The following is a 113,771-nucleotide window of genomic DNA, read 5'->3' as shown; positions in this document are numbered from 1 at the left end:
AGTTCCCTAGTATATTGCCAAATACATTATAGTCAAAGGAAATAATTAGCTTGATAAAAATGATAATTATAGTTAATTGAACCCGAATATAACCTGACTTGGAAATGACTCGACCTGATTGTAATTTACAAATTATTGACTTGAACATAACCCGACCCGAAATGGAAATGACCCAACTTGATTTTAACCCGCAAATTATTGACTTGAACCGAACCCGACTTGAACCCGAGAATGACCCGACTTGATTATAACCCGCAAATTATTGACTTGAATCGAACCCAACTCAAACCCGAGAATGACCCAACCTGATTCTAACCCGCAAATTATTGAGTTGAACCTAACCCGACTCGAACCCGAGAACTACCCTAACCTGTTTTAACCCGTGAAAGCCCGAATTAAACCCAACCTATTGTTCACCTGACCCAAATGTAACCTGACCTGTTATTAACCCGACCTAAACCCGATAAGAAGTATGACCCACCGTGAACCGACTCAAGCATGACCCAACCAAACCCGTTCCGTATAGGTTATGGAATTAATTCAAATTGACACGACATGAGTTGAACCAACCCACTCTTACCGACCCAAAACCGAACCTTTTGCTTAAATTGACAACTCTACCCGAAACCTCCAAAATTTCTCAAAAAATGTGGATATAAGCCTTCAATTTTGGAATTTTTTTTCACTTTTATTCACCCAAAAATAAAAATTGCCGAAATGTTTACCATGGTCCTTAATACCCTCCGGGAGTCCAATTGGCTGGGCGGAACCATCCGATTTGCCTTTAAATGGCGAATTTACCGGTTTCCAACTTGCACCAATTTCATTAACTTAAGCCTACCACGAACGTTTATGACAACATATAATGATCATTTATGTTTTAAAACAGTATTATATGACCCCGAGATGTATCCCCTAAAATCTCAAACCTTTTCGACACCGGGCCCTAGAAACTCAAAATTTCTCAAAAAGCGTGGATATTAGCCTTCAATTTTGAAATATTTTGACTTTTTTTCGCCTGAAAATGAAAATTGCCGAAATTTTGAGCATGAACCTAATACCCTCCGGTAGTTCAATTTGGTGGGTGGAACCATCCAATTTGCCTTTAAACGGCCAATTTACCGGTTTACAATTTGCACCGATTTCATTAACTCAAACCTACCACGAACATTTATGACAACAAATAATTATCATATATGGTTCCAAACGATATTATATCACCTCGAGATGTATTCCCTAAAATCTCAAGTCTTTTCGACACCGGGTCCCGAAACCTCCAAAATTTCTCAGAAAACGTGGATATTAGCCTTCAATTTTGAAATTTTTTGACTTTTTTTTTCCCGCAAATAAAAATTGCCGAAATATTTATCATGATCCTTAATACCCTTCGGAAGTCCAATTGGGTGGGTGGAACAATCCAATTTGCCTTTAAACAACCAATTTACCGGTTTGCAAATTGTACCGATTTCATTAACTCAAGCCTACCACGAACACTTATGGCAACAAATACTGATCATATATGGTTCTAAATGACATTATATGACCCCAAGATGTATTCCCTAAAATTTCAAGCTAAGACTTTTCAACACCAGGCCTGAAACCTCTAAAATTTTTCAAAAAGCGTGTATATTAGACTTCAATTTTGGAATTTTTTTGACTTTTTTCGCTCAAAAAATAAAAATAATTGCTGAAATGTTTACCAAGGTTCCTGATACCCTCTAGGAGTCCAATTGGGTTGGTGGAACCATCTAATTTGCCTTTAAATGACCAATTTACCGGTTCACAACTTGCACCGATTTCATTAACTCAAGTCTACCACGAACATTTATGACAACATATAATGATTATATATGATTCCATACGGCATTATATGACCCCGAGATGTATCCCTTAAATTTTTGAGGCTTTTCGACACCGGGCCACGAAATCTCCAAAATTTATCAAAAAGCATAAATAATAGCCTTCAATTTTAGAAATTTTTTGACTTTTTTTTTTTACCTATAAATAAAAGTTTCCAAATTGTTTACCATGGTCTCTAATGCCCCTTGGGAGTCCAATTGGGTGGGTGGGACCATCCAATTCGGCTTTAAACGGTCAATTTACCGGTTTACAACTTGCACCGATTTCATTAAATCAAGTCTACCACTAACATTTATGACAACATAAAATGATCATATATGGTTCCAAACGGCATTATATGATCCCGAGATGTATTCCCTAAAATCTCAAGTCTTTTCGACACTGGGTCCCGAAACCTCTAAAATTTCACAAAAAACGTGGATATTAGCCTTCAATTTTAGAATTTTTTAACTTTTTTTCGCCCGAAAATAAAAATTGTCCAAATGTTTACCATAGTCCTTAATACCCGCCGGGAGTCCAATTGGGTGGATGGAACCATCCAATTTGCCTTTAAATGGCTAATTTACTGATTTACAACTTTCATTGATTTCATTAACTCAAGCCTACCACGAACATTTATGAGAACATATAATGATCATATATAGATCCAAACTGTATTATATGACTCTGAGATGTATTCTCTAAAATCTCAAGACTTTTCGAAACCAGGCCCCGAAACCCCCAAAATTTCTCAAAATTCGTGGATATAAACCTTCAATTTTGGAATATTTTGACTTTTTTTCGCCCGAAAATAAAAATTGCCGAAATTTTTACCATGGTTCCTAATATCCTCCGGGAGTCCAATTGGTCGGGTGGAACCATCCAATTTGCCTTTAAACAACCAATTTACCAGTTTACTACTTGCACCGATTTCATTAATTCAAACCAACCACGAACATTTATGACAACATTTAATGATCATATATGGTTCCAAACGACATTATATAACCCCGAGATGTATCCCCTAAAATCTTATTGGTTTTCGACACCAAGCCCCAAAACCTTCGAAATTTCTCAAAAAGCGTGGATATTAGCCTTCAATTTTGGAAATAATTGACTTTTTTCGCCCGGAAATAAAAATTGACAAAATGTTTACCAAGGTCTCTAATACTCTCTCGGACTCCAATTGGGTGGATGGGACCATCCAATTCGTCTTTAAATGGACAATTCACCGGTTTACAACTTGCACCGACTTCATTAAATCAAGCCTACCTCGAACATTTATGACAACATATATGATCATATATGGTTCCAAACGACATTATATGACCCCGAGATGTATCTCTTAAAATTTCAAGACTTTTAGACACCGGGCCCTGAAACCTTCGAAATTTCTCAAAAAGCGTGGATATTAGCCTTTAATTTTGGAATTTTTTTAACTTTTTTCGCCCGGAAATAAAAATTTCCGAAATGTTTACTATGGTCCCTAATACCCTCGGGAGTCCAATTGAGTGGGTGTAACCATCAAATTTGTCTTTAAACGGCCAATTTACCGGTTTACAAATTGCACCGATTTCATTAACTCGGGTCTACCATGAACATTTATGACAACATATAATGATCATATAAAGATCCAAACGGTATTATATGACCCCGAGATGTATTCTCTAAAATCTCAAAGCTTTTCGACACCGGCCCGAAAACCCCCAAAATTTCTCAAAATGCGTGGATATAAACCTTCAATTTTGGAATTTTTTGACTTTTTTTTTTCGCCCGAATTTAAAATTGACGAAATGTTTACCAAGGTCCCTAATATCCTTCGGGAGTCCAATTGGGTGGGTAGAACCACATCCAATTTGCCTTTAAACGACCAATTTACCGGTTTACAACTTGCACCGATTTCATTAACTCAAGCCTACCACGAACATGATCCAAACCCGATAAGAAGTATGACCCGACGTGACCCAACTCAAGCATGACCCAACCCAAACCCGACCCGCATAGGTTCTGGAATTAATCTAAATTGATCCCACCCGAATTAACCCGACCCACTCTTACCCTACCCAAACCCGACCTATTTACCCGAATTGACAGCTCTACGTAATACATGTAATTCTATAGTTCACCATATGTTGTTTACTTAATAGGTATTTGGTGTATTTCATTCTGATGGATTTTTTGGTCATTAGGTGAACTGTGTATGACATTGTAACAAGAAGAGAAGATAAGCATCCTACGGTTCTATGACCGTGCACGAGGATTGAATCAATGCTACATACAATGATACAAAACAAGCAGATGCAGAGTTAGGTGATGGTGATAATGGAGTTGGTGGTTTATAACACTCTGTAAGTTCCCTTAGGACCGCTGCTGTTACCTTCCTGTCATCCAAAACTTGCATTAATTGCCATAATTAATATTGGTTCGTTTAATTAGTTTTCATAAGTTAATGTTATGGTGAACTGGTGATGAGTATTACATGTTCTAGGTGATACAGCTCCTTCTAAACACTTTCATTCAATTTTGTTTTTACTCGTATTCTTCAATAAATTCGCGTTCACACTCCTACTATCATGGAGTGAAATTGCACACAAATTTCGCCATAATTCCTTTAAACTACTACACTTTTACTCTATGTAAGGTACTTGATATTTTTCCTTTGCACTAAATGCCTGATTTAATTTGGAGCTTAGTAATGGATTATGACCCCGGTTGTACGATACCCTGGTGTCAAGTCGCTTAAATATTGACCTGGATGGCCTATGATATTTAAGACCTGTATACGTGAAAAAATTGTGTACTATGCTCTTTTAAAGTCGATTACTTAACTTGATGATAATTTCTAAGTAATATTAATAAGGGCAGCTGAAAAGTATGTAAGAAAATTCAACAAGGTAGATGAATAGATGCCTAATTGCTCACCTATGATCTTTCATCAAATTGTCCTTCTTTCCTACATATTCTGTTCCTAATATTTGGGCAATGTTTTATTTCTTCTTTTAAGAGTCACATTAAATAAAATACTATAGTAGGCATGAAATGTTGATGCCATCAGTAAAGAATCAAAGAAGCACTAACATGACTTATATTCACACCTACATATTGGTCAAAAAAATTTACAATGAAATGTTTAGTCATTAAGTGAACTATGTATAACACTAAAACAAGTGAAGCGTACGAGCATCGTATGATTCAACGACCATGAAAGAGGATTGAATCAGAACTAGAAACAGAACACACTGATGCAGAGTCAGGTGTTTGTGGAAATGGAGTTGATGGTTCACATGACTCTGTGTAAGACTTTTTAGAGAATTTGCTGTTTCTGTCATCCAAAAGTTGCATTACTTGCCTCATGCTAGGCCTCTCTTGAGGATTATTATGGCAACACATCAATCCTAACCTCAAAATGAGCTCCATTTCTTCGGAAATGTAGTTAACCTCCAGCCTAGGATCGATTGTCTTAAGAAGTTCTCCGTTTTCCCAGCACATTAGCACCCAATCCACCAGATTTTCTTCTTCAAGGGAGTGTCGGGATATTGCCCTCCTTCCGCAAACCACCTCAAGTATAAACATTCCAAAACCAAAAACATCGGTACTAGTAGTTGGTTTTCCTGTGATGGTTAGCTCTGGTGCAATGTATCCGATTGTTCCAACCACACGGGTAGTTCTTGGGCCTGTATCATGATCATATAATCTCGAAAGACCAAAGTCACCTAGACGAGCACTCATGCTAGCATCCAAAAGAACATTACTTGCTTTTACATCTCTATGAAGAACAACTTGTTCCCACTCTTCATGCAGGTATAGCAAGGCAGATGCCACACCTTTGATGATTTTGATTCTCTGATGCCAGAATATGTTTGGTTTCTCGTCACTGAAGAGAAACTTGTCAAGGCTTCCATTAGGCATGTAATCATACACTAAAAGAAGCTCACCCTTTCTCCGACAATAACCGAGAAGTTGTACCAAGTTTCTATGCCTTAGCCTTCTCATGCTGGCAATTTCAGCCACAAATTCTCTCAAACCTTGTTTGGAATCATGTGAGACTCTTTTGACTGCTACTTGGGTATTGGAATGAGGCAATGTACCTTTGTAAACCTTTCCGAAACCTCCCGAACCCAGAAGCTCACTCTCTTTAAACCCTTTTGTGGCTATGTATAGATCCCTGTACAAAAATCTGTTTACAGAAAACTCTGACTCCCAGACCTCGTGTAATTCTTCATACTTATTCCTTCTTATGATCACATACACAACTAGGAAAATACTGATGAAACATACTATTAGCACAACTAGAAGAACTACAACATGACTTAATTTCTTTCTTGGATGTTTTAGTTGGGGAAGTGAAGGAAGCTTAGAAGGGTCTAAGCTTTGAGCTAGGCCACTTTGATTCCAACTCCATCCTAGTATGTAGTGTGTATTAGTCGATAATCCAGTAGATGAAGAAAACCCGATATATACTGGATTCACTATAACCTTAGATAGATCAATATGAGTTGACAAGAGAGAATGATTTGGTTTTGGTTCTTCAATAGGAGCCAATTTCACATTCACTAACATCTTCAGAGCATCATAATCTATCCATACTTGTATCGGCTTTCCACTTGTAAGCTGCAAGATCTTATTCTTCCTTTCTTTATCAGAAAAGTACATTGCAGAAGCTGCACTTATTGATTTCAGACCATTAACATCGATTCCAACATGGTTGGCATCAATATCTTCAAAAAGTGCATTCTGAACTGTATCTAATTCCACTGCAAATACATGATTTGCAGGAGAACCATTGTTGGAAGAATTAAAAAGCCCCAAGTATTCAGCTGGAACTGTGTGGCTGAAATCCATAGACGATGAGATGACAAACGCGATCCCATGTCCACTATGTGGTATATCCAATTCTCGGTATATAGCAAACACAAATGAAGTAGAAAAAGAAACATTTGTGTCCAATTTCAGAAGGGTTTTATAGAAAGCATGACCCTTCTGCAGCTTTGTGGTGTTAGTCAGTTGCAATAAGCCATTAGGATGAATATGTGCAAGGCTGTCGAGATGAAGGCCTGCTTCTGTAAAACCATGATAAATAAACTGGTTTTGTTGTTCAGAAAAGGCAGATATTGTGCTAAGTAAGAAAAGAACTATTAGATTCTGTTTTCTGAAAGATATAGACATTAGACATAGAACAGAAGTGAATCATAGGATTGTAGTTTTGTAATTGAAGAACAAATGGGCTATTCTATATGATTAAATAAAAATCACTGATTTACTTTATGATCACAAAAAACTGAGGTAAACATGCTTGCAAAAGTTGCTGCTTGACTGCTTGTGGTTTACTTCAGAAGTCAAAGAATTGTGCCTCCTTAATTTTTGTTTAAAATATTGAGCAGTTGGATCAATTCAACAAGAAATTTTCAACTTCTAGGAAATAACAAGTTTGAAAAGAGTAATAAAACTTGATGTTTATCACGTACAAATCTTAAATGGGTGGATAGAAATCAAGTCAAATTATCACTACTCAAGGAAATGTGATGCATAAGTGATGTAACAATGGTCCTCTAGAGATGGCCAGTGGGACGGGTTAGATTGATCCAACTCGCTCAGCTTAGCTACCGGGCCATGGTGGGACCGGCTCAGACTAGTCTACTGAGTGAGAGGGTTGGCTCCCTCCCTCCCCCCCTCTCTGGCTTCATATGCCGTTAGTTGTCACGTGTCCCTATCCTCCATCCCGGACCACTGACCGTCCCTAATCCTCCCTCTTATTGGATTTAAATGTTCAATTTAGGTAGACTAGAGTGAGTATGATTGACAAACTAATATAACAGCAAATTACGTGTCCAAATTATTAACATCTCAAGATATATCAAAATACTGTCTTAAAATTTTATACAATTTGTACATGATGTTCAAGATTATATGAATAACACAGAAGCTAACATTAAGTTTAATTATGTTTGGTGTATGTCTAGCAGTTTAAAGAAAATCCATCCAAAATTCAAAGTTTTTGACTTTTAAACTACCTAATAAAGTAATGGAAAAATGACTGATAATTATAATATTCTAAAGTGAGCACCAAATCATCAACAATTGACTCTTTCAACAGTTCAGACATGTCTTTGATTAATATTTGATTGTGAAAAGACAGAAGTACAACATGGAAATTTCCTTTGAACATTGTAATCAGGTCTTTGGAAAATATAACAGATTAAAAAAAAGAATAGCATGGAATAATAAGAATTACCTACCCTACTAATTTAATAAATCTTGTGGCAAAAGTATTAATCAAAGGATTATAGGACCCAACAAATTATGCTGATTAGTTCTGCCAAAGAAAGTTAATCAGTAATCTATATTTTCTAAACAGCATTAATTCAGAAAAGGTAAGAAGAAATTCTGATGTTCTTGACTCTAACGCTTTCAGACATCGGTTTCACTGAGACAGATATGATCATTTCACATTCAAACACAAATCGCTTTCAACATATTATTGAAGATTAGACAAACTAAAAACATTATAAGCAAGTTATCAAAGAAAATATTCGAAAATAACTACTGTTCCTGAAGGGCTTTCAGACAGCGATTTTACCAACTTTTTCTCAATGACCAAAGTAAATCAGGCTAACTTGAGACGCTCAAGTAAAATTAGCCTCAGAAAGTCAGAATATTCTATGAAAAATTTGTACTTGGGAGCTTTCATTCAGCAATTTCACATGATAGATATGATAATTAAACGGTGACCTTCATACAACAGTTGTTCATCAGGCCAACTTGAAACATTATAACAAAAAGGCGGCCTGAGAAAATTCCCTGGAAAATTACTTAGAATATCAGAAACTACATTACAAAACCTTGCAGAAGCAGGGTTGGTTATGAGCTTACATACATGAGACCATACAATATGAACTAAATTATCGACCAACATGTAGTATGGATTCACTGCTATATGAAACATTAGCAAAGTTGCCTTCAGAAGATGTAGGATACGAACCCAAAGTTTGATTATTGAATGTAGTGTGAGCAGCTTTAGTATCAAAAGGAACCATCTCAGGCAGAGCATTATCTCCATTCAGAAACTGCATAACTTGCCTCATGTTAGGTCTTCCTTCAGGCTTTGGATAACAGCAAACCATGCCTAGCTTCAAAACTAGTTCCAATTCTTCCACAACGTAATTCCTTCCTAATTTAGGATCACTTGCCTCAACAATCGCCCCTTTCTTCCAGCATTCATACACCCAATCAATCAAATACGTTTCTTCGTTTGGACCTTGAAGGCTAATAGGACTCCTTCCACAGGCAACTTCAAGGATGAACACCCCAAATGAAAACACATCAGTGCTAGTAGTTGCCTTTCCCTTTCTAGTGAGCTCGGGTGCAAGATATCCAACAGTTCCAACGACATGGGTAGTCTGAGGATTGGTACCATGATCATATAACCTTGCTAGTCCAAAGTCACCTAGCCTTGCATTCATGTCAGCATCTAGTAGAATGTTACTAGCCTTAACATCTCGATGCACAATGACTTGCTCCCACTCTTCATGAAGGTATACAAGCGCAGAAGCCACACCACGAATGATCTTGAACCTTGCACTCCATGAAAGACTTGGGTTTTCATCTTCATAAAGATACTTGTCAAGACTGCCATTAGGCATGTAATCATAGACTAAGAGCAACTCTCCTTTCCTTCGACAATACCCTAGGAGTTGTACCAGATTACGGTGCCTTAACCTCCCCATACAAGCAACTTCTGCAACAAATTCTCTCATTCCTTGCCCTGAACCATGTGAAACTCTCTTAACAGCAACTTCAAGTTTCGGTGAACTTAAAATCCCCTTATAAACCTTCCCAAAACCTCCAGCTCCCAACAGCTCCTTATCTTTAAACCCCTTTGTAGCTTTGTAAAGATCCTTAAACGAAAATCTCTGCAGGAGGTATTCTTGCTCCCAATCTTCCATTACTTCCTCGAATTTCTTCCTTCTTATGACATAAAAAACTATCCCAATTGTTACCACTATCACTGATATCACAATCAGCAGGATCATGGAGCCTATACTCAATTTCCTCCCTCGACTTCCATAACGAGGAAGCGTAGGAAGCTTTGATAAATCGAGTCTTTGAGCCTCCTCCCTGCCATGGGCAAAGCTCCACCCAAGTAGATAGTGACGACTAGCCACTGACCCAGTAGATGAAGAGAAACCAACATACATGGTGTCTGTTAGAACTTCAGAAAGATTGACATGTAATGATAACAAAGGCCTACTTGGTTTAGGGACTTCAATAGGAGCCATTGTTACCTGGACTAACATGTTTTTATGATTATAATCAATCCAAACCTGCATTCTTTTCGCGCTTATAAGATTCAGACTCTTAATCACTTTTTCAGCATCAGAATAATAAGCTGCTGAAGCTGATGCATTTGATATCAGACTATTGATATTAATCCCAGCATGGTTACTATCAATATCAGAGAATTCATAATCCTGAATGGTATCTAATTCCACAGCAAATATATGATCTGAAGGCATAAAATCTGATGAAGAATTAAAAAGACCGAAAAACTTGCCTGGAACACCATGGGGAAAGCTCATCGAAGGAGACAGAACAAACACAATTCCATGACCACTTATGGCTTGAATTTCAGGGTACATGGCAAAAACATAATGGGTGGAAAACGAAAGAGACGACGAAGAAGAGAAATTTAGAGGTTGTGGATGAAAAGCATGAGCAGTTAGCTGTTTTGTATAGTTTGTTAGCTGCAACAATCCATTAGATTGGACTGTTGCAGCTCCATCAATATGAAGATTGGCTTGTTGGAAGCCTTGATATATGAACTGCTTTGAATCTTGAGCAAAGATTGTGGGTGTTAATAAGATCCCAAAACAAATCACTATAATATGAAATAAGATTTTGAAAGCCATGAAATAAAGAAGTTAAAACAGAGGATTTTCTGACATTAAACACAGCAAAATGAAGAGTTATAACATTTTTTCACTTCATTAACATAAAAAAAAATATTATATGGTTGGTAGGCTAAAGAGGGGAACCAAGAAAGATGGAGTCAATGAAATTGCCTTTGTAAAAGGGCAGCAAGTCAATCAAGTTAAAAGAAAAATCAAAGGCACTCTCCTATGAAAGTGACTGGTCACCAAAATAATGGAAATAAAGACCAAAGGTAGGATTAAAAAAATTCATAAACCTTGTGTCATTTAGAATAATAAATACTTTTATTCACAAGGCTCGTGTTAAAAAGGACCACTCATTTCGCCTTATTGCCTAGGTCAGGTACTCGACACTATGATATTTGTTTACGGTCCTTTTTTAAGACTTTAACTTCATTTTTGGGGCTAAAATTTGTTTACAATGGATATGTGAATTCTATCTTTGTTTTTCTTTGTTTGGCTCTAACTAGAAATCTAAAGCGGAAGGGGAAAAAGAGAGGGAGGAAGGTAAGAACTAGAGGTGATAAAAAAATCGAGCCGGGCCGGGCCTTAATACAATTTTTCGTACCCAAACCCGTAAAAAAAGTAGCGTCTTTTCGGGTTTTTCGGGTCGGGTTCGGGCTTTTTACTCAAAATGCGTTTTTATGCTTGCCCAAACCCGCCCTATTTTCGGGCCCCTTTGCCATAAGAAATTATTTTCACAGTCCACCCCTTTACAAACCAAATAGGACCAAATAGACGGGGAAAACAAGTTTTCCGACTAGAGACTTTCCTTCCAACCAAACACGGCCTTAGATTTCATAATCACATTTATTATTTAGTAATGACAGTACAACAACATTTAAAGCCTTACCTAAGTCTTGTACGATGTAATAATAATAATAATAAATCTCTGCAATCTAAAAATAACACACAACAAAATTAAAGCTGTATGAACAACATCAAGTTGTTATTATGAAAATGATGGGAATAAGGGATGAAGTTTCTTTCTTGTTTTTTTCATTTTGGGACATAGAAATTAATTTTGCTACTTTTCTACATTCATTATGTTAAATGACTGTATTTGGCATTTCATTTTGGCAAACTTAGCCAGTTTTGGGGAGTGCTTTATTTTGACTAGTAAAATGGCAAACGTTTAGGAAGAGTTCAACGTTTGGATATTGAATATAGATGCACCATTTTGCTGACTAATAATTCAGTATTTACTCTTTTTTCCCTCTCTAGAACCTGTCGTTTCACTTCTTCAGAGGCCATAAACTATTATCACATTCATCATTTCGTGATTATCCCATAGTCTTGCTATGCCAAGATTTTTCTAAATCGTCTAGATCATCATCACTTTAGGCTCACATTTTTTTTCTCGACATCATCGCAACCAAAAGCCCACGTGTGGTCCATCACATAGTATTCACTGTTGCAACTAACACGATCAATAGTTATTAAATATCATTTATATGTATAGTAGCAGATACAAATAATGAGTAAAATTAACAGAGCAAAATTTTAACACAGGACTCAGAATTCAGACTCAGAAACATACAGAGTATATGTAATGGCAAAGTTAATTCATGAATAAAGAAAATAAGACTTATTTAAATATGATTTTCGTAACATACAGGGAGTAAATCCTGCTTCTCACAGGATTTCAGAAGAACATGGTCATTTTTACATATGGTAGCTAATAAATCAACTAATTCAATCATCTAGTTACATTCAGAATACTGCACATTTAGCGGCCATGATGAATGACTGAATTAACAGAAAAAAGGGAGTTAGTTGACACCTGAAATGAGGATGGATATGAACCAGATGTTCCCCAATATTTATCAAGCAGGCCATTACTTTCAAGATCATAATCGGATGGCACATCTGGTAGAACTGCATCCCCGTGAAGAAATTGTACTGCCTGTCTCATGCTTGGCCTTACTTCTGGTTTACAATGTGAGCAATGTAAGCCTAGCTTTAGAACAAGCTCCATTTCTTCACTGACAAAAGATCCTCCCAGCTTAGGATCGCTTGTTTCTAGAATCGCTCCCTTCTTCCAGCAGTCAAAAACCCAATCAACCAAAACAAGGTCTTCCTCAGCAAAATTGAGCAAGCGAAAAGGCTGTACTCCACAAGCCACCTCGAGTAAGAATATCCCAAAGGCAAACACATCCGTGGCAGGAGTTGGCTTGCCTGTTAAACTGATTTCAGGTGCAAGATACCCAACTGTTCCAACGATGTTGGTGCTTCGAGGATTACTACCATGATCATATAGTCTAGCTAGGCCAAAATCACCCAATTTGGCATTCATGTCAGCATCCAACAGAACATTACTGGCTTTCACATCACGATGAAGCACAACTTGTTCCCACTCTTCATGAAGGTATAGCAGGGCAGACGCCACCCCCTTGATAATATTCATTCTTTGAGGCCAAGAAAGGTCAGATTTGGATACATTTTTCTGAAACAGGATCTTGTCAAGGCTTCCATTTGGCATATAATCATAGACCAGAAGAAGCTCCCCTTTTCTTCGGCAGTAGCCTAAAAGCTGGATCAAGTTTCGATGTCTAAGCCTTCTCATGCTAACAATTTCAGACACAAATTCCCTCATTCCTTGCCTTGAATCATGGGATACTCTCTTGATTGCAACTTGGGTTTCTGTTGAAGGCAGTACACCTTTATAAACCTTCCCAAAACCTCCAGAACCAAGAAGTTCAGAGTCTTTGAACCCTTTAGTTGCTACATAGAGATCTTTGAAAGAGAATCTATGGGAGGCATATTCCTGTTCCCATGGTTCCTTAACCTCTTCAAACATTTTCCTCCGTATAGCACATACAACTGCTAAAATAATGACCAACAATAACACAAACACAACGAGAAGTACTATAAAAACAGTTTCCAGCCTTCTCTTTTGAGTTCTGATCTTGGGAAGTGAAGGCAGCTCGGAGAAATTAAAACCTGGGGCTTGCCCGATTTCACTCCAACTCCAACCTAATAAGTAATGCTCATTTGCAGTAAGACCAGTAGCCGCAGAGAACCCAACATACATAGAATCAAGAAATACTGCAGAAAGATTCAGGTGAGTAGATAACAGAGGTCTGACTGGTTTTGGATGACGAAGTGGAGCCATTGTTACATTCATTAGCCTCTCACTTCCATCATAATCTATCCAAACTTGCATAGCTTCACGACTAGTAAGTTGAAGGCTCCTGTTCGTCCGCCCTTCTGCATCATAATATGCAGCTGAAGCAGAATCATTAGACATTAGTCCATTAATATCAATCCCAACATGGTTGCCATCAATATCCCCAAAAACAGCATTTTGAATAGTATCTAACTCTACAGCAAAGACATGATTAGAAGCAAGGCCATTGTTTGAAACATTGAAAAGTCCTAGAAACTCAGCTGGAACAGCGCGTGCAAAGTTCATGGATGAGGAGATGACAAAAGCAAGTCCATGACCACCATGAGCTTCCACATCAGGATACATGGAAAACACAAAACTCGTGGAGAAGGATCGAGTTGCATTGAGTTTGAAAGGCTTTGGGTAGAAAACATGACCACTAAGCTGCTTTGAAGTGTTGGTAAGGACAAGAAGACCATTTGGTTGGATGTTTGCAAGCCCATCAAGAAGGAGGTTGGCTCCTCGGAACCCATTGTAGATAAACTGGGTTTCATCTTGAGCTACGACCACCACAGAAAGAAAGAAAATCAGGACTGACTGCAGTAAATGAGCTTCTGCCATGAAACACAGAAGCATAGTAAAGAGTTTCAGGGATTCTTTGGTCAGACTCAGAAAGTCAGAACTAAATAAAAGAGAATCAAGAAATATTTTTATCCTATAAGAAAATCACTAACATCTTTTTTAACAACTTTAAGGCTCATAGGATACCTTTTATATTCATCCCTTATTTTTTTAAGGCCATCCCCATCAATTTCAGTGTGAAACCCTGTTACAAAAGCTTGAAAAAGTCCAGATGGCAGATTGGGATGGAATGACATATAAAAAAAAAATGTCAAAAGTAAAACAATTTAGACATACAAAGGTCTAGCCGCCACCATAATTAAACTAATCTATCAACAAATAAGATAGCAAATCACAAACTTTTGTGCATTATTGCTATCCAGTTGAATTAATTGCTTTTTTTTTTCCTTTTCTTTTTCTTACTTTTACCATATTTTAAATGTATGGACTATGGAGGACCCTAACTTAACGTCTGCGTACCATCACAGTTTCTTTATTCAGCCTTTGTGAACATAACTACAAGTGGGAAGAGTAAGAGAAATTCATCCTTATACGCAGCTACAATTAGGGGGATTTGACCTTATAACCTTAAGATTATAAAGTAAATTTTCAAAACACCAAACTTTGTTTAGTTTTTTGACCAATAAATAGACCCTACCAAGTTAATTTACAGAAACCTTGGAGTACCAATCATACATAACTGCTCCATTAAATGAAAAGTCCAAAATTGGGTATAAAATGTCAAAATAAGACAAGGGAACATATATCCATATATGACATATATATACGTAGTTTCCAAATTTTTTTCAATATGTCGGGTAAAATTTAAACAAATGGTACTACTAGTTTATCATAAGCTGGTTTGAACATTAGTAGACTTTTTGGAGTAAGATGTTCTTTCAGCTAACATCGCTTTATATATAACTAAAATTGTTTGCCAAAATAATTTTTTAAAAATTCAGAAAATTGCAACCATTATTCAAGAAAGTTAACTAACAACTTTATGCAATATTAATTTCCCATAAATTTGAATTCTCAACAGTCAACATAAACCTCCTTTGAAACATGTAAAGTGTAAACATAACATGGCAGAAAGCAGCACTTTTCAGAGAATAGGGATATGAAAAAGAATGGATGAAACATTGGCTTGACCTATATATAAATATGTAAGGTTATGTGGATAAAAGTATAAAACTTAAGGCGATGCAGCTGATGCTTCAGTAGTATATATGGGAAATGGCATGCTATGGTCGATCATTCTCTATTCTAATTTGGTATCATTGTTACAGAAATCAGTAATTTTGTATCCATGGTCAAGACATGAGTCATAGATCATCACACCTGAACTGCTATGCTGCAAAGCTAGCGATATTGCTCTTCTTTAGATTTCTACCACGCCTTACTAAATTTCAATGTATCATTGTAAATTAATGTTGGAATGTTTAGCTGCAGTCATGCAGATTTGAAGTCTCCAACATTATTGTTCATTGGCACCACGAACATTGAAATGAGCTGTGCCTTACTATTAAGGGTCGAATAAAAGAGGAAGTTAGTTCTAGGTGAGATCATCTTACATTAATTTATAGTGATACATTACCTGGATGAAAACAGCCTATCTGATACTGCAGGGTTACAGGTGATACATATCCGACTCCCCTACCCTGCCCTAAGTGGAGACTCGTTCTAAGCACCAATGTAATACAATGGTAAATGTGTGACTACAAGGTTTTTTTTTTCCTGCATTATATGTATCATGATAAACTTGAAATGTAAAGATAAGATCTAATATGTAGCGAGCCACAAAAAGCATATCTCTATTTAGTATGTTGGTTGCAGATTCAAATCACAAAAGACAGGGTTTGACACGTTGACATAACCAGGAGAACCACTTGAAAATACTTAAAATTATGTGAGATTCATACCTGAATACTAGAGTGTTCAGACATGTTTGCATCTTAATGTTTTACCTAACTATCACAGCACCTGATCATTATTATTCTTAAATTTTCTTCAGAGTCCTTCATATCGTTATTATCATCTAAATCATTCAAATGTAACGATCCAGTCAAACAAAAGAAGAATACTTACTGAATTTTAAGAACAAAGCTCCACTTAACTCACAGCACTTGTCATACAAAACTACCTGAAAGGCAGGGAATCAGAAAAACCAAGCAAAATATAGTCATTATTACCTTCTTAAGACAGCAGAAAGCCAACCATGTAAGTAAATGTCAGCAATAATACAGATTATAACCCATGAATTCTAGTAATAGCTCGATACATATAACATAACCTACTCATTGAAAGAAAATGTTCTCCATAGGAACTCTTTCCATGTACTCTGTTTTAAGGTAACTGAATAACTGGAGTTTCTTTTTGTATGATAACTTTCTCAAAAGTTAATGGAGTTAGCTTCGATATATTTGAGAATTCTGATTAGAGAGATGTGAGAATTTTCCAACTCATATTCATCACGACTGTCCAATTCCTTAGTTTGCTAGAGCTAACAACAAAATATGTCCCTCAGATAACCAAGAATTATCAACTTTTCAGAGCATTAAAGTGGGCAGATGATGAAATAAACTGCATGGCTCATGAAAATGACAAAACTTTAGGAATGATCACGGTGATTTTAAAACCATCAGAGAGCACAATTTATTTCAGCATTGAAGAAAAGACAACTGGTATAATAGTAATTGGAACAGTCAGACTAATTCATGGTATGAGCCAGAAAACCTCAAAAGCAGTCTAGCACATAAATTAATGTATGCAAATAACAGTAACCAGAATTCTTTAGTATATATATGTTCATAACAAATAAAAGCAAGTTAGCAATGAAAAACAAAACAGAAAACTCTTACTTCAGATCCAAATTCTTACATTTTATAGGCCAAAGACATTTTACTGTGTCTATGTGGATTTCTGCAAGACACAAAATGCAAAACCTCTTTCAATAAGATTGTAAAATAGTAAATACAAAAACTCATCGACCATTATGTACGGCTGAATTATCGCTTGATACTGTGGCCTGAGATACACCGAATGACATGGATGATGGAACTGACATAGATATACTCCAACTTCCACCAAAGAAACTGTTGCTTTCATGGTCATAATCAGAAGGAATATCCGGCAGGTTTGCATCTCCGTTAAGGAATTGAACCGCTTGTCTCATGCTAGGCCTTCCTTCTGGCTTAGGATGAGAACACAGCAGGCCTAATTTCAAAACAAGTTCCATTTCTTCAGCCTGGTAATTTCCTTCCAGCATGGGATCACTTGTCTCAAGAATTTCTCCCTTCTTCCAGCAGTCATATACCCAATCAACCAATACATAGTCCTCTGTAGAAAACTCCTGCAGGCTGCTTGGCCGCCTTCCACAGGCCACCTCAAGTAAGAATATTCCATAAGCAAATACATCAGTGGCAGTAGTAGGTTTGCCTGTTATACTCAGCTCAGGAGCAAGATATCCTATTGTTCCAACTACACGAGTACTCCGAGTAGCGCTTTCATGGTCATATAACCTGGCTAACCCAAAATCACCAAGCCGCGCATTCATATCAGCATCCAACAGAACATTACTTGCCTTCACATCACGATGAAGAACGACTTGTTCCCACTCCTCATGAAGATATAGAAGGGCAGATGCCACCCCCTTTGCAATGTTGAATCTCTGAGACCAAGAAAGATCAGAGTTCTTATTCTTGAAGAGAAACTTGTCAAGGCTTCCATTCGGCATGTAATCATACATCAGAAGGAGCTCTCCTTTTCTACGGCAATAACCTAGGAGCTGAACCAAGTTTCGATGTCTTAGCCTTCTCATGGTTACAATTTCGGCTACAAATTCTCTCATACCCTGCCTAGAATCATGCGAAATTTTTTTCACTGCAACTGGAGTGTGTTTAGATGGAATCACACCTTTATAAACTTTGCCAAAACCTCCAAAACCAAGAAGCTCAGAATCTTTGAAACCCTTAGTTGCTATATAGATATCTTTATAAGAGAATCTATGAGAAATATACTCCTGTTCCCATGGCTCCTTCAGCTCTTTAAACTTCTTCCTCCATACAGCAAGAGCAACTCCAGCAATCATTCCCAACAACAGTAATAAAACAACAATCAATACTATGAAAAGGAATTTTGGTTTATTTTTGTGGCTTCTAATATTGGGAAATGGAGGAAGCTTAAAAAGGTCAAGATCCTGGGCTTGACCAATCTGACTCCAGCTCCAACCTGATATGTAATGCTCAGTTCCAGTAAGACCGGTAGCTGATGAGAAACCGACATACATATAATCAAGAAGTACTGATGAAAGATTAACATGTGTAGACAAGAGATTTTTTTGGGGTTTTGGATGTTTAAGTGGAGCTAATGTCACATTCATAAGCATCTTCTCTCCATCATAATCAATCCAAATCTTCATAGGTGTTCCACGAAGGCTCACGTTCTTCATTTCTTCATCAGAATAGTACGCCGCTGAAGCAGAATCAATAGACTTTAGGCCATTAACATCAATGCCAACATGGTTGCCATCAATATCTTCAAACATGGGATTTTGAACAATGTCTAGTTCTACAGCAAATATATGATTAGAAATATTGCCATTATTAGAAGCATTGAAAAGCCCTATATATTCTTGAGGAATAGCATACTCAAAGTTGATTGATGAGGAGATAACAAAGGCAATTCCATGGCCACCATGACCAGGCACATCAACATCGATGGCAAATGCAAAAGTTGTGGAAAATGAACGATTTTTGTTGAACTTCAGGGGTTTTGGGTAGAAAACATGAGCACTACTCAGCAATGTAGTGTTGGTCATCTGTAGAAGACCATTAGGGTGGATGTTTGCTAGCCCATCAAGATGAAGTTTGGCTCCTCGGAAGCCATTGTACAAGAACTGTTTTTCATCTTGAGCAAAGATAAGTTGAACCAAAAAAATAATCCCTAATATTAAGTGAAGGTGTGAGCAAGTTTCAGCCATGAAACATAAGAGGGCAATGAGTTTCACGGGTCATCACATCAAAATTACAACGAAAATCTGATCTTATACTAAAGATCATACCACTCAATAGTCAATAGTGTAGATTAATTTGCACAATATGTGGAATAGTCAATAGTGTAGATTAATTTGCACAATATGTGGAATACACAGAGTTATACTGTCTCTTTCATTGACTCGGAGAAGACCTTGCCTAATCATTCTCTATGGGAAAAAAAAACATGATATGCAACTTGTACAGCGATAGTGAATGATTGTGATTGATACTCCATCCGTCCCATAATTAGATGTCTACTTCTCTTTATTATGTGAGTAATAAATGCTAGAAATAGACATATAATAAAGGGATGGAGAGACTACTATTGTTCTAAGATGTGCATTCATGAATTATGCGGAAATTTAGCATAACTTTGGTCGATAAAAAACAAACCACATTATTATCATACAGGTAAAATTGACATTTCAAACCAGTTCAATTGTCAAACTAGTTTCATTTTCTAGATATTTAAGATGTGCTCAAAATCATACTGTATGAATCAAACATAACACTTTCCACCTATACGACATCAATTTAATAAGCTTTTTCTACAACTATAAAATAAAGGAAATTATTATTAACTTTTTACAACATCAATTTAATAGGCTATGTATAACATTTTCCATTATTATTATACTAAAATAAAGAAAATGGTGCAATCACAATTAAATACCTGACTTTATAATGGTCAAAATTAAACGCTGCAACAAGTCTGAAATTTCCTCGGAGAAGAAAAAAAGGAGTGCTTCCAGAATTCATTTCCAGAAATATCTGAAATACACGAAACAAACAATCATACACCGTATTACAGTTTTTTCTTTTTTGTAATTCAAATAATTGTACAAGTAATTATGATTAGAAGAGCAATAATTTAACCGAGATACACGCGGGAATTAGTAAATTACTGATGAAGATGTATAAAATTGCACACAGATTAAGGTTTTGCGAGTTGATTGGTCTGACATTTCTTGATTTTTTTTTTTTTTTTTTTTTGGTGTTAATTAGGGGTTTGCTTGGCATTCAATCGGCTAAATTACGTGAAACAAATGCTTGTGTTGTTTCAAAAAAAAAAATGCTTATGTTGGGATAAATGATACTCGTGTTTTTTTTTTTTTTTTGGTAAACGATTCTGATCTTATAAAATGTCCAGGCATGAACCTCTCAACTTGTAATTTTGTGCACTTTTTTAGTTTGCTTGCATACCACCTTCTTGGCTTTCTTCCTCAACTACAGAACATAAGAGCAAATGGAGCATTTATGAGCCAAATATCACACGGTGGAAGTACGAGTATTAAAAATCAACAAGTTGCATGTATTAAAAATCAGCATTTATCAGCTGCATTGATTACTCTTGGGAAAAATAGCTCAACAAATCACTTGAAAATACTGTACGAGTACTTAAAACTATGTGAGATTAATACCTGAATACTAGAGTGTTCAAATGTTTGCATCTAACTGTCCTGATCATTATTCTTCTAAAATACAATTCAAATGTAACTATACAGTCAAAATTAAAGAAGAAAACTTACTGAATTTGAAAAACAAAGCTCCACTTAACTCACAGCACTTGTCGTTCAAGATTACCTGAAAGGCAGGGAATCAGTACAACCTAGCAAATTATAGTCAATATTACCTTCTTAAGAGGGCAATAAACCAAACATGCAAGCAAATGTCACCAATAATACAGATTATAACCCTTGTATTCTAGTAATAGGCCGATAGATAAAACATCACCTACTTATATTATAGAAAGAAAGCATTCTCCATCTGAACTCTTTTTATGTACTTGATTCAAGAAGTTAAATGAAATGTAGTCTCTGTTGTGTGATTGGTTTGTAACTGAAAAGATTGGAGTTTGTTTTTGTACGAGTTATCCTTGATATATTTGAGAATTCTGAGTAAAGAGATGTGAGAATTTTCCAGCTCATATACATCAAGACTGTCCAATTCCCAAGTTTGCTAAAGTTAAGAGCAGAATATGTCCCTCAGGTAACCAAGAAATAATCACAGTGATTTTAAAACCATCAGGAAGCTCAAATTTTTTCAGCATTGAAGAACAGACAACTGGTATAATAGTAACAGACTAACAGGAACAGTCAGATTTATTCATAGTATAAGCCAGAAAACCTCAAACGCAGTCTAGCACATAATTTTCTCTATGCAAATAACAGTAACCAGAATTCTTTTAGTAAATGTTCATAGCAAATAAAAGCAAGTTAGCAAACAAAAAGAAAACCAGAAAACTCTTTACTTCAGATCCAAATTCTTACATTATATATATAGGCCAAAGACATTTTACCGTATGATTATGTGGATTTTTCTGCAAGACACAAAATGCAAAACCTCTTTAAATATGATTGTAAAATAGTAACAAAAACTCATCGACCATAATGTACAGCTGAATTATCGCTTGATACTGTGGCCTGAGATACACCGAATGACATGGATGATGGAACTGACATAGATATACTCCAACTTCCACCAAAGAAACTGTTGCTTTCATGGTCATAATCAGAAGGAATATCCGGCAGGTTTGCATCTCCGTTAAGGAATTGAACCACTTGTCTCATGCTAGGCCTTCCTTCTGGCTTAGGATGAGAACACAGCAGGCCTAATTTCAAAACAAGTTCCATTTCTTCAGCCTGGTAATTTCCTTCCAGCATGGGATCACTTGTCTCAAGAATTTCTCCCTTCTTCCAGCAGTCATATACCCAATCAACCAATACATAGTCCTCTGTAGAAAACTCCTGCAGGCTGCTTGGCCGCCTTCCACAGGCCACCTCAAGTAAGAATATTCCATAAGCAAATACATCAGTGGCAGTAGTAGGTTTGCCTGTTATACTCAGCTCAGGAGCAAGATATCCTATTGTTCCAACTACACGAGTACTCCGAGGAGCGCTTTCATGGTCATATAACCTGGCTAACCCAAAATCACCAAGCCGCGCATTCATGTCAGCATCCAACAAAACATTACTTGCCTTCACATCACGATGAAGAACGACTTGTTCCCACTCCTCATGAAGATATAGAAGGGCAGATGCCACCCCCTTTGCAATGTTGAATCTCTGAGACCAAGAAAGATCAGAGTTCTTATTCTTGAAGAGAAACTTGTCAAGGCTTCCATTCGGCATGTAATCATACATCAGAAGGAGCTCTCCTTTTCTACGGCAATAACCTAGGAGCTGAACCAAGTTTCGATGTCTTAGCCTTCTCATGGTTACAATTTCGGCTACAAATTCTCTCATACCCTGCCTAGAATCATGCGAAATTTTTTTCACTGCAACTGGAGTGTGTTTAGATGGAATCACACCTTTATAAACTTTGCCAAAACCTCCAAAACCAAGAAGCTCAGAATCTTTGAAACCCTTAGTTGCTATATAGATATCTTTATAAGAGAATCTATGAGAAATATACTCCTGTTCCCATGGCTCCTTCAGCTCTTTAAACTTCTTCCTCCATACAGCAAGAGCAACTCCAGCAATCATTCCCAACAACAGTAATAAAACAACAATCAATACTATGAAAAGGAATTTTGGTTTATTTTTGTGGCTTCTAATATTGGGAAATGGAGGAAGCTTAAAAAGGTCAAGATCCTGGGCTTGACCAATCTGACTCCAGCTCCAACCTGATATGTAATGCTCAGTTCCAGTAAGACCGGTAGCTGATGAGAAACCGACATACATATAATCAAGAAGTACTGATGAAAGATTAACATGTGTAGACAAGAGATTTTTTTGGGGTTTTGGATGTTTAAGTGGAGCTAATGTCACATTCATAAGCATCTTCTCTCCATCATAATCAATCCAAATCTTCATAGGTGTTCCACCTGATAGCTCAAGGCTGATGTTTTTCTTATCTTCATCAGAATAGTACGCCACTGAAGCAGAACTAACAGACTTTAGGCCATTCACATCTATGCCAACATGGTTGCCATCAATATCTCCAAAAACAGCATTTTGAACCGTGTCTAATTCTACAGCAAATACATGATTAGACTTATTTCCATTATTGGAGGTGTTAAAAATACCTAGATACTCAGCAGGAACAGCATGCGTAAAGTTAATGGATGCAGAGATAACAAAGGCAATTCCATGGCCTCCATGACCAGGCACATCAGTATTGATGGCAAAAGTGAAAGTTGTAGAAAATGAACGGCTTTTGTTGAAATTCAAGGGCTGTGGGTAGAAAACATGACCACTACCCTGCAAAGAAGAGTTGGTCATCTGTAAAAGGCCATTAGGGTGGATTTTTGCTTGCCCATCAAGATGAAGGTTGGCTTCTTGGAAGCCATTGTACATGAATTGTTTTTCATCTTGTGCAAAGGCAAGTACTACAAAAAAGAGGAGCACCAGTTTATGGTGTAGATGTGAGCAAGTTTTAGCCATGAAACATCAGAACTTCAATGAAAATATTATCTTATACTTGTGTAAACTAAAGACCACTCAAAACTTAAAGGAGGAAATGGAATAGAACGTGTTATTTTCACTTTCAGAGATTTTTTGACTCATGAGAGACCTCTTGTATGTATCTAGAAGTCCTTGCATATTGCGTGCCTCCTCGGCTAAACTTGTATTGTTTGTATGCATTGCTGATTATTTAAGGTATGTTTAATGTAAAATCATCTACTAGTATGTGAAATGAAGAGCCTTGTTAATTGTTCTTTGGTCAATTTGTCAAATGTATGTGGTCTCCATTAGAGAATGGGCGGCTGGAAAAAGAGTTCAAGGACAGTGACAACTACAATAATCCTTGTGCATTGCCTTCATGTCCTACATCAATTCCCACATGTGCGTGCAACATAAGTAGAAAAAGGTCATTGCCAAAATAAAGAAGGAATAGGTAATATGTGGTACAAGATTATTCAGTGGTCCCATATTACGATTATTACCCGTAATCTAATTATTGACAAGCATGATACTCAAATTAGTGGTAGGGTTGATATTTGAGGAATTTACGATATAATTTTCAGTTTTTAGAAGAAATCTATGTAAGCAATTAAGTAATTTTTTGAGCACAGGCAGTCTCAAACGAGACAATTTAATATTAGTCAGGACCATAAAAGATGTGATGACTCTACACTGTTGTGGCTTAAACTTGACTATATGGACTTGAGCTTTTTCCATGAATCCTTAGTTCAATTTGCACGAAAGACGGACTACAACGGCTTTGGTATACCATAATTCAAAGCTTAAGTTCAATCAATCATTAGAAACAACCTCTGTATTATCTAAGGGGTTAGCACGTAAACTTGACATTTCAACCCCGTTCATATTAATACCCTACATAACTTAGCTTATAGTATTAGGGTACATAAGAATGATTAATTCCATGTGAAATCAACAAATGATTTTCCACCTACATAACTTATATTACGGCATCAATTTAATAATTCCACTTATTTGTCTTTTTGTATGTAACATAAAGAATTTTCCACAACCATAAACGCACCAAACACAATTAGCAAATTTTATACTCAAAACAAAAGAATTTCATTGGAGAAGACAAAGGAGTACTATTGCAATTTCCTCACCTTAAATCAAACTCTGCCACTCAACTGAGATTTCATTGGAGAAGAAAAAGTACCGCTTCTAGAATCACTTTCCAGAAATTTCTGGGAAAACATAAAATCAAATTGTACTCTGCATTATTCAAAAATTACAAAAAAATATTATAAATGAAAAGAGCACAAAAATTACCATGGTTTTATGAAACGAAGAAATCTGCGAGAATCAGTAAAATACTGAAGGTGCATAAAATTATTGTGGCTAAATCAATGCTGCTAAAGTTGCACATTAACCTGTCTGAAAATTCTTGATTTTTTTGTTGTTAAATGGTACTTCATGGGCGGCTCAATTTAAGATGAAGTAAACAAAATGCTGGTTTTGGGGGTAATTTTTGTGCTACACAGCCTAGAGCATATAGTTGCCGCCTGCCACCCTTGCCACATGTCCCTAAATAAATTTGAGTATAATTTATGAGTAGTATTAAGTCCAATCCTTTCAACTAAAATATGAGATTTAATAGTCATTAAGACAAACAACGTAGATAAGATTTGATCCCAAATATTAAGTCGTATCTCAAATCTCAATACTTTAGCTAAGGAAGTTAGTTGATCATCCACATTTCTTCAAGATGGTTAGGTAGTTGGGCTCCCATCACATATAAAAAGCAAAGCATGCCAGATTAGCCTGAGGCCCTGAGCTCAACCGGCCTAGGAGTAAAATCTAGCAAGTGGGTCATGGTCCATGTATCCAAATATGAGTTCAATTCGTAGCCCAATCCAAAACTAAAGAGACCCAATCCTACCTGATTTGGCCTACTTTATACTCTATGAAACATATATGATTAGAGTTTCAGACATGTTTGCACCTCAATGTTTTACTTAACTGTCACAAACTCTGATCAATTTTTCTTCTAATTTTCTTTCAAGTTATCCAATAAAAATCGTTTGAATGTCAAAAACGCACGATTCAGTCAAAACAAAAGATGAAAACTTACTGTATCTAACGAACGAAGCTCCACTTTAATCGCAGCACGCACTTGTCGTATTAGATTACCTGAAAGACAGGGAATCAAGAAAATCAAGCAAAGTATAGTCAGAATTGCTTTGTTAAGGGCAGAGACATTCATGCAGGGAAATGTCAGCAATGATATAGGCTAAATTATAAACATTGAATTTTATCATACGTCAATACTCAAGTCTCAATTTTAAACATCGCCTTCATACTGATTGAAATCACTTGTCATTTGAACTCTTCATTAGACATCAAAGTTTCTAGAAGTTAAATCAGATAAGTTTCACTTAAGTTAATAGAGTTAGCATTGGTATACTACAGATTTGAATAATATGAGTACAGATATGTGAGCATCTCCAATTCCTTAATTTTAAAGAACCAGCAGCAGAATTTGTCTCACAGGAAACAAAAACTATCAATAATTCTGAATTCCAATCATTAAAGTGGTCAAAAAAATGATAATATTATCTATAAAGCACATAAAATTTACAAAACTCAAAGAATGATCACAAAGATCTCAAAAGCATCTAATATCTAGAGTTGTGTATGCAAATAACTATAAACATTTCACTCAATTTCAGAAGTACAATTTCATATCAAATAGAAGCAAACACCAAAGAGAACAGTAATACTATTTACTTCAGATTCAAAGTCTGAATACATCCTTCTGCATATCTATAAGGCTTTCTGCAAGACACAAAATGCAAACCCTACTATCAAGTATCAATAATTTAAAATACAGAGACTCATCGGCCAACATGCACAACAGAACTATCACTAGATACAGTGGCCTGAGATATACTAGATGATGAAGATGACAAAACGGACATAGATCTTCTCCAAGTACCACCAAAGAAATAATTGCTTTGATGGTCATAATCTGAAGGAATTTCAGGCAGAATTGAATCCCCATTAAGGAAGTGGACCGCTTGTCTCATGCTAGGCCTGCTTCCAGGCTTGGGATGGGAACACAGCAGGCCTAATTTCAAGACAAGCTCCATTTCTTCGCCTTGGTAATCTCCTTTCAAATTGGGATCACTTGTCTCAAGAATTGCTCCCTTCTTCCAGCAGTCGTATACCCAATCAACCAAAACAAATTCCTCAGTAGAAAACTCCTGCACGATGTTTGGCCGCCTTCCACAGGCTACTTCAAGTAAGAATATTCCAAAAGCAAACACATCAGTGGCAGTAGTGGATTTTCCTGTTATACTGAGCTCTGGTGCAATATATCCAAATGTTCCAACTACGCGAGTACTACGAGGATTGCTCTCATGATCATATAACCTAGCTAGCCCGAAATCACCAAGCCGTGCATTCATGTTAGCATCCAAAAGAACATTACTTGACTTCACATCACGATGAAGAACGACTTGTTCCCACTCCTCGTGAAGATATAGAAGGGCAGTTGCCACCCCCTTTACAATGTTGAATCTCCAAGACCAAGAAAGGTTGGAGCTCTTACTCTTGAAGAGAAATTTGTCAAGGCTTCCGTTGGGCATGTATTCATACACCAGAAAAAGCTCTCCATTTCTTCGGCAATAACCTAGGAGCTGGACCAAGTTTCGATGTCTTAGACGTCTCATGGTTACAATTTCTGATACAAATTCTCTCATACCCTGCCTTGAATCATGTGAAACCTTTTTCACTGCAATTTGGGTGTGGGTAGATGGAATCACACCTTTATAAACTTTTCCAAAACCTCCAGAACCAATAAGCTCAGAGTCTCTGAAACCCTTAGTAGCTGCATATAGATCTTTGAATGAAAATCTATGAGAAGTACATTCCTGTTCCCATGGTTCCTTCAGCTCTTCATACTTCTTCCTCCATACTGCAAGAGCAACTCCAGCAATTAACCCCAACAACAGTAATAAAACAACAATCATTACTATTACAAGGAATTTTGGCTTGTTTCTGTGGCTTCTAATTTTGGGAAATGGAGGAAGCTTGAGAAAGTCAAGATCCTGGGCTTGACCAATTTGACTCCAACTCAACCTGATATGTAATGCTCAGTTCCAGTAAGACCGGTAGCTGAGGAGAAACCAACATACATAGAATCAAGGAGTACTGAAGAAAGATTAACATGGGTAGATAAGAGATTTTTTTTGGGTTTTGGATGTTTAAGTGGAGCTAACGTCACATTCAGAAGCATCTTCTCTCCATCATAATCTATCCAAATCTTCATAGGTGTTCCACGAAGGCTCACGCTCTTCAATTCTTCATCAGAATAGTACGCCGCTGAAGCAGAATCAATAGACTTTAGGCCATTAACATCAATGCCAACATGGTTGCCATCGATATCTTCAAACATGGGATTTTGAACAATGTCTAGTTCTACAGCAAATATATGATTAGAAATATTGTCATTATTAGAAGCATTGAAAAGCCCTATATATTCTTGAGGAATAGCATACTCAAAGTTCATGGATGAGGAGATAACAAAGGCAAGTCCATGGCCACCATGACCAGGCAGATCAGCATCGATGGCAAATGCAAAAGTTGTGGAAAATGAACGACTTTTGTTGAACTTGAAGGGTTTTGGATAGAAAACATGAGCACTACTCTGCTTTGTAGTGTTGGTCATCTGTAGAAGACCATTAAGGTGGATGTTTGCTAGCCCATCAAGATGAAGTTTGGCTCCTCGGAAGCCATTGTACATGAACTGTTTTTCATCTTGAGCAGAGGTAAGTCGAACAAAAAAATTAAGTACTAATATTAGGTGAAGGTGTGAGCAAGTTTCAGCCATGAAACATAAGAGGGCAATGAGTTTCATTGGTCATCACATCAAAAGTACAAAGAAAATTTGATTTTATAGTCAAGTAAACTCATGATCAGACCACCCAACTGTGTAGATCAGACTTCCCAATTTGATATTATACTCGAGTATCTAATACTTCGAATTTACTTGCATTGTTTTTAGGTGAAAAAAATAAGATAAAACATTTACAAAGCTATGCAACTTCTAATTTCTACAATAGGTATATATGGACCATAATCACGTATGTGAAATGAAGAGCTCGTTCTTAATTTTGTCAAAAGCATGTGGCCTCGTTAGTGAACGGATGACTAAATAAATAAATAAATAAACATTACTCCCTCCATGTTTCAATAAGTGTTACACTTACCAAATTGCCGTATTTTAATAAGGGTTACACTTTTATTTTGGCAAAAAGCTACATTAAAATATCATGTCTTTCTTCTTACGTTCATTACTTTTCAATAAACTATTAACCTCATTATCTATCTTTTACAATTTTTTTATACTCCAACTATCCCACTTACCTCTTATGATATTTAAGTCAATTAAATTGCTTAAAACTATGTACCGGTCAAACCGTAACACTTAAAAAAAAACACGGAGGGAGTATTGTTCTAAGAATGTGCATTGCATTTGAATCCCTCTTAGTCTCCTAATAGGTGGTACAAGAGCATTTATGGGCCTCATAATAATGGCACATTATATGTGGTCATGAATTTTACAAAAAAAAAAATTAGCATAACTTTGGTCGATTAAAAACAATCCTCGTTATATTATCTTAGAGGTAAAATTGCAAATGTACATTTCAAACCAGCTCGATTGGTCAAAGTAGTATCGTTTTGGAGATATTAGTCGTAATAAGATGTGCAAAAAATCATGTGAATCACACCAAAAACAATTTATACTACTGTATTTCATAAACTTTTTCCACAAAGACCACAACTATATTACATAACACACTAAAAACACATAGTAGCAATTTATACTACTACTGTAGAATAAAGAAAATGGTGCATATCGCAATTACCTGACTTTGTAATGGTCAAAATTAAACGCTGCAACAAGTCTGAAATTTCCTCGGAGAAGAAAAAAAGAGCTTCCACAATCCATTTATAGAAATATCTGAAATATCGAAACAAATCATCCATTCACCGTATTACAGTAATTTTTGTTGTAATTCAATAACTGTACAAATAATTATGAATTATTTGAACAATAATTCAACTGTGATACGATGAATACCGCGATAATCAGTAGATTACTGAAGTAAATTGGACAGAGATTAAGGATTTGCGAGTTGAATTGTCTGACATTTCTTGATTTTTATTTTTTTTGTTGGTCAATTAGGGTTTTGCTTGGTATTCAATCGGCTAATTTTCGTGAAAGTAACAAAAGGATGCGGCTAACGTTGAAGTTAAAATGCTTTTTTTGGGATGAATGATACTCGTGGAAGTCGTGTGCAAGTATGCTAGCTATTGCCTTCTATTTTCAAAAAATTATTTGTTTGCTCTGCTGAAATCTGTTCTGCTCTGCTCTGTTTTGCTGAAATCTGCTATGTTCTGCTCTGCTCTGCTTAAAAATAGTACTTCAAAATAGCTGCTTCAATCTGCTCTGCTCTGCCCTGCTCTGCTTCAATTTGCTCTGCCCAGAAGCTCAAAAGAACAAGGGCTAATTATATGTCCTATGTTTTGATTTATCGAGTCTTGTGTGCGACTAGCTACACCGTGTAACACTGATCCAATAATCACTTAACGCTGATCGAATAACCCTTATAACACTAACGAAGTAATCTCAATGATAGTTGGTCACACGATGTGGCCAGCCACGTATAAGAATTTGTGATTGTCAAATTCATGATGATCGTAATTTCCAAACCTTTCAATTGCAAATTTACAATAGTACCTTTACACAAAGGTAGTACTTTTTTCATTCTTGAATGTTATTGCAATTGGAGTTTCATGTTTAACAATGCTTACAAGTTACAAGTGCATCATTTGACCCGCATATTACCAAATTAAAGTGTTGCATTGTGAAAAAAATACAAGTATCACCATTAATTAGTGCAACAAAAGGAGGTAAATGCAGTAAAAATATACATACATGAAGACAATTTGTGACTAAACTTTAACCGACATTACTTTAATAATTATTATTGCCAATGCAATATAAATTCAAATTAGAGGTGATCAAAGTTAGTCCGGCCTGGCCCGATTTTGGGCAGGTTTTTCGGCCCAGAATCAGGTTGGAATTTTTTTTAGGACAGGTATGGAAATGCATTTTATGCATATTTAGTTAATTTTTTAGGCCCAGACTGAAAATGGCCCAAAAAACCCGCACGATTCGACCATTTTGGGCGGGTTTGAGCACAAAAATCCCAGCCCGAGAAGTGGGCTTATTTTTTGGCTTCGGCACGGCCCGTCTATTAATCACCTCTAATTGAAATTATCAATCTATAAATCTCAAAACTATTGATCAAATATAAAAGGAATAGTCCTTAAACCTTTAAAAAAAATATTATTTTTTTTTTAAAAAAAAAGGTTCCATTAATTTAGTATAATTGTGAAATGGGACCTCTCACTCTCATGTCTGTATAACAGCCACAGGCCACAACTCCACAAGAATACAAGATGATTGGGTTGCTAGCTAAAAAAAAAAAAGGCCCATGGAACATGTATGTTAACTATGATCCAATATTGGCCTGTGATGATGAACACGTCCAGGCAGGCATGAACCTCAACTTGTAATTTTGCACTTTTAGTTTGCTTGCATACCACCTTCTTGGCCTTCTTCCTCAACTGCAGAGTAATAGACTAAAAGCATGTACCAGCCATATATGATATCATCGTAAGTAATAAAACTCAACTTGTTACATGTATTGAAAAATTAAATTGGTGGAAATATAAAAATTGAAGCAAAGGAAAATCTTGTGTAGGATAAAGGATACCTTCATGAGCATTGATGGACACCGGGATCAAAGAGGATGATCGCGAAGTCTTCATTGATGAAGGGGAAGATGGCTCTTCACTCTGAAGTAACATAGACACAGCTGTTTTTACTTTCTCTACAACACCCTTTTCAGTAGGACTCCTCCTAGGACTAATTACCTCTGTAATCACTTGAGATAGCACCTTTTCATCTTCACCAGGCTCTAATTTATTTTTAAAGTACTCTTTTAATGAAACACCTTTGTCCCATTTTTGCTCTTCTCTAATGCTTTGAGGACTTCCCATTGGCAATTGTTGGGTATTCGAAGAACTGGTGTTGTTGATGTCGTGGATTGCTTCTGTAGCATTAGCATAAGACTCGGTCTTCTTTGTGATTGGAGATTCCTGCTCTTGCTCTCTTGTGGCATTGATTTTATCATCATCGCCTTCAGTTTTAGTTCTTTTCCCCTCACAAGTGCTTTCTTCAATCACATTTTGAGTTTCAGAAGATTCGTCAACAACAGCTTCTTCTGTCAATAATTCTTCATGATGAGGTAATTTCTCTTTTTGCTTATTAGATTTCCTTTGAGCAATTAGTGTATCGAGTGTGAATTTACTTGGACTAGGGTGTTTTTCTCGTAAATGATTGCCCAAGCTTTGGGCTCGAGGAGCTTCATTGATTGAATCGTCTGATATAGAAGGATTTCCTACTGCATTATCTGAATAACTTTTACCCAAAGTAGGTCTAACAGTCCTGAATCTTAAAGTAGGAAGCTTTTGTTTCACCTCATTATCAATTTGTCTTTTGGCATTGTTGTTGTAAATTTGCTTCTCGGATGCCAATGGATTTGCTCTTTCATGTTTGGTAACTTCTTTAGAACTCTTGGGTTCGCAATTGGATTCATAAGCTAAAGGAAAAAATAGCTTATTAAAAGAATCATTGAAACATAATCTAATTGTATCTTTAAAATTTACATATCCTTCAACTAAGCAATTTAAATTTATATTCAAGTTTTTTAAAAAATAACAGTTTGATGTCAAGACATTGAGACATCCAATTTGATCCTAGAGACTAAAGATGGACTAAAATACAATAACAGTTTGGCCTTGCTTCCTTTTCGCCGTATAAATATTGAGCAGAATTAATTAGTCCAAATCAAGGTTTGAGTTACAGTACCTAGAGATCCAATATTGTGATCATGTTCATCTTCATCTACATAATCTTCCAAGGCAACACCCCATGAAGGTGTACGATTACCATCATCATCATGTCCTGATTTCTTTCTAATTAGAGTTTGTCGCCATTTCTTAGCCTTCTCTTTTACTTTGCCAAGAACAGATAATTTCTTTCCACGGTGTAAGTGGTCGTCTTCTTGGTCATGAGCCCTTCCTACCGTCGACAATGTATTCCCATCGGATGTTGGATTCTGATCAGCTGCGTGCACACATAATTATTCAAAATATTTATGTTACATAACTAACAATAACAACATAATAAAACAAAATAAAAGTATAAAACTAAAAGAGCAATTAAGGATATAACAGTTGATGTAACATACGATGATGAAGTAGTTGTTCAATAGTCTTGACATCCATTTCAGCCATAATTTGAGAATTGAATAAACTGGTTAATCAATTCAAAGACTACAATTAAAGTTGATAATGTAAGAAAAATGGTGTAATATTTGGTTAAAGATGTCTTAGCTCAGCAAGACAGTTACAAACATATGGTTGAGGAAGCACTCTCTTCTAGTTAGCCACTTGGCAAACTATCAATGTTCAAGTGATAAGTTGATTAGTTTTTATAACTAACTTCCTTAACATCTTCCTAAACATCAGCCTCAATCATTGTGAAAAATGGAGTGTTTTCTTTCTTTATCATTTTTTCCCCTCATATTTTGCAAGAAACTCTTTTATTGGAATAAATATATAATCACATAAAGTAGAAATTGAAGCTTAACAATTAAATCATAAATGGATATTATAGGTCGAATACAAAACAATGCTTTAACATCTATATCTATACTTAGTATTTAAAAAGACAAACCACAATCATCTATATGACACATGTCATCATAATTCACCTATATGCCACATAACACATCCATTAATATTTCCTCTTTATACTCCCTTTCAAAGTAAAAGATAAAGTAAAATGTTATTGAATGCTAAAGTCTTTATGCATTCCGAACTTGCAAATTTGAGTAAGAAAATGGAGTGTTCTATTTTCACTATAAAAAAAATTGTACTCCTCTCTATACCCCTTTTAATGTAAAAGTTAAAATAACAAATTATTTAATGTTAAAATCTTTATGTATTCCTAACTTGCAAATTACAAGTAAGAAAATTAAGCAATTTATTACAAAAAATCACCGACACATACAACACAAATAAGCAACACATTTTAAGAAAAATAAAATGAGCTACAAAAGGCTAGTTGTTAATAAAGTCATAATATTGAACATAATAGAAATCACCAATAATTAAACACACTTCCTTTCAAATTGTAATCATCAAAATTAAACAAAATAATTGTGACCAAATTATATTATTAGAAATCAAACTAAATATCAATGACAAATTAAACTTGCAAACTGTTTCGTATAAAATGCAAATATTTAGAAGCATTAAACACCAAACATTATTTAACTAGAAAACACACATACAATCATACACATCATAAGAAGTAAGTATATGCTTGACAAAAATGTATCATCAAGCTAGAAGGAACAACATCTTGGCTTTTATTTATCAAATTTAAGTCTCTAATTTTATCGTCCCTTCTATTGAGAATTAATCTTCTCTCCAATATTTAATGAGTTGCCAAGCTAAGCTTGGTCTAGTAGTAAGATTGTCACCTTCCAACCTTGAGGTTGGGGGGTTCAATCCCCACTAGAGACACTTTGAGGGTGGGGATCCCTTACTCTTCCCCTTTCACTCTCTAAGTGTCTGACTTGCAAATACCGGACCAAAAAAACCGTGAGGGTTGAGGTTCGCTCAGGGTTTTAGTTCAGTTCAGTTCTTAATTTCCTTCTCTCAATCGAAACAGGCCCTTAATCATTTCCGTAAGCTCGTAATAGACTAATTTTGATTCATTAATGAGTTTAAAAGATTTAGACTCAAAACACACAATAGGCCAAATAGAGTAATCTTATTCCCAATTAAAACCCATGACCTAAACAATCTTTAAAGAACAGAAAAAGTACACATATATCACTAAGGAGCGAAGAAAGTACATAAGTGAATCCAGAGATCCACCTGCAGGCTGCGTCACACCGAACCCAACACAAGTTTCCTCTTCCCCTTAAACCCTTTTTCTTATAAAACAAAATCCTCACTTCTTCTCTCTCATTTCTCCTTCTTCCTTCTCTCGCCTCTCCTTATCCCCATTCCGCAATGGCGTCCATCACTCTCCCCGGCGCCATCCGCATCTCCCCCCACCCTTCCTCCGCCGCAAACTCCGCCTCCTCTCGCCGCCCCAAAACCCACCTCCCTTCTTCCTTCCCCAAATCCAACCCCATCAAATCTTCTCTCTCCTCCCACAACAACCCCACCTCCAACAACACCACCAACAACAACCCTTCTTCTTCTTCCAATTCTACCCCCCTTCAATCCCTCCTCTCTCACCCCATTATCTCCAAAACCCTCATCATCTCCATTCCCACCGGCATCCTCCTCTTCGCTCTCGGCGGCGGCAGTGGCGGAGGTAACAATTTTTTCAATGGCGGAGGTGGGGGAGGTGGAGGCGGAGATGGGTTTTGGTGGTCAAAATTCTTCTCTCCCCCTGCTTTCGCCAAAGACGAGGAGACCGAGGGTTGGGATTCTCATGGTCTTCCTGCTAACATTGTTGTTCAGCTTAATAAGCTAAGTGGGTTTAAGAAGTACAAGGTTTCTGATATTCTCTTCTTCGATCAACGACGTCGGTCTACTGTTGGTACTGAGGATTCTTTCTTTGAGATGGTTTCTCTTAGACCTAATGGTGTTTATACAAAGGCCCAGCTTCAGAAAGAGCTTGAAACCCTAGCTACTTGTGGAATGTTTGAGAGGGTTGATTTGGAGGGGAAAACTAATCCTGATGGTTCTATTAAGGTTACTATATCTTTTCTTGAAAGTACCTGGCAATCTGCTGAGAAATTCAGGTTTTATTTTGGTTTTTTCTTTGCTTAATTCTGTTAAGATTTTATTTTTTTCATGTTTTTGTTCAGTATAATTGGAATGTACTACTATGTGATTGTTTTAATTGGATGTTTTGATTCAATTTTGGTTTGTTTAGGAAGTAGAGTAGAGAAATTGATATGGGTATTGGCTTGATTTTAATGTATGTGATTATTGGTATTTAGGTGCATTAATGTGGGGTTGATGCCCCAAACAAAGCCGGTGGAGATGGATCCTGATATGACGGATAAGGAGAAGCTTGATTTCTTTATAAGCCAGGAGAAGGATTATAGGAGGAGGATTGACCGGGCTCGGCCATGCTTGTTGCCCACCCCAATTTACCGGGATGTGATGAAGATGTTGAGTGATCAGGGGAAGGTGACTGCAAGGTCACTGCAGAAGATTAGAGATACGGTTCAGAAATGGTACCATGATGAGGGGTATGCTTGTGCTCAAGTGGTGAATTTTGGGAATTTGAATACAAAGGAAGTTGTTTGTGAGGTGGTTGAAGGGGATATTACGCAGTTGCTAATTCAGTTCCAGGATAAACTTGGAAATGTAGTTGAAGGGAATACTCAATTTCCCGTTGTTTGGAGGGAATTGCCTAAGCAGGTAATATCATTTTAATATTTTGTTGCAAATCCATAGCTATTAATCCTTTTGAACATTTATTATTTGAGATTTGTTGATATTTACAAGCATCTTATAGCGGTACCTTAAGCTGTCATATCAGTGGTCTAAAATGATACCTAAGAAGTTTGATACGTGTAATACCCCTTAATCACCTGAACAAGAAAGGTGATGAAGATGTAATCAGTAATACATGTACTGCTGTGTTACATGTCAAAATTCGAGTTTGGATGAGCATTGGAAACATTTATAAAGTCAATTTGATGTAATTTGAGACTGGCAACTATTCTATTATTTTGCGTGGTTAACACTTAGAATTCACTTCATAAATTGTCAATATTATTAGAACTATACATGGCTGTTGAAAAACAAAGGAAACGAAAATATTCATATTCTGCAGTATGTGCAGGATTTTTAGACCGTTAACTTTCACATATAGAAGTGTACCGGAAAATTTAGGATCAATATGAGGTTAAGCACACAGTTTGTGGAAGTTATAGATTTTCTATTTGATGCATGGCTATACTTAATGATAATTGTGGTGCCTGCTGCTTAGTTTTTACTTTTAAGTTATCTGCTAATATAATCAGAAATGACAAGATAAAATGGCCTTAGTTGCTGATTATGCTGTAATCTAAAGTATTTCTGTGTTATACTAAGCATTAATTAGTTTGTTGTGGTGTCCAATCTTGCAGCTTAGAGTAGGTCATGTCTTTAACATAGAAGCAGGAAAGCAAGCTTTGAGAAACATAAACTCTCTGGGTTTATTTTCTAACATTGAAGTGAATCCACGTCCTGACGAAAAATCTGAAGGAGGAATAATTGTTGAGATTAAGCTTAAAGAACTTGACCAGAAGTCCGCTGAAGTGAGTACTGAGTGGAGTATTGTTCCTGGACGTCAAGGGCATCCAACACTGGTAGGTTTCATTATCTTTTCCTACCAAAACTTATCAATTTTGTATAAGGTTCTGATTTTTTATATTTTTCCTTTGCTGAAACCTCCCAGGCTTCTATCCAGCCAGGCGGCACTGTCTCCTTTGAACACCGAAACATCAAAGGTCTCAATAGATCATTCCTTGGCTCAGTGACCACCAGTAACTTCTTCAACCCGCAGGTAATAATACTTATAATTACAGGTCATAAAAAAATTCGTTTTCTTTATTATACTTACCAAAAATTAATGCACCAAGTGATACTAGTTGCAACCTGAAAAGTGGTTCATCTCTTGTCCCTCTAAGCACGACTGTTCCATTAATATGTTTCCCATCATGGTCCTTAGCCTTCATATCCCCTTGGTCAGTTAGTTAATGCTCATATTAGTTAGTCTGTGTTCAGTGATTATCTGTATTTATAGCTAATTCTATTTCAAAGATCAGTATTATTCTCAGGAATGAAGATGTTCAGTCCACTCTTTTGTGTTTCACCTCCTGGGGATGTTATTCTTCTGGTTCTAACTAAGCACATTTTCAGGATGATCTTGCTTTCAAGTTCGAATATGTGCATCCATATATCGATGGTGTATATAGTCCTAAAAACCGCACTTTCCGAACAAGCTGCTTCAATAGTAGAAAGCTGAGTCCTGTGTTTACCGGAGGCCCAGGACTGGATGAAGTTCCTCCTATCTGGGTTGATAGGTCTGGTGTGAAAGCTAATATTACTGAGGTTGGTACTTGATTCTGAATTTGACTTTGCTTGCCTAGCTCTGTATTTTTTCTTTCACTCATATAGTCATATTAGTTATGACTTATACTTTTTTATTGTCACTTTTGCAGAATCTTACCCGGCAGAGCAAGCTTACTTATGGGCTTGTGGTTGAAGAGATAACAACACGAGATGAAAGCAGCCATATTGCCATTGCAGGTCAAAGGGTGTTGCCCAATGGTGGAATTAGTGCTGATGGACCCCCAACAACTTTAAGTGATACTGGTATTGACCGAGTGGCATTCTTACAAGCAAATATTACACGAGATAACACAAAGTTTGTAAATGGAGCTATAGTTGGTGATAGAAATGTGTTTCAGGTAACTTTTTTATCCTTCCTTTTTGATCAGTTTCTCCCACTGTACTTTGTCAATGCACTATTATTAATATAGCTGTTACAGGAATGTATTAGACATAGTACCCCAATTTACGATTCCTTTAAGTCTCTATAGTCATAAAGATTGACTGACAGATGAAACACTATACTATTGCTATGAACACCTTAGAAACAGACGGGAATTTTCCTTGTTCAGAAGTGGTATAGCATAATTTCCTCTTTTGCACATTGTGGGTTTCACCTATTATCTATGCGACATTCCAATTTAAGTAGCTTAAATCACATTCCAATTGAAGTTTTTCTAAATTAAAAAAAAAAAAAAATCTAGTTTGTATAGATTGGTTACAATGATTGCCACTCTTGTAATCTCATATTCTCTCCCTAGGAACATTGCCTCTTGTACTGGAAAACGAAATTCCAATGCAATATCAGTTTAGCAACATGATATTCTGGAAACTACTAAAGTGCTCAGTGCCATGAAGGGGTGGGGGATTTGTTTTGTTTGTTTGGGGCGGGGGGGGGGGGTGAATTTGAAAATTATGTATGGTTGTGAATGAACCCTTGAGGTTGAGCATATGCTCTCTGTTTAATGTCCCATGTCAAACTTGCCTAGTGCAGTAATGAATACTCCAGTTTGAAGTTTGAGTTTTCTGAGGTCTGACCCTGTAGTAATATTTTAATGAATATGGTAGTTTGTTAGCTGTATTTACCAGATATATGTTGGAATTTCTCAATCAATAATAAGTTGGTTTAAGTTGAGGATGTCAAATGGTACTCAGTAGTTACTAATTGTGGTAATATATAACTTTTTGGAGACATCCAAAAAGGAGCTTGAACAAACATTAGCCGAAATGGAAAAGGAGGTACAATCCTCTTATGTCATTGATGATATAGCTTTACAAATTAATTAGTACTTTCTGTGTTCTCCCATTAGGGTATTAAGATAAATTTGTTATGTAGTATCAATTTATCGTACTACCTCCATTCTAGGCTAAATACAACAGTTTGATTGGCACACTCTACCATTAATATCTCTAATCATCTTCTATAAAAAATACAAAGCTGATGTGCTGAATATAAATTGAGATAAATCTAACATCTTATATGCTATGTATTAACATTTATATTTATATGTTAATAAAAAGAATTACAGTCAAAGCAATAATGTCTTCTTTTTTTCCTCACTTAATGGGTGAGAAAGCAAAAAGTGATAAACTTACATGGTAATCAAAAACTAATTCCTGACGGAAATAATTCTTTTTAGCAATTGCCAAACTTTTGCATAGGGAGCAACCTACAGGGGGTAAAGTTGCATTTGTTTGAATCTCCTTAAAAGCTTCTTGGACTAAGTGTTGTTTAAATCAGTCAATGTTTGAAGGGAGGAAGAGGGTGGGAGGTCAATGCTCTAGTATGGTGGTGTGCTGTGAGATGTGACAAGATTTCATGGCAATAAGTCAAAATTGGCCGGGCATCTATTAACCAGCGTGATTGCTTATGCTGTTTTAACTTTCATTGGTGCATTTTTCAGACTTGTATGAATCTTCATATGCAAAGAAAAACTTAAACTTGATTTGATTGTCTTTTGATTGCAGGTGGACCAAGGCTTGGGCATAGGCAGTAAAAACCCACTCTTCAACCGCCATCAACTAACATTAACTAGGTTTCTTCAGTTGAAGAACGTAGAAGAAGGTGCTGGGAAACCACCACCGCCTGTACTTGTCCTTCATGGTCATTATGGTGGCTGTGTGGGAGACCTTCCTAGCTATGATGCTTTTACCCTTGGAGGACCCTATTCTGTGAGGGGTTACAACATGGGAGAACTTGGTGCAGCTAGAAGCATTCTTGAGGTAAGTTTCTAATCAGCTATAGTCATCTTCAGTTCTTCACAGTTTTATTTTCGGCAGCACTCAGCACAGTATCAATAGGCAAATATTGATGACATGATTAACATAGATGAATCTTTATTGAAATTTATGAGAAAGACGCATATCAACTTGATATAATGTATGGCCTTCTATCATATGAGAAGTGATAGTTGTGTTTTATTGTGCTAAGATAGAGATGCATAACTTGAAATACTAGTGTTGGCTAACATTTTCTTTTTTTTTTTTTTTTTTTTTTTTTTTTTGTCCACAGCTTGCTGCTGAATTGCGGATACCTATCAAAAACACACATGCGTATATCTTTGCAGAACACGGAAATGATCTTGGAACTTCCAAAGACCTCAAGGGCAATCCTACTGAAGTTTATAGAAGAATGGGTCAAGGCTCATCTTATGGAGCTGGTGTCAAGCTAGGTCTTGTGCGAGCTGAGTATGCTGTTGATCACAATTCTGGTACTGGAGCAATATTCTTCCGGTTCGGGGAAAGATTTTGAGCTCAGTATAGTTTTTGTTTCCAATTGTGCCTTAATAAAACTTGAGGTTAATTTAGCTTTTGATAGATTTGTGTAGAATGGAGAGGCCAAATTAGTTTTTTGAAGGTAAATGGCGGATTTCTAGGAAAGATTGTTTGTTGATTTCTTGTGGGTAGTAAGTAAATCAGAAATAAGAACTGATGTTTTTTACTGTTCAGTATTCAATATTTCAATTGAAAGGGTATTTTTTCTGCGTTGATGTCAAAAGGATAATTTCTATTATTATGGCATATATGAAATGAACAAGACACTTGTCCTGATGAACATTTAGTATGTTGATTTCTTGTTCAAATTCAAGTTATATATATTTGAAAAGAAGCATCTTCATTTGCAGCATAGGTTCTCCTATGTATAACATAATCTTCGTAAACGATTAAAAGCATGACAAAAATGGTATTCATGGATCCACCCACTCGTTAAAAGACGTTACAGATTCACTATGAAGAAACTGTATATCCAGCTGAAACTATCATGATATAGTTTTGTGTTATAATATACACCAAAATTTAAGCAAAAGATCAAGTGATTTTACTGCTATAGGCCTAATTCCTTCTTTAATTGAGCAAGAGCAGCTTCAATGTCGTCAATACTCTCTTCAATGCTGTTTTTGTTTTTTCCTCCTGTTCCATTATCAACATTACTTGCTCTTTGAGCACCAGAACTTTTAAAAGAATCTTCTCTAGGTGCCTCACCACCAATATCTTCATTGGTTATATTAAGTTCCTTCTCTAAAAATTCAACAAACTCTTCACCTATTTCCTGTAGAGATAGTAGTAGATCATTTAGCTCAAATAGCTGGTAACTGCAACTTACAAAATCTGAAGTATGAGAAAAGCGTGTAAATATTGGCTCACCGATAACTCTTCCCATAAGCTCTTTGGCTTCCCTTGTGATGAGGCATTTGCTTCCCAGCTTTGAAATTCTTCCTGTAGATCTTTAAAGAAATCACCTGCAACACCCAAAACTAGACTTGAGCAGCAATGAGGAAGCAAATTTATGCTTTTATTGAACAATTTCATGTTCCAGGAAAAAAGTAAAAGAGAAGCAATTTCTGCTAGCTAGGTTGCTAGTATTGAAGAGATGGTACATAGTTATCATTGTAGCCTTGTATATATCAAAGAAGATAAATAATCTACCTACTGTAATTTGGACATCCGTCAAAAATTCACCTGCAACAGCAATGGTTCAGCATAAGAATACATTCCTATGACAGCACTAGACCACTCAGGACAGATCATTAAAGGTGTGGTGGTAGTCCCTTACAATATCGGGGCAAATAACCATATATATCATAGATGGACAACAGGGCATCGCTACCATGATCTTTCAAGGAATTATAAATGTGCTGAATCACATATGTTTCTCTCTGCAAGCTTGTTGCAGCTAGCCAGCTAGTCATATGTTCAAGAATTTGCTAAGATATTATACATACTTTAGTCAACTAGATTTAGTAAGAGTTCCCAGTATATCACACTAGATAAAAGCCTATTCAACGTAATTACTAAGCTAATAAGGACTGAAGGTACTTGTATAAAGTTAAAACAACTAGAAAATAATTTCAAAATGGAATTTTGTCGGTCCATAAGGTATAATTTTTATAGCTACAATCATAAAAACAAGTGCCTATTATTTATTTCCAATTTAGTCTGGTGAGTAATCAAAAGAAACAATCACCTGAGTATGCATAATCACCTAAAATGATAACTAAAATAAATCAGTAATTATAGAACACTATGATGAATTGAAAATTTACCAAATCCATAGAATTCTTCCTCTTCTTGGGTGCTCTGACTTCTTCCAGAAGATGAATACGAAAAGTCAGATCTGCGATTGCCAGCATCATATCTATCTCGAGAATCAGAGTTGATCAATGTATTATATGCATGCTTTATTCTCAAAAATTTCTCTTGAGCATTTGCCTGTTTATAGAGAAATGAACTTAGAACTGCTGTAGAAGGTTGAGAATATTAAACCTCCATAACTAAGATTCCATGCTTGAAGAGTTGAAGGGAAGCCACACACATTGTTACTAGAACGCAAACCGAACGTTATCTTACAATAGACTATGAAATTACCTATATAAGTATGAGCAACTGCAGCAAACACACATGCCTCTGCAACACCTTATCTAATTTTCCATTGCAACTCATTTATCCTACCTAACAAAGCCTCATCCCATATCAGTGGGGTTGAATCAATCATCTACATAGATTTAGTACATACAAAGCCTCTGCAACACCGCACGTTTTGTGGTGTCCGGTGCGCCCTAGACGGCCCTTGAAATTGAATATACGGACATAAGTCAGTCGCATATAGGCCTGTGGTAGCCTTGAATTAATAAAGGTACGTGTACGAAAAATGACTAAATTGACGGTTTTAAGGCAAAGTGGCCTCCCGAGGTGTCATGGGGTCCATGGGAAATACCCTAACCTCTTTCCAATGCAATCCAAAAAGTTTTTTTTTTTTTTTTTTAAAAAAAATGGTCAAAACTAAAGGCTATAATCCACGCTTTTGGGACTAATTTTTGAAGGTTTTGAGACCCGGTGTCGGAAAATATTGAAATTGTGGGGGGATGCATCCTCGGGTCATCTAATGTTGTTTGGAACCATATATGACAATAAATCAGTTACATAAAGGCATGTGGTGACCTTGGTTTAATCCAGGGAGACTAGCATGAAAATGGCTAAATTGATGGTTTAAGGGCAAAGTAAATGGTTCCGGCCACCCAAATCGATCAATTTTCTTAGAGGGTCCGAAAGAGTCCAAAGTTATCTAAAAGTGAAGTTCCATGCTTTTGGACCAATTTTTGAGGTTTTGAGACTTGGTCTCGAAAAATATCGGGAATTTAAAGGGATGCATATTGGGGTTATATACTGTTGTTTAAAACCATATGTAACCACTAGTTGGTCACATAAAGCCCAACGGTGGCATTGGGTAAATTAAGGGAGGCATGTACGAAAATGGCTAAATCGATTGTTTAAAGGTAATTTCAACCATCCAAATGGTTTCCCGTGTCGTAGGCTCCATGGGAAGAATTCCGAAATTTTTCTTTCCGATCCCGAAAAGTCCAAAATTGTCCAAAATTGAAGGTTATAATCCACTTTTTGGATCAATTTTAGAGGTCTCGGAATTGATTTGGAAATTTTCAGAAATGTGAAGGATGCATATTGAAGTCATGAGTGATGTGATATTGTTTGAAAACATATATTACTATTACTCAGCCATATAATGGTGCCCCTGAATTAAAGAAAGATACATAAATTGTAAATGGATGAATGGCAAAGTGGACGATCCGAACCACCCAAATGGACTCCCGGGGAGTCTTGGAGTCTATGGGAAGCACCCCGACTTGTTTCCTTTCAAGAAATCAAAACTTCAAAATTGTCCAAAGGCTACCCACGCTTTCGGGGCAATTAAAAGACTAATTTTGGGGTTTTCGAGTTGAAAAATCAAAGATTCGTAGGAGATGCATCCTATAGTCATACACGCCCTTAAACAGATTAAGGTAAGTGCGTACGAAAATGGCAAATTTGACTAGAGCAGTTAATTCAGGTAAACGGGTCAGGTTTGAGTCAGGTAAGAGTGGGTCGGGTCAACTCAAGTCGGGTTAATTCAGATTAATTCCATAAGCTATGCGGGTCGGGTTTGGGTTGGGTCATGCTTGAGTCGGGTCACGTCGGGTCATACTTCTTATCGGGTTTGGGTCGGGTTTAGGTCGGGTTACATTCGGGTAGGGTGAACAATAGGTCAGGTTTAATTCGGGTTTTCACAGGTTAAAACGGATTAGGGTAATTCTCAGGTTCGAGTCGGTTTCGGTTCAAGTCAATAATTTGCGGGTTAGAATTAGGTCGGGTCATTCTCGGGTTTGAGTAGAGTTCAGTTCAAGTCAATTATTTGCGAATTATAATAAATCATTTTCAAAACGGGTCATTCTCGGGTTCAAGTCAATAATTTGCGGGTTATAATCGGGTTAGGTCATATTCGGGTTCAGCTAACTATCAATAGATAATTATCATTTTTATCAAGCTAATTATTTCCTTTGACAATAATATATATGGCAATATACTAAGGGAATATAGTCTATAAATTAGGAAGATAATTATCTCCGTTGACCATACAACAAATATATACTAAATTTAACTCTTAAATTTGATAATGATGCACCTTTCTTTTGCTGCTTGAACCGACTTGGTCTCCCAAGACAAAATGCTTTATTCAACAATAATAAAGTGGTCTAAATTACATTTAAGGTGATTTGAAATCGGGTCGGGAACAATTTGGGTTGAATTTAAGTCATGTCAATAACAAGTCGTGTAAATTTCGAGTCGGGTTAGTAACACATCGGGTTGAATTTTTGGGTTGGATAAGTAATAGGTATGGTAAAATTCGGGTCGGGTCAATAACAAGTCGGGTAGAATTTGGGTCAGGTCAATAATAAGTCGGGTTGATTTCGAGTCGAGTTTGGAACAAGTGGGGTTAAAAAATTGGGTTGAGTTAGGAACGAGTCGGGTTGAATTCAGGTTTGGTTCGTAACAAGTTGGGTTAAATTCGGGTTTTCACGGGTTAAAACAAATTTAAGTAATTTTCGGTTCAAGTCGAGTTCGGTGCAAGCTAATTAAATTGGCCGTTATAAACCGGTAAATCGGTGCAAGTTGTAAACCGATAAATTGACCGTTTAAAAGCAAAATTGAATGTTCCACAGACCCAATTGGACTCCCACGGGGTATTAGGGACCATGGTAAACATTTCGGCAATTTTAATTTTCGGGCCAAAAAAGTCGAAAAATTACAAAATTGAAAACTAATATCCACGCTTTTTCAGAAATTTTGAGGGTTTCGAGGCCCGTTGTCGATAAGTCTTGAAATTCTATGGGATACATCTCAGGGTCATATAATGCCGTTTGGAACCATATATGATCATTATTTGCTGTCATAAATGTTCATTAAAGGCTTGAATTAATGAAATCACTGCAGGTGTAAACCAGTAATTTGGTCGTTTAAAGGCAAATTGGATGATTCCACTCACCTAATTAGACTCACTGAGGCTATTAGGGACCATGGTAAACATTTCGGCAATTTCTATTTCTGCGCAAAAAAAAAAAATCAAAAAACTTCAAAATTGAAGGCAAATATTCATGCTTTTTGAGAAATTTTAGAGGTTTCGGGCCCGGTGTAGAAAAGTATTAATATTTTAGGGGATACATCTCAAGGTCATATAATGCCGTTTGGAACCATATACGATCATTATATGTTGTCATAAATGTTCGTAGTAGGCTTGAGTTGATGAAATCCGTGCAAATTGTAAACTGGTAAATTGGCCGTTTAAAGACAAATTGGATGGTTCCACCAACCCAATTGGACTCCCAAAGGATATTAGAGACCATGAAAAACATTTCGACAATTTTTATTTCCGGGTGAAAAAAAAGTCAAAAAATTCCAAAATTGAAGACTAATATCCACGATTTTTGAGAAATTTGGAGGTTTAGAGGCCCGGTGTCGAAAAGTCTTGAAATTTAAGGGGATAAACCCCGGGATCATATAATGTCGTTTGGAACCATATATGACCATTATTTGTTGTCATAAAAGTTCGTGGTAGGCTTAAGTTAATGAAATCGGTGCAAGTTATAAACCGGTAAATTGGTCGTTTAAAGGCAAATTGGATGGTTCCACCCACCCAATGAGATTCCCAGACAGCATTAGGGACCATGGTAAACATTTCGTCAAGTTTATTTTCAGGCAAAAAAAAAAGTCAAAAGTTTCAAAATTAAGGCTAATATCCACGTTTTTTGAGAAATTTTCAAGGATTCAAGGCCCGGTGTTGAAAAGTCTTGAAATTTTAAGGGATACATCTTGGAGTCATTTAATGCCGTTTGGAACCTTATATGATTATTATTTGTTGTCATAAATGTTTGTGGTAGGCTTGAATTAATAAAATCAGTGCAGGTGTAACCCGGTAATTTCGTCGTTTAAAGGCAAATTGGATGGTTTTAATACACACAATGGGACTCCCGGACGGTATTAAGGACAATGGTAAACATTTCGGCAATTTTTCTTTCTGGGCGAAAAAAAAGTCAAAAATTTCAAAGTTAAAGGCTTATTCACGCTTTTTAAGAAATTTTCGAGGATTCAAGGCCCGGTGTCGAAAAGTCTTGAAATTCTAGAGTATACATCTCGGAGTCATTTAATGCCGTTTGGAACCATATATGATCAATATTTATTATCATAAATGTTTGTGGTAGCCTTGAATTAATGAAATAAGTGCAGGTGTAAACCGGTAATTTGGTCGTTTAAAGGCAAATTAAATGGTTCCACCCACCCAATTGGACTCCCATAGGCTATTAGGGACCATGGTAAACATTTCGGCAATTTCTAATTCCGAGCGAAAAAAATCAAAAATTTTAAAATTAAGAGGCAAATTTCTACGTTTTTTGAGAAATTTTGGAGGTTTTGGGCCCGGTGTAGAAAAGTTTTAATATTTTAGGGGATACATCTCGGGGTCATATAATGCCGTTTAGAACCATATATGATCATTATATGTTGTAATAAATGTTCATAGTAGGCTTGAGTTAATGAAATCCGTGCAAGTTGTAAACCGGTAAATTGGCTGTTTAAAGGCAAATTGTATGGGTATTAGGGACCATGAAAAACATTTCGGCAATTTTTATTTCCAGGTGAAAAAAAAGACAAAAAATTCCAAAATTGAAGACTAATATCCACTCTTTTTGAGAAATTTTGGAGGTTTCGGGGCCCGGTGTCGAAAAGTCTAGAAATTTTAGGGGATACATCTTGGGGTCATATTATCGTTTGGAACCACATATGATCACTATTTATTGTCTTAAATGTTCGTGGTAAGCTTGAGTTAATGAAATCGGTGCAAGTTGTAAACCGGTAAATTGGTCGTTTAAAGACAAATTAGATGGTTCCACCCACCCAATTAGACTACCAGAGGGTATTAGGGACCATGGTAAACATTTCAGCAATTTTTATTTTCTGGCTAATGTCCACGCTTTTTGAGAAATTTTGGAGGTTTGAGATCCCGATGTCGCAAAATCTTGAGAATTAAGGGAATACATCTAGGGGTTATATAATGTCGTTTGACTTCTGGAGGGTATTAGGGGCTATGGTAAAAAAAATTTGGCAATTTTTATTTTCTAGCGGAAAAAAAGTCAAAAAAGTTTCAAAATGGAAGGCTAAGATCCATTCTTTTTAAGGAATTTTGGAGGTTTTCTAGTGTCGAAAGGTTTTTAAATTTTAGGGGATACATCTCGGGGTCATATAATGTCGTTTGGAACCATTTATGATCATTATATGTTGTTGTTTCGGGGTTTTCTGATGTCCTGCGGGAGAGTTACAATTCCGAGACTGGAACCGGACGTCTGTACCTGCAAAATAACGGAGACTCCTGAGAGCTCCGCCTCCAACGGTCAAGTTAGTACCTGATTAAGGAGTAATCAATACAGAAAGTAAAGTAATGAGATCTCTCTAGGTGAGAGTGCTTAGTGTTGGTAATCTGCGTTGTTAGCGTGATTAGCCGGTTGTTAATAAGTCTGTTCTTCTCTGCTTGATCTCTTAATTATTCGGTTGTTTTTTTTGTTCCCTGATTAATGAGGATTAATCGAGTATTTATAGCCTTGGGAAGCGTGCAACTCTCTAGGTTTAAGGTAAACCTAGGGCTGATCGGGCCTCTAGACTGAAATGGGCCTTGATGGCCGGTTGTCCCACTTGGCATGGGTGGACACGTGGCGTGTCTTAAGTGGTCCGTGGAGGACGTATCTGTGACTGACACGTGGCAAGCTCCTGTTGGCCTTCGTGAAGGACACGTGGCGGAACCTGGTTGGTCCACTTGTCAGACGGTGATTGGTGGATAAAAATCCCCTAATCATTTGCCCCTCACAGGTGGCACGCGACTGGTCACGTGTCGCCTGTGACAGGTGTCGCACGGTGACAGGCGACGGCCCGTTACAGGTGTCACCTTGCAGACGGCCGAGAGATTTTCCCGCCCAAATTTGAATTTGGAAGCGACCCTTCGCCTTCTCATTTTGCCTATAAAAGGAAGTGCTGACTTCGGTCATTTTCACATTTGAGAACTTTTGCGAGAACATTCGGACCCCTGAACTTGCTCTGACATTTTCGGACTTTTTCTGCCTACCGCCTGTTCTGACAAGCCGACTGACCCGAACTTCCAGGACTTCATCAACCGTCACCCGTTCAGGTAACTCAGTTCTCTTACTCTTAATTTTCTTTTTATTTTTTGAAATGGCACCATGGAAGCACACGACACGCCCTAAGTTAGTGATCAGCCGGTCACCGGGGACGGCTGAATCTAGGACTAGGAGTGCCGCCTGCCCTTTTCTGGACCCATCTTTGCCCTTTATACAAAGTCCGACTGAATCTGTGTCTATGCAGAACGTGATGGCCAGAACAAAAAAGACTGCTATGATATCAAACTCAGACGGCTCCTCCCAAAGGGTGCTCCTTAGCGAAACATCTGACCAGGCGCCAGATGTAGAACGAGGCGACTGTCAAGCTGACAGTGCTGAGAGAGGGACCAAGGTGTTCCCTTCTCATCTAACCGTGGACATGTCTAATTTTCCTTCTGCTCCTTCTAAGGGAGAGGAGGCGGGCCCCTCTAGGAGAGGGGAGGAGTCGTCCTCTTCGGACTCGTCAGGGGACGAGTCCGAATCCAGCTCTTCTGACCATAGTTCTTCTGGCTCAGAAGAAAAACATAGCCGCCTACAAGAGGCGAGAAGTTCTCATGCAGTGGAGAAGGGGGATAATTGGGCAGAGCCGTCCGCCTCTTACAGAGAGGAAAACGCCCCCTACTACTGCAGGGTGCCCCGGGGCCGGATTGCAACCATGCGAGACAACGTGGCGAGCTTTATTGCTAACCACAAAATGGGCCCGGAGTATTTACTGTTTGTGCCGGATCCAGAAGATACTGTCGTCTGGCCGGCTGGTACCAGCTATGGTGACGGCTGCTTTGGCTGCTATGTGGCGGCCATCAAAGCTGGACTGCGCTTCCCATTACATCCGGCTGTTCAGCGGATTTTAGATGGGTATGATCTGGGGTTATGGCAGTTAGCCCCCAACTCTTGGGTAAACGTACTCGGCTATGTGGCCGGGTGCGAACTGAACGGGGTGGAGCCAAGTTTTGAGGCTTTCGCCCACATGAACTATCTCAGCCGGACCCCCAAGTCGGGAGGTACCGGCTGGTATCAATTGACAAGCCATAGGGGTTACCTCATGACGAGAGGTAAGGCAAACAAATGGAAGGATTGGCGGAACACCTTCCTTATTATCGAGAGTTCAGACACGGAGCTGAACAAACGTTTTAATAAGTGGAACAGGGATCCACCTCTTCTCGCAGGCGGCCGCAGCATGCCGCCTGTTCCCCCAAAGGCTAAAAAAGAGATCCTAGACAAAGGACTCTTCAAAGTAGAGACTAGGGTGAACTCTACTTCAGGGGTACGAGAGCAAGTACCCCTAAATTGCGTCCCGAGCTTCAAGTGGCTCTATGACGAGTACTTCTTGGCCGCCTGTGGCCTCGGCAGTCGGTGCTCTAGAGGTAGCCGGCCTGACGAATACTCTGTTTTTTCACGCCTTGTTTACTTGGAATTTTTACTAACTTTGCTGTTTATTTCTTTCAGCCGACGCCATGAGTAAAATAACAGCATCTAAGACTGCGGCGGCCATGCTGCGGGTCTCACTAATGAAGCAGTCGTATGTCGACTCCCCCAGCAAGGAGGCACCCTTGGTAGGCTTTGAAAACTCTTCTCCTTTTAGTTGTATTATGCATATACTAACTCTTTTTGTTTTCAGTCTGGCACTCCAAGGGCTTCTTCCTCGCAACAGCCGGACCCCAAGGCCCGGAGGACGACTGTTGCAAGCTCTCCTGGGTCTTCCAAGAAAACAGTGGCGGCTGAGAAGCAGCCGGCCACTTCTTCAAAAACCCAGGCGGGGCCGCCTAGATGTATGGACACTTGCTTGTAAAAACTCACCCTTGCTTCCTTCTTGATTAGGTCTAACTTGTTTTTTCCTTTCGCTTAATGCAGCCGGCCCCCAGGGACTTGACTTGGTTGAGGTAGCCAAGTCAATGGTTAAAGTAGTTCCTCCCTCTGACAGGGAGGCGGTCAAGGGTGCCGGCACCCTTGACCTCGATGGAATTTCAGGGATCCTAGCTGAGGTATACTTAGCACCTTTTTGAGCTTTTGAGTTCCAGGACGCCTGTTAACTCTTTTGATTGGAAACTGACGCCTGTTTTTCTTTGTACTTAGGCCCTGCTCCGAGTCAACAGCCTTCGCAAGCCGATTGATCGGAAAAACAAAGAGGTAAAGGCCGCAAAGGCTATGGCCGCCTCCAGCTGTGATAAGGCAATGTTTCAAATTGCCCAAAATGAAGTACTGACCCTTGATCTTCTTTATTATCAGGCGCAGGCGACCGCCGCTGTTCGGGCTCAGCTAGAGACGGCCCAAAAGAAGGTTGACGAGCTGGAGGGGACCGTCACCAAACTTAAAACCGAGCTGAAACCCCTTCGCCAAAAAATGCACTCTTACGAAGCCATGGAGAAATCTTTGGCTAACGTAAAAGAACGCCTGGTGAACCAGGAGAAGAGTCTTACCCAAGAGCTCTCGGACAAGGCCGAGCAAGAGAAACAAGAGCTCGTACGGGAGATGGTGGAAGACTCCGCCCAAATCCAACGCATGACCTGGGAACGACTGTTCCCCAGTGCCGACTTTGCCTCATGGGAAAGAACGTACCGCCAGTGTTCGGAAATATATAATCAACAGATCCTGGCGGCTGCTGAAGAAGAGGCGATGGACGTTGCGTTGGAGGAGGAAGAGCCGGTTGTGGCGCTTGTGCCACTTGGGGGTAAGGCATCAAAAAATGATGCAGCTAAGGCCGAGTCCAGCAAGAAGAGTGCTGACCAGGCGGCTGCTGCTGATACTGAACTGCCCCCTTCTTAAGCTTTAAGTATATTTTTTTCTTTTCACGGCCTGCGTGCCGTTTGCTTTGTAATTACCCGGCCAGGGGGCCGGGGTTTTGAATATTCTGCTGGTCTTTTATGGCCGGCTCATTTTAATCAAATATTTTGTTTTTGTTCAAATTTGTCTAAGTATTTGAAGTTTGCTCACTTGACCGACTGTTGTGTATGGCCAAACGTTTAGACAGGTAAGTATGCCGCCTATGCCCCTGGACGACTGGTTGTCTGTTTCCAGGATAGATGATCAGTCGGCCATTTAATCAATCGGTATTCGAACTCTTTATTCAATTTGACCAAGTAAATAGAATTACCTAGTAGCCAAGGAATTTAAGTAGGAAAACAAGCGGCGGGTACCGGTTGTTTCCCTTTATTGCCAATGTTGGCTTTAAACTCGTTATTTTTTAACCTAGCAAGAGTATTGGTTGAGAGCCTTTGTTTATTAAAAACAAGTGGACGACTCATACCTTTTAGGCTTCATACTAAGTTTGAGTGACTATTAAGGTAACATAGGAGTTACTTAGTCTTTGTCACAATCTTGATTGAGTAGTAGAGGTATCAGGCGGCGTAGGCCGGCTAGACCCCTTGATTCACCAATGTAAGCTATTAACTTAATAGGTTATCCAGTAGGAATAGGGGTTCGAGTGCCCTTGTTTGTTTAAAACAGGCGGACGACTCAAACCTTTTAGGTTCCATACCAAATTTGAAGGAGTGACTATGAGTTAACTTTGGAGTTACTCAGTCGCCGTCACTTTGTTTGAGAAGTAGAGGTACCAGGCGGCGTAGGCCGGCTAGACCCCTTGATTCGCCAATGTTTGTTGGCTATTAACTCAATAGGTACCCCCTGCATTTATCCCAAGTAATACAGGCGGTCATCTGACTCAGATGTCAACTGCTACCACTGGTTTGGTTAGTGATAGAGTTATCCTTGTCTCAAAAACGGCTACGTGGTTGCCCTTTGGGACAGTCGTATAGGTGCTGTGTAATTAGTTTATAGAACAATGTTCCACCCAAAAGGGAGCTGCTCTCTGCGACGAATTTCATCCGGAGGGATGCCGTCGGACGCCTGCTATGATGTTGGGACAGGTCGAATTAGTTTTTTAGTTTTGATCAGGTGGATTGGCGCCTGGTCTGATCATTCGGCCGATGGCCTTGGTAAGTTCTTGGTGAACGTAGGTGCTAAGTAAAAGAAGGGTAGCCGCCTGTAAGGTACAGGATCGGCCAGGCCCTTATCTTTTTAGCTAAGTATTGTGAGTAAAATACTCGATGGAGAGTAGCCGACTGTAAAGGAACAGACGGCATGCCCCTCTAAAGATAGTGAAACTCAATGGAGAGTAGCCGACTGTAAAGGTACAGACGGCATGCCCCTCGTAATACAATATTGAATAGTAAGTGCAAACTTTATTAAGTAGCTCTTTACTTTACATCATTCAGAAGAAATATTTTTTAAGGTTATCTACATTCCAGGTTCGAGGCAACGGTTGTCCGTCTGGTGTTTCCAGACGGTAGGTACCGTCCCTGACTTCCGCATAGATTCGGTAGGGTCCTTCCCAGTTGGGAGTTAGTTTTCCAGACTCATTGGCCCTACCAACTGCTTCCATTTTTCTAAGTACAAAGTCCCCTACTTTGAGTGGACGCCTGTGTACTTTCTTGTTGTATGATCTAGTCATTCTTAGGCGATAGATCTCATGGCGCAAAACAGCATTGCCCCTTTTTTCAGGAAGTGAGTCTAATGCCAGGCGCATAGCTTCCCAGTTTGCCTCTTCATCATATAGCATTACTCGAAGAGTCGGCTCGTAGTGTTCTATTGGAAGAACAGCTTCTGCACCATAAGTTAGGAGGAAGGGAGTTTCTCCAGTCGCCCCTTTTTCAGTCGTCCTAATGGCCCAAAGAACATGTGGTAGTTCATCTGCCCATAGGCCGCCTGCTCGTTCAATCTTTTTCTTGAGACCGTCTGAGATGATTTTATTAAAGGCTTCTACCTGGCCGTTTGCTTGTGGACGGCCGACAGATGCAAAGTAATGTGCAATTCCTTGGTCTCCCAACCAGCTTTTGAGAACAGGCGTCTCAAATTGGGGGCCATTATCAAAAACCATAGACATGGGAACCCCGAACCGAGTGATGACGTTTTTTCCAAATGAATGAAATTACATCTTTCGTCTTGATTCCCTTTACAGCCTCCGCCTCTACCCATTTAGTGAAGTAGTCAACGGCAACAAGTATGTACCTTCTGTCGCCTGTAGCAGGCGTATATGGCCCCAGAATGTCCATGCCCCACTTAGCAAACGGTAGTGGGCTGTGAATGGTAGTGAGGTCAGTAGCCGGACGGTGAATTAATTTGCCAAACCTTTGGCACTTGTCACATTTTTTCACCATCTCCATTGCATCTGCTTCCAAAGTAGGCCAAAAGTAACCCTGCCGCCTTGTCCTTTGAGCAAGCATCCTACCACCTATGTGGGAAGCACAGAAACCAGAGTGAAGATCATCTAGTATCTCTCGTCCCTTTTCAGGAGTAACACACTTTAAGAAGGGTTGAAGGTGCCCCCTCTTGTGAAGTTCTCCCTGTATAATTTCAAAACAGGAGGCTCGTTTTTTCAGTGCTGCCGCCTGTTGAGGATCATCCGGCAGTGTACCGTTTGTCAGATATGCCCTGATTGAATCCATCCAGGTTGAGCTTCTGTCTAGAATTCCAATAGGATTTTCCTCGATGCTTCTCTTCTCCATTACTTCCCAAAACACAGTCCGAGGAGTATCGGAGGAGGCGGATGATGCTAATTTCGAAAGTGCATCTGCCTGGTTGTTTTCTGATCTCGGCACTTGGATCAGATGGAAATCCTCAAGGGAGCCGACTGCTTGTCGGACCGCCTGTAAATACTTGATCATGGCCGGATGTGTTGCTTCGTATTCGCCATTGTACTGACTCACTATCAGTTGTGAATCAGAACAGGCGTCTATTTTCCTTGCCCCTGCCGCCTTACACATGCGGATCCCGGCTAGTAAAGCTTCATATTCTGCCTCATTGTTTGAAGCCTGGAAACTGAAGCGTAGAGCATACTCGAACCTGTCGCCCTCTGGAGATTGACATACGACGCCTGCTCCACAACCGTTTGAAGTAGAGCTTCCGTCCACATATACCTTCCAGACTTGGTCTGGAACTTGAGAGTCAGGAGGACGAGTCATCTCTACGATAAAGTCAGCAAAGGCTTGCCCCTTCACTGCTTTTCTAGGCTCGAAAGTAACTTCGAGACTCTGCATTTCTATGGCCCATTTGATCATTCGTCCGGAGGACTCCATGGTGGTAAGGGGCCGCTTGATCGGTTGGTCGGTATACACGACGACTGCATGTGCCAGAAAGTAGGGCTTCAATTTTTTAACAGCCATGAAGAGTGCAAGACCAAATTTCTCCACTAGGGGATACCTCAACTCGGCATTTTTCAGTACGTGACTGACAAAGTAGACCGGGAGTTGACAGCCGTCCCTTTCAGCAAGGAGCACCGCGCTTAACGCATGATCAGAGACGGCCAGGTACATGTAGAGATTTTCTTTGGGCAAAGGGCTAACCAGCCTCGGCAAGGAATGCAAGTGAACCTTTAATTTCTGGAAGGCGGCCTCAGCATCCGGCCCCCATTCAAACCTTGCCTTCTTCTTAATTGCCTGGAAAAAGTATAGGCATTTGTCGCCTGATCGGCTTAGGAATCTTCCCAAGGCCGCCAGACAACCTGTTAACTTCTGAACCTCTCGAACGGTACGAGGCGACTGCATGTCAATGACCGCCTGTACCTTCTCGGGGTTCGCCTCTATTCCTCTCTGGTTGATAAGGAATCCGAGAAATTTCCCAGACTCAACTCCAAATACACATTTCTTGGGATTGAGCATGACATGGTGCCGCCTGAGTGTGGCGAAAGTCTCTCGGAGGTCCGTCAGATGATCTTTCTGAAGTTTAGTCTTGACAATCATATCATCAATGTATGCCTCGACGTTTCTCCCAATCTGATCAAAGAACACTGTGTTTATCATTCGTTGGAAGGTAGCCGGAGCATTCTTAAGACCAAACGGCATGACCGTGTAACAGTATAATCCCTGATCAGTGACGAAGGCCGTCTTCTCCTGATCTTTCTTCCACAAAGGAATTTGATGAAAACCAGAATAGGCGTCCATAAAACTCATCAAGGCATGGCCGGCTGTTGAGTCGACCAGGTTATCAATTTTAGGCAGAGGGTAACTGTCTTTGGGGCACGCCTTGTTCAAGTCTGTGTAGTCTACACACATTCGCCAGGTGCCATTCGGCTTTTTAACAAGTACCACATTTGCAACCCAATCTGGGAAGTAACATTGCCGAATGAACCCTGCATCAAGTAATTTTTTGACTTCGGCGGCTGCCGCCTGACCTCTTTCTTCACCATGGTTCCGTTTCTTTTGTCGTACCGGCTTCTTTTTCGGATCCACAGCGAGTTTGTGTACTGCCAGATCAGGACTAATGCCTGGCATTTCATGGACTTCAAATGCAAAGATGTCCTTGTATTCTTTCAACAAGTTGTGAAAGTCGGCACCAAGGTTTCTTAGAGCAGCCGTCCCTACTTTGACTGTTCGGTCAGGATGGGAGTCGTCTAATATCAGGTCCGCATGCTCACCAGCCGGCTGAGGGCGGAACTCATCCGGCCGGTCCTCTGCCAATGATTGCTATTTTCTTGCTTTTCTTGCGGACTCAGTCTGGAGTGCCTTTCTCTTTTTGTCGCCTGTTTCTTGAACAGGCGCACTTACCTTGACATTGCCAAGGTCTGTTTTTTCTCCACTTGACCCAGTGGCCATAACAGTGGGCTTGACATCCGAGAGATAGCACTCTCGGGCCATCCTCTGATCTCCCCTAAGGGAGCCGACTGTTCCATTGTCCCTTTCAAACTTAAGCAGCATAAGTGACGGGATTATAACAGCCTTGGAATTATTCAGGGTTGGTCGACCCAGAATCATGTTGTAGGCAGAGAGTTCCTCTACCACTAGGAACCGGACTACCATGTGTCGTCCTTCCCCTTTTTCGCCCAGGCGGATGGGTAGATCTACTCGTCCCAGTGGGTGGACGACTCCTCCCCCAAACCCTATTAAAGGGTGGGAGGCCGGATGTATGCAGTCCGTCTGATATTTCAGTTTTGATAGACATTTGCTGCTGATGAGATCTGAAGAGCTCCCGGTATCTATGAGGATTCGGCCAACTCTCTGGTTGGCCACTTTACATTCAATAACGAGAGGGTCGTCATGCGGCCCCCTTATTCCTCCTAGATCCTCTTCAGTGATGACAATCTCAGGAAATGTATATTTGGACGGTCGTTCTTGGTGAACGGAATTTACATCTAACCGCCTTATATTATCTTTGTTGCCCCTAATAGTGGGGCCGCCTCCTGAGAAGCCGCCTGCAATGGTGTAGACGACTGCATCATCTGTATCAGAACTGTCGGCCTGCTGATTCTTTTTGGCCGACTGCTTTTTTGAGGAAGTGTTTCCCGCAGATTTCTTGACATAAGTGTCAAGATCACCTTGATCAGCCAATCGGTCTAGGTACCGCATGAGACTGATGCAGTCATTGGTGTGATGACCAATGTCATCATGATAAGCACAGATTTTGTCTTGGTTCCGGTTGCTCGCAGAACCCTTCATGGGGAGCGGCTTCTCAATTGAGAGCCGTTCCTTTATTTCTTTTAGGATAAACTGGTTATCCTTGTTAAACACATATTTTGGGGAGTATGGTTTGAATTCTTTTTTCTTTTTCTGGGCCGGCTGTTTAGAGGAATCAGCCGCCCAGACCCCTTTTCTTTTTTCATCCTTGTTGGACGACTGTTTCTGTCGTCCCTCTCTATTGTCGAACCTCTTCCCGTCCGACTGTTTCATCGTACACAGATCAGTCGCCTGTATATAGGCTTCTGCTTCAATCAAGGCCTCTTGAAGAGTCGCCCCCCTTTTTCGAACTAAATCAAATTTGAAGGTAGACCCGTCTTTGAGACCTCTAAAAAAGTCAGTATAAGCTACCTCATCCGGTAACCCTTGAATCTGTATTCTCATCAGGTTGAACCGCCTGATGTAGGAACGAAGCCCCTCCTTTTCACCCTGCTGAATTGTTCCCAAATCAAGGGTCGTTTTCTTCGCAGGGATGTTCATTGCGAAGTTGGAGGCAAATAAGTAAGCAAGCGTCCTGAAGCTGTTTACACAACCAGTCGGCAGGTTGCCGAACCATTGCTGTGCAATTCCCTTGAGAGTCGCTGGGAAACACTTGCACCAAGTGGGATCATCCAACCCTTGAAGGTACATCAGGTTGGTGAATGCCATCAGATGGTCTTCCGGGTTAGTAGTGCCATCATAGGCGCCTACTAAAACATTTTTTACTTTGGCCGGCTGAGCGGCTTCAGTAATTTCCTTGGAGAAGGCCGACGGCTGTTCACCAAGTCTAAGCAGCCGTAGCTGCCAGTCCATAGGTTGGACGTTTTTTGCTGCAGGTCCACCAAATGGAGGTGGCTGCATAAAATACTGTTGTTGCGGCACAAATGGTAAGTTTGGTACCGCCTGGGCACTATGAAAGTCGGACTGACGGGAGGTGCCGCCTGACTGACTCTCATGGTACGACTGAGTTGGCCTCATCGAGGCGTTTCGCAAACTGTCCTGAAAATTTGAAGTAGAAGCCGACTCTGATAATCGGTCACTCTTCTTCTGCTCTAACAGGTGCCGAGCATCTGTGAACGTTTGCTTTGACCCGTCCGCCTGAATATGACGAACTGGTTTCCTATTTCCCGTAGGGTAACGGAATTTTGTGAAATCAAGAGCAGACGGTTCCCGCTTCTTGGATTTAGGATGGGGAGTCGCCTCTCGCCCTTGAACTGGCTTCCTCCTCAGTGAAGTGGAAGGTTTCTTGGCCGACTGCTCTTTGACTGAAGCAGGCGGTTTTTTGTTGATCAACTCTTGGATCTCTCCCTTGAAGTCCCTCATGAAGGTCATGAGTTCGTTCCTTGTGATGGGAGCAGACCCATCAGTCGGCTGTTGCCGAGCAAGCGGTGCGCCTGCTGGCTCGCTTCCTGTTTGAAGATACTCCCGTTCCCTTATTTCAGTATGACGGGTACGGCGGGCCCTTAGGGTCCCGTCTGGAGCTGTATGAGTTTCAACTTCAAATTCACTTTCGGTATCATGGTCCGACTGAACTTGAGGGTCGTCTAGGGGACGCCTCTCTTCTGGAGTCGGTACAGACTTGGATGCCATCTCTGAAGTACTCTCCCCACAGACGGCGCCAAATGTTTCGGGGTTTTCTGATGTCCTGCGGGAGAGTTACAATTCCGAGACTGGAACCGGACGTCTGTACCTGCAAAATAACGGAGACTCCTGAGAGCTCCGCCTCCAACGGTCAAGTTAGTACCTGATTAAGGAGTAATCAATACAGAAAGTAAAGTAATGAGATCTCTCTAGGTGAGAGTGCTTAGTGTTGGTAATCTGCGTTGTTAGCGTGATTAGCCGGTTGTTAATAAGTCTGTTCTTCTCTGCTTGATCTCTTAATTATTCGGTTGTTTTTTTTGTTCCCTGATTAATGAGGATTAATCGAGTATTTATAGCCTTGGGAAGCGTGCAACTCTCTAGGTTTAAGGTAAACCTAGGGCTGATCGGGCCTCTAGACTGAAATGGGCCTTGATGGCCGGTTGTCCCACTTGGCATGGGTGGACACGTGGCGTGTCTTAAGTGGTCCGTGGAGGACGTATCTGTGACTGACACGTGGCAAGCTCCTGTTGGCCTTCGTGAAGGACACGTGGCGGAACCTGGTTGGTCCACTTGTCAGACGGTGATTGGTGGATAAAAATCCCCTAATCAGTTGTCATAAATGTTCGTGGTAGGTTTGATTTAATTAAATCGGTGCAATTTGCACCAGTAAATTGGTCGTTTAAAGACAAATTGGATGGATACACCTACCCAATTGGACTCCCGGAGTATATTAGGGATCATGGTAAACATTTCGGCATTTTTTATTTTCGGGCGAAAAAAGTCTAAAAATTACAAAATTGAAGGCTAATATCCACGCTTTTTGAGAAATTTTTGAGGTTTCGAGGCCGATGTCGAAAAGCTTTGAGACATTAGGAAATACATGTCGGGGTCATATAACGTTGTTTGAAACCATATATGATCATTATATGTTGTCAAAAATGTTTGTGCTAGGCTTGATTTAATGAAATCGGTGCAAGTTGTAAATCGATAAATTGGTCGTTTAAAGGCAAATTGGATGGTTCCACCCACCCAATTGGACTCCTGAAGCATATTAGTAACCATGATAAACATTTCTAAAATTTTATTTTCGGGCGAAAAAAGTCAAAAAAATTCCAAATTTGAAGGCTAATATCCACACTTTTTGAGAAATTTTGGAGGTGTCGGGATCCTATGTCAAAAAGTCTTGAAATTTTAGGGAATACATTTCGGGGTCATATAATGTCGTTTGGAACCATATATGATCATTATTTGTTGTCATAAATGTACGTGATAGGGTTGAGTTAATGAAATCGGTGCAAGTTGTAAACCGGTAAATCAGCTGTTTAAAAGAAAATTGGATGGTTCCACCCAGGTGTACTCCCTAAGGATATTAGAACCATTGTAAACATTACAACAATTTTTATTTCCGAGTTAATAAAAGTAAAAAAAAAATTCAAAATTGAAGTCTAATATCCACGCATTTTGCGAAATTTTGGAGTTTTGGGGCTCGGTGTCTAAAAGTATTGAAATTCAAGGGAATACATCTGGGGTCAAATAATGCCTTTTGGAACCATATATGATCATTATATGTTGTCATAAATGTTCGCAGTAGGCTTGAGTTAATGAAATCAGTGCAAGTTGTAAACTAGTAAATTGGCTGTTTAAAGAAAAATTGGATAGTTCCACCCACCCAATTGGACGCCCAGAGACCATGGTAAACATTTCGGAAATTTTTTATTACCGGGCGAAAATAAGCTAAAAAATTCCAAAATTGAAGGCTAATATATATGTTTTTTTAGTAATTTTGGAGGTTTCAGAACCTGTTGTCGAAGTATCTTAAGAATTAGAGGACACATCTCAGGGTCATATAATGATGTGTAAAAACATAAATGATCGTTATATGTTAATGAAATAAGTACAAGTTGTAAACCGATAAATTGGCCATTTAATTCCAATTGGATGGTTCCACCCACCTAATTGGACTATACCGGAGGGTATTAGAAACCATGGTAAACATTTCGGCAATTTTTATTTTTGGGCGTAAAAAAGTCAAAAATTCCAAAATTGAAGGCTAATATCCACGGTTTTTGAGAAATTTTTAAGGTTTCGGGTCCGGTGTCGAAAAACTTTGAGATATTAGGGGATACATCTCGGGGACATATAATATTGTTTTAACTATAAATGATCATTATATGTTGTCATAAAAGTTCGTGATAGGTTTGAGTTAATGAAATCGGTGCAAGGTATTAGGGATCATAGTAAACATTTCGGCAATTTTTATTTACAGGCGAAAAAAAAGTCAAAAAAATCCAAATTTTAAAGCTAATACCCACGCTTTTTGAGAAATTTTGAAGATTTCGAGGCCTGGTGTCGAAAATGCTTGACATTTTAGGGAATACATCTCGAGGTCATATAATGCCTTTTGGAACCATATATGATCATTATATGTTGTCATAAATGTTTGTGGTAGACTTGATTTAATGAAATCGGTGCAAGTTGTAACTGGTACATTGGTCGTTTAAAGGAAAACACTGATCAAATTGGACTCCCGGAAGATATTAGGGACCATGGTAAACATTTCAGCAATTTTTATTTACAAGCAAAAAAAAAATATTCCAAAATTGAAGGCTAATATCCACGTTTTTTGAGAAATTTTGGAGGTTTCGGGACCCGGTGTCGAAAAGACATGAGATTTTAGGGAATATATCTCGGGGTCATATAAAGTCGTTTGGAACCATTTATGATCACTATTTATTGTCATAAATGTTCGTGGTAGGCTTGTATTAATGAAATCCGAGCAATTTGTAACCGGTAAATTAGCCTTTTAGAGGCAAATCGGTGGTTCCACCCACCCTATTAGACTACCAGAGAATTAAGGACCATGGTAAACATTTCGGCAATTTTATTTTCGGGCGAAAAAAAAGGTAAAAAATTCCAAAATTGAAGGCTAATATCCACGCATTTTGAGAAATTTTTAGGTTTGGGTCGAAAAGGTTTTAAGATTTTAGGGGATACGTCTCGGGGTCTTATTATACTGTTTTAAACCATAAATGATCATTATAAGTTGCCATAAATGTTCGTGGTAGGCTCGAGTTAATGAAATCGGTGTAAGTCGTAAACTGATAAATTTGCCATTTAAAGGCAAATTGGATAGTTCCACCCTCCTAATTGGACTCTTGGATTGTATTAGGGACAATGGTAAACATTTCGGCAATTTTTATTGACAGGAAAAAAAGCCAAAAAATTCCAAAATTTTAGGCTAATATCCACGCTTTTTGAGAAATTTTGGAGAGATTTATGGGGATACATCTTGGGGTCATATAATGTCGTTTGGAACCATATATGATCATTATATGTTGCCATAAATGTTCGTGGTAGGCTTGAGTTAATGAAATCAGTGCAAGTTGTAAATCAGTAAATTTGTCGTTTAAAGGCAAATTGGATGGTTACACCCACACAAGGGGACTCCCGAAGGGTATTAGGGATTATGGTAAATATTTCGTCAATTTATATTTCCGGGCGAAAAAAACTAAAAAAATTCCAAAATTGAAAGCTAATATCCACATTTTTTTAGAAATTTTTGGAGGATTCGGGGCCCGTTGTCGAAAAGCCTTAAGATTTTAGAGGATACATCTTGGGGTCATATAATGTCGTTTGGAACCATATATGATCATTATATGTTGTCATAAATGTTCGTGGTAGGCTTGAATTAATGAAATCAGTGCAAGTTGTAAATCGGTAAATTGGTCGTTTAAAGGCAAACTGGATGGTTCCACCTCCCAATTGGACTCCGGGAGGGTATTATTGACCATGGTAAATATTACGACAATTTTTATTTTTGGGCAAAAAAAATTCAAAAATTAAAGGCGAATATCCACGCGTTTTGAGAAATTTGGAGTATTCGGGGCCCGATGTCTAAAAGTCTTTAAATTCTAGGGAATACATCTCGGGGTCATATAATGTCGTTTGAAACCATATATGATCATAATTTGTTGTCATTAATGTTCGTGGTAGGCTTGAATTAATGATATCGGTGTAAGTTGTAAACTGTTAAATTAGTCGTTTAAAGGCAAATTGGATGGTTCCACCAACCCAATTGGACTCGCGGCTGATATTTGGGACCATGATAAACATTTCGGGAATTTTTATTTGGCGAAAAAAAGTCAAAAAATTCCAAAATTAAAGGCTTATCCACGCTTTTTGAGAAATTTCTAATGTTTCGGGGCCCGATATCGAAAAGCATTGAGATGTTAGAGGATACATGTCGGGGTCACATAATGCGGTTGGATCCATATATGATCATTATATGTTGTCATAAATGTTCGTGGTAAGCTTGAGTTAATGAAATCGGTGCAACTTGTAAACCGGTAAATTGGTCGTTTAAAGACAAATTGGATGGTTCTACCCAACCAATTGAACTCCCGGAGGGTATTAGGAACAATGGTAAACATTTCGGCAATTTTTATTTCCGGGTTAAAAAAGTCAAAAATTCCAAAATTGAAGGCTAATATCCACGTTTTTTGAGAAATTTTGGTGGTTTCGGGTAATGCTGTCAATTTGGGTAAACGGGTCGGGTTTTGGTCGATAAAAGTGGGTCGGGTCAACTCATGTCGGGTCAATTCGGATTAATTCCATAACCTATGGGTGTCAGGTTTGGGTTGGGTCATGCTTGTGTCGGGTCACATCAGGTCATACTTCTTATTTGGTTTGGGTCGGGTGAACAATAGGTCGAGTTTAATTCGGGTTTTCACGGGTTAAAACGGGTTAGGGTAATTCTCGGGTTCGAGTCGGTTTCAGTTCTAGTCAATAATTTGCGGGTTAGAATAGGGTCATTCTCGGGTTTGAGTCGAGTTCGGTTCAAGTCAGTTATTTGCGGGTTATAATCAGGTCGGGTCATTCTCGGGTTCAAGTCGGGTTCGGTTCAAGTCAATAATTTGCGGGTTATAATAAGGTTGGGTCATTTCCAACTCGGGTCATTCTCGGAGTCAAGTCGAGTTATGTTCAAGTCAATAAGGTCAGGTCATTTCCAAGTTAGGTTATATTCGAGTTCAACTAACTATAAATAGATAATTATCATTTTTATCATATATATGGCAATATACTAGGGAACTATAGTTTATAATTTAGTAAGATAATTATCTCATTTGACCATACAACAAATATATACTATATTTAACTCTTAAATTTGAGGATGATGCTCTTTTCTTTTGCTGGCCTGGACCGACTTGGTCTCCCAAGACAAAATGCTTTGATCAACAATAATAAGGTGGTCTAAATTGCATTTAAGGTGATTTGAAATCGGGTCGAGAACAATTTGGGTTGAATTTAGGTCGGGTCAATAACAAGTCGTGTTGGTTTCGAGTCGGGTTAGTAATAGATCGGGTTAAATTTTTGGGTCGGGTTAGTAATAGGTATGGTAAAATTCGGGTCGAGTCAATATCAAGTCGGGTTGAATTTGGGTCAATTCAATAACAAGTTGGGTTGATTTCGAGTCGGGTTTGTAACAGGTTGAGTTAAATTCGGGTCGAGTTTGGAACGGGTCGGGTTGAATTCAGGTTCGTAACAAGTTGGGTTAAATTCAGGTTTTGACGGGTTAAAACGAGTTTGGATCAATTTTGGTTCAAGTCGAGTTCGATTCAAGTCTATAATTTACGGGTTACATTCGGGTCTAACACCTTAGCTGCAATAATGACTCTAAGGAACATAGCCTATTAGCAATGATTAAGGATGAAGCAACTGTAACTACGAATCTCATTTCTCTAAAATCCTTAGCAACAAGTCAATTGATATTTCAGATGTTACAAACGTGATAGGTGAATAATGAACGCTACATTGCCAATCCACCATTCCACACCAAAACCATAAGCATAGGCCACCAGCCACCACAATATAACAGCTTGCACATGGCCATAAATTTTCTGAATTCTGATACACAAAACAGACGCTTACTAACATACGTAGTAACTACTTACTGATGCTTATATGCTTTATTCCAACTCTAGAACATTCCAGTAAAATGAAGCAGGAAAATGCAGTATTCTCAAATAAAACAATGGTGTTCAACCATCAGCTAAAACCTAACTAATCAATTCAAAAGTCGCAACAGGCGATACCCAAGACCTGTGATCAAATCTCATCCACAAGAATTCCCATTAGGCTCACAATCCCAAACATGCACCAAAATAACAGCAAACATCATCACCACCATAATCTACATATACAAATTTCAACTAACAAAAATTCCTCTTTTCACAATCAAAACATCCCAATTCACCAATCAATTACAAGCATCCAATTCAAGCACAGAGAAAGCAGAATTCAAACAAACCCCAAATATAAATTGAAATTAAGGATAAGAAAAAATACCTCTTTATTAACATCTGGGTGATATTTAAGAGCAAGTTTTCGATAAGCCCTTTTAATTTCATTAGGAGTAGCAGAAGTAGAAACCCCCAAAACTTGATATGGGGTTTCTCTAGCACTAGCTTTTACTTTATATCTCTGATTCTTCCTCAAATTTCTGGAACTGGGTATTGAAGAATGTGAACCCAGCACCAAAAGATCAATTACATGGCTGCCATAGCAGCATCTAAGTACAGGAATAGAAGTAGGAGAGAGAAAATTAGTTTGAAGGTGAAGAGTAAAGGGATAAAGATATGTTCTTGGGGAATGATTTTGATTGTGATGAGAGAGAATTAGGATTTGAGGGGTTGATTTTAATTGAGTTGAAGGAAGTGTGAATCCATTACGCATATTTAATTCAATGTTGTTTTTGGTACTAAAATTATCATTTACAGGAATTTTTGGCTAAATGGCAAGTTTGTTGGTTCAATTTTTTGCAAGAAAGGTTTGGATGGTTATGGAAGGGGGAGGAGGAGTGGTCTAGGGAAGCCCATAGGTAGGGCTGGAAAAAGCTGACCCGACCCGACAACCCGACCCGAACCCACCCGAAATAAATGGGTTTTGACAGAGAATTTCAACCCGTTTATGTAATTGGGTCAACCCGAACCCAACCTGAAGTTAAACAGGTCGGGTTCAGGTTGGAAATCCCAACCCGAAGCCAACCCGCCTAAACCCATTTATTTAATTGGGTCGGTTTCAGGTCGGGTCAACTCGAACCCAACCCGCCTAAACCTGTTTACCACTCTGTTTTTACAACCTAATTTTTAAATATGGGCCAATTAAGCCCAAACTATCTAATGAAAAACCCTAAAAAAAAAAATCATACCTCACGCCGCTTTTCATTCAATATTTACTCATTCTCTTTCTCTCTCCTCTCTCTTCTCTAGTTCTCTCTCTTTACCCTCTTGTTTTTAATTCTTTTCCATTAAAATTGTTGATTGAAGCTTAGCTTGCTAAATATTCATCTCAACATTCCCAAGGTCATTTACTTGTTAATTTCATTCTCTTTACTTAATTTTTTTGTGTTTTGATACGTTTTTTTTCGTCAATTTCAGTAATTTACATGTTATTATGCGTTTTGTTTCTTCTATTTCAATAATTTACTTGTTTTAATCTGATTGAAGTTTGTTTGTTTATGGGTTTATTTGTTTATGCTATTTTTTCATCACTTTGATTATGCGATTTTATTTGATTTTTTATCATCTATTTATGCGATTTACTTTGATTTTTTATGAGTTTATGAGAATATTTCAGCTTGTTCATGAGTTGATTTTTTCATCATGAGTTGGAAGCTTGGAATGGTGTGAATGTTGTTAACTAATTTTTTGCATTTTTTGTGATTTCTCTCTGCATTTGGCTTAATTATTTATTTAATTTATTTTTAATCAACCGATTGTTGACAACCTCATTCCTTCTGAACCCATTGAACATGCGAATCCGAATAAGATGATGAAGATACTGAATTATGTCGAACGCAGCAGCACCTGTTTTGATTTTATTGCCTAATTATTTATTATTTATTTGATAACACCCAGCCAGTTTATCATATTTAATTTTATTGTTGTAGGATTGTATGAAGTGTAATGGAATTATAATGGATTTATGTTTGCTTTGAATTTGTATTTTATGTTAGTTGAATGATACATGTATAAATACATGTTAAACAAATTACAAGGGTATTTTTAAAATAAATAAAAAAAAAAAACAGGTTTAGACGGGTCGGGTTCAGGTCGACCCGTTTAAAACCAGGTCGGATTCAGGTTGATTTATTTAACCTGTTTAAGTAAACAGGTCGGGTTCAGGTTGGGGGGTCCTGACCTGTTTATGTAAACAGGTCGACCTGAACCCGACCCGACCCGACCTGTTTGCCAGCCCTACCCATAGGCCATAGGAGTTAAATTTGGCCACATATTTAGTTGTCATTGTTGTGTAGGCTATAAATTGTTTTATTGTTATATAAAAATAACTTAATTTCAAATAAGAAGTTGACTCGAGTGGTAAGCGACATATTTGATGTTGCTTCAGGGAGGTCTTGATGAAAGACGCTAAGGTGTTGTTGCACACAATTTGTTGAACCAACAATTATTGTCCCAAAACAGCAAAACTATATTATGGCATATTAGCATTTTAGCAATACTGTTGAGGGTTGTCTTGTACGGAGTATAGTTGTATGTTTCCTAAAAAAAAAGAGTATAATTGTATGTTAATAGAAATTTTTTCTTTTTTTTACATAATAGAAAATGTTTCTAAATCTCATAAATTTAAGTATCTACTATTGAAATTTTTTCCAAATTCCATAGTAAATGTCTTACATTTTATTATGTGTGATATCATTGGTTTTTTCCCGTCATTTCTCCTCATTTAAAGATAGATTCACAATTAGTTTACTAACTTGACATATTCTTTATGAGGGAGCCCCCATTCATCTTCATGAATTTGTTTATCTAATGGCAATTTCGTAAATATATAAACAATTCATCCCAGTCAGCATGTCATTTTTGTAAATAAGTGAACAACTTTTATTAATATGCGGGTTCCATAAATGTTGACTTATTTACGAAAATGTCATGCTAACTGGGATTTTTTTATTGATTTATTTACGAAAATGTCATTAGATAAACAAATTTTGTTTATTATCAAGATGAACTTGTATTTTCTTTCTTTCAAAAAACTTAACATATGTATTGACACTCAACTTTATGTTAATTTTAATCTTAAACCCAATTATTTTTAATTTTGAAAAACTATAATATTACTCCGTTATTGTTTAGTTAAAAAAAAAAAGCTTTTCGTAGTAGATTTGGTATTTCTGCAGTTTAGAAGTGAGCTTGTACAGTTGTAGTTATGGTGAACATGTCATTCAGAGCTAGATTGGCACTTGTGCAGTTCTGCTAGATCGAGACATGAAGTCAGTTTGTACGGATAAAACAGAGTAGTACTACTCCGTACCAACAATAGTACAATGTAATCTGATTATTACTCTTAGTTTGTGAAAATCAGTTAATTCAGTCAAATGTTTCCAATTTTCAGATTAACCATATTTCTGACATCATACAACCGAACCCACTTCATAAACCGTTCATTTCAAACATCCTCAGATTCTTACATCAAATGCATCGAAAATTACACTCTAAATCGATCTTTAATGTCGGGTAAAGCGTTACATGCTCATTTGATCATCAATGGCTCAGCTAATTTAAGTCATATTGCTTCCAAGCTCATTGCACTGTATGTCGAATGTCGGGAATTGGGTATTGCACACCAAGTGTTCGATGAAATGCCTAAGAGTAATTATCGACGATGGATAGCCCTTATTGGGGCGTATGCTAAATGTGGGTTTTACAGGCAAGCATTGGTTTTTTTACGTGAGATGGTTGCAGAAGGTGTAAAGCCTAACAATTTTGTGCTTCCTAGTGCTCTTAAAGCTTGTGGACATCTGTTAGAAAGGCGGACCGGAGAGGAGATACACGGGTTCAGTTTGAGGAGTTCGTTTGATAGTGATGTTTTTGTTGGTAGTGCTCTTATAGATACGTACTTGAAATGTGGGTTTGTTGATAAAGCGAGGAAGGTTTTCGACAACATGATTGAGAAGGATATGGTTGCTCTGAATGCTATGGTTGCAGGGTATGTTCATGCAGGGTTAGTGAAAGAGGCATTGAGTTTTGTAGAGAATGTGCAAGTGATGAAATTGAGGCCTAATGTGGTCACATGGAATACTTTGATTGCAGGATTTTCGCAAGCAGGGGATAGTTTAATGGTAGATGAGCTTTTCCAAGTGATGCGCGATAACAAGATTGAGCCAGATGAAGTGTCATGGACTTCTATCATATCAGGATTAGTGAAGAATTTTAAAAATAATGAAGCCTTTGTCACATTCCGAAAAATGATGGATTCTGGATGTTTTCCGAATACAAATACTGTCAGCACTCTGTTATCTTCTTGTGCTAATGTAGCAAATGTGTCATGGGGGAAGGAGATTCATGGTTTTGCTTTGGGGGTTGGACTAGAGCAGGATATATATGTGCAAAGCGCGCTTATAGACATGTATGCTAAATGTGGATGTATATCTCAGGCATCAACTTTGTTTCGTAACATGACTAGAAGGAATACCCCTACATGGAACTCGATGATCTTTGGATATGCTAACCACGGTTATTGTAATGAAGCAATAGAACTTTTCAAGAGGATGCAAATTGAGGATGCAGGGAAGCTCAGTCACTTGACATTCACTGCAGTGCTAACAGCCTGTAGTCACGGTGGGATGATAGAGCTCGGAAGAACCTTATATGAATCAATGCAAGAGGATTATAACATTAAGCCGAGACTTGAGCATTATGCATGTATGGTAGATCTTCTTGGTAGAGCAGGAAAATTAACCGAGGCTTATGATTTAATCAACGCAATGCCTATTCAACCTGATTTGTTCGTATGGGGAGCATTATTAGGAGCCTGTAGACAGCATGATAACATAGAGCTAGCAGAAGTAGCAGCAAAACACCTGTCAGAACTCGAACCTAAGGGTTCTGGGACAAGTTTATTGTCAAATTTATACGCCGGAGCAGGAAGTTGGGGAAATGCCGCAAGACTAAAGAAGCTGATGAAGAAGAAGAGATCGAATAGTTTTCCCGGGTGCAGCTGGATAGAGGCTGCCTGATACACAACAGCTTCCCTAAGAAGGGGTGAACAAAGACATCCATATATTGTACCTAAATGGAAACAATTTCTGTTGTTTAGATTATGTATACATTAAACCTAAGTGTAATCTCACATCATCATTATCTAGAATGTCACCTTTGACAACCCAAAAGGTCACTTTATCCACTTAAAAAATAATTTAAGTTAGTAGGGTGATGACTCTGATGAGCAAGTACTTTATTTTTGTGCAAATTTGCTAACAAAAAAGCAGCACTTTTTTTTTTGTTTTGGAATTGTGTCATTTTTGGGTTTGTTTCATCTTTATTAATTAATCCTTTCTACTTTGGAGTTAGAACTCTTACATCATCTCAAAACCGCAATTTGCCATTAAATTTGTTATTGGGAAGTTTGGTCGTTCTTGCTTAATCAAATTATTTTATACCAAGTACTATAGTATTATTATTCAAGGAATCATGTCTAATTATTATGGATAAGATTTTTAATTACAGCAAGTTGCAAGAAGAAGATATGGTGGTCCCTTCCAGATCGATCTGTTGGGCTGTTGGCAAATGAGGATGGTGTTTTAGGTTCTTGACAAGGTCATGTTTTCATGAGTTATTAATGACCCCTAAACTTATTTTTTTTTTGCAAATGGCATGTCGTAAGAAAATAACCTCATTGACTTTGACACATGACACTTAACAACCCTTTAACCCTCGTTGTAAATCTGTAATTCGTTACTGATTTATATAAACTTACATGATCTTAAACTTTTAACACAAAAATTGGTAAGTTGGTAACACTAAAGACTTCTATTAATAACTCGAATATTATAATAACCAACAAAAATACATTGATCTTGATAGTTAAAATCTTTCACAGTGATTGCTCAAGAAAATTTGAAAGTACTTTATGACCTTTTTGACTTTTCACTCTTGCATTTTTTACAAGAGTTGGTAAACCTCTAATACATCATAATTTTTAATCCTGAAAACAGCATCCTCACAATATTTTCTAATATTGATACATAAACACATTTAAAACAAAGCTGATATTCGATATTCATCCTATATAGACTAACCATCTTAGCGTAGCCACACAATCAACTATCAACTATTGCACAAAAGCACTATATGTGCAAAGGGACCAGAGTACAAAGCTTTGCATCAATTAAATATTTAAATGTATATAACTTTATTGTTGTATAAAAATATTGCAATGACAGCTAAGGTAAGATATTATTGTCGTTATATTATCATAAAACAAATAGAAAGAGAAATTAACAACACATTAAACTGTATACCCTTTTCACCGGAATAAATTGAACTTAAATATGAAGTATCGCTTATTAAACCTAAATTTGAATTATCGAAATTTAGTTTTTACAAACTTGTTTTACCTGAAAACGCCCTCGGTTAATTTACACAAGTTGTGTTTTATTTATACGTACAAATTTTTGCAAGGGGTAGGAGAGTTTTAGCCACCAATACAGCTCATAAAGATTTAATCAATCAAACACTTGAAGCTCGGAAAAATGGACCACCAACCACTTGAGGGTTATCTACAAAGACCACATGCATTTTTGTAAAAAGCAAGACCTTGGAAAATCCTAAATTTCTGATTTAGAGTTAAAGCTTATAAGAATCCCATGTTCAAACCATAAAAGATAAGTGTCACCTTCGGCCTCCACCTTTAGATTTTCAGTGATTTTAGTCCAAGAAACATATATCACACTTCTTACTTCCCAGGTTCTACTCAATCTAAACTTCTAAAGCAAAATGCATCATATTCGCCCGATTGATACCTCTGGTGATATTTTGTTGCAAACGACCCTCTAACTCATGATCGTACCTCCTTTTCCTATTTCATACTACCCTGAATTGGTAAAGCATCACCCCTCCTGCCACCACCCACCCTCTAACATACCCATTTGAATCCAATCAACATCTTCGGAGAACATAAACTGGATGCATTGACTCTCAGCTATCTATCCTAAGAAAGAAGAGAAACTGCCAGATTAGTAAATGTGATATGAAAATATTGCATCTAACAACCCCAAATAACCCAAACATTCCCCCTATAAGCATATCATAGTTATAAATTAGGCAAGCCACCCCTTGACCCAAAAAACTCCCATAATCTTAAGGCAACCTAATCTTAACCCTGAGATTGGCCTTCAACTTCTGTACAGAACACAAAGACATATATGTATATAAGATGATGCTCATCTCCCCCCCCCCCCCCCACCACCCCCCTTGGCACCCCTACCTTACTTCTCAGAAAGGGGTAAAAGCAAAGAGGGAGGGAAAAAAAATGTCGGTAAAGGATTAGGGAGCAAATGAAAATGAGAGAGAAATACTCAATGCACTTGTATGCTGAACAGGCAAAAAGCTGCAAAGTTTTTAGCTAATCTGTTGTTCATCTTTCTTGTGTTGCTTCAGCTTGACAACTGAAAAAGAAGATACAAAGTTATATGCTTAACCAAATGTGATCTCAAAAATACATTAAAAACATATTCTTGAGACGGTGTTGCTTGGTTATCAAAGACAACAAAGCAGTTAGATTTGTTATTAGTTAATATGTAGTTCATCTTTCATGTGTTGCTTCAGCTTCACAACTGAAAAGTAAGATACAATGTTATGCTAAAATCAATTGTACATCAATCCCAAAAACATGTTAGATCATATCCTTGAGACTGTGATATATATATATATATATATATAACCTACATGAACCATGACAGAATCTTTCCTCTAGACATGGTGACAAGACTGACACCGGAAAGATATACACCAGACAGGAGTATTAACTTCTTCAGACTTGAACACGAGTCGTCCATACATTGGAGGCATTTGATCCCCTTGAATTTCTTTCATGTCAGTTATGTGAAGCACTTCTGTTTTCTGAAGTACCTTCCCAATGTTGGAATGTTCAGTCACTCAATCTATAAGATACAAAGCATAATCTAATCAAAAACTGTTTATTGTTTTGGGGCTGTGTCCCTCTCGTTAGCACAAGGAAAATAACCTATCCAATAGCAAAAATAAGATGGACAATCATGCTGCATGATATATACTTTCAGATCAACTCTCGCATTAACATACAACCCATAATGATTTCTAAAACACAAGACAATTCGAAACAAAACACTCAAGACCAAAGATACTAAGTTAATCCCCACTCTCGATTCAACCACATCAATTTCTTGATCAGTATAAAAGCCTCCATGTGCAACAAGTATAAACTTACTACATAAAGGAATACCTAACCAAGACAGATAGATAGATACCCACCTATTTCCAAAATTTTGTACAAGTGTGAGATTTCATCACTATTTCAGACTGACTTGCACTATCTTACTGACAATACATCTGAAAGATCAAGATAACAAACATACAACAGTTTAACAGCCGTGAAAAACTGACAATCAATCCAGCAAATACATGGGAGCAGCAAAATCAGAACTTTTAAAGCTAGACCCTTCTACTTTCTAAATTCAACACACTCTACTAAGATAATCAAGCTTAAAATTTCAAAGCCAGTTTCAATTCTACAGTCTACACAACAATCTAGCACAAAACCAACTACCCAAGAACCAGAACAGATCAAACAATAAAATTTCAGTCAATAATCTAACAAATCAAAAACAATCACACAAGATCAAAATCATCAAAAGCTCAAAATTAATGAAATCAGAAAAGATTATACCTTTGTGATAAAAATATAACAGAGAAGATCCAAGATCAGCTCCATCTTCAGTTATTACCAGGACCAACAGTAGGAGATTGATGATAAGAAACCATAGAACCATACTTATTCCCTGATTGCATCATCATCCCATTCCCACCATTACTAAACTGATTATAATTATTCTGATTATTACTATTATTATTATGATTATGATTATGATTCTGACTATAATTATAATTATTCTGATTCTTCTCAAACCCATTGTAATTCCCCATCCCTGTCATCCCCATTCCCATCATCGGCATCACCGGTACCGAATCCGAATTCCCATTTCCGTTCTCCGACGACGAATTCGACCCGCCGTCGAACGAATCACCTCGCATCCTCTTCAGATAAAGCCGATATTTCTGTAAATGACTCGCAACATTCTCCCTAGTCAGACCTTCTACATTCATCAACTGCATGATCGTCTTTGGTACCGCATTTTTAATCCCTAAATGTCCAACCACATCAACAAATCTCTTATGCAATTGCGGCGTCCACACCAATCTCGACCTCTTCACCGCCTTCTCCCGGCCGCCGCCGTTTCCGACGCCGCACATCGCCGCATCCGCGGCGACCTCCGCCGCCGCAGAATCAGCATCTTCCGGCGAATCAGTCCTCCGTTGCTTCTTCGTCCCTGACTCATCGTCGTTGTTTTCCTCGCAGAAATCCTTGTAATTGGCGCCGCAGAGGATGGAGAGAGTGTCCTCGGAAGCTTGGGTGACTTCGCCGGAGGTCCGGTAGGGTTCCGGCTTGATGTTGAACGCCGATAAAAGTTCGATTGGAATTAAGCCTTGAGTTAACGGCGCTATGTCGGCAAAGTTAGGTAAACCTAATTCCCACTCGTGAACTTTTTCGTCGTCTTCTTCTTCTTCGCCGGCGATGTACAGTCTGCCGTCGTAGTCGCCGTTAACTTCTCCCATGATTAAAAAAAAAAAATTGAAAAAAATTAAATAAAAATAAAAATAAAAATAGGAAAAAAGGATGATTGATTAATTTTTAATAATTTGTAGAGAGAGAAAGTAAAGGGGTGTTTGGATGAAAGAAGAAATAAACAAGTGAGAAAGGAAGGAGAAGAGGGGCAAAAAGTGCACGTAATAAATAAATATCTACGGTACTTAATAATCAGCTGCTTATGTGGACGGTTCTGCTAAGATATTTTTGATTCACTCTGCCCTTATAATCTTATATCCCTCCCAATAATCCACTCTTGGAAAATGAAAATATCTATTACGGTGTAGAATAAATATTTTTTTTAAAAGAAAAAAAAATCGAAATTATATTTCACCAGTTGATAAACAAAAAAAATAGTATAAAAAAAAGGCAAATTTTTTTTGATAATTTATTAGGCTCTTATTTTTCGAAGTTGCCAAAAAAAAAATCACGAAAAAATTATAGTAATTTATTAGGCTCTTATTTTTTTGTAATTTTTTGTGATTTTTTTCAAATTCATTTTATCCAAAATTATTTTTTTAAAATACGAAGTACAGAGTACGAAATAAATAGAATAAGTTTAACTAAGATGAAACTACATTTTTTGTACAGAGTATTCATTTTTCATGATTGCCATGGTTTTTTTAAACTTTCAAGTTATACAACACTAGGTTTTTATTTTTTGTGTTCTACTTAAACAATATATGCTCCATGTTTGTGAATTATAAAAACCATTATTTTATTTTTTTGGCGAAGAGTACAAAAACCATTATTACAAACCAGTTAAGTTATTTTGTAAGCTTGAGTAGTTTATTATGGTAGGTAACTATTGTAGCAAACTTTTTTTATACCCAATTGCCACAATAGGGTTATAGCTACAATTATTTAATACGAAATACAACGTAGTTGATATTCTTTTTACTCTTATACTTTGTATTTTTTTCCTCACATAGTCACACACTCATATTATTCTATTTTCGCTTTAGGTTAATATTTTCGAAATAAGCATTTAATTAAGCTTTGCTTAGATTTTTTTTTCATTATAAAGTACTCAATTTTATAAAATTATTAAAAACATATTTTTTGGGTTTTTTTTTTCAAAAAATGTTGGAAAAAAAAACTGAATAACCCTGGGTTGAAGCTGACATATGATTATCCATAATGACAAAAAGTAAGAATCACTTACCGGCTAGCGAATAAGGCAGCGACAGCGTGGAAATTGGGTGCACTTTTTAAGCTTTGCTTCAATTTAATAGAAAAGGGTATTTTAGGGAATTCAATGGTAAGTGGAGCAACACTGACCATAATGGCGTGACTTTTGCTAAATGACAGACCAATGAGGAGAGAGAGCTTTTGTGTACAGCTGTCATAGTGGAGAGTGAGATAATATTGACCGTTGGATAAGGAGAGAGAAACCTAAAAAATGAATCTAACCGTGATGGATGGTGCTTCGTAATTCAGCAAAGGAAGGCCGCAATTTTGATCTTAAAATAAAGAGTGACGTTTTTTGACTTTTTTCCATGAAAAAAAAGAAGATGTAAATAGTCGAGTTTTCGCACGTGTGAGCCAGCAACACAGAAGTGTCTGAGCCACCCAGATAGATAGGACCAGAGTGTTAAAAACCTGAAGTGTTTGAAGTAAAAATGTACAAACTCAAGGCCCAACAATTTAAGGAATCAAAATAAAAGGTCCATTTCCTTTACCAACCTTTTTTTTTAAAAAAAGAATAAGTAACACTGTTACAAGAAGCCCTATGACATTAATAGAAATGAATAAAAGCCCAAGCCTTTCTTCAAAATACATTTTGTCCAAAATAATTTAGACATAAAAATAAAAAAAAAAAATAAGAAAAATGAGGTACTCTTAATTTCCTAAATCATTATTGTTCAAAGAAAATGCTTTAATTGATGAGCCAAAAAAAACTATCAAATGAATCATGGCAACATCTACAGCATCATCCCTCTTTCCTTTCTCATCACCAATTCTTCATCATCATCATCATCATAATAATCACAAAAACAACATTGTTTCAACTTCCATCTTCAACTACAAATCTCAACCACTCATTTCATCTCTCACCTTATCCAAACATAAACACCTCCATTATTCCACTCAAAAACCCAGAAATTTAAAAGCATTATCAGCTGTTTCTTCTGAAGATGCTGCAGTAATTCCATCAGAAACAACCCAGGAAATAGTCTCTGCTACAACTTCTGGGGATGATGGTGTTTCCATTATTATTTCAATTCTTTTGTTCATTGCTTTTGTTGCCCTCTCAATCCTCACCATTGGGGTAAGTAACTTCTTCATTTCTTGTCTAATTTTTACTACTTTCTTCAATTCAAAACCCAAATTTTGATTTTGATTTTATGTTGAATGAATGATTTGGGAGCAGGTTATATATATTGCAGTGACAGAATTTCTGACAAAAAGAGAAAGAGAGAGGTTTGAGAAAGAAGAGGAAGCTAAAAGGAGTAAGAAAGTTGGGAAGAAGGGTAAAGTGAAAGCTCGAGCTGGTCCTAAAGGTTTTGGTCAGAAGAAAATTGATGATGATTTTGAAGACGATTAGCTATAAATTTTGTTTCATTTTTGTCTAATTGTATTACATCAGTTGATGATTGAATCAATAGAAATTAATCCCGTTATCGAGTTCTTGATATTTTGCAAATTGATGGTTGGTATGTTATGATTCTACTAGTCTACAAGACACACTGTTTTTGTTGGGTCACAGGTTTTCCAAGAAGTTGCTTGTGACATAGCTACTCGGGAAATGATGTTCAAATTTATTTTAGGTTGCTTATGAACAAGAAACAGCTGAAATTGCCCATCATGGACGACGTTCAATTGATTTTGTATAACTTCTTTTGTAATAAATTGCTGTATTTCTTACTTTATATGAAGGGAAATTTCCCTACTATCCTCTCAAACAAATGAGGATAACACTATATAAGTAGGTAGATGCTCTTTCAATTTCAAATTATATGGCAAATGCTGATGTAAAAATGAAAAATGATTACTGGATGCGAAAAAAATGGGGTTAGGGGAGTAAGGCGAGAAGCATTAGCTGAACAAGATTGTACTTTCTTTTTTTTTTTTTCTTCTGGGAAATAGAAAGAACATCGATACCATACAAGGAAAATTTCTGAGCTTCCTAGAACATCAACAGCTCTCGACATGGCCACATTTGTACAGTCACGATCACTAGAAAAAAACCTACCCTTCACCATTCAATGATTTTTTTTACACCCCTGTATGCTCACTTTTATCTCTGCAGGAGCAAAAGCATATATCACATCTGCAGTGCAGCTTGCTCGATTCTATGTATAGCCTTAAAACTACAAAATGTACAATTTCCCAAGTACAAAAGCAACAACCTTTATTCCTGGGCTCCCTAACCAAGCCTTCGAAGGAGTGGCGGAGCAATGACTAAATCTTAAGCGAAAGAAAAAAGATAACTGAAAAAAGATGAAGCACAGTAGCTTCAGTCAGCTGTACAAACACTGGTTCACTATCCCACCTACACTGGCTGTGGAGACTGCCCGGCAATTCTCCTTTCTGCATAGGAAAGAAAAGCAATTTGCAACATTAGCACAGAAAATCAGATACATTAAGTAAAAAAAAAAGGCAAACATCAACCTGCGTAAATTTTGACATCTAAGCAAGTCAAAGCACTTAACAAATCTAATCGATCACAACTCTAAAGAGTTAAAACATGACAGAAAATAAAATGACAACATCAGTAGACTAATTGCACTATCCAAAGTTCTCAACCCCATAAAACTATAAAAGTACAACAAATTCAGCAGACATGAGAAAGATCATAGAGTGTACCTCCTGCAGCAACAAGTTTTTCTACACGTGCAACAATATGCTTCCCATATGTGTATTTCTTCAATGCATTCAAATGAACCTTAATTCGTGATAGAATATGCTCCCTCTTCTGATCACTGCAGGTTTCCAACACCTTCTGAACAACATAATTAGCGAATTGGTCTTTCATCATTGCCTGCACAAAATAAGAAAGAGGGTGATCAATAAACTTTTAGGCATGATTGCAGTGAAAGTTATATCATGTAAAAACAAAAAATGAATTCATTAAAAAAAATACTGGGGATCAAACAGCATACGACAGTTTTGACATATGAAGTACATAAAATAATTTCTTCAGCTTTTCAGCTGAAACTATTTTTAATACGCATCAATGAAGGAAGTAATCAACTATGTGAGTAAGGCAATATACTACCTAATTGCATATTTTCCATATAGATAAAAATTTGAAGTCAACAAGCAGGTGCAAACATGAGCATTGGAGCTCAACCCCACTTGAGCATATTTTAACAAGGCTAAGTTCCAACCCCTTGTGACTTCAGATTTTAGAGAGCCCACAGTAGATAAGTACTCAACAGAAGTTACAGGACAATAAATACCCTGATCACTAAACACTTGATGCAGATAGGACACATGCAATCTTAGCAGAGGGAAAAAAAAATCCACCAATCAGTTAATAAAGTTTCACTACAAATATATATTTTTCTTTCATATAAGAAAAAAGATGGAAGGAAAATCCTAGAAATCATAAAGTTAGTGCTCAAAGAATTTGAAAGAAGGCATTAAGCAAAACATGGAAACTAGATCCAAGCTGATTTCAAGCATCTCATTTACCTGGAGAGGCTCATTTTCGTCAGTAGTTCCAAGCATCTCATTTACCAGAATCTCTCGTTCTTCAGCATTGCCAAAACTCAGACATTTTTCGACAACATTGGAAGCAAACTTTTGCTGGCTCATCTGCACAATGTTACCGGCTAACTCCTTGATTATAGCTGTCCTTTCATGTGGCTTCCCATGCTCCAGCACATGCTGCTCAACAGAAGTGTGAAACATTCATAAAAGGTGACTATGCATCACAAGTCATCAGATATTAAAATCTACTAGCATCAAAGTATTAAAATGAAAAAAAATAAGCAAACATGATAAGAAACATAACTAGGAAGACACCAAGCAGACAATACATCACCACCTTATCCCTTTTTTCTCCTCCACCATCCCTCCCCATTCCACATCCTCTGCACTAGTGATATAAAAACACTTCTATTGAAAATCTATAGTGAATCTACTTTCTATATAGATTGAACTGAATAATTTGGGAATGACTTTTTCTGCTTGGTGACAGGTTATACACATGAATATATAATGAAGGAAAAGTTGACATCAAGTTCATATGAGGAAATGTGAATGTTTGTAGCAGCCCAGGGAACCTAAAAAAGTCACTATACATCCTGTGATCCCCAGAAAGAAATTAAAGCCTTAATTTAAATACTCATGTACAAGTGCTTAAGATTAAAGCCTTTTGTTTCCAAATGTCTATACTTCTATTGATTTGACCGACGGTAGATGGATTAAAAATTGTAATTCGTCAGAAGATTGCCATAAAAGCAGGCATTCCCAACTTTTCAGACTTGTATAAAAAGCTGTGATAGTACTAATGTGATTCAAAAATATTTCTTCTATTATTAACTTGACTTATTAATTAAAGATCCAATAATAGCCAAACACTCAAATACAGTGTAATTTCAAACCCAACACAAATTCCAGATAAAGATAACAAACCTGAACCACATAATTTCCATACTGATCTTGAGCCAACATGCTAACTGAACCCAGAATCTCATCCATAACTTTGCTCTGAGTGTGTGGGTCTTTGCAGTGCTCCAGAACTCTCTATAAGCACAAAATACACCAATTAAACAACGTGCTTCTTTTTACCAAGTAACATAAATGCAATAACTTTGGCAACTTGAGCATTGAGCTAGTAACCTGAATCACACGGCACCCATAAGGATGAGTTGAAAGAGTAACAACTTGATCAAAGAACGATTCAACTATAAACTGAATATGGTCTTCAGGGACACATTCAATGCATTTCTGGATTACATGGTTCCCATTTTGATCACGCACACATCGCATAATATGACCATCAAGTTCTTGAACCATTTTAATCTTCTGATCCAGATCAACTACTTCAATGGCCTGCCAACCAAAATAAGTAAAACACGTCTTAAGAAAATCACCAAATCTAATATGTCTTCAATAGACTATATGAAATCAAACAAATAGATCACAGTAAAGGCAACAGTCAATATAATTTTACTTTTACAAGGAAATATATTAAAATTGAATGATAAGTAAATAATAAGCTTCCAGATCAAAATGCAGCAATTAACAAGAAAGCAGCCTATAAACAATGTTTCATATTCTTGGGAAACTAATATTGTTGTAAAATAAAACATCTCCATCCCATTTGTAAATTCAGAGCTTTTCAGTTAGCCAGCCTGTTTGTATTCAAATATATAACACTTGATAAAGAGATTGGTAACTGCATTGGTGGCTTAATTTGAAAAGCCAATGAACACCATAAACAAGGCAGCAAACACATATATTAAGAGCAAAACAATTACAATAGAAAAGTAATCATTACCCAAGTAATACATAAACAAAATGAAGAAACAAGAAGGAACAATAACACAAATATGAATTCTTTATCATAACACTCAAACCAATTGACGTGAAAGAAATATAGCACAAGCTTGGTAGCAGCACTTTAGGTTTTAAAACAATCATTACAAATAATATAACAAAAAGTAGGTGTGAAATAATACTTAAGAACTTCAATACATCTTCAAAACAGTAAGCCTGCAGAAAATATACTCCCAATTTGAAAAACAAGGCACCTCAATACAAAACAAAAGCAATTAAGATGACATGCGAATAAAAATACCTTCTGGATAACACGACAGCCATACATTTGCAAGCTAAGGTTCAACACATGACCATCAAGCTTGATGGCAAGTTCTCTTCTTTGAGTATCCATTCCATGCTCAAAGAACTGCAAATACAAACAGATGTTGTACAGTAAACAAAGAGTAGAGTGGATAAAGATATTAGTAATAAATCAATTCTATCATAGACAAATACAGCTGTGCAAATCAGTACCTAACTGGGAATTGTTACTTTTGAGATACTACATAAGTGGGAAAGATAAATAAATAAATAAAAAAAGATTTTACCTTCTGAATCACATAATTCCCAAACACATCAGTCATTAAAGAAAGTGCTTGAGGAATAATTTCTTCAAACACCATATTTTTCTCTTCCGTAGAAGCAGTTTCAAGTTTTTGCTGGATGAAACGACTTCCATACTGATCGGCACTGTTTGCACAACACAATAGTTAGAAATCTAACTGGCAAGTTGCACACAAAGGATAGCATAACATACACTTAGATATACCTGAATTCTACAACATGACCATCAATTTCTGAAAGCTCAAAACACTTTGTCTTATTGCTCTTAAACTCCTCCAACAGTGAGGATCCAAAGGCACCATCCACGTGCCAAGCTCCCATGGCACCACCCCCTATGTTTCTCATCGTAGAAGGATATCGCATGTTAAAATCATTGTGCCTGATAGGACTACCGGGGCCAGCAGGCGAGTTCGGAATAACTGGACTTGTCAATGGACTTCCAGGGTAACCCATGCCAACCCCATATGCATGATTCCCATAATAACCATGATTAGAACCACCAGTTTTGTTCCCCAAAGGAGCCCCATATTGTGACTTCTGAGGCGATATCACAGAACCCATATATGCCTTTTGAAGTAACTCCATATAATACTTATCGGGAGACTGTTCATTCAAAGCAGCAACATGTGCAGCATACTCAGCAGATCTTAGATACTGGAGATACATAGCATCTGCAAGAGAAGCCTGCAGAGCATTTCCTGACATTTGATTCCCTAAACGACCAGAGTCTGGAGATGCTGGCATATTCTGTCCAGGCAAACCACCAGCCATAACTCTTGAATCCATCCCATGAACACCCATTGCCGAAGCTGCAGCAACATTTTCCAGTAATGGAGGCAGATTGTAGTTCCCAATTTGGCCTCCCATGACAGGTGAATTCAAGGAAAACCCACCCAAGCCATAATTTGCAAATGATGACCCGGCGCCATCCATTTGAGTATAATGAGGGGACAAACCTCCTCCATTTAGAGAGGATGGAGATGATCCCTTAGAGTATGGAACACCAGTATTAAAACCAGGTTTTGGACGCTCAACCTGGGGACTCCTCAGATCAGAGCCACCCATGTTACCTCTAGCAGCAGAGTGAGTAGCAGTAGGCATATGCAGATGACCAGGTTCAGACTTCTTCATATATGAATGTTGCTTAACATGCTCATGACCACCAGGCATACTAAACATGTAGTTATGGTTATCAGGACTGTCTTGTTCAATCTGTGATGGCAAGTGATTTCCATTATCAAGATTACCATTTGTCTTAAGATTCATGCCAGACAAAGCAGCTACCAGATCAGAAGAGTCGCTCATTCCTGATGACATGCCATTGAAAGCATTTGGACCAGCAGTACTCTTTTTCGATGCTCCTGCCCGACCCTCGCCAATTGGGGTTGGGCAAGGACTTGGAGCCCGAGCTATGTGTTGAGGATCAGGTGTAGTGCTTCTAGACAAGGGTGTGCCCAATGCAGCAGCATAGGAATATGAAGCAGGTGAAGCAAGACTCTGGGAAACAGAAGATCCCTGAATATTCGAACCTTCACGGCGCAAAAGAGCCAGCTCAGCTTCAGCTGACCCTAATGTATCAACATTTTCATCAAAAGCATTGCGGCTTGCGGGGCGAGAGGGATGTCTTGATGGAGGATTAGAACGTCCCAAATCATTCTGTAGGAATTAAATAAGATAATAAACAGTATATGAGAAGGTGAACATAAAGAAAGAAAGATATGGGAAATTTTACTAGCTAAGATTGATAGCTTAACTAGCAAGTTCATGGGCATTGGATAATCATGGAGCATTGAGTTGGCTCCAAAAGCAGGCAGACAACTTAAACATTTATACGCCCAGCACTTTGAACAATTAACTCTTCCAACACAAATTAAAAGCAGTAAAGAACAGATATTCAACTCCTTATGATAGCAAGATTAAGCAAACATGGTCAAGTGCAGCACAATCTCCAGTACAACTTTGTCCATTTACAAACAAGGTAAGAAATAATCAGCTTCCGCTAAACACACCCTAAAAGTCTGGAATGGTTCAGAAGAATTGCCAGTCACCGCAATTATCAATCAAAAAAGTTAACAAGACCAAATCCTGGTGCTAAACAAATTAACATGCCTCAAAGTATACGTTATAATCACACAAACATGACAAGTATTATTCCAATAATGAAATATGAAAGGTCGCCAACAAGCAATACCAATACTTGGAGAGAACAACACAGGCCAAAACAATAGGTTAGTGCCACAGAAGTATTACTGCACCAAACTATTACCTGAAATATTTCTGCCAGACTCTTCTGTTTAGCTCCAAGTCCAATACCAGGCAGCCCAGGGAGTCCATCCTTACCCCAATCAGCTGACCCCTGGACTTTTTCCGGCTCAGTCTCCCTTTCCTCTTTCTTCGAACCAAACCCAGGCGGCATCAGAAAGGGTGACCTACCAGGCCCATTCTCAGTCTTATTCACTTTCCTCTTATCCCCAATTCCACCCAACACCGAGTTTCCACCTTGCGCCCTTTGAGCATACCTCCAATCCTCCTTGGACAAAAGGGGCGGGGGCAACCTAGGATTTAAGTTGACATTCGAATAATAATACGACAGATAAGCAGGATCAGACCTAAGCTCCTCCTCAGACATAACCCCATTGCCATTCTTACTTAAAGATAATTCAGAAAAGGCATCAGTATTCCCGAAAAGCCCTCCTACCGCACTCAATGAGCCCTCTACAGTGGGAGGGGCTGAACCACTCCGGTAAATATTGAGCTCGCGCTCGCGATCATCGGCTGGGTCTTGCTGCCGCCTCTGTTCGCGGAGCAACATCCCTATCTCCTTCTCTAATTCATCCCCAAATGATCCATCATTGTTCCCACCAATCATCGGTCTCCTTCCCAATTCAGATAACATTATCACACCCAAATTAAACAACACAATATCAAAAGTTGACAAATTACACCAAACCCACAAACCCTAGAAACCCTAATTGCATACAAAGCTGAAAACTTTTCAAAAACCCTAAACACCCTAATTTTATATAGAGTATTTACAACTACACCCAGTTTTCTTTTTCAAAACCCTAATTCCCTAAAACCCCAAATTCATCAAAATCCAATTATTATTATGATTATTAATGATCAAACATCAATCTTTTTCTTTACCCAATTAATAATTTCACAAAACAAAATATGGGATAAAAGAAAAGATTATCTGGGTCTGATTGATCGGACGATGATCAAGCAACAGCATACGCCATGTTTGAATACTTCAATCACACAGAATAAAACCCCTCCAGAAAAACTGCTAAATGAGTAAAAAAAATTGAAGAGAGAGAAAATTTAGAGAGAGAAAATAATCGGAGAAGGGGTTTTCAACGACCAAGATCAATTCCGGCGGCTATTTAACAAAAGGGTTTCCTTTGCTTGTTTTCCCCCCTCTTCTTCTTATTACAAGAAACCCTGTTTAGGGTTTTTGTACGATGAAAGAGGACTTTTTGTTTGGGTGAGAGAAAATTAAAGGAGAGAGAAAATGTGTTTTTCATCAAAATACTGAATAAATACTGCTGCTCACCTGACCCTTTTTCTTTTAGTAATCCTTTTTAACAAACATTATTATTGTTGTTTGCTAATTGCTTCTAATACCTATCACCTTCATAATTACTTGACCTATAAAAGTATCTAGGTTGAGGTTCCGCTCTCATAAGACAATTCTTTGATTTTCATTATACTCGTAATATTTAAGATATACGCTATTATACATGCTGTGATATATAAAGTATATTGGTTGTTATCTTTTATGTTGTTTTTTATTTGATTAAGTATATTAGGTATGAACATATTAGGTCAAAATAAGAGTTGGAAATTGTTAAATATTATAAAAAGGGAATTTCAAAAAAAAATTAAGTACTTCATTTCCAAAAAATAAGGTGATTGACCAAGTGATAACGGACTGATGGAAGTGGCAAAATGCAGATAAGTGGGGTTTATTTATTTAATTTAATTTTTACTTTTTTATTATATTATTTTTTATTTAATAATTTAATTTTTAATAATTTGGCCACCTCATACATCCAAAATTAAAAGGCTTTTTAGAGAAATGCCACGTCATCGCATTAGATTCGGTGGGTTTTCATGGAAGCATGGAAACTATTGAAAAGCCCTTTATTTAGTTAGACAGTTAAAAAAAATAAAAAAGTTAGGAAATGTGAAGTTTCAGATTTACCCTTGTTGGGTAATCAATCAATGTGTTTATAAAACTTAAAAGTACTTAATTTGAGGGTTACCAAATATTTACTTAGATTTTGGGTTTTTGACCATTTTGTATTTGTTGTTGAAAATCTCAACCTTTTTAGGAGTGTTTGGTAATTGTTGTTAACTAGTTTAGGTGATTTCCAGTAAGATAGTTATCCAATAGTTGCTATATTTAGTCATTTTTTGTTATATTTAGTATCTAAGAATATCAAATATGGTATTGTGCCTCTAATATACTTTCCTCAAATATAACTGGAGTAGTATATGCCAATAATACCAGCTTAGTCTAGCCAGTATAATAGGGAGATTTTGTCTCCTTTATTCCCGTTAAAAAGATATAGCATATGAGTACTTTTTTTTTTTTTTTTTTTTGTATTGCATAACTAGCTTTTAAATTTGAGAATTGCACAGGCTAAAAAATAACATTAATTTTACATATGAGTTATGTTATTCTATGATTTTTTTTATTTTTTATTTTATATATAGGTCTATAATATTGTGCTCATCCTGGTTGTATTATGTTATACACAAGTATAATTTAAGAAGCTCGAAATCAAGATATTACACATTATGAAAAATTATATAAATTTACATATGAAGTACAAAGTATAATTTAAGAAACTGGAAATCAAGATAAGATCCAAGTATTGTCATCCTAGTATTGTTGAGGCTACGACTCTTTTTTTTTTTTTTTAGAGACATAGAGTCATAAAGCTACCGAGCTACTAAGCTACTGCTAACTTCATGTTTCGGAGATTGATAATGAAAAGTGATTGTCTTGGTTAGTAAACACATGAGACGGGAAAATTAGTTCCCATCTTATCTTTAGATGATATTTACCACATTTGTAATTTTATAAAACAAATCAGTCTCTTCAAGCTTTGCTCGTATAATGAGAAGGGAGAAAAAGTTCTCCATAAGTCAGCTCATTGCTTGCATGCCATGGGGAACAAGTAGTAGAAATGTTTATCGGATTTTACTAGTTGTGGTACCTAATTCAGAACATTATCTTCATATGAATGGAAATTAAGGGTGCTTGGGATTTTCTTAAAATAAATAAATAAATAAATAAATAAAATAAAATAAAATAAAATTCAAGATGAATTACTAACAAAATTGTACAAGATTATGTTTTTTCAAATGATTATATTTCATTTACATTTAAATTAAACTCTCAATATTCCAAAAGTGGACAAATAAAACTATAGTAGAAGTATGACTACTATGCAAATATATATGTGCTGGTGATTACTTTAAATTAAAGAACGGACTATTTACTGAAATGAAGTGAATAAAGCTGAAATGAATATTTTACGAGAGAAGGAAATTAGGATATGAACTGAACTGAACTGAACTGATTGGAACTTAACTGAACTGAACTAAAGGGAAGTGAAATTAAGCTAAAGTGAATAGACCCTTAATTGGTTGATCTTTATTCATTGTTGGTGATTACTTTAGCCATTCCAACTAAAATTAAGCCATGCTCGGATTTTTCAAAATACATTGTTGGATTATTTTTAAGCATAATATGACAATACCTTTTGTATGTTGATTTGCTTAGTTTTATTTTATTTTATTATTTTATTTTTATTTTTTTTTATTCCGTCAAATTGAACATAGGATTATGTATGTTAAATTTTTTTCCTCATAATAAAAAATGTATGTTAAAATTTAAATTTTCTATCTTATCTTTTACCATGATAAAATTAACGTTTAGTCATTGATTGCTTTTAAATTTCAATCTTGATAACTAACTTGAAAATATTTATTTTCTAATGAAAAAAAATATATTTTTTACGGGAATTTTTTTAATGTGGTATTAAAATGTGTAATCTAAGAATATTCATGGGGATTATTTTAGTATAATATATAGATAAATAGATATGCAAATATGAAATATGTATGTGCTCGAACACTATTTATCTTAGCCTCAAACCCCCTAGTATTAAAACCTAATAAAGGGTTAAAATCAAACAGTTAGTGCTTAATATAAGAAATTACCCTATAAAATACAACTACAAGTATGTACTAACGTAGTATTTAAATTTCAAACATAACCTTCCAGATGAGTTAGGCTTGTAAATCGTTATTTTAGAATTTAAAATCGATCAATTTCACTCTTAAAAACCAAACTTAGGGCCTGTTCTCATTGGCTGAACTGAGCTGAATTGAACTGAACTGAATTGAGCTGAGTTGAACTAAACTTTTTATAAGAGAAGGAAATTAGGAGCTGAACTGAACTGAGCTGAGCTGAACTAAAATGAGTGAAACTGAAATGAAGTGAATTTCAACATAAGAGAACAGACCCTTAGTTTCTAATAACAAAATTCAAAATCTGAATACAACTTTATACTGCGTAATTCATTCTTTCATTCTAAGAATTTTGTTAAAACACTTACACGTGAGTTTGGTAGTCCTCACTCTTCATAGTAGGAAACCAACATCAAACTCTAACCAAAAGCATCCATGTGAATTTGTGAAAGCAGTATGACACCTTTGTAGTTTGTACGAAATCTCACCTAAAATTGACAGAAATATTAGAGATAAACCACAACAATTAATGCCTTTAATCACACGATCTGTATTACAAGTAGAATCCAATCCAAGGGTCAAAATTATCAGTACAAAATACCTGCCAGACTTCCAGATGTCTATTTCTGGAACTTTCTAACTAAAAATATGAATATTTTTTTCTTAAAAAAAAAAAAAATAATTAACTCCAAAATTTGGGTTGTTGTTGGGATCTTGTAACTTCATCACTCTCTTCATATTGCTAGCTTTAATACGCTTGAAAAATTGCAACTTTATCGTCCAATCTTACCACTGTAAGTAAATTTCCCAGTTTGATTATTCATGTTATTGTTTAAAGTTTGCAACTTTAATGGTGGTTTTTTGAATTTACCGGCAAACTGTTTGAAATTTGGTATTTCTTTATCTCTTTTTTGCCCATCCTCAAATTTGTAAAATTGGGGTAATTTTTTTGGGTATTCCTCTGTTTATATATACCTGCATTTGAAATTGTTCAATTAATGTTTGATTATATGATGATGGGTTATAATGGTGCAATTAGTTTGCATCATATGACAAAAGTAGCTGATTAATGCTGCATTATCGATGATTACATTAAAGAATCAACATTACTCATGCAATGAAATCAAAAGTATATTTGATTAGGTTAAGCTTGTCACATGCTTACTTTGTATGTTTAGAGATGGTCCAATCTTCCCAATTATGCAAAATTCAAGTTCTATATAAATCTATAGCAAAAGTTATTAGCTTTGTGGTTTACAGTATAAGTACATTGTGAATGCCTAATTATGATGTTATTCTAGAAGGAAGGGAAGTTATTTTTGTGTGTTTTGTAACTGACAAAAAGGCTATGAATTTGAGGACAATGAGGTTTTATATAAGTGAACTCAATTTGTGTGTGGTTTAGTAGTTGGCTCACATTGTTTCTCACTGATCTATGTGTTGCTGCTGGATACTATTTCATATGCAAGTTCTGAACATGAAAGCTTATTAAGCAATTTGTCATTCTCGGCGCTTTGCAGGCATTGCTAAGTGCTAGGCATATAGGCTGTTTGCTACTCTTGCAAATATGAGTTTTGTTTTCCGTGGTAGTCGAGGAGATATTGAAAATGGATTATCAGGATTAGTTCCGGAAAGGCGCTCAGTAGTATGTTCTCTGTTCATGATTGATTTTCTTTATTTTATGTGGTTGACTTTACTTGTTGAGAGTTACATTGGGTGTTATGATGGACTACTTTTTAATTTTTTTAAACCCAACTTGTATTTTCTCGTGAAACAGAGAATTCACCCAGTTCGGCCTGTAAATACAAATTCGTTGGCTTTTCTTGTCACTGGTAAGTGGTAAGGTTTATGCTATGTCATTTGACTGAAGTGAGATTTCTTGTTTATAATATTCATATGATTAATACCTAACTTTCACTTTGTTTGTTGTTTTGTAGTTCTTTTGTTGTTCACAATTCTAAATACCCATCAGATGTCACCTAATTTTCTGGTAAATTGTTCCAAATCTACGTCTTGTTGTCTATTACTTTAACCGATGTGAGTACTTGTGTTTGCTACCACTTAATTGAGTTCTGTAATCTGACTATATGCAGCTTTGGCTGGTTCTTGGTGTGTTTCTGATTGCAACAAGCTTAAGGATGTATGCAACTTGTCAACAATTGCAAGTTCAAGCTCAAGTTCATGCTGCAGCCGCTAGTGGCTTATTTGGGGATACTGAGTTCCGTTTGCAGATGCCACCGTCCATAGCTTTAGCAAGCAGAGGGCGACTACAAGGACTGAGGCTTCAGCTTGCCCTTCTGGATCGTGAATTTGATGACCTAGGTATAATATACACTACAAATTCATACATTACAAATTTCTATACCATCATATCTTAGAAACAAACTTGAATTTTTTAGCTGGTTTGTCAATATGTGCATTATTAGGCTTTAAGTTCTCCAAAATTATGTTGTAGATTATGAAGCATTAAGAGCACTGGATGCTGACAATGTCTCAAACATTCCTTCAATGAGTGAAGAAGAAATAAACGCCTTACCAGTCCACAAATACAATGGCACAGGACCAGAGTGGTATGGTACACCTTATTATCAATGAGTGCGGGTAGTTTGGTTGAATTGTAATTAATTTGTAGTGGCTCAGTTATGAAGTTGGCCTGCGTGTTTCATTTCTAGTTGAATTAGTTTGATTTTGTTATACTAATTACATGTTAGTAGCTTGTACTTCGAAATCTTCAGTATGTTGCCAGAATACCACTCTTGTCTACTCATAGACCATAGTACATAGTAGTTTATACTTAGATTTTCCGTTTTTATTTGGTAACTCAATATGCTATATTCAGTGATAATCTTGCGATTATTTTCTGCATTTGGAAGAGTTAAATGTTTCTTATAATATGAAATAAGTAATATTTTGTGTAATGATTGGAAATTTAGTTATACATAATACCAATGTACTTGGCTCATTGTATTTCCATCTCATATAATTTCTTGAAATTCTTCTTAGTGAGGTTTCACAATCACAAGAGGCTTCATCTTCGTCAACAACCCTTGAGGTATTTCATTCTTTACCTTGTTTGGTGTACTACTATACTTGTGGCCTTGTGGGAAAATTGATGCCTTATGTTATCACATCTTTCTTGGTTCTTCTGTAGTTACACTATGTAATCTTGATAAACACTCCTTTTTTTTTTTTCTTCTTCTTCTTTCTGTGGGCATCTGTGCATGCCAACATTAATAATGCATGGAGTGCTTTATATAACAAAAAATCCCCTGCTTCCAACTAGCAGTTTTTAACAACTTAAAGATATACAAATATATATATTAAGACAAATTTGTTAACATATTACATTACAATATAGAGTAGTAATAATACTGTGCGTGGCATGGGGTGTATCATACAAGATCTATTCTCTTAAACTATAGACTATAGAGGAGTAAATAAGTTATCTATTAGCTTTTGTGTTATTGAGATATCGAGTGGCTCTGAGGATCTTGTCACTTATGTTTTGCATTCTTCCTTTCTTCTTTGCTTAGAGGTATGTGCATGCTATGAATATGATGCCAATGCTGAGTAAATATAAAGTAGTACCAATTTAATGCATTTAATGGTTTGGAAATTCTAAACATTGGAGTTATGCTTATAGTGTAAGTGTGTAACCTTAATTCTTTACTTATCTACATGTAGCTTCCCCCTTGGCACTAACCTTAGGAGGTGCTTTTCCTGAGTTTTGTGGAATTTTGCTTCATTTCCATTAGATGCTTGTCTTTATGCACTTGCTGTCTCAAAAGACTCTCTAGGCTATCTGTTCTCACAGTCTAATATTTCAGGTTTTGTATATGAGCAACTTAAATAATGTATCAGTAATGAAGGCTTAATTTCCAAACGAAATAGAGATGGAAACAAAAGTAGGGAGAAATAAGGATTAATGGACTATTGGGAAAGATGAGGATGTAGAAAAGAAAAGGGTAAAAATAAGCATGAATGAGCTATGTTCACAAGGCAAACTCCAAAATGAATTCCTATGAAAACAGGTCATAAGGGCAACAAGGCTTTTTAAAATAGGAACTAACCCCCCACCCCCCTCTTTATATGGTGTTTGAAATAAACTCATTTGGCAAATAGGCCATTTCTTCCCTTATTCTTTCCTGAACACATCCAGTTATAGGAAATGGCTCAATTGCTTTCTCAAACACAATTTTATTCTGAACTGTGATATATTGCTGAGTAAACTTGCTATGGTGTTGCTATAGTATAGTACTCCGTAATAATTAATGATTTATCTTTTGTCTGTCTCTTATTTAATGATATATCTTGTGTCTGTTTCTTGAACAGCTAAAGCAAGATGCAAGTAGCACAAAGGGTACAAAAGAAGATCTTACTTGTACTATATGCTTGGAGCAAGTGAAGAGAGGAGAACTCCTGCGTACCTTACCATGTTTACATCAGGTGTGTGATTCATCTAACTGATTTATGCACTACACCCTTAATTTAGAAACTTCTAAAAGCATATTTGACCATAAATTATGCTCTACATCTTTCTATACACCACTTTAAACAATTTCTTGTTATTTGTTGCCGATTGCTGCTATATGAATAAGAGTTGAATGCCTCCATGTTCCATTTTTTGCAGTTCCATGCCAATTGCATTGATCCATGGTTGAGGCAACAAGGCACATGCCCCGTATGCAAACTAAGAATAGGATCTGAAATGCAAGGTGTCTTGGATAGTACTAATGATGTTTCTGCCATGGTTTAAGTTTCTATATACTCCAGTGTAATATATTAGCATGAGATTACCTGTACATGACTTACCTTTCTCTCTAGCCTAGTCCCGTGTATAGCAACTGGTGTGTTACATGGTAGAACTTGCACCTAGTGCTCGACTTGTTTCAGTTCTTCATAATACCGTGTGAATTGTAATTTCTGCAAAGACATGTAAGCATCTAGCTTGTTAGCATCATTATCTTTCATTTTTTGTATTGAAACCTTGTCAATGATGCTCTGCTGAAGATGATCTTGTCTGCCATCATATGTTATAGTTGGAATGCGAAAAGCTCCCATATGATAATTGCATTATATACTGTGATATTGAAAGATCTGCAGAACTAGATGAGATGAATGAAGGTGGAAAACACTTCAAAGTTGAACTGTGTCGTGGCAACCACGTCTCAGACTCTCCATCCTCATATCCGTCATTGCTTTCATCAAAGAGTGAGGTTACTGTATGACATTATTTTATTTTTAGCTTTTTAATATATACAAGTTTATATATTTTGAAATCACAAATTGAAATTATATTTGGGATTAGATGAGTCTTTCCCAGATAGTTGATGTTGGACTAGCATAGCAATTATGAGGACAAAAACAGCATGCTTCATGCCTTTCTTGACTGTTTTGATTTAGTCTTCCTTTAATATTTCACCAAATATTTGGACATTGGTCTTACATAATTTAGACTTCAAAATAATGTAAGTCTAAATTACATAAAATATTCTCCTAAACCCAGCCCAATTATGATATTGACAGATTGTTAATCTACACATTGTGTAGTACAATTTTTGCAAAGTCAATGCTGTACTACAAATCTGAAGGTTGAATGACCTCCACACAAGTTAAGCCTGATTTTAATTGATGAATAAATAATGTGATGACTATTTTCTCATTCATGCAAATAGGCATAACTTAATCAAGTTTTGTAGACTTCTAGCCATTGAGAGGGACAAAGAGGTGGAATAAGGAGCTGCATACATACAATGACTTCCATCTCTTCCCTGAAATCTCTCAAATCGACTTCGTTTGTTATTGTTGTAGTTCTCATTCTTTCAATTCAGTTTATTTTGATTGACGCCCATGGTGGTATCAGTCATGATCATGAAGATAGTCCAGTCAGTCATGACGAATCTAGTAGTACTCCCAAGAATGTCGATTCAAGGAAGCTTGTCATAGTCAAAATATGGTGTTTAGTCATTTTTCTTGTTAGCACCTTTGTATTTGGAGTCTCCCCCTACTTCTTACGATGGAACGAGAACTTTCTCGTTCTTGGGACTCAGTTTGCTGGAGGAGTCTTCCTTGGAACAGCAATGATGCATTTCTTAAGCGATGCCTCTTCTGTTTTTTCTAACCTCACATCCCTTGAATATCCATTTGCTTTCATGTTAGCCTGTGCTGGATATGTCCTTACCATGTTCGGTGATTGCATAATTATGTACGTTGCCAAGAAAAGCGCAGGGAAAAAGAGGGTGGCAGTAGAAGAATATAGAGATGAGGAACAACCAGAGAAAGACGAAGGAATGGAGCACAGCCCAATCTTCATAAGAACTACATCAGTTGGAAACTCTGTTCTTCTCATAGTTGCTCTTTGTTTTCACTCTATTTTTGAGGGCATTGCTGTTGGAATTGCAGGTAACCAACTTACTAACTTTAACCTAATTCAATATTTAATTTTCCTGCCTCTAAGTTTGTCTTGTTTTTGTTATAAAATTCAATTCTTAAACAATTCCCGATGTAGGAAATATATAAAATGCTTATTTAGTAACAGTTATATACTTAGTCCTTAAGACTGCATATATCATAATCGTTAACTATATTCTCACTCGAAAGACAAATTTATTTTTTGGGGTACAGATAATGAAGGAGATGCATGGAAGAACTTATGGACTATAGCCCTGCACAAAGTCTTCGCGGCCATTGCAATGGGGATTGCCCTCTTAAGAATGATCCCAAAGCGGCCATTTTTGGCAACCGTGGCCTACTCTTTTGCCTTTGCGATTTCAAGCCCTATCGGTATAGGGATTGGAATCGCCATTGATGCAACAACCGAAGGCCCTGCAGCAGACTGGACTTACGCCATTTCCATGGGATTTGCTACCGGGATATTCATCTATGTTGCTATTAATCATCTCATTTCCAAAGGTTATAAGCCACATTCTCCTTGTTACTTTGACACCCCATTTTATAGATTCTTTGCTGTTCTTCTTGGAGTTGCTGTCATTGCAGTTGTGATGATATGGGATTAAGATCCATCACAGTTGTATTTGAGGTAATTAATACAAAATTTCCATAAAACTTTGTTCATTTGTTGAGATGATTATACCATTATATATTACCTGTAGCTGTTTGTATATGTCTTTGCGAAATGAAATATGATTTGCTTGGAAGAATGATGTTATATTTAACTAGTAATCTGTATAAATCAGAAGCATAAACTTGGTAAAGATGAATGCCAGCCTATACGTCACAGACTCACAACCTGTAGAGATTCCAATTAGTAAGATGTTATTTCATCTGTGTGCCATGTCTATATTATTTTTATCGCTGTTAGATATACAAGATTGTACTCGTGCAAATGCATGGGATATATATTGGATGATCTCTGGGAGAGGACGCCAGGCCCCAAGGTGTTTCATGTACCAAATAATCAAAAATGAAAAAAAAAAAAAAAAAAATACACGCGGTCAAACAAACTAGCAGCTATTAGGCTATAATGTTACTCAGTTACTCTGCATTTTGTTGAGCTATAGCCAAGGAAGGTGGATCCTGATCCGATATTGAAATTTTCGGTGAACAAAGTGGGGATGAATCCCCATCATGAATTATAATCAACTGATTATTATTAAGATAACTTCTGTTAATTGATCCTTGATTAGCCAATTTGTTTCTGTTGATTCCACACGCAGCCCTACCATCCACGACGGTGTTATTCTTATCTTTAAATTTGGCTAGAGATGCAAGCTCTTGGACCGCCTTTGCAATCTCCTCGGTGCAAGCTACTACATCTGCTAGTATGGTGGCGACTGTGGCTGCTAGTTTTACATCTGAAAGATTGAGATTTTCTCGTATGTTTGATCTTAACAAGGGATAGAGATTTTCAGCTGCTTGTTTGGCATTTTGGACATGGTGATTTGCGTTCGAAGGTTGGTTCATTCTCTTGATTGCCAACGATAGTTCCTTCAGGGCTTTTCCTGATTCTGTGCTCATCATCATGCATGCTTCACGGAACTTGGCCTTCACTTCTGTTGGTGTCTTTGCATGTTCAATCATAGTAATCAAATGAAGTTAGCGTACAACACAGTAGTATGTAGCCAATGTAGGTCTAGTCTTAGCATATATTGACCCGACCTGACCTAACTCGACATTCTATACATAGCACATGTACTATAGGGTAGTTAACACAATGCAAGAGCATAACTGATTAAGTTAAACCCAACAAAAGCTTACTATCTCTGATTCTTTTTGTTTGCCCCAATTTTCTTTTTAAACCGTCCTTTAAAGGTTACTCCTTACTAATAATATACATAGAAACTACGACTTTAGTCTCACAAAAATACTTCAGGTCCAATCCCACCACTTTTTCCTCTTAGAGTAGAATTTGTACCTGGACTTGAGTATATAGGAAACTATGGAGAACTTCAGCTCTACAAGCACAACGCCGAGCCAACTCGCTTATATTCTGGTATTGTGTCCATGGATGATCATACTTGAAGTGTCTATGCCGAGGCTCCCACATTGCTAAATTAAACTGCTTACATTTCAGCATCTTAGGTAAACTAAAGTAGCAAACGAACAAAATCTTCACTGGATTTTTTCATTAATAATGAAGAAAGGGAGAAAAACTAACCAAAGAATCTACATTATTTTTGGAATCGACTACTTTCTTCAATCTGTCTAGTGTGAGTTTATTGTTGTCCTTCGAGAATGCATCCGAAGAAGCTTTCAAGTATTCTCCTCCGAATTCTGTCATCAAAATGTGTTAGTTCTTGCTCATAAATGTACGTCGTGGCTAGTATATACTTCGTATTACATCCCCAAATTAAAGGAACACGACTAGAGTAGTCAATCGAGGTACACGTATGGACGTTATGCTTGTACAAGATTTAAAGTTAGTAACATATTAACATAACTATGATAAAATTGATCGAGTAAGACATACATACGACGTATAATTTTATATTACCTTGAAAAAAATCGGCAAGGATTTCAAGATTGGTGGCAGCAAGTGAGTGAAGATCAGAGCCCGCCCAGACAGGGCATATGACGACATAAACAATAACAGCCGTAGAAGTTCCTATTAAAATGGTGGTAATCCTTCTACTTGCCATGTCTAGAATTTCATCCGTTCGATACCCCGATACACATATTAAACTGAATGTCAATATGAATATCGATAGTCCATAATCAAATCTCGTCTTTATCTTTGGGAAAAATCGTATAAATGTCATTACTCCAGCTGCAAATCAAAATTACATACACATTCATCATTACTATTAACGCAATTTATTTATTACTGCCTACCAAATAGAGACCCATGCTATGTCTAATTTTACGGTTTTGATGATCGTGTCGTGATTTTGTAGTTTATTTATGTACCTGTTAAGAAAACGGAAAGTCCAAGAAAAAGAGGCTCTAGCATAGGCAGCTTCTCCTCAGGAAGACTGGATAATTTGTGAGCTCCAACTGCTGAAAATCCACCTAGAACTGTTGCAACTACTCTATTCACCCCTTTTCTTAGCGTTGCACCTAGATATACAAGTCATCGTGATACACAAATTACAAGGTAACAAAATAATCTGTTAAAGGACGACCAACTTAACCAGATTAATTTGATGGTTGAGAGGTCTAGGAATATGTTATATACTCAATTAAACAATCACATTCTAGAAAACGTAACTCCCTAACTAGGTATTAATTGTCTAGGTACATGTCTAACCAAATGACCGCGTACTAAGATATAGTACAAGTAAGATGTTTAACACTTACCAACAGAGAATTTGAAGACAACCACCACGGTGAGAACGGCCCACATTGCATCGACACCCAAGCCATTGTAGAAAGGATCAAAGTAGTAGAAGAGTGAGACCAATGTGATGGCAAACCCAACTTTGATAGTGTGAACAATTCTCCTAGGATCATCTTTAGCAAGTTGCTTAGTTAACTTTGAAATATCACCAACTTTAGTCTTCAAATTTTCAAACTTAGCATTAAAACAATTTCTTGTGTGACTTGATGTTTCTTGGTTAGGGCTCTGACGATGGCTCTCCATTAATTAGAATTTTATCTCTCTTATTGTAGAATTAGTTAGTTAGTTCTTAGGAGTATGAAGAGAGATTATAAGTAAAATAAGTGAGGTGTTTACTTAGATAAGATATAATTTTATACGGGGTAGGGAAGAACTAGTGACAACTTTAGTTGGAGTCACAAATTTTATTTGGGGCGGGTATTTCTAGTATTATAAGCTTTTTTAGGCAAAAGGAACAAAAAGGAGTACATTATAAAATGTTTCCACCCTAATTGTTGGCAAATGTGTGTGTGAGAATTTTTTTTAAAATAAAAAACAATTTATATTACAAAAAAAAAAAAAAAAAAAGATTATAAAAACACTCATTCTAGTATATCGAGTATGTTATCCTACTTTAAAAAAAAAAATAAAAATATGAATATTAGCCTTCATTTTGGAATTTTTTGACTTTTTTTCACCCGAAAATAAAAATTGTCGAAATGTTTACCATGGTCCCTAATACCCCCCGGGAGTCCAATTGGCTGGGTAGAACCATCCAATTTTCCTTTAAACGATCAATTTAACAGTTTACAACTTGTACCGATTTCATTAACTCAAGCCTATATACCACGAACATTTATGACAACATATAATGATCATATATGGTTCCAAACGGCATTATATAACCCCGATATGTATCCCCTAAAATCTCAATACTTTTCGACACCGGGCCCCGAACAATCGAAATTTCTTAAAAAGCGTGGATATTAGCCTTTAATTTTGGAATTTTTTTGACTTTTTTTCGCCCAGATATAAAAATTTCCGAAATATTTACCATGGTCCCTAATACCCTCCGGAGTCCAATTGGGTGGGTGGAACCATCCAATTTGCCATTAAACGACCAATTTACCGGTTTACAACTTGCACCGATTTAATTAATTCAAGCCTACCACGAACATTTATGACAACAGATAATAATCACATATGGTTCCAAACGACATTATATGACCCCAAAATGTATTCCCTAGAATTTCAATACTTTTAGAAACTGGGTCCCGAAGACACCAAAAATTCTCAAAAAGCGTGGATATAGCCTTTAATTTTTGAGTTTTTTGACTTCTTTTCGCCCGTAAATAAAAATTGCCGAAATGTTTACCATAGTCTCTAACAGCCTCAGGGCCGGGAGTCCACTTGGGTGGGTGGAACCATCCAATTTGCCTTTAAACGACCAGTTTTCCGATTTACAACTTCTGCGATTTCATTAACTCAACCCTACCGCACGAACATTTATGACAACATATAATGATAATATATGGTTCCAAACGACATTATGTGACCCCAAGATGTATCCCCTAAAATTTCAAGACTTTTCGACACCGGGACCCGAAACATCCAAAATTTCTAAAAAAGCATGGATAATAGCCTTCAGTTTTAGAATTTTTTGACTTTTTTCATACGGAAATAAAAATTGCCGAAATGTTTCCCATGTTCCCTAATAACCTTCGGGAGTCCAATTGGGTGGGTGGAACCATCCAATTTTCCTTTAAACAACCAATTTATCGATTTACCATGCACCGATTTCATTAATTCAAGTTTTCCACGAACATTTATGACAACATATAATGGTCATACATGGTTTCAAAAGGCATTATATGACCCCGAGATATATCCCCTAAAATCTCAAGGCTTTTCGACATCGGGCCTCTAAATCTCCAAAATTTCACAAAAAGCGTGGATATTAGCCTTCTATTTTGGATTTTTTTGACTTTTTCGCCTGAAAATAAAAATTGTCGAAATGTTTACCATGGTCCCTATATCATCCGGGAGTCCAATTGGGTGGGTGTAACCATCCAATTTGCCTTTAAACGGTCAATTTACCAGTTTACAAATTGAACCAATTTCATAAATTCTTGCCTACCACAAACATTTATGACAACATATAATGATCATTTATGTTTTAAAACAGTAGTATATGACCCCGAGATGTATCCCCTTAAATCTCAAAGCTTTTCGACACCGGGATCCGGAACCTCAAAAACTTCTCAAAAAGCATGGATATTAGCCTTCAATTTAGAAATTTTTTGACCTTTTTTCGCCCGAAAATTAAAATTCCCAAAATTTCTCAAAAAACGTGGATATTATCCTTCAATTTTGGAGTTTTTTGACTTTTTCTCGCCCGGAAATAAAAATTGCCGAAACGTTTACCATGGTCCTTAATACCCTCCGGGAGTTCAATTGGGTGGGTGCGTGTAACCATCCAATTTTCCTTTAAATGGCCAATTTACCGGTTAAACTTGCACCGATTTCATTAAATCAAGCCTACTACGAACATTTATGACAACATATAATAATGATCATATATGGTTCAAAACGGAATTATATGACCCCGTGATGTATCCCCTACAATCTCAAGTCTTTTCGACATTGGGTCCCAAAACCTCCAAAATTTCTCAAAAAATGTGGACATTAGCTTTCAATTTTGAAAATTTTTGACTTTTTTTTTTCCACCCGGAATAAAAATTGCCGAAATGTTTATCATGGTCCCTAGTAACTTCCGGGAGTCCAATTGGGTGGGTGGAACCATCCAATTTGCCTTTAAACGACTATTTTACCGGTTTACAACTTGCAGCGATTTACTGGTTTACAACGGCCAATTTAATTAACTTGCAGCGAACCTGACTTGAACCGAAATTGACCCTAACCCGTTTTAACCCATCAAAACCCGAATTTAACCTGACTTGTTACTAACCTGACCTGAATTCAACCCGACTCGAATTTAACCCAACTTGTTACAAACCCGACCCGAAATCAACCTGATTTGTTATTGACCTGACCTAAAATTAAACCCGACCTGAATTTTACAAGACCTATTACTTACCCGACCCAAAAATTCAACCCGGTCTGTTACTAACTCGACTCGAAATTAACACGACTTGTTATTGACTTGACCTAAATTCAACCGAAATTATTCTTGACCCAATTTTAATCACCTTAAATGCAATTTAGACCACCTTATATTGTTGATCAAAGAATTTTGTCTAGGGAGACCCAGTCGGTCCAGGCCAGCAAAAGAAAGGAGCATCATCCTCAAATTTAAGAGTTAAATATAGTATATATTTGATTTGTTGTATGGTCAAAGGAGATAATTATCTTCCTAAATTATAAACTATAGTTCCCTAGTGTATTGCCATATATATTATAGTAAAAGGAAATAATTAGCTTGATAAATATGATAATTATTTGTTTATAGTTAGTTGAACCCGAATATGACCTGACTTGGAAATGACCCGACCTAATTGTAACCTGCAAATTAATGACTTGAACATAATCCGACTTGAATCCGAGAATGAATCGACTTGAAAATTACCCAACCTGATTAAAACCCGCGAATTATTGACTTGAACCGAACCCGACTTGAACCCGAGAATGACCCGACCTGATTATAACCTGCAAGTTATTGACTTAAACCGAATACGACTCAAACCCGAGAATGACCCGACCTGATTCTAACCCGCAAATTATTGACTTGAACCGAACCTGACTCGAACCCGAGAATTACCCTAAGCCGGCCCGTTTTAACCTGAATTAAACCCGACTTATTGTTCACCCGAGCCGAATGTAACCCGACTGGTTATTAACCCGACCCAAACCCGATAAGAAGTATGGCCCGACGTGACCCGACTCAAGCATGACCCAACCCAAACCCGACCCGCATAGGTTATGGAATTAATCTTAATTGACCCGACGTTGACCCGACCCATTCTTACCGACCAAAACCCGACCCGTTTACCCGAATTGACAGCTCTAGGCTCATGTTAGGTATAAATATATCTTTGATTGGGCTTAGCTACCTAGCTAGGCCCATCACTTAATTAGCTAATACAGGTAGTCTTGTTTAATTACTTTGTATAATAAGACTCTATTTTCTTCACCATACAAAAAAAAAAAAAAAAAAAATATTCAATCTAATTTACACTTATGTAAAATAATTTCAGTTCAATAAAAATTAATAATTTTAAATAACAAATATAGTAATGAATTAGAAATTACTGTGTAAGTTTTAATCTATAAAATAATTTCAGTTATCTAGTATAAATAATTTACGTATGAATACACATTCTTGTTTACTTTGTTTAAAATTGATACAATACGTATTTACAAAGCAACCATATTACACCTACTCCCTCTTAGTATATATTTTGAAGCGACTTTTTGATTAAGAGATCATTTTTTGTTTCCTTATAATAAACAAAAATGAAGGGATCGACTTTATTCTAGATGCTCGAGCAAATGGCCAATACTCAGTAAAGTCGTCATTTTCACGTACCAAGTGAACGCATGCATGCATGCATGCATATATATTTAAGTAGTGTGTAATATATAGAGTAAGAACACAAGAGCTTTGATAGACGAATTATTTCCCTTTGAGTACAGTGCAAACCAAGCGTAAATTCAGAGTGCCAAACAAGGTGCGAAGTTGGTGCAACTGCAAACTACAATTACATTTACTTATAATATCAGTGTATGTAATATTGAAATATTTTAAATAGTGTGTGGCGATGCTACTTATGGGTTGATTATTTGAATTTCAAAGTATAAACTATTACATAGTATAATTGATACATTTTAAATAGTGTGTGGCGATGCTACTAACGGGTTGATTATTTGAATTTCAAAGTATAAACTACGAAGTATTACATAGTATAATTGATACGAAGTAGTAAATAATATAAAGGCTAATGAAAAATAAACGGCCCAACTTCGAATTATGGCCAGTTTACATTTACTGAACTAAACTGATTGGAGCTGAATTGAAAGTAAGTAAATGTGAACAGACCCTTAGATATATTTGACGAGTTGTATATGAAAAAAAATAATTTAATTAATTATAGTTAAGATGAAGAGTTATAACTCAATCAAATCATTTTGAGCTTATTATTAGTCTTGAATTCAAATCTATAATAACCATTATGTATGTTATCTATCACTAGAGAGTACTTCTATGACTCTCCCCCCCCCCCCGTAATCTAGAAGGTTTAGTAGCTTAAATTGGGTCAGGATTTATAAAATATTTTGAATAATCAAATGCATATTCATACACTCCACGTTTTAATAAGTGTTACATATATTCTGACAATTTAATATATTTTCAACAAAAAAAAAATTATAAGTTTTCGCCGGCTCAATAGAATTTAAAATTACATGCTCCTGATTTCCGAAAAAACTTTTATAATTTTCTTAGTTTATTATTTTTTTATTGAAGAAATAATTTTCTTAGTTATTGTTTTCATAAATTAAATTTTTTTTTTCTAAGTAAAAATTAGACACTTCTTTTAATCTTTTCTAATGATTTGTATACACCAAGCTTGGCTCTCGCAATTTATTACTTCAATTGACTATTCATCTAAAAAAAAATTAAACGAAGAAGAAAGTGAAGTTTAATGTTCATTAATTCTTACTGGTTGAATTAATTTGACATAAAAAAATCAATAGACAAGAACAGTTAGTAATCTTTATCATCTTTATCTTGCTTGAAAGAAAGGCAGATAAAATGTCCTCCTCATGCCGTGTCATGTGTATGATCAATCTATTAACTCCTTGAAGCTCCGCTTAGATTCACATATATTTTCCTATTTGATCAATATCTTATTCACGCTAAATTTACCAAATTTGCGCACCCCACAGCTATAATGATCATGTAAAGGGATGGATTAATTGATTGAATGATGTAATAATGGTCATTAATAAGCTAAAATTACTTATCTTTAATAATGATATTAAGTTAAGATATTAAGTTATTTTAGTGTTGATCTAATCATTATAAGTCATTTAGGATTATGCGTATATAGAAATAGGGATGGGTCATGTTCATTCGGTTTTGGTTAAAAGTATATAAAAATAGTGTAAACTTTAATATTAGTACTGGAAGGTCATGTTATTGTATGTTCAGTTCATATCGAATTTAATATTCTCGATAACTTTAAGTTGGGTTCGAAATCAAGTTATTAAGTTGGGTCAACAATCGCCAGCTCTAATAATATCACTCTATAAAAATTATCACATGAAGAATTGAAAGTTATACAGATTTATTAATATATACTAGCTAAAATGAGTGTGAAACAACTTCCAAATGACAATATAAGGTCAAGTAATATCCATGTAATTAAAATTGTCTTGTATAGCACTCTATAGTGATCGAGACCTTAATTATTCAAAAACCTGATTTAAATTTACTCAACCTACTAACCTAGGCATAAACTCCTCACCTTGTCACTCCTACATAAACAACTGTTTAAAACTCTCACTTAGCCTCTCTTCACTTTCACAAAAACGTATCATAAATACCGAGATCGATATCGAGTTTTAGATAGAAGATCTATGGGTGCTTCCACTCTTTCCTTGCCAGCATTTGCTGCGGCCATTTTTCTTTTCTTGGCCAACAATGTTTGGCATTGTCATGGAATAACTAGGCATTATACGTTTGATGTATGTGTCCCCTCTTTTATGAACCAATTTTATTAATTGCTATGATCATGCATCATTATAATCTTTTCTTACAGTGTTATATCACCCTCTTTAGTGAATAATTTGATCATATATATTGTATGATTGAATTGATAACATTTATTATAAAGTTATTATAACTTTATATTATGACTTTGTAGGTAAGATTGCAAAATGTGACACACTTGTGCAAGACAAAGACCATGCTCACTGTCAATGGAAAATTCCCTGGGCCTCCAATTGTTGCTAGAGAAGGCGATCAAGTTGTCGTTAAAGTTGTTAACCATGTCCAAAATAATGTCTCCATCCACTGGTATGATTTTAGAGCAAACTAACCACTAGTAAATTTAAACAATAATTATATATTATGTGCAATTAATAATAATAATAATAATAATAATAATAATAATAATAATAATTTGCAGTAATTATATTGTTGTTTGCAACTTTGCATAATGATGATGAAATTTTATATATAGGCATGGAATCCGGCAAATGGGGAGTCAGTGGGCTGATGGTCCGGCCTATGTAACACAATGTCCAATTCAAAGTAATCACAGTTACGTGTACAACTTTACAATAAAAGGACAAAGAGGGACTCTTTTTTGGCACGCCCACATCTCATGGCTTAGGGCTACTTTATATGGACCTATGATCATCCTCCCTAAGAAACATGAACCGTATCCATTCCCTAAGCCCCATGAGGAGAAAACCATAATCTTTGGTATACATACATCGCGTTTAAATCTTTACTTTTGATTAAACATAAGAGCACAAATACACACTTGTATGATACTAATCATTTTACGTGGTGGTGCACGAAAAATGTGTAGGAGAGTGGTGGTACAATGACACTGAAGCAGTCATTCGTCAAGCCCTTCAGAGTGGAGGAGGCCCTAATGTGTCCGATGCTTATACATTCAATGGATTTCCGGGGCCATTGTACAATTCATGTACAGGGGCTAAAGGTGCTTAATTCGATATGCCTAGTAACATTTTGCTTTCCTTATAACAACAAAACTTTATAATTTCAATATTGTTGTATATTAGGTTTGGAAGATACATACAAGCTAAAGGTCAAGCCAGGGAAAACTTACCTCTTGCGTTTGATCAATGCTGCACTCAACGACGATTTATTCTTCAGTATAGCCAACCACACCATGACATTGGTTGAAGCTGATGCAGTCTACCTTAAGCCATTTGAAACCGACATTCTTCTAATAGCACCAGGCCAAACCACCAATGTTCTCCTTAAGACCAAGCCTATTCCAAGCCATACCTCTTACCTAATGGCGGTTAGCCCCTACTTTACCGGTAGTGGTACCTTTGACAACACAACCGCGGCAGCCATACTAGAGTACGAAATGCCACCAAAGCTCTCATCCATTCACAAGATCATTAACGTTACATCCAAAGATCTTCCTCGTCTACCTTCAGTCAATGACACTTCATTTGTAGCCAATTTTAGAAACAAGTTTCGAAGTTTGAACAATGCTAAGTACCCCGTTGATGTTCCACAAAAAGTTGATAAAAACTTCTTCTTTACAGTAGGACTTGGAACTAGCCCTTGCCCTAAGAACCAAACATGCCAAGGGCCTAATAACAACACTAAATTCGCGGCCACAGTTAACAACATTTCTATGGCTCTCCCATCAACTGCTATGCTTCAATCCCACTTTTTTGGCCAAAATGATGGAGTTTACAAGACCAATTTCCCTCAATTCCCTCTCAAAGAGTTTAACTACACCGGCACGCCCCCGAACAACACCAATGTGATGAATGCTACTGAAACTGTTGTGATCCCTTACAACACAAGTGTTGAGGTTGTTATGCAGGACACTAGTATTGTTAGTGCCGAGAGTCACCCTCTTCATCTTCACGGCTACAATTTTTATGTTGTCGGTGAAGGTTATGGCAACTTTAACCCTAACAAAGATCCTGCCAAATATAATCTTGTTGATCCTGTTGAAAGGAACACGGTGGCCGTGCCTTCCGGTGGTTGGGTTGCTATTCGATTTAGAGCTGATAATCCAGGTTAGTGTAACACATTCCAATAAAATTTGTCCTGTCATTGTAATTTTAGGCATCATGGGTCTTAAACGAAGTACATACATATATAGTAACGTACCCTTGTCATTCACTAGTCTAATTTAAATTGGTAGAGCCGTAGAGAAGTTGATTTTAATAAAATCACAATGATATAGCTAGAAATTTCTCTTTAATTAATTAGCTAGGATACAAATTAGTAAATGTGGCTAATATTCACCAATTAATAATTGAAAATCATATGACATGACAACTAAACAAGTGTCACATTAACCTAAGTTTTAATATAAAGCAATGAACATGTACTATCAATATATCATTTTCATGTAGATTTCATGCTTAATAAATTGTTACAAAATAATAGATTAAGATATAAATACTATTATGATTAAGAAAGAGTGAAGATCTTACTAAGTAATGCTATGAAACAGGGGTATGGTTCATGCATTGCCATTTTGAGGTGCACATCAGTTGGGGACTAAGGATGGCTTGGATTGTCCTAGACGGCAAGCTACCCAATCAGAAGCTGCCACCTCCGCCCGCCGACCTTCCGAAATGCTAACTGATCGATCACACAGTACCCTGGCCATCTGCCATTTTGATTGCTAAAAAGAGGAATTGAATTGATTTGAATTTCAGCTTTTGTTTGTTATGGGATTTTGCTTGAGTGAGGATTGTAAGTTGTAAAAGCCAGCTGAGGAGTTTAATTTAATTATTTGTACATGTAGAATAATAAAGGCGGCTTTGTAACATTTGATTTTCCTAAGTTTTACTTTCAATTTCAATAAGAAAAAGGCGTTTTATTTCAGTGTAAGATCTCTAATTTGCACAAGACTTATTATTCTTGATTGACACATTCTCCAATCTCCATGATCTACATAGCCAATACATAATTGACTTTCATATGTACGTTTTAGGATAACTTGGTCTCTTGAAAATTTTAATTGTAATATAGGGTCTCCCAACCATACGTTAAAGACAGCATGCACAACTTACTCCGTTTTAAAGTCTAAATATAATCAAAGTGATTGTATATACAAATAAGTTATCAATGTATTATGGTATAATGATGGAAATATTATTTGGAAAAATAACTAACAAGATTTTTGACTAGAAACGTTCATGTACTATTTCTTCTACTTTTCCTTCGTTCTTTTTTTTTTTTTTTTTTTGAGATTATGAACTGGGCCCTGCAATTTGGGCTGCAATTTGGGCTTCACATTAAGAATTTAAGACAACAGCCCAGTCCAACTCTTTTTTTTTTTTGAAAGAAAATCCGTGGCCCTCTTTTTAACAGCATTCCGTAGCCATTACAAAAGGAATCAGCATCAGCCACATAAGGGAGTACTATGAGTCTATGATATTATAATTACTCGTATATTTTTTATTTGAGGAAATTTGATACTTTATATTAGCCATATTATGGTTTGTTTTTCATGGCAGAATACACAACACAACCACACAGACAATACAAATTACACTACGGAGTACTTAACCATTACATCAAGATCTCATTACTTTATTAGTAATTACATTAGTTACTTTGATTAATTTTGTTAACAGGTAAGAAAAACAAAAACATTACGGAACATTAATTTGCTAATTGGAAGCAGATAAATTATTTTTCACATGGTAGGAGTACATTACCCAAAATTTGTGAGACGAATGAAAAAATCAAGCTAACAGAAGATGAAGTCAATCATAACAAAATCTAACAAACAATTAAGTTGAACAAATCACTGTCTTGTCATTAACAGAAGCGACTGGTAATGGCTGTTGACAGACAAGATACAAGTTCAGATTAACTGTACCAAATTTTAGGAGTTGTAGTGGGAATAGGGAGCTAATTTTAAGGGTCAACAAATTACTTTATTCTAAATAAGCTCTAGCTAAGCTAAGCTACTACTTTTGGTTTTCTAGCTACTTCAATTCAACAACTTTCCCTAATTTAAATTCATTAGGTAAAATTTTAGAGTTTATAATAAAGTTTAATTTGCTTTGCTATTATAAATCTAAACTGTTGTTAATGGACAAAAACTATATAAGAGGACATACTTGTAACCTAGCTACTCCGTAATAGATATTGTCACAATAATATAATAACATTATTATAGTAATGTTGTTGACGTGCAATTTACATGCATGCATGCACATAATAATTGTATGGCAAGCTTATTTTGAGGGCCTTTAATAATATAATTAATTAAATTAAATATCCTTGAGTACAGTAGAAAGCAAGGTATAGTGTCTTACAAGCTGCATGGTTGGTGTAACTACAGTGCAAACTACTACGGACTATTACTACTTGCGTTTGAATTGCGATTGATATATACTTCAAACACTCTAATTAATAAGTTTATTCTATGTGAAAAAAGTTCCAATTGATATGTTATATTTCTTCCCTTCTTTTGTAAGTACACATGTATTTATCAATACAAATTTTTCAACGAATATTAATATCAATTTGTAGTCCTACTTTATAAAAAAAATGAAAATTTGTTAATGTTTCGTATATATCGAGACGAAGTTAATAAGACCTCACATGAGCATATTTACCTTACGTGTAAATAAAAAAATGCAGTTAAAGAAAAATCATTTTTTAATAAGTCTGTCCAATAAAGTAAATAAAAAACAAACTAATTTAAAAGTGAATATAGTGATAGTGATTTTAAGAATGGAAACTGTAGATAGATTTTCATAATTGAAAATCAAAATTTATTGTTGACGGGACTAACATCTCAACTAGTAATCTCTATTTGATATTTTCTATACTACTCAAAAGTTTGACTTACTAGTGACACTTGAACTCAATTACTAATTTTTAATTGTTTGAGAGCTAATATAATAACGATTATTAAAAAAAAAAATTGAAGAAAAAGCGTAGACAACAGGAAAGGCGGATAAAATGTCCTTCTCTAAACGAGAGACAGAGAACGTGAACGCAAATTCACACTTACACTTGTGCTTATTAGTGGGACCTTAATTAGCTCTCTCTCGAACTAAAACCATTACCAAATTTAAAGCATTATTTCTAAACTAAGGATGGTAACTTGGTAAGATTCAGCATCTTGATTACGTACTAAGGCTAATTATTATTTTTTATATTTCCAAATCAACATGCTTGGATCATTATAACAAGATTCAACGTCCAAAGCTACTATACTTGGGATAAGATAGGTTTTTTTAAAAAAAAATAGTTATAAATTGGGGCAATGTTTCTTAGGGGTTGGTCATTTAGCTTACTTTCAGTTCAGTTCAGTTCAGTTTAGTTTAGCTCCAATCAGTTCAGTACAATTCAGCTCCTAATTAATTTCTTTCTCTCCTAAAATATTCAGTTCAACTCCAATCATTACAGTTCAACTCAATTCAGTAAATGTAAACAGGCCCTTAGTCTTTGGAATTGAACAGTGACTTGATATACCTTGTGATTAGGGGGTTTTTATCCACCAATCACCTTCTGACAAGTGGACCAACCAGGTTCCGCCACGTGTCCTTCACGAAGGACAACAGGAGCCTGCCACGTGTCAGTCACAGATACGTCCTCTACGGACCACTATAGACACGCCACGTGTCCACCCATGCCAAATGGGACAACCGGCCATCAAGGCCCAATTCAGTCTAGAGGCCCGATCAGCCCTAGGTTTACCTTAAACCTAGAGAGTTGCACGCTTCTCAAGGCTATAAATACTCGATTAATCCTCATTAATCACACAACAGAAAAGAATCGAATAATCAAGAGATCAAGCAGAGAAGAACAGAGTTATTAACAACCGGCTAATCTCGCTAACGACGCAGATTACCAACACCAAGCACTCTCACCTGGAGAGATCTCGTTACTTTAATTTCTGTATTAATTACTCCTTAATCAGGTACTAACTTGACCGTTGGAGGCGGAGCTCTCAGGAGTCTCCGTTATTTTGCAGGTACAGGCGTCCGGTTCCAGTCTCGGAATTGTAACTCTCCCGCAGGACATCAGAAAACCCCGAAACATTTGGCGCCGTCTGTGGGGAGAGTACTTCAGAGATGGCATCCAAGTCTGTACCGACTCCAGAAGAAAGGCGTCCCCTAGACGACCCTCAAGTTCAGTCGGACCATGATACCGAAAGTGAATTTGAAGTTGAAACTCATACAGCTCCAGACGGGACCCTAAGGGCCCGACGTACCCGTCATACCGAAATGAGGGAACGGGAGTATCTTCAAACAGGAAGCGAGCCAGCAGGCGCACCGCTTGCTCGGCAACAGCCGACTGATGGGTCTGCTCCCATCACAAGGAACGAACTCATGACCTTCATGAGGGACTTCAAGGGAGAGATCTAAGAGTTGATCAACAAAAAACCGCCTGCTTCAGTCAAAGAGCAGTCGGCCAAGAAACCTTCCACTTCACTGAAGAGGAAGCCAGTTCAAGGGCGAGAGGCGACTCCCCATCCTAAATCCAAGAAGCGGGAGCCATCTGCTCTTGATTTCACAAAACTCCGTTATCCTACGGGAAATAGGAAACCGGTTCGTCATATTCAGGCGGACGGGTCAAAGCAAACGTTCACAGATGCTCGGCACCTGCTAGAGCAGAAGAAGAGTGACCGATTATCAGAGTCGGCTTCTACTTCAAATTTTCAGGACAGTTTGCGAAATGCCTCGATGAGGCCTACTCAGTCGTACCATGAGAGTCAGTCAGGCGGCACCTCCCGTCAGTCCGGCTTTCATAGTGCCCAGGCGGTACCAAACTTACCATTTGTACCGCAACAACAGTATTTTATGCAGCCACCTCCATTTGGTGGACCTGCAGCAAAAAACGTCCAACCTATGGACTGGCAGCTACGGCTGCTTAGACTTGGTGAACAGCCGTCGGCCTTCTCCAAGGAAATTACTGAAGCCGCTCAGCCGGCCAAAGTAAAAAAATGTTCTAGTAGGCGCCTATGACGGCACTACTAACCCAGAAGACCATCTGATGGCATTCACCAACCTGATGTACCTTCAAGGGTTGGATGATCCCACCTGGTGCAAGTGTTTCCCAGCGACTCTCAAGGGAATCGCACAGCAATGGTTCGGCAACCTGCCGACTGGTTGTGTAAACAACTTCAGGACGCTTGCTTACTTATTTGCCTCCAACTTCGCTATGAACATCCCTGCGAAGAAAACGACCCTTGATTTGGGAACAATTCAGCAGGGTGAAAAGGAGGGGCTTCGTTCCTACATCAGGCGGTTCAACCTGATGAGAATACAGATTCAAGGGTTACCGGATGAGGTAGCTTATACTGACTTTTTTAGAGGTCTCAAAGACGGGTCTACCTTCAAATTTGATTTAGTTCGAAAAAGGGTGGCGACTCTTCAAGAGGCCTTGATTGAAGCAGAAGCCTATATACAGGCAACTGATCTGTGTACGATGAAACAGTCGGACGGGAAGAGGTTCGACAAAAGAGAGGGACGACAGAAACAGTCGTCCAACAAAGATGAGAAAAGAAAAGAGGTCTGGGCGGCTGATTCCTCTAAACAGCCGACTCAGAAAAAGAAAAAAGAATTCAAACCATACTCCCCGAAGTATGTGTTTAACAAGGATAACCAGTTTATCCTAAAAGAAATAAAGGGACGGCTCTCAATTGAGAAGCCGCTCCCCATGAAGGGTTCTGTGAGCAACCGGAACCAAGACAAAATATGTGCTTATCATGATGACGTTGGGCATCACACCAATGATTGCATCAGTCTCATGCGGTACCTAGACCGCTTGGCTGATCAAGGTGATCTTGACACTTATGTCAAGAAATCTACGGGGAACACTTCCTCAAAAAAGCAGTCGGCCAAAAAGAATCAACAGGCCGACAGTTCCGATACAGATGATGCAGTCGTCTACACTATTGCAGGCGGCTTCTCAGGAGGCGGCCCCACTATTAGGGGCAACAAAGATAATATAAGGCGGTTAGATGTAAATTCCGTTCACCAAGAACAGCCGTCCAAATATACATTTCCTGAGATTGTCATCACTGAAGAGGATCTAGGAGGAATAAGGGGGCCGCATGACGACCCTCTCGTTATTGAATGTAAAGTGGCCAACCAGAGAGTTGGCCGAATTCTTATAGATACCGGGAGCTCCTCAGATCTCATCAGCAGCAAATGTCTGTCAAAACTGAAATATCAGACGGACTGCATACATCCGGCCTCCCACCCTTTAATAGGTTTTGGAGGAGCAGTCGTCCACCCACTGGGACGAGTAGATTTACCCATTCGCCTGGGCGAAAAAGGGGAAGGACGACACATGGTAGTCCGATTCCTAGTAGTAGAGGAACTCTCGGCCTACAACATGATTCTGGGTCGACCAACCCTGAATAATTCCAAGGTTGTTATAATCCCGTCACTTATGCTGCTTAAGTTTGAAAGGGATAATGGAACAGTCGGCTCCCTAAGGGGAGATCAGAGGATGGCCCGAGAGTGCTATCTCTCGGATGTCAAGCCCACTGTTATGGCCACTGGGTCAAGTGGAGGAAAAACAGACCTTGACAACGTCAAGGAGAGTGCGCCTGTTCAAGAAACAGGCGACAAAAAGAGAAAGGCGCCCCAGACAGAGTCCGCAAGAAAAGCAAGAAAATAGCAATCATTGGCAGAGGACCGGCCGGATGAGTTCCGCCCTCAGCCGGCTGGTGAGCATGCGGACCTGATATTAGACGACTCTCGTCCTGACCGAACAGTCAAAGTTGGGACGACTGCTCTGAGAAACCTTGGTGATGACTTTCACAACCTGTTGAAAGAATACAAGGACATCTTTGCATTTGAAGTCCATGAAATGCCAGGCATTAGTCCTGATCTGGCAGTACATAAACTCGCTGTGGATCCGAAAAAGAAGCCGGTACGGCAAAAGAAGCGGAACCATGGTGAAGAAAGAAGTCAGGCGGCAGCCGCCGAAGTCAAAAAATTACTTGATGCAGGGTTCATTCGGCAATGTTACTTCCCAGATTGGGTTGCAAATGTGGTGCTTGTTAAAAAGCCGAATGGCACCTGGCGAATGTGTGTAGACTACACAGACTTGAACAAGGCGTGCCCCA

At 37.3% G+C, this 113,771-nt stretch overlaps 14 protein-coding genes and 1 pseudogene across 24 annotated transcripts; 6 read left to right on the top strand and 9 right to left on the bottom strand.

The window, feature by feature from the left end:
* Positions 1 to 4,822: 4,822 nt before the first annotated feature.
* Positions 4,823 to 7,240, bottom strand: LOC110683347 (L-type lectin-domain containing receptor kinase IV.2-like). The gene has a single exon (XM_021859699.1). The coding sequence runs from the start codon at positions 7,003 to 7,005 to the stop codon at positions 5,032 to 5,034; it is 1,974 nt and encodes a 657-aa protein (XP_021715391.1). The 5' UTR covers positions 7,006 to 7,240; the 3' UTR covers positions 4,823 to 5,031.
* A 1,281-nt stretch (positions 7,241 to 8,521) lies between these two features.
* LOC110683346 (L-type lectin-domain containing receptor kinase IV.2-like) lies at positions 8,522 to 10,981 on the bottom strand. The gene has a single exon (XM_021859698.1). The coding sequence runs from the start codon at positions 10,743 to 10,745 to the stop codon at positions 8,739 to 8,741; it is 2,007 nt and encodes a 668-aa protein (XP_021715390.1). The 5' UTR covers positions 10,746 to 10,981; the 3' UTR covers positions 8,522 to 8,738.
* A 1,357-nt stretch (positions 10,982 to 12,338) lies between these two features.
* LOC110683345 (L-type lectin-domain containing receptor kinase IV.1-like) lies at positions 12,339 to 16,558 on the bottom strand. Its single transcript, XM_021859697.1, has one exon. It carries the CDS (start codon positions 14,509 to 14,511, stop codon positions 12,496 to 12,498), a length of 2,016 nt encoding a protein of 671 aa, XP_021715389.1. The 5' UTR covers positions 14,512 to 16,558; the 3' UTR covers positions 12,339 to 12,495.
* Positions 14,353 to 24,155, bottom strand: LOC110683344 (L-type lectin-domain containing receptor kinase IV.1-like). Of its 6 annotated transcripts, none has more exons than XM_021859694.1 (5): positions 23,342 to 24,155; positions 17,536 to 18,910; positions 17,377 to 17,418; positions 16,585 to 16,639; positions 14,353 to 14,435 (listed from the first exon to the last, which is right to left on the bottom strand). In XM_021859694.1, exons 1-4 carry the CDS (start codon positions 23,915 to 23,917, stop codon positions 16,626 to 16,628), a joined length of 2,007 nt encoding a protein of 668 aa, XP_021715386.1. In that variant the 5' UTR covers positions 23,918 to 24,155; the 3' UTR covers positions 14,353 to 14,435; positions 16,585 to 16,625. The 6 variants fall into 6 exon arrangements, 4 of the variants coding, with proteins under 4 accessions (XP_021715386.1, XP_021715387.1, XP_021715388.1 ...); XM_021859695.1 differs by lacking the exons at positions 14,353 to 14,435; positions 16,585 to 16,639; positions 23,342 to 24,155 and adding exons at positions 20,206 to 20,303; positions 21,062 to 21,116; positions 21,803 to 21,915 and having other exon boundaries at positions 17,263 to 17,418; positions 17,536 to 18,969; XM_021859696.1 differs by lacking the exons at positions 14,353 to 14,435; positions 16,585 to 16,639; positions 23,342 to 24,155 and adding exons at positions 20,206 to 20,303; positions 20,691 to 21,024 and having other exon boundaries at positions 17,263 to 17,418; positions 17,536 to 18,969.
* Positions 24,156 to 26,594: 2,439 nt separating this feature from the next.
* LOC110683343 lies at positions 26,595 to 30,319 on the bottom strand (annotated as a pseudogene).
* Positions 30,320 to 34,999: 4,680 nt separating this feature from the next.
* LOC110683341 (protein TOC75-3, chloroplastic-like) lies at positions 35,000 to 41,230 on the top strand. Its single transcript, XM_021859690.1, has 8 exons — positions 35,000 to 35,865; positions 36,067 to 36,493; positions 37,207 to 37,428; positions 37,518 to 37,625; positions 37,982 to 38,173; positions 38,284 to 38,532; positions 40,142 to 40,396; positions 40,686 to 41,230. Exons 1-8 carry the CDS (start codon positions 35,123 to 35,125, stop codon positions 40,923 to 40,925), a joined length of 2,436 nt encoding a protein of 811 aa, XP_021715382.1. The 5' UTR covers positions 35,000 to 35,122; the 3' UTR covers positions 40,926 to 41,230.
* A 111-nt stretch (positions 41,231 to 41,341) lies between these two features.
* LOC110683342 (chaperone protein DnaJ-like) lies at positions 41,342 to 66,001 on the bottom strand. 2 transcript variants are annotated; one of them, XM_021859691.1, is made up of 5 exons: positions 65,514 to 66,001; positions 42,718 to 42,883; positions 42,101 to 42,133; positions 41,819 to 41,913; positions 41,342 to 41,723 (listed from the first exon to the last, which is right to left on the bottom strand). In XM_021859691.1, the coding sequence occupies exons 1-5, from the start codon at positions 65,898 to 65,900 to the stop codon at positions 41,499 to 41,501; spliced, it is 906 nt and encodes a 301-aa protein (XP_021715383.1). In that variant the 5' UTR covers positions 65,901 to 66,001; the 3' UTR covers positions 41,342 to 41,498. The 2 variants fall into 2 exon arrangements, with proteins under 2 accessions (XP_021715383.1, XP_021715384.1); XM_021859692.1 differs by lacking the exon at positions 42,101 to 42,133.
* Positions 66,002 to 68,294: 2,293 nt separating this feature from the next.
* Positions 68,295 to 72,413, top strand: LOC110683340 (pentatricopeptide repeat-containing protein At5g59600-like). The gene has a single exon (XM_021859689.1). The coding sequence runs from the start codon at positions 68,563 to 68,565 to the stop codon at positions 70,201 to 70,203; it is 1,641 nt and encodes a 546-aa protein (XP_021715381.1). The 5' UTR covers positions 68,295 to 68,562; the 3' UTR covers positions 70,204 to 72,413.
* A 40-nt stretch (positions 72,414 to 72,453) lies between these two features.
* LOC110683338 (transcription factor PCL1-like) lies at positions 72,454 to 75,083 on the bottom strand. Of its 3 annotated transcripts, none has more exons than XM_021859687.1 (2): positions 73,893 to 75,083; positions 72,454 to 72,633 (listed from the first exon to the last, which is right to left on the bottom strand). In XM_021859687.1, the coding sequence occupies exon 1, from the start codon at positions 74,837 to 74,839 to the stop codon at positions 73,940 to 73,942; it is 900 nt and encodes a 299-aa protein (XP_021715379.1). In that variant the 5' UTR covers positions 74,840 to 75,083; the 3' UTR covers positions 72,454 to 72,633; positions 73,893 to 73,939. The 3 variants fall into 3 exon arrangements, with proteins under 3 accessions (XP_021715379.1, XP_021715378.1, XP_021715380.1); XM_021859686.1 differs by lacking the exon at positions 72,454 to 72,633 and adding an exon at positions 72,700 to 73,128 and having other exon boundaries at positions 73,893 to 75,030; XM_021859688.1 differs by lacking the exon at positions 72,454 to 72,633 and adding an exon at positions 73,135 to 73,555.
* A 1,472-nt stretch (positions 75,084 to 76,555) lies between these two features.
* LOC110683337 lies at positions 76,556 to 77,693 on the top strand. Its single transcript, XM_021859685.1, has 2 exons — positions 76,556 to 77,142; positions 77,245 to 77,693. Exons 1-2 carry the CDS (start codon positions 76,786 to 76,788, stop codon positions 77,416 to 77,418), a joined length of 531 nt encoding a protein of 176 aa, XP_021715377.1. The 5' UTR covers positions 76,556 to 76,785; the 3' UTR covers positions 77,419 to 77,693.
* Positions 77,694 to 77,909: 216 nt separating this feature from the next.
* Positions 77,910 to 85,465, bottom strand: LOC110683336 (pumilio homolog 1-like). The gene is made up of 9 exons (XM_021859684.1): positions 84,196 to 85,465; positions 82,135 to 83,585; positions 81,914 to 82,055; positions 81,625 to 81,732; positions 80,664 to 80,876; positions 80,457 to 80,567; positions 79,512 to 79,706; positions 78,681 to 78,855; positions 77,910 to 78,404 (listed from the first exon to the last, which is right to left on the bottom strand). Exons 1-9 carry the CDS (start codon positions 84,823 to 84,825, stop codon positions 78,367 to 78,369), a joined length of 3,063 nt encoding a protein of 1,020 aa, XP_021715376.1. The 5' UTR covers positions 84,826 to 85,465; the 3' UTR covers positions 77,910 to 78,366.
* A 3,143-nt stretch (positions 85,466 to 88,608) lies between these two features.
* LOC110683335 (E3 ubiquitin-protein ligase SDIR1-like) lies at positions 88,609 to 93,153 on the top strand. 2 transcript variants are annotated; one of them, XM_021859682.1, is made up of 9 exons: positions 88,609 to 88,990; positions 89,717 to 89,841; positions 89,974 to 90,028; positions 90,134 to 90,186; positions 90,290 to 90,518; positions 90,652 to 90,766; positions 91,200 to 91,248; positions 92,529 to 92,642; positions 92,827 to 93,153. In XM_021859682.1, exons 2-9 carry the CDS (start codon positions 89,764 to 89,766, stop codon positions 92,950 to 92,952), a joined length of 819 nt encoding a protein of 272 aa, XP_021715374.1. In that variant the 5' UTR covers positions 88,609 to 88,990; positions 89,717 to 89,763; the 3' UTR covers positions 92,953 to 93,153. The 2 variants fall into 2 exon arrangements, with proteins under 2 accessions (XP_021715374.1, XP_021715375.1); XM_021859683.1 differs by lacking the exon at positions 88,609 to 88,990 and adding an exon at positions 89,001 to 89,088.
* A 104-nt stretch (positions 93,154 to 93,257) lies between these two features.
* Positions 93,258 to 95,956, top strand: LOC110683334 (zinc transporter 1-like). 2 transcript variants are annotated; one of them, XM_021859681.1, is made up of 3 exons: positions 93,258 to 94,598; positions 94,821 to 95,235; positions 95,873 to 95,956. In XM_021859681.1, exons 1-2 carry the CDS (start codon positions 93,950 to 93,952, stop codon positions 95,210 to 95,212), a joined length of 1,041 nt encoding a protein of 346 aa, XP_021715373.1. In that variant the 5' UTR covers positions 93,258 to 93,949; the 3' UTR covers positions 95,213 to 95,235; positions 95,873 to 95,956. The 2 variants fall into 2 exon arrangements, with proteins under 2 accessions (XP_021715373.1, XP_021715372.1); XM_021859680.1 differs by lacking the exon at positions 95,873 to 95,956 and having other exon boundaries at positions 94,821 to 95,651.
* LOC110683301 (aluminum-activated malate transporter 2-like) lies at positions 95,691 to 98,673 on the bottom strand (the record flags this gene model as incomplete). The annotated part of the gene is made up of 7 exons (XM_021859649.1): positions 95,691 to 96,218; positions 96,571 to 96,714; positions 96,814 to 96,929; positions 97,150 to 97,422; positions 97,563 to 97,712; positions 97,953 to 98,217; positions 98,638 to 98,673. Coding segments are annotated over 7 exons (1,512 nt in total), but the record flags the coding sequence as incomplete, so codon positions are not given.
* Positions 98,674 to 104,446: 5,773 nt separating this feature from the next.
* Positions 104,447 to 107,492, top strand: LOC110683333 (laccase-17-like). Its single transcript, XM_021859679.1, has 6 exons — positions 104,447 to 104,676; positions 104,856 to 105,007; positions 105,174 to 105,418; positions 105,528 to 105,662; positions 105,745 to 106,728; positions 107,172 to 107,492. The coding sequence occupies exons 1-6, from the start codon at positions 104,569 to 104,571 to the stop codon at positions 107,300 to 107,302; spliced, it is 1,755 nt and encodes a 584-aa protein (XP_021715371.1). The 5' UTR covers positions 104,447 to 104,568; the 3' UTR covers positions 107,303 to 107,492.
* Positions 107,493 to 113,771: the final 6,279 nt, after the last annotated feature.

This window comes from Chenopodium quinoa, unplaced genomic scaffold (genome assembly GCF_001683475.1).
Source record: "Chenopodium quinoa cultivar QQ74 unplaced genomic scaffold, ASM168347v1, whole genome shotgun sequence".
In the NCBI taxonomy this organism is placed as follows: Eukaryota; Viridiplantae; Streptophyta; class Magnoliopsida; order Caryophyllales; family Amaranthaceae; genus Chenopodium; species Chenopodium quinoa.
The sequence above is the reverse complement of the archived record's forward strand: the minus strand, read 5'-3'. Positions and strand labels throughout refer to the sequence as shown.

Excerpts from the sequence above, each read along its gene's own strand:
- LOC110683347 (XM_021859699.1), bottom strand. The coding sequence starts at position 7,005 with ATGTCTATATCTTTCAGAAAACAGAATCTAATAGTTCTTTTCTTACTT.
- LOC110683336 (XM_021859684.1), bottom strand. The coding sequence starts at position 84,825 with ATGTTATCTGAATTGGGAAGGAGACCGATGATTGGTGGGAACAATGAT. Across the intron at positions 81,733-81,913 it reads GGAATTATGTGATTCAGAAG|TTCTTTGAGCATGGAATGGA; the intron begins GTAAAATCTTTT and ends TTGTATTTGCAG. Across the intron at positions 80,877-81,624 it reads GCTGTCGTGTTATCCAGAAG|GCCATTGAAGTAGTTGATCT; the intron begins GTATTTTTATTC and ends TTTGGTTGGCAG.
- LOC110683337 (XM_021859685.1), top strand. The coding sequence starts at position 76,786 with ATGGCAACATCTACAGCATCATCCCTCTTTCCTTTCTCATCACCAATT. Across the intron at positions 77,143-77,244 it reads TCTCAATCCTCACCATTGGG|GTTATATATATTGCAGTGAC; the intron begins GTAAGTAACTTC and ends ATTTGGGAGCAG.
- LOC110683345 (XM_021859697.1), bottom strand. The coding sequence starts at position 14,511 with ATGCTTCTGTGTTTCATGGCAGAAGCTCATTTACTGCAGTCAGTCCTG.
- LOC110683338 (XM_021859687.1), bottom strand. The coding sequence starts at position 74,839 with ATGGGAGAAGTTAACGGCGACTACGACGGCAGACTGTACATCGCCGGC.
- LOC110683334 (XM_021859681.1), top strand. The coding sequence starts at position 93,950 with ATGACTTCCATCTCTTCCCTGAAATCTCTCAAATCGACTTCGTTTGTT. Across the intron at positions 94,599-94,820 it reads CATTGCTGTTGGAATTGCAG|ATAATGAAGGAGATGCATGG; the intron begins GTAACCAACTTA and ends TTTGGGGTACAG.
- LOC110683333 (XM_021859679.1), top strand. The coding sequence starts at position 104,569 with ATGGGTGCTTCCACTCTTTCCTTGCCAGCATTTGCTGCGGCCATTTTT. Across the intron at positions 105,008-105,173 it reads AATAATGTCTCCATCCACTG|GCATGGAATCCGGCAAATGG; the intron begins GTATGATTTTAG and ends TTTTATATATAG. Across the intron at positions 105,663-105,744 it reads TTCATGTACAGGGGCTAAAG|GTTTGGAAGATACATACAAG; the intron begins GTGCTTAATTCG and ends GTTGTATATTAG.
- LOC110683342 (XM_021859691.1), bottom strand. The coding sequence starts at position 65,900 with ATGCGTAATGGATTCACACTTCCTTCAACTCAATTAAAATCAACCCCT. Across the intron at positions 41,914-42,100 it reads GGATGTCCAAATTACAGTAG|GTGATTTCTTTAAAGATCTA; the intron begins GTAGATTATTTA and ends TGGGTGTTGCAG. Across the intron at positions 41,724-41,818 it reads GCTTATGGGAAGAGTTATCG|GAAATAGGTGAAGAGTTTGT; the intron begins GTGAGCCAATAT and ends CTATCTCTACAG.
- LOC110683341 (XM_021859690.1), top strand. The coding sequence starts at position 35,123 with ATGGCGTCCATCACTCTCCCCGGCGCCATCCGCATCTCCCCCCACCCT. Across the intron at positions 38,533-40,141 it reads GTGATAGAAATGTGTTTCAG|GTGGACCAAGGCTTGGGCAT; the intron begins GTAACTTTTTTA and ends TTTTGATTGCAG. Across the intron at positions 40,397-40,685 it reads CAGCTAGAAGCATTCTTGAG|CTTGCTGCTGAATTGCGGAT; the intron begins GTAAGTTTCTAA and ends TTTTGTCCACAG.
- LOC110683335 (XM_021859682.1), top strand. The coding sequence starts at position 89,764 with ATGAGTTTTGTTTTCCGTGGTAGTCGAGGAGATATTGAAAATGGATTA. Across the intron at positions 90,519-90,651 it reads TCGTGAATTTGATGACCTAG|ATTATGAAGCATTAAGAGCA; the intron begins GTATAATATACA and ends ATTATGTTGTAG. Across the intron at positions 90,767-91,199 it reads AATGGCACAGGACCAGAGTG|TGAGGTTTCACAATCACAAG; the intron begins GTATGGTACACC and ends AATTCTTCTTAG.
- LOC110683346 (XM_021859698.1), bottom strand. The coding sequence starts at position 10,745 with ATGGCTTTCAAAATCTTATTTCATATTATAGTGATTTGTTTTGGGATC.
- LOC110683344 (XM_021859693.1), bottom strand. The coding sequence starts at position 23,917 with ATGGCTAAAACTTGCTCACATCTACACCATAAACTGGTGCTCCTCTTT. Across the intron at positions 18,911-23,341 it reads CAGGTGGAACACCTATGAAG|ATTTGGATTGATTATGATGG; the intron begins ATTTGGATTGAT and ends ACACCTATGAAG. Across the intron at positions 17,419-17,535 it reads TCCATCATCCATGTCATTCG|AAATCCACATAGACACAGTA; the intron begins GTGTATCTCAGG and ends TGTGTCTTGCAG.
- LOC110683340 (XM_021859689.1), top strand. The coding sequence starts at position 68,563 with ATGTTTCCAATTTTCAGATTAACCATATTTCTGACATCATACAACCGA.